The sequence below is a fragment of the Aotus nancymaae genome, unplaced genomic scaffold, assembly GCF_030222135.1.
Source record: "Aotus nancymaae isolate 86718 unplaced genomic scaffold, 86718_ANA_hifiasm-v0.15.2.pri h1tg000011l, whole genome shotgun sequence".
Classification (NCBI taxonomy): Eukaryota; Metazoa; Chordata; class Mammalia; order Primates; family Aotidae; genus Aotus; species Aotus nancymaae.
In genome coordinates, this window is record NW_026988422.1 from 79,434,768 (window position 1) to 79,577,851 (window position 143,084).

General features: G+C 49.7%; 2 protein-coding genes and 1 long non-coding RNA gene across 5 annotated transcripts in view; 2 read left to right on the forward strand and 1 right to left on the reverse strand.

Annotated features, from left to right (window-relative positions):
- Positions 1-1,001: 1,001 nt before the first annotated feature.
- Positions 1,002-1,942, reverse strand: LOC135274208 (embryonic growth/differentiation factor 1-like). The gene is made up of 2 exons (XM_064374535.1): positions 1,808-1,942; positions 1,002-1,670 (listed from the first exon to the last, which is right to left on the reverse strand). The coding sequence occupies exons 1-2, from the start codon at positions 1,940-1,942 to the stop codon at positions 1,002-1,004; spliced, it is 804 nt and encodes a 267-aa protein (XP_064230605.1).
- Positions 1,943-13,775: 11,833 nt separating this feature from the next.
- On the forward strand, positions 13,776-57,557 carry LOC105730215 (uncharacterized). 2 transcript variants are annotated; one of them, XR_010342115.1, is made up of 4 exons: positions 13,776-13,864; positions 43,853-44,046; positions 45,980-46,190; positions 54,662-57,557. It is a non-coding gene; the product is annotated as an uncharacterized LOC105730215 (long non-coding RNA). The 2 variants fall into 2 exon arrangements; XR_001110431.3 differs by lacking the exon at positions 13,776-13,864 and adding an exon at positions 40,841-41,159.
- A 69,407-nt stretch (positions 57,558-126,964) lies between these two features.
- Positions 126,965-143,084, forward strand: part of BDKRB2 (bradykinin receptor B2) — a 35,805-nt gene continuing 19,685 nt past the window's right edge. For both annotated transcript variants that reach the window (XM_012471280.3, XM_012471279.3), the window contains exon 1: positions 126,965-127,078. The gene's annotated coding sequence lies outside the window, so the exon portion shown is untranslated. The remainder of the gene's footprint in view (positions 127,079-143,084) is intronic.

The following is a 143,084-nucleotide window of genomic DNA, read 5'->3' on the forward strand; positions in this document are numbered from 1 at the left end:
TGTCACCTGAAGCCCCTTACTCAGCTTAAGAGTGGAACTCTTTATTTTTTGTTTATTCATCTTTTAGAGATGGCAGTCTCACTATGTTGTTCAGGCTGGTCTAGAACTCCTAGACTCAAACAATCCTCTTGCCTCAGCCTCCTGAGTAGCTGGGACTACAGGCTTGTACCATGACACCCAGCTAATTTTTGTATTTATTATTATTACTACTGAGACAGAGTCTCGCTCTGTCGCCCAGGTTGGAGTGCAGTGGCATAATCTTGGGTTCAAGCGATTCTCTTGCCTCAGCCTCCCTAGTAACTGGGATTACAGGCATGCGCCACCACACCCAGCTAATTTTTGTATTTTTAGTAGAGACAGGGTTTCACCATGTTGGTCAGGCTGGTCTCGAACTCCCGACCTCGTGATCCGCCCACCTCGGCCTCCCAAAGTGCTGGGATTACAGGTGTGAGCCACCCCGCCTGGTCAAGGGCAGAACTCTTTTAATAAATCCTCCCCCAAGTATGACTTCGATGCAGGTGGGCGGGGGCCACATAGGATAGTTCTGTTCTCCTGCCGAGTCCTGAAGGTGTGTCTGGCACACCTCTTAAGGTGTGGGCGCTGCTCACCCCACACTGCTCCCCCTTGCTCTCAGCCTTGGGTCTCTGCAGAAACTCCTGAAGACTAGAAAAGTCTCGTCGTTCTCTTCTGCATATACTCTGATTTAGTTCTCATGACTGACACCTTTGTGGGGAAGGTTTCTTCTTCCCTTGTTTTTTTTTTATAGACAGAGTTTCTCTCTGTTGCCCAGGCTGGAGTGTGGTGTCACGATCTCAACTCACTACAACCTCCATCTCTCAGGTTCAAGTGATTCTCCAGCCTCAACCTCCCCAGCAGCTGGGACTACAGGCATGGGCTTTTTTTTTTTTTTTTTACCCCCACCCCCAGGCAAGGAGTCCCAGGAGACCAGCAGAGCAGACCACGAGGGCGTTTATTGGGCCCACATTCCTGCCTGGACCTGGTTAGCGGCAGCCACACTCGTCCACCACCATGTCCTCATACTGCCGCAGTACCACGTTATCGCTGTTGTCAAAGAAGAGCACGGAGATGGGCGACAGGCGCGCGGGCACGCAGCAGGGCAGGTCGGCGGCTCCCGGGGCGGCTGCGTGCATGAGCGCGCGCAGTACGGCGTGGTTGAACGCAGGCGGACGCCCGGGCCCCGACAGCGCAGCGGGCAGCGCGCACTGACCCTGGCAATAGTTGGCCAGGAAGCCGCGCGGCGCGATGACCCAGCGGTGCCAGCCCACCTCGCGGAAGCTCACGTATAGCCGCCGCGCGCGACACGCGCCCCCGGGACCGCCGCCCAGCACGGGTTCGGCGCCGCGCCGCGGCCAGGCAAGGGGGTGGCCCAGGAGCGGGTGGAGAGTCACCAGCAGCAGCGAGGCCTCGGCCAGGCGCGCGCAGGCCGCAGGGGTCCGGAGGCGCAGCGCCAGCGCCAGGCGGAGGCTGCGCGGCCACGAGGCGTTCCGATCCCAGGCGGCGCCCAGCAGCTCTGCGCGCACCGGCGGCCCCAGGGTGGGCACCGCCAGGCGGAGCAGCACCAGCCCGGGGATCGCGCCTGCGCCCGGACCCGCCAGCGCCACGCTCAGCTCCCACCTGCCCTCCGGAGCCTCCGCCGCCGTGAAACGCAGCTCCAGGAGAAGCTACTCTGCCTGGTGCGGCACCGGGCAGGCCACCACTGTCAGAATGCCGTGATCGTCATCCTCATCCTGGCCTGGGAGGGCATCCCCCGTAGCCTCGGCGACGACACCCTCTACCAGGAGCTCACGGAGACCCTCCGGAAGTATGGGAACCCCACCAGCCGGAGATGCGGCCTCAACGATGACCGGACCTGCGCTTGCCAAGGCAAAGACCCCAACACCTGCGGTGCCTCCTCCTTTGGTTGTTCCTGGAGTATGTACATCAACGGCTGCAAGTGTGCTCGAAGCAAGACACCTCGCAAGTTCCGCCTCGCGGGGGACAATCCCGAAGAGGTCATCTTTCTAGGTGTTAGATTTAGCAGGAAAGGCGGTCTCCGGCGCATGGACCACCCTCTGGGTCTTTGCTGTACTTCCCGAGGCATATACCACCCTACCTGGCTGCTGGACAGATGCTGGGCAGTTGTCCGGGCCCTTGTCTCCATGCCGGGAACCTGGCCTGGTCCCTGGGCTCTGGAATGGCGTCCACACAGTATGGCCACTAGCTCCTAGTACCAGAAGGGCTTCCCACTTCCCGTGGCGCACGGACATCCTCTCCACACCAACACCCATGTCACCTGCTGTGCTCTGACTGCCAAGCTCAGGTCTTCATAAGGAAAAGAAAGCATATTAAAATTTAGAACTCTTTATTTACCCCCCCCCAAAAAATTGTTCTATTTGTTATTTTTTTGAGATGGCGTCTTGCTCTGTTGCCCAGGCTGGAGTGCAGTGGCATGATCTCGGCCTACTGCAACCTCCACCTCCCGGGTTCAAGCGATTCTCCTGTCTCAGTCTCCTGAGTAGCTGGGATTACAGACACTCACCACCATGCCCAGCTAATTTTTGTATTTTTAGTAGAGACAGTGCTTCACCACGTTGACCAGGCTGGTCTCAAACTCCTGACCTCAAGTGATCCGCCTGCCTTAGGCTCCCAAAGTGCTGGGATTACAGGCGTGAGCCACTGTGCCCGGCTGTTGGAAGGCTTTTTCTTATGCCACTTGACAGGCTAGAAAACTGAAGTCCACAGACAGAAACAGGTGAATAGCGGGACAGACAAAACTCCAACGAATGGCCGGGTGTAGTGGCTGACACCTGGAACCCCAGTATTTTGGGAGGCTGAAGTGAGAGGATCGCTTGAGCCCAGGAGTTAGAGACCAACTTGGACAATGTAGCAAGACCCTGTCTCTACAAAAAATTAAAAAATTAGGTGGGCATGACAGTACATGCCTGTAGTCCCAACTACGTGAGAGGCTGAGGCTGGAGGATTGCTTGAGCCCAAGATATGGAGGCAGGGACCTGCGATCATGCCACTGCACCCCAGCCTGGGTGGCAGAGTTTGTTTGAGACCTTGTCTGAAAACAAACAAACAATCCAGCAACCTCCAACTTGGTTCTGACGTCCCCAAAGTCTGTGTCCTTCCTAGTGCACTAACCCAGGAACAAAGCTGCGTATACCCCAGGAACTAGCAAATACCTCAGTGCTTACTGACCGAGCGGGGTGGGGGGCATCACTTCTGGCTGATAGGAGCTGTGGGGGCTGGGGGGGGCCTGACCTCACAGATGGAGGCCCCATCAAAGCCATCCCTGCACCAGCCAGCTGGGGCTGGGACCCCCCTGCCAGTCCTGCTTCTGTCACTGCCTTGGTTGGTTGTGGGAGGTGGCTCCTTGGCTGGGTTTTGGGGACACAGCTGCCCCCCACCCCTCGCTGGCACCCTGCAGCCTGGCACATCTCCAGAGCTGGTTGGCTCATCTAGAAATGACATTGCGTCTTGGCTGCCAAAGCCAGCTGGAGAAACTTTTATTTAGACCTGCCCTGGGGGTTGGGGCTGAGGGGTGGAAAGGTGGGCAGGGCCAGGGTGCATCCATCCTCTGGCACTGGGAAGCCGCTGGGTCCGGCCTGGTACCCACCGATGCCGAGCCACTGTGACCAGAACTCTGACCCTCCAGAGGTGCTGCATCCCCACCCTGTGGCTCTGTCTGTGCCTCCGTAATCTGCTTGGATGTTTGGAGCTGAGATTCAGGCTCCAGTTCCTCCTCTTCAACAACTGTCAGTTGCAAAGCCCTTGACCTCTCCAGAGTCCACCCGCCCCTCTCTGTCCTCCCTGCCCATCCCTGGCTCATACCTTGCTGTCTTTCTCCAGAACTGTTCCAGAAGCCACCTTCCTGCTCACCCACCACAATCTGTTCTTCAGTTCTTCACACACTGCCAGAGTGAGCTTCCTCCCTCCCTCCTTCCCTCCCTTTCTCCCTTCCCTCCTCCCTCCCTCTCTCCCTTTTTTCTTTCCCTCCCTTCCTCCTTCCTTTCTTCTTTCTTTCTTCCTTCTTTTTCTTTCTTTCTTCCTCTCTTTCTCTCTCTTTTCTTTCTTTCTTTTTCATTCTTTCTTTCTCTCTCTCTCTTTCTCTTCCTTCTTCCTTTCTCTTCCTTCTTCCTTTTTTCTTCCTTCCCTTCCTCCCTCCCTCCCTCCCTTCCTTCCGTCCTTCCTTCCAGACATGGTCTCCCCGTGTTGCCCAGGCTGCTCTTGAACTCCTGGCCTCAGACGATCCTGCCCATGCTGCCTCCTGAGTAGCTGGAATTATAGGTGTGTGTCACTGTGCCTGGCTTACAGAGTGAGCTTTCTGACACCACGACCCTTCCCTGCTCAGAAGCCTTGCATGGCTCCCTGGGGCCTCTGGGGCTAGGTCCAGCTCCTTATCCTGGCGTTTAAAGCCCCTCATGAACTTCCCTGACAACGCTGGGAGCCTTATTCCTCCACTGCAGTCCTGCCATACGGCTTCCCTCTTGATTCCCTAGGCCATGCTTCCCTCTCCTTCTCTTTCCCCATCCTCACTCCCTTCGCCATATGTCCAAAGCATTCTAGGCCTTCAAGGGCCTCCGTCTCTCCATGGATTCCTCCCTGTTGCCAGGCCTGACCCCCTCTCCCTCCTGTCTTTAGTACGCCCCAGCATCGTCTTCCTGGGGTCTCGGTTATGTACATTCTGGCTCTTCTCCCAGCCCTGTCTGTGAGTTTTAGCAGGGCCCAGCTCTGGTTCTAATCTTTCTCTGCACTCCAGCTCAAAGCATGGTCAGGCACATGGATGGCTGGGTGAAAGTCACTGCTGGCTGAGTGAAGAGTTGGCTGACAAACTGTTTGTATTCATTTGTTTATTCGACCAATATTGATTGAATGCCAATTAAGTGGCATACTAGTTTAAATGCTATAGATATAGGTGGCTGGGCACGGTGGCTCATGCCTATAATCCCAGCACTTTCGGAGGCCGAGGCAGGCGGATCACCTGAGGTCAGAAGTTCAAGACCAGTCTGGGCAGCATGGCAAAACCTGTCTCTACTAAAAATACAAAAATTTAGCTGGGCATGGTGGTGCGTGCCTGTAGTCCCAGCTACTTGGGAGGCTGAGGCAGGAGAATCACTTCAACTCAGGAGGCAGAGGTTGCAGTGAGCCAAGATCATGCCACTGCACTCCAGACTGGGAAACAGAGCGAGACTCTGTCTCTAAATAAATAAATGCTGTAGATATAGCAATGAATAAAACAGATAAAAATGTCTCTCTCCTGAGGGAGCTTACATTCTAGTTGGGGGAGATAGATAACAAACAAGATATATAAGTATTGTGAATTTTATTGTAAAATTCACAGTATTTCAGATAATCATAAAGGCTTAGGAGAGAAGTGGTGTTGGGAAGGGAAACAGGGAGAGTGTGAGTATTGGGAGGAGAGGGCAGCAATTTGATGTAGGGTGGCCAGAGAGGCCTCACTGAGATGGTAGTTGTTGAATAAAGACCTGTAGCGGGTGAAGGAGTGAATTATGTGGATATATGGGGGAACAGTAAGTCAGGAGTATACCCAATGGGTACACAACGAGGTGGCTACTCTGATTAGTGCAGAGAGAGGAGGACAGAGAGGTGATGGGTGCCCAATGATGGGTTCTAAGATGGGGGACATCTGGCTTTTGTCTTCTGCATCTATTGAAACGATCATGTGGTTTTGTCCTTTATTTGATTACTATAGTTTATTACATTGACCGATATTTATATGCTTAACCAACCTTGCATTCCTGGGATATGTTCTCCGTGGTCATAGTGGATGACCATTTTTATGTCTTGCTGGATTTGACTTGATAGTACTTTGTTGAGGATTTTTGCATGAACGTTTTGATACTGGTGTTCCGTTTTCTTGTGGTGTCTTCGTCTGTTTTGGCATTAGGGTAGTGGCCTTGTAATGAGTTGGCAAGTGTTCCTTCCTCTTCTGGTTTTTGGAAGACTTTATGAGGAATTTGTTAATTCATCGTTAAACATTTGGAAGAATTCACCAGTGAAGCCATCTAGTTCTGGGCTTTTGTTTGTGGAAAGTTTTTTGATTGCTAACTCAATATTTACTTGTTATAGGTCAATTCGAATTTTCTATTTCTTCTTGAGTTGTTTCAGTAGTTTTTATGTTTTTAGGAATTTGTCCATTTATTCTAGGTTAATCTAATTTGTTGGCACACAATAGTTTATACAACAGTTCCTTCTAATTCTTTTAATTTCTGTAAGGTCGGTAGTAATGTCCCCGTTTCATTCCTAATTTTAATAATTTGAGTCTTTTTGTTCAGTCAGTTTATCTAAAGGTTTGTCCATCTTGCTGATCTTTTCAAAGAACCAACTTTTGGTTTCATCGATTTTTCTCTATTATTTGCTTTTTTTTTTTGACATAGGGTCTGGCTTTGTTTCCCAGGCTGGAGCTCCTGGCTTCAAGCAATCCTTCAGCCTCAGCCTCGCCTCCCTAAGTGCTGGGATTACAGGAGAGAGCCACCCCCATCTGGCTGGCTTATGTTGAGTAGAATCTGCCTACTCTGGGGGCAAGGGCAGAAGCAGAGAGGAGTGAGGAGCCTATTGCTAGAATGCAGGTGAGATGATGGGGCTTGGACCAGAGTGGCAGCAATGGAGGTGGTGAGAGGCAGTTGGATTACATATGTATTTTGAAGGTAGAGCTATCAGAATTTCCTGATGAATTCCAGGAAGGAATGAGTCCATGCATCCATCCACCCACCCACCACTTCGCTTATCAGATTGCAGGAACCAAAGTCCTTCCTGCAGCATTTCTGCTGTTGGAGTAGGTCCTGGGCAGATAGGCTCTAAACTCTTCTTGGGAAGGGCCCATGGGAAGATGGGCCTGTGTGCTAGTGTGTGCATGCATCTAATATGAGTGTGTGCATGTTCATTCTTGTGTATATACATTAAAATGAACATACTAGCAGGGCACAGTGGTTCATACCAATAATCCCAGCACTTTAGGAGGCCAAGGTGGCTGGATCACTTGAGGTCAGGAGTTCAAGTCCAGCCTGGCCAACATGGCGAAACCCCATCTCTACTAAAAATACAAAAATTAGCTGGGTGTGGTGGCATGTGCCTGTAATCTCAGCTACTCAGGAGGCTGAGGCAGGAGAATTGCTTGAACCCAGGAGGCAGAGGTTGCAGTGAACTGAGATCACACCACTGCACTCTAGCCTGGGCAACAGAACAAGACTCTGTCTCAGAAAAAACAAAAAACATGAATATACTAGCTGGGCATGATGGCTCACACCTGTGAGGCAAAGGTGGGTGAATCACTGAGGTCACAAGTTCGAGATCAGCCTGAGTGACATGCTCTCTCCCATGCCCTGTCTCCACTAAAAATATATTTTAAAAAATTAGCTGGGTGTGGCAGTGGGCATCTGTAATGCCAGCTACTCTGGAGGCTGAGACAGGAGAATCACTTGAACCCAGGAAGTGGAGGTTTCAGTGAGCCGAAATCATGCCGCTACACTCCAGCCTGGGCGACAGAGTGAGCCTCCATCTCAAAAAAAGAAAAAAGGAAAAAAAAGAGAATATACTTATACATACGATATACATTTAGCATGAATGTACATTTAAATTTAGCATGAATAAATAAAAATGCTAAATATATATTGTATGTACGACTATGTCTGTTTTAATTTGCATGTGTGTGTGTGTGCGCGCGTGTGGTGTGTATGTGCGAGTGTGTCTGTGTGTTGTTTTGTACGCTGGCCTGTGCCTGGGTGTGCACACCCACGTCAGGACATGCAGACAACTGTGTGGGATGTGCCTGTGTACACATGTGTGCCTGCAGCTAAGTATAGCTTTTCTCTTGCTACTTGGTGGCTGTAACTGCACTGTGTGGGCAGGCTGATTTTTGGTGGTACCGTGTGTCTGCTCCCAGATTTCCTGAAGTAGGGCCAAATCCTGCTGCTGGTTTCATGGAAATGAGTTTTTCTGAGAATATAAAGTCCGATCCGGGGCCTTCCCTGGGGATGCTCATGCCCTGTGGCCACCTACAGAAGCAGAGTGTTCCATCTTTCCAGGCCTCTTGGCAAGGGAAGTGGACTTCCCGGCTGTTAATTAGGATCCAGACACGCACGCAGCAGGTCCTGGCTCACACCACCTTCCTTGGCCTTCTTCCCAGAGCTGCTGCCCTTCAGAGGAGAAGGCGTTTGTGTTCAGAGGAGGGACTGAGCCCAAGGCAGGGGCTCCACTGTCACTGACCTGGTGGCTGGAGGATGTGAGTGCACATTGGCGGTCCCCCGCAGGTGGGCTCTGTGGTCAAGGTGGAGGGGCAGGAGTGGGGCACGGGAGAAGGCACACAATGAGGTGCCTGAAAGACCTGAAAGACATCATTCCTTCTTCTTCCCTTACCCGCTGTGTGACTTATGTGACCTAGGGCAAGATCTGGACCTTGCTGAGCCTCAATATTCTTTTCCTTTTTTTTTTTTTTTGAGATGGAGTTTCGCTCTTCTTGCCCAGGCTGGAGTGCAATGGCGCAATCTCAGCTCACTGCAACCTCTGCCTCCCGGGTTCAAGCAATTCTCCTGCCTCAGCCTCCCGAGTAGCTGGTACTACAGGCGTGCACCACCATGCCCGGCTAATTTTTGTATTTTTAGTGGAGACAGTGTTTCACCATGTTGACCAGGACGGTCTCGATCTTTTGGCCTCGTGATCCGCCCGCCTCGGCCTCCCAAAGTGCTAGGATTACAGGTGTGAGCCACTGTGCCCAGCCTGCTGAGCCTCAGTTTTCTTAGCAATAGAATGGGAGTGCTACTCCTTACCTCTCGGTTTCATTAAAGAGGTAAGTGAACTTTGGAGCCTGTTCTAATTGCTATGGCGATGCCACAAAACATAATGTCTTAAAACGACAGCAACATTAATTTGCTCACAAATGTGCAGTTTGGGCCAGGTTTGAGAGCAAGGAGGCTGGTATCTCTTTTCCACCTGATATTAGCTAGGCAGGACGAGGGTGAGGGGCTGGATCACCGAAGGGGTGGGGCCTGCCTGGCAGAGGATGCAGCTATTGACTGAGAACTCAGCAGAAGCTGTGGGCTAGAACTCCTGTCTGTGGCCTCTCTGTGTGGTCTGGGCTTCCTCACAACATGGTGTCTGGGTTAAACAAGGACTAATGTCCTGAGACAGAGGGCCAGGTGGAACTGTATTGCCTTTTATGACCTACCCTTGAAAGTTACCAGGAATGTAACTTCATTCTCTGAATTCTATTGCATTTACTTTTTTCTTGTTTTTAAACCTGAGCACAACTACTTCCTGCTCCAAGTAATGGGGCAAATAAATGAACTCTAGGCTGGGCACGGTGGCTCATACCTGTGATCCCAGCCCTTTGGGAGGCCAAGGCAGGCGGATTACCTGAGATCAGGAGTTCAAGATCAGCCTAGCCAACATGGCAAAACGCCATCTCTACATAAATATGAAAATTAGCCTGGCATGATGGCAGGTGTCTGTAATCTCAGCTACTTGGGAGACTGAGGTGGGAGAATTACTTGAACCCAGGAGGCGGAGGTTGCAGTGAGCCGGGATCACTGCCAATGCACTCTAGCCTGGGTGAGGGAGCAAGACTCCATCTCAAAAAAAAAAAAAAATCAAAAAACCAAAAACAAAAAAGAAGGCCAGGCACGGGGGCTCATGCCTGTAATCCCAGCACTTTGGGAGGCCGAGGCAGGCAGATCACGAGGTCAGGAGTTTGAGACCATCCTGTCTAACATGATGAAACCGTGTCTCTACTAAAAATACAAAAATCAGCTGGGCGTGGTCATGAGCACCTGTAATTCCAGCTACTCAAGAAGCTGAGGCAGGAGAATCTCCTGAACCCGGGAAACAGAGGTTGCAGTGAGCTGAGATTACACCTTTGCACTCCAGCCTGGGTGACAGAATAAGACTCTGTCTCAAAAAAAAAAAAAAAAGGCTGTGTGCAGAGGCCTGGTGCAGTAGCTCATGCCTGTAATCCCAGGCCTTCGGGAGGTCGAAGCAAGAGGATCACTTGAGGTCAGGAGTTTGAAACCAGCCTGGTCAACATGGGGAAACCCAGTCTGTACTAAAAATACAAGTTAGCTGGGCGTGGTGTCTTACACCTGTAATCCCAGCTACTCGGGAGGCTGAGGCAGGAGAATCGCTGGAACCCGGGAGGCGGAGGTTGTAGTGAGCCAAGATCGCGCCACTGCACTCCAGCCTGGGTGACAGAGTGAGACTCCTGCTCAAAAAAATAAATAAATAAAAATAAAATAAATACCATAGCATGTTAGATGGGGACGAGTTCTGTGGAGAGCAACAGCAGGGAAAGGGGACAAAGGGAGTGATGAGGCAATGCAAGCAGCCAGAGGAGGCCTCGCTGAGATGGTGGCACTCCAGAAGCGAGTGTGGGAAGGAGCCATGTGGGTCTGGGTTGGGGCAGGGAAGGGTGGTCCCTGTGTGGGGAGCAGCCTGTGCAGACGCCCTAAGGGAGAACGCCTGGCTGCTGTGTTGGGGAAATGTAACTGGAATGGGGTCAGCCAGGGAACAGTAGCAGACCGTGACCTCTGATGGGGGAGTGAGGGTGGGGATTACAGAGGGCCTTGTACATGTATTCCCTCTGGCTTCCAATGCCAGTGAAATGGGAAGCCACCAGAAAGTGCCCAGCACAGAGGTGAGAGGCTCTGACTTAGGGGTGATAAAAAAAATCACCTCAAAACTTAGTGGCTTAAAACAATGCCCAGGCCGGGCATGGTGGCTCAAGCCTGTAATCCCGGCACTTTGGGAGGCTGAGGCGGGCGGATCACAAGGTCAAGAGATCGAGACCATCCTGGCCAACATGGTGAAACCCCGTCTCTACTAAAAAAAAAAAAAAAAAAAAAAAAATTAGCTGGGCCTGGTGGCATGCGCCTGTAGTCCCAGCTACCCAGGAGGCTGAGGCAGGAGAATTGCAAACAAACAAAAAAAACAAAAACAAACAAACAAAAAACAATGCCCAGTTATTTCCAATTCGGTGGCTTGGCTGAACGCTTCCTGCTGCTTTGCCCATGCCCACTCATGCGGCTGCTTTCACCTGGACAATTGCTGGACTGGAAGGTCCACGCCGACCTTGCTCCCCTCTGGCTGTCCCCTGGGTCCGCTTCATTCTTCTCCGTGTGGCCCTTCATCCTCCACTAGGCTAGATCAGCTTCCTTATATGACCATCTCAGGGCAATGCTCTAAGAAAGTAGAAGCAGGAGTTGCAATGTCTGTTACCCCCAGGCCAGGAGCTTGAAAAGCATCACTTCCACCTGATTTTATTTGTCTGTCATCTATTTATCTATCTATCTATCCATCCATCTATCTATTTTAGATAGGGTCTCACTCTGTAACCCAGGCTGGAGTGCAGGGGTGTGATCTCAGCTCACTGCAACCTCCACCTCTCTGGTTTAAGTGATACTCCTGCCTCAGCCTCCCGAGTAGCTGGGATTACAGTAGCCACCACGCCCGGCTAATTTTTGTATTTTTAGTAGAGACAGGGTTTCACCGTATTTGCCAAGCTGGTCTCGGACTCCTGACTTCAAGTGATCCATCCGCCTCGGCCTCCCAAAGTGCTGGGATGACAGGGTGAGCCACTGCGCCTGGCCACTTCCACCTGATTTTATTGGTCAAAGCAAGGTATAACGCCAGCCCATTTACCATGGCAGGGGCCTTCATACAAAGGTGTGAATGTCAAGAGGCCTGATTAATTTGGGGCCATTTTGTAACTGTGGACCACGTGGTTTAACAGGCACTCTCTGGCTACCACACTGAGAATAGAATGAAAGAGGACAGGCTGGGCGTGGAGACTCACACCTGCCATCCTAGCACTTTGGGCAGCTGAGGTTGGAGAATCGCTTGAGTTTAAGCTCAGAAGTTTGAGACCAGTCTGGGCCGCATAGAGAGAAAACATTAAAAAACAAACAAAAAAGAAATTAAAAAAAAAAAAAAAAGATGCCGGGCACGGTGTCTCACGCCTGTAATCTCAGCACTTTGGGAGGCCAAGGCAGGCAGATCACGAGGTCAGGAGTTCAAGACCAGCTTCACCAACATGGAGAAACCCCGTCTCTACTAAAAATACAAAATTAGCTGGGCTTAGTGGCGCACGCCTGTAATTCCAGCTACTCGGGAGGCTGAGGCAAGAGAATCACCTGATCCCGGGAGGCAGAGGTTGTGGTAAGCCGAGATTATGCCACTGCACTCCAGCCTGGGCAACAAGAGCGAAACTCTATCTCAAAAAACAAAAAAAAACAGAAATTTTTTTTTTAAAAAAAGGACAAAGGCAGAAACAAGGAAATCACTCAGGAGGTTTTCTAGTAATCTAGGCAGTTGATAGTGATGGCTTGGACCAGGGTAGTCATGGAGGAAGTGTGGAGAAGTGGTCAGATTCTGGGTGTATTTTGGAAGTAGAATTACAGGATTTCCTGAGAGACGGGGTGTGACGTGTGAAAGAAAGGGAGGGGTGCAGGGTGGCTTCAAGGTTTTTGCCCTGAGCAGCTAGAAGCATGGACTTGCCCCTTCCAGCGGCAGGAAGACTGAGGGAGGGGCAGGGCGATTCATTGTGGAGAGTTCATTTTAGACATGTTAAATCGAGGTGCTTCTTAGGACATTCGACTGGACCTGTTTTCTTTTTTTCTTTTTTTTTTTTTTTTGAGATGGAGTTTTGCTCTTGTTGCCCAGGCTGGAGGACAATGGCATAATCTCAGCTCACTGAAACCTCCGCCTCCCGGGTAGCTGGGATTACAGGCCCCTCTTGCACCAAGCCAGGCTAATTTTGTGTTGTTAGTAGAGACAGAGTCTCACCATGTTGGCCAGGTTGGTCTTGAACTCCTGGCCTCTGGTGATCTGCCCGCCTCAGCCTCCCAAAGTGCTAGGATGACAGGCATGAGCCACAGTGCCCCACCTCGGACCTGTTTTCTAAGACAGGGTCTGGCTCTGTCACCCAAGCTGGAGTGCAGTGGTGCGATCTCAGCTCACTGCATCCTGGACCTCCTGGGCTCAAGTGGATCCTCCCACCTCAGCCTCCTGAGTGGCTGGGACTACAGGTGCGAGTCACCACGCTCAGCTAATTTCTGTATTCTTTTGTAGAGATGGTGTTTCACTATGTTACCCAGGCTGCTCTTGAACTCCTGGGCTTGAGTGATCCGCCTGCCTCGGCCTCCCAAAGTGCTGGGATTACACGCATGAGCCGCTGAGCTCAGCGGGCCCTGCGCGAGATCGACAGCTTCCAGGCGGGCAGCAGTGGGGAGGCTTGTTCTGCTGTTCTTTCCGCCTCCCCTGGTGCCCAGCCAGGCGATCACTTGCTCACTCACTGATGGCCACCTTCGCTGTGCCAAGCTGTGCCTGTCTCCCAGCAGCTGCAGGCAGAGCAGTGACTGAAACTCCGGCGCACCCCCTGACCCTGGCTTGGTCTGTCCCTGCCTTCTGTGGGATGCCTCCCAGCCCCCACTGTTGGCCACAACAGGCCCCCCGCGCCCCTCACCGCCCCGATCCCGGCTGGCATGATGTGCCTGGAGTGCGCCTCGGCGGCGGCGGGCAGCGAGGAGGAGAAGGAGGCGGTGGCGGAGCTGCGGCGGCGGCGCCGGGGGTGCGCAGCACGGGGCTGGCGGTGGCGGCTGCTGCGGGGCGCGCGGCGCAGGCCGCGCTGGAGTCTCGGCCGCGGACGATGAGGTGCAGACCCTGTCGGGCAGCATGAGGCGGGCCCGGGCCGCAGCCTCCGGTCCCCCCTCCCCCAGCTGCGCAGCTGCTGCCAAGGGCCCGAGCGCGCAGCAGCCCAAACCGGCCAGCTTGGGCTGCGGGCCGGGGGCAGCCGCCGCCATCCTCAGCCTGGGCAACGTGCTCAACTACCTGGACAGGTACACCGTGGCAGGTGAGCGAGGGCCCCACCCCGCCCGGGGGCCAGGTGTTGGAGGAGTCCCCACCCCCGAGCAACCCGCGCGTCCTTGCCAGCCCTTGGCGGCCCATCCGTTGTCCTCTTCTCCAAGTCTCCTCTGCGTCTCTCTGCGCCCCTTCCACCCCAGCCGCAGGTTCCCGGGCCTCCTTCCCTTCCCCCAGCCCAGGCCATCTGTCCGTCCATGGCCCGTCAGTTCCTTTCTCCGCCGCCTCCACCCCACAGCGTGCGTGCGGCGAGTGCTCGCGCCTCTTGCGGGTGTGCGCTAGGGAGACGGGTGTGTGCGCGCGTGGCGGCCCGGTTGTGTGTGTGTGAGCGTGTGAGCGCATGGCTGACAAAGGCTCTGGGCTGCGGGGAGCGGAGGGAGGGGCGGGGCGGGTCCGCGGCGCCTGGGGACCCGGGTTGCGGTTTGCAGCTGGCCCCGTACAGAGGCCTGAAGACGCCTCCTCCTGCTCCATAGCACTTGGGGCGCAGGGTGGGGCGCAGGGTAGGGCGCAGGCCTCTGGAACCAGAGACCTCCAGCCTCATCCTCAGGGAGCATCTCTGGGAATCAGCCTTGGGGACGGGATTGGGATCGGGATTGGGTTCTAGTCCCAGATTTGCTCCTAATGTGCTTGCTGTGTGACCTTGGGCCAATCTCAGCTTGTGTTTAGGTCTCTTTGCCCATTTGTGAGTTGATTGATCCTTGGGCTTTTGGGGGGATGCACGTGGTTCTGGAATTTCCTTCTGCTGGCTCCCCTCCCCAGCTCTTAGGGGTGGGTCTAGGGGTAGGAATTTGCCCTAGACTGAGCTGCTACTGGTTGGGAATGGTGGTGCCTTGAGAGGGAAGGACTCTGGCCAGACTGGCATAGGTAGGGGCTCCCTGCAGGAGGAGAGCAGTACTGTGTGCCTGGCATGCTGGCCCAGAACCTACCTGACTATAGCCTAGTGAAATCTGGAGCTACCAAATACACACACAACAGGGAAAAAGAGAGAGAGAGAGAGGGAGGGCAGAGGAGAGAGAGAGAGAAGGATTTATTTTGGACAGACTCTGAAGAGAACTTTGTGTCAGTTGAGAGAAGAGAGCCCTGGCATAAACCACATGCCACCTGGTGCCCTTCTCCGGGCCTCAGTCTCCCCCTCTGCTGAATGGAGTTTTGTGTCAAGTGGAAGGGAGGAATTCCGATGGGAGAGCGGCAGCTTTGCCCCGTCTCTTCTGCAGATAGGGCACTCGAGGCAAAGGGCTGGCCCAGGTCACACAGGGAGGCTGTGTGAAGCAGAGCGCTGGTCTTCTCTGGGCCTGGTCCTCGCTTGCTGGCTGGGAGATTGGTGAATAGGGCCATGGGGGAGATGAGGGTGAGCATCAGTATCAGAGGGAGGAACAAACCTGGAACGCTGCACCAGCCAGAGCTTGGAGGCTGCGGACAGGGGCCGGTCCTGCCTCCCACTTTCCTCTGCCCTCTTGGAGCCCTGGCTAGGGTCTCCCCACTTCCGCTCCTAGAGCTGTGAGGTCTTCGGGATTCCTTCACTGTCAGGCCTGGGGTTTCTGAAGGAGGCTTCCAGGAGGCAAACAGCAGGATGAGGCTTTGTAAACTGGAAAGGGTGGTGCCTGGGGAGGGGTGGGCTTACTTATCGCTCAACTGTTTCTAGCACCCATGTGAGGATGGCTGGCGTGGATTTTGAGGGGTGACTGGTTGTAGCCTTTTGGGGGCCGTTAGGGTGCAGGTGGGGAACATAGGCCAGATGTGGGAGCCTGGGGGCCAGCCCAGCCTCGCTCCTGCAGCCTCTGCATCTCAGTTTCCATCTGAGGTGGGGAGCATCAGTCCCGGCCTCCTTGGTGACTGAAGCAGCATGCGGGAGAAGGCTGAGGGTTTGTGGGTTCGAGGGGAGCTGTTCGGAGGTCTCTTATCTCTTCCCCACCCTCTTCCCCAGACCCCTAGCTTAGCCTGTGTCTGTGGGCACACAGCCCACACCCCCATGGGTCACAATAAGGCTGGGGCCACCTTGTCCCTGGCCCCTGGTGGTCTTTGGAGTCCCTGGGCCAGGACAGGGCTGAGGAGGCTGAGCTGGGCAAGGAGTGGCTGTGCAAAGCCCCCAAATTGCTAAGGCAGTGCCTGGTTCCAGTAAAGCTGGCCCCAAATGATAGACTAGAACCACAGGCCAGAGGCCCGGCTGCCCGGCCCTGCCCACTCTGGGCACAGAGACACAGCAGGGAGGAGGGGGGTGCTCTGGGCTCCAGGGGTGGTGTCTCTCTAGGGCTGGTGGGATCTGTGGGCAGGACTTTTGGGTGGGGAGGGGTGTTTCTCTGAGGGGTCAAGGCTCTGGGCTGGGGGCCTCATCCTCGTGGTCCCTGCAGAGATGGTCACTAAGCTGCTCTGCCATTAATGACCCAGATTTGCAGGCTGGCGTGGGGGCAGGGGACTGGCACACATAGAACAAACCCGACTGAGATTCAGAAATGAACCCAGCAGGGATGTCTTGGGATTCTGGGCCACTTCTCAAATGGACAACCTGAGGCTCAGAGTGGGGGCCAGCTGATCCTGAAGGTCATGTAGCCTCCTCTCGGGCAGATGGGGGCAGGATCCTGCCCCGTGGAAGTCGGGATGGGTAGGAGTGAGTGTGCCTGAGTCCAGGGCGCTGGCTGACGGACGGCCTTGGCCCAGTCCCTAGGCTGGTGGGGTGCCGGTGGGGCCATGCTGTGGCTTCCCAGCCTTAGCCATCCAGTGCCAGGTCAGCAGAGCCAGGCTCCCAGGTCCCTGTAATTACCGAGGTGGGAGGTGAGCTGAGCTGAGCTGAGCTGGAGCAGGAGAAAGACTCCCAGCGGGAGCCAGCACTGAGACCTCCACACGGGGACCCAGGTCCCTCTGACAGGGACTCGCCAAGGGCATGAGGGCCCATCCCTTCAGATCCCTAGGCCCTGGGGTGGTTGATATTTATGACATTTGTTGAGTACCTACTGTGTGCCAGGCACCATTCTAAACACGGTACGTGGATTAAGCGACTTAAACCTCACCCCAACCATATGAAATGAAGCAGGTCTTCAAATGGAGCCGTTTTACAGAGGAGGAAATGGGCACAGAGAGGTTATGTCATTTGCCCAAGGTCACACAGCAGAGAAAGTGGGAAAACCAGGACTTAAACCCAGATGCTTCAGTTCTGGAGCCCATGCTCTTGAGGATTCAGGTAAGCCACTGCTGCTGAGAGGCTTGGGCAGGGTGAAGGTGGGGTGATATTGATCGTGCTTGGGGAAACAGGGGGCACGCAGGGACAAGCTTGACCACCAGATGGCCTGTCTGGGCTGCCTAGGAAGGAAGACAACTCAGGGTCACACTGTTGGCATCTTGCATTTGAGGCTGGCCTCAGCCGAGGGTTCTCGAGGTCAGTGTGGGCTTCCCCTTACACCTGGGCCTTTCGAGGTCTCTGTGATGTCAGCAGATTGGGCCTGGCTGGAGGAAGGAGGAGGTGGCCAGGAGTCCTGGAATCTGAGCTTGACTCCTCTGGGGGCCACAGAGGGCCTAGCAGTGATGGGGAATCACTGTGACTGTCTGGGACCCGCTGCTGAGTAAGTCAGGGCCAGAGTTCATCCAGTTCTGGGGGTGCCCTTGCGGTTACGGGCACCACTTCACCAAGAGCCTCGGAGGAGAGAGGGCAGGTGTCCTGACAGACGTGACCTTGGGTCTGGGCCCTAGAGGGCGAGGCAGCTGTTAATGACTAGAGATGACTGTCTTAGGAATAGGGTACACCTGAAGCCTGTGCCGTGTGGTTCCCCAGGGCGCTCCAAGCAGCCGGGCCCGAGTTTCCAATCACCCGGCCAGTGCGTTTATAGATACCTGGGTCCCGCATCTAGAGAGGGTGGCTCCGCGGGCTTGGGGTGGGCCCCAGGAAGCTGTATTTAATAAGCACCCTCCCTAGAGGTGACTGGGCTTCTCAGGCAAGTTTGGGGCCACTGATCTGCCCGGTCTCTGCATTTCACAGGAAGAAGGAGGGGTCCAGGGAGGTGGAGAGTCATGGCTAGTGGCGCTCCCCTTGGCCTGGAGTCAGGGGCTGCGTGTGTGTGTGTGGTGGGCGCTGTGGCTGGGAGAAGAGCTGCCTTAGGGCCAGATCATGGAGACCTCAAACACTAGAAGTCTGGGCAGCTCTGTGTGAGTGGGCAACCGTGCCCATGGAAAAGCGCCTGGCATAAAGTAGTTGGCCGATACCCAGGGATGTGTGTGTTATCCTTGTTGTCGGTACCATTACTGAACCAGGGGCGTGGGCCAGTGGACCCTCAAGGACTGATGGGCGATTCTGAGGCCTGGCCAGAGGTGACAGCCAGTGGGCCACAGCGCTAGCTCCTTGAGTCCAGGAACGCTCTTGTGGCCTCTGGGGCCCCAGGCCAGGACCTAGAACCCAGTAGGAGATTCATAAGAGCTTGTGAGGTCAGGCAGCAGGAGGGAGGCAGGGGCTGGAGGCCGGCTGGCCGGCTGGCAGGGGCCGGAGGCAGGGAGCCCAGGGAGGAGGCCGCGTGACGAAGCAGATGGAGAATAAATGGGACACGCTCATGGGGTGGAGAGAGTCGGGGGGTGTTGCAGCTGACTCTCAGGGTCCTGCAGTGTTTCAGGGAATGGGGACCCAGTGGTGAGCTGGGGAATCAGAGTCAGGGGTCTGGGAAACGGGGATGAGAGCATCTGGGGCTTGAGTCTCCAGGAAGTGGCTGGTTTCAGAGGAGGAAAGCGGGTGAGGATATTGAGTTGGGAAGGGGAAAGAACTCTTAAGAACGTCTCAGCCGCGTGTGGTGATACACGCCTGTGGTCCCAGCTACTCAGGAGGGTGAGGCAAGAGGATGGCTGGAGCCCAAAAGGCCGAGGCTGCAGTGAGCTGTGATTGTGTCACTGCACCTTAGTCTGGGTCAGAGAGCAAGACCCTGTCTCAAAGCGACAACAAATACTGTCACCTGTGAAAGGAGGAGAGGGAAGGAGCTGCTGGCAGAGGGGACAAGACAGCTGTTCTCACCACCAGGACGAGGGAGGTGTGGGCACATGTGTGGGCCACTGTGCAGGAGCTGGAAGGCAGGGAGAGGCTGAACACACTGGCCTAAGCCAAGGAGTGGCCCAGCGCCGCATCCCTGCCAGGTGAGAGAAACAGTTGGCCCAGAGTAGGGGACACTGGCCTCAGACAGGAGGTGACACCTCCCGGGACTCGGGAGGTGTGTAACTGTTGTCAGTGGATGAGAAGACTCAGGCCCTCCCATTTTCTTGGGCGATGAGGACCCTGTGGCCAGGGGACGATTCTGGCTGTGGATTTGGGGTGCCGCCTGGAGAGGACTGCACTGTGGCTGTGTTGGCTGGGGTCTGCATCTGGGGTGGGAACTCCACCTTACCTGTTCCGGGGCTGGTGAGGTGGGCTTGGCCTGAGCTGTGGGAGGCTGCTCCTGGGCGTGAGGCCCGTCCTGTGACCCACCAAACCTCAGCCTCCAGAAAAGAGGCTAAAAATAAGGCTGTGGTGAAGAAGGGAGGGTACTGGAGCCCAGAGGAAAATCTGAGGCGACGGCCGAGCTGCTGTGACACACGCTTCCCATGCCAGCGGCCAGTGGGATCTCACCCTCCTGTGGCTGAGGCCGCGTCCAGGCCTGGAAGAGGGAAAGCAAGCCAGAAAGGCTGGGACCGGGTCTGACCTTGGGCCTCACAGCCTGCAGGAAGCCCTGCTCCCTGGGAAGGCTCTCTCTGGTCTTTTTCCTGGAGCTTGGCCTTGGACCCAAGGCCAGGTTCTTGGCGGTGGTAGGGTGTGGACAGGCCGTGTTATCCATGGCCTCCTGTGTCCTGGGAACTGCCCAGGACTTCCCAGAGACCTTAGATACCCATCTGGATGTGGAGGAATGTTTCTCCCTCTACCAGGAGCTCTATGTGGTAGAGGAAGTCAGGGGAGGCTTCCTGGAGGCAGAGGCAAATGTTGGACCTTGAAGTCATAGGGTGGGGAAGTGTGCAGTTGGATGGCTGAGATGTGCTGCAGGGAGGAAATGAGGGTGTTTTGATTTGCCATGCACACAGGACATGGTCATGATGGCTATGTATATATATTTTTGAGACGGAGTCTCGCTCTGTCACCCAGGCTGGAGTGCAGTGGTGTGATCTCGGCTCGCTGCAATCTCTGCCTCCCAGGTTCAAGCGATACTCCTGCCTCAGCTTCCCAAGTAGCTGGGACTACAGGCACCTGCCACCATGCCCAGCTAATTTTTTGTATTTTTAGTAGAGATGGAGTTTCACCATGTTGGCCAGGCTGGTCTTGAACTCCTGACCTCAGGTGATCCACCCGCCTTGGCCTCCCAAAGTGCTGGGATTACAGGCATGAGCCACCGCACCAGGCCCATAATGGCTATTTGATATGGCCTCCCTCCCAGAAATGGAACCTGCAGTCATACAGACCCATGTCCCTCCTTTGGCCTATGGATGGAGGACCCTCCTGCCTCCTCCTGACTCCACCCATTCTTCTGTCCACCCAACACCCAAATCGTGACAGTCCCTGGTCTGGGTCCTGGAGATGACCTGCCACGGCCCTGCCTTGCTTGTGGTCTAGTGGAGGATGAGGCCACATTCACCCATGTGCGAAGTCCCTGTGGGCCACGTGCGTGCTGGGCCCTGGAGGACACCAGCAAACCACGCAGAAGGCGGCGTGGCAGGAGAACAAGCTTTGGTTTTTGGCAGTAGACCTGGTTTCGGATCTCACTCCAAAACAGAATGTGCTGGGTGACAAATGAGTTTACATCTCAGAGCCTCAGTTTCTTCCAAAATAAAATGGGATGAGAATCACAAATACCAGCACAGAAAGTGAGGCCGGCATCTGTACCATCTTCAAAACCTCACACAGTTCCTTGGAACTTAGCAGGCAGCAGTAACTAGTTGCTCTTAGCTCCCGGCCTCGGAGGCGCTCACACCCACGCTCCTGCATGCGTTCCCCATAGAACTCACTCATCCTGGTGGGCCCAGTGCTAAAATGAGTTTAGACGGGGTAAAGTGGAGGAAAGTAACTTATAGAGAGTGGTGGGAGGGGAGCAACCAGGGAAGATGTCCCAGAACATCAGGCATCTGATCTGGCCTCAAAGGAGTGGCAGGAGTGAACCCAGTTGATGAAGTCATACCAGGATAGAAGAGGAGGTGTGGGCCAGACACGGTGGCTCATGCCTGTAATCCCAGCACTTTGGGAGGCTGAGGCAGGTGGATCACCTGAGGTCAGGAGTTCGAGACCAGCCTGGCCAACATGGTGAAACCCCATCTCTACTAAAAATACAAAAATTAGCTGGGCGTAGTGGCCCGTGCCTCTATTCCCAGCTACTCGGGAGGTTGAGGCAGGAGAATCGGTTGAACCCGGGAGGTGGAGGTTGCAGTGAGCTGAGATCGAGCCACTGCACTCCAGCCTAGGTAGCAGAGTGAAACTCCGTCTCAAAAAAAGAAGAGGAAGTGTGTGGAGTCAGGGGGCCATGAGGAGTTTGGGGTGGCTAGTGGAGGGGTGGTATCCTGAGAAGGGAGGCTGAGGGTGGGGCTGGCAGGGCCACACCTGTGCCCTGTGGTCTGGTGAAGGGCCTGGGCGTGGGGGAGCCCCAGATGACAGTGACTGTGCCACAGAGTGATGGGATCAAAGCCAGACATCAGGAGGGGGAACAGAGGTCCTGACTCAGAAAGGAATGGGTTGTGGAACGGTGAGCCCCTGGGGCTGGGGCGGAGCACCTCAGAGGTCCCTCTCGCAGGCCCTGCCATCCACAGGCCTGGGACTGGCCCCGGTTTCCACCCTCAAGGCAAAGTCACAGCCTGCCTTGGTTATTAAGTCATTAACTGGGCCTCTCACAGTCTTCATCATGGGTAATTATGGTCAATCCACTCAGGGCATTAACAAGGAGGAACACAGCTTCTCAGGGCTGTCAGGCTGCTAGGACATCAGCCCGTGTGATCCCTCAAAATCCACTTCCAGGAAATCACTCAGCATCCCAACCTGGGTCTCGGAAGGGATGGTGACACTCCAACCTTCCCAGTCCTTCTGCATCCTCAGTCCCCGCTGCCAGCGGGACCTCATACAGCTCTCGGAGATTCCATTCTTTCCTGCTTCCCTGGGGCATGGCTTTGAGCCCATGAGTTAATTTCCTATGCTCCAGTTTCCTCATCTGTCAACTCAGATACTGGTACCAGCATCTTGGGGCTGAATGAGGATTAAACAGGCATTTAATGGTCAGTTAGGCAAACCATCCTCTGTTGAATGCTGCCATCATCATCATCATCATCATCACGAAGAGCTCTGCCATCCCCCAGAGGCCTCTGTCCCTGTCTGGGGAGCCCCCAAGGGCAGAGCCATCTCCTCTTTCCTCCCTTGTCCCTTCCACTGCAGACGTGCTGTGGTCAGGGGGCTCTGACCTGTGGCCTGGGTCCTGCTGTCCTGGGGAGGAAGTGCAGGTGGGGACCCCAAGGCCTTGTAGGGCTGTGGGTTGTGCTTACTCAGAAGACCTCGCTGGGTGCTGTGAGGGGTGGAGGGTCCAAGACCCTGCCTTCCTGCCATCAAGCCATGGCTCTGTCAGTCTGTTGGCAGCTGTGGGTGGTTTCTAGGTGGTCCAGCTGCTGCCCCCACCCCGTGACATGCAAAGCCCTAAAGTAGTTGGGCTTGGGAGCAGGTGTGGTCTCAGAATCCACTTCTCCCAAGAAAGCGGGCCTGGAGCCCCGCTCACTTCCCTCTGTGTCCCCGGACCCTGTGTCTGAAAATGGAGGGGCCCAGTTACACAATCCTGGGAGCAGCGGAGGTGAGAGCGTGTGTGTGTGAGAGCGTGCATGTGCACGCATGTGTGCGTATGTGCAGGTGTGCATGTGTGTACGCATGTGCATGTGTGTGTGCATGTGAGTGTGTGTGTGCGCATGTGTGTGTGTGTTCGCGAATGTGCTTGTGCGCAGAAGCAGGTGAACCAGAGTGAGTGTGGCTGCTTCCTCCCAGGCCAGAGGGCTCCCTGTAGCTTTCAGGCCCCCCACTGCTCTCGAGGTCATGGACCCGGAGGGAAAGGCCCGTATCTGTTGCACTGATCCCGGCCTGGGCTGCAGGTAGGGAAGAGACCCAGGCTGGCAGATAGGAGGCATGGTTGCCCATGGGGCAGAATAACCACAGACAAGCCCTGCCTGTGTCTGCCCCTCAGGCCTTTGTGAGTGATGAGGACGGGCTGGGGACAGGAGGCAAGCCTGGCAAACCTGGGCAGGGTGGAGGTCACAGCAGAGCAGGAGATATGCAGATGGGGGCAGGCTAGGCCCTGCAGGGTGGGAAAGAGGCTGGGCTGGGCTTGGGGACACCAGGCATCAGACTCTGCCAGTGAGCACCCTCTGTCTTCCTCCAAGCGTCCTTCTGGACATCCAGCAGCACTTTGGGGTCAAAGACCAAGGTGCTGGCTTGCTGCAGTCAGGTGAGGCCCACCCCCACCTTCCCCCGCCCAGGCACTGGCATCGTGGGTCCTGTCCTGTTGGCCGTCCTCTGCCCCCCACCCTGCCCTGGTCTCTGTTCGCCGGTGCTGACTCCTGGAAAGAGAGTGGGCTTTGTCCCCAATCCCACTGTTGTCGCCTGCCAATGGCAAGGTGTCTTTGAGTCTCTGCTTCTTTTCTTGTCTAACAAAATGAATAATACCTGCCCTGAGGGCAGATACAGGGGTGCAGGTCAAGGGCCAAGTTTGCAGAGGTGACCCTTCCTCTGGGTCCTGGAGCCTCATGGGGACTCAGTGATCCGGGATCCATCCTGAGGCTGGTGTAGGGAACTCCTTAAGTCAGTAAGTTGGGCAATGCCAACAGAGCCATGGGGACCCTGTTTTTATCTCCTGCCCTCCCCGACACTCCTTCCATTACCATCTACCCTGGGAATCACCTCTTAGGTGACCAGGAGGAAACTCCACCTGGTCAGCCTGAGAGCAGTTCCCAAGCCCGGGGCAGGTGAGTGAGAATCGGCCCTGGACTGGCCGTGGGCCTGAGGTTCCCTGCCACCCTCTCCTGTAGGGCCCAGGCTTCTGATGGGCTGCCAGAGCAGGGCCTGAGCCCCCAGCCTGCTGGAAGCTGGGCTGGGACAGTGTGGGAGGCCATGGAGCACTTAAGGCAGCCTCCCAGGTCCTCCCTCCGGGAATGTGCCTCCCTGTCCCTGCCCTTGCCAAGGTATGGTCCTGTGGGAGCTGGGCTGCTGGCTCCCTGGCCTCGTTGGCTTTGCCCTCAACAGCACCCCTCAGGCAGGGCAGAGACTCTGGCCACTCCTGCAACCCAGGGCTCGGGCAGGAGGCTGGTCCTGACTCTGCCCTGGGGGTGCTGTGTGGCCCCAGCTTGGGCCCTGCCTTTTCTGAGTCCTTGGCCCCGGAGTCCATCCGGCTTGGAGGTCCAGTCAGATGTAAGATAAGGTCCCCGTGGTCTGTACTCCAGTCGGTGAATGCTTCCCCTCCTGGGCCCTCCTGGGAGGGAGGGGTGAGTGAGCTGGCTCTGCCCAGGAACCTGCCTGACCTGTCTAAGTGGCATTCCAGTATGCACAATGCCTCCTGAGCTCAGAGTGCCACAGCCACTCACCGCCCCCTCCTAGCTGTCTCTATAGCCCAGATGGGGACTTTAGGGCTCAGAGAGAGGGGATGCAATGGTTCCAGGGCTCACGTGAGACTGGACTGTGCTAGGATGGGGTAAGGCTGTGTGGTCCAGTGTCCCCGTGGGTGTCCAGGTCCCTACCCTGGCAGTCATCACAGGCCATGAGCCCAACCCCTCCCCCACCTCTTCCTGGGCCTCCCTGGCTAGGCCAGAATAAGTCTGCCTGCCCTGTCCCCGAGACAGGCTCCTGTGGCCCACTCTGGGCTGTGCACATGCAGTGACCAGCACTTTGGCTGGGAAATGGAGTTCCGGGCACATGGGCGCATGGGAAGGAGTGGGCTGCCAGGCTGGTGAGGAAAGGGCGGAGAAGGCCTCGCTGCCCAACCCCCACCCTGCATGGCCCCTGACTCACTGGGGACCTGGCCTGAGCCCCATCTCCCTCCTAGTCCCGGCCTCACTGCCTCATCTGGAGTAAGACTTTATCCCAAGCATCCTCCATTTAATGCCCATTGAGCATGGTCAGGGATAGCACAGCCCAGGGAAGGGGAGGGGTGGGAGGTGCAGGGAATGGTAGGTAGGGCCATGGGGCGCGGCTCAAGGCAGCTGTGAGGGTTCCCTGGTTCTTTTTGTGGCTCTGTCCTTGGCTGGCTTCTTGGGCTCATGAAAGAGAATTCACACAGTTCCTATTCATCCCGGTGACCTGGCCGGAGGTGGACAAAGCATGCGACGCGTCATCTTGTTTGATTCTTCCGGTAACCCTGCAGGTTCCCTTCGTCAGCTTCACTTATCAGATATAGGGACAAAGGCCAAGACAGGGAAGCCACTTGCTTGAGGGCTCACGGTGGACAGCAGCCAGCCCGGAAGAGGGACCTGGCCTCTGCCTCTCCTGCCCACTGGCCTGCATGGTCTGGGTGTCTGGCATCTCAGTGTCCCCAGGGTGGGTGCCTCTGGGCCATGGTGAGAACTCCCAGCATCGTCAGGGACCCTCTAGTCTGTACCTGATGGCCCTCACCTGTCACCTGCCCCGACATAGCTGGGATGCCTCTCCAGGGTGTCCTCATCCCTTTGGCCATCTGAGCCAAGACGCCATTCAAGTAGACCAGGATGTGACTCAGTGGACAACTAGGCAAGTCACCTAATTGGCCTGTGTCCCAGGCATATGTGCCTTCCCCAAGCCGGATAAGGTTGGAGCCAGGTGGAGGGCGCCAGCCAGGTGTCGGTGCTTGCCCAGATCAAAGGGCTGGGGCTGAGAGCTGGGCTATCTGCTTATTTGTGGGCACCAGGGGCTGCTGGGCCAGGAGACAGGGAGGGGGTGGCTCAGGGGTAGGCCTGGACTTGCTCCTGCTGCCTCCCCTCTGGGACCAGGCGTGAAAACTGCTGAGGACCACCCACTTTCAGCAGCCCCTTTGCAGATGAGACTGCTGCTGGCTCGGGCCTGGCCCCTGAGCTGCCCGCAGGAGTCATAGGTCAGCCTCTGTGAAAGCCCAAAGCAGAATTACAGCTCACAGGCCGGGCGTGGTGGCTCATGCCTGTAATCCCAGCACTTTGAGAGGCCGAGTCAGGTGGATCATCTGAGGTCAGGAGTTTGAGACCAGTCTGGCCAACATGGTGCAACCCTGTCTCTACTGAAAATACAAAAATCAGCCAGGTGTGGTAGTTGGCACCTGTAATCCTAGCTACTCAGGAGGCTGAGGCAGGGGAATCACTTGAAGCGGGAGGTGAGCCAAGATCATGCCACTGCACTCCAGCCGAGGTGACAGAACAAGACTCCATTTCAAAAAAAAAATGACTGGGCGTGGTGGCTCATGCCTGTAATCCCAGCACTTTGGAGGCTGAGGTGGGAGGCAGGTGTTTGAGACCAGCCTGGCCAACATGGCAAAACCCCGTTGCTACTAAAAATACAAAAATTAGCCAGGCATGGTGGTACACACCTGTAATCCCAGCTTGGGAGGCTGAGGCAGGAAAATTGTTTAAACCTGGGAGGCGGAGGTTGCAGTGAAGCGAGGCCACACCATTGCACTCCAGCCTGGGAGACAGAGCGAGATTCCGAATACAAAAAAAAAAAAAAAAAGAGCAAACACACCCATGAGGGCTCCTCTCGCCCCTTTTCCAGAGCTAGTTAAACGTTTCTCAGCACACCACTGAAGGTGGGACAGAAAGGTCGGGACCTGGCTGAGGTTACCGGCTGGGAGGCAGCAGAGGTGAATTTGAGCTCAGGGAGTGTCTCCCACGCCTAGGTCTGTGCACCTGCAAGGGGATTCTGCTCCAGGCCTCTGGAATTAGTGGTCTCCTTGCACACCCACCACGTACACACACTCCCCGGCCTGCTCTTGCTCGCATAAGAGAGGGGCGGTCACTCCCCCAGCCAAGTTCAGGGGGCTGTGCCCGGCCCTCTCACCCCGCCTTCCCCTCTCTTTTCCTCCTTCCTTCCTCTCTCCCTCTTTCTCTTCTCTCAGGTCCCATCTCGCCAGGGTCTCAGGCCCATGCAGGACAGCCGGGTCCACGCACACATTCAGCCTGGCGGTCAGAGGCCAACGGGCTGCCTTGTCTGCCACTCCCAGCCTTTGTCTGGCCATCTGTCCATCAGCTGTGGGACTGCCTTCCATGTGACCTAGGGTCTACCCTGCCTTGCTCTGCGCCTCTTCATCCCACCTGGGACCTCCAAGGCCCCTCCCATCACTGGCAGTGGCCTCCCGTTGAGTCTTTTAACCTCTTGTCCTGGAAGAACAAAGCCAGGTCATGGTGTGTGCTCGGCATCTCCTCATGTCTTCCTTTGTCATCCATGGATGTCACAGTCATCACCGGGGGCTCTGAGGCCCCACGCCAGCCTCTCTCCTGTCCTCCGACATGCTGAGTGGACTCCTGCCCCAGGGCCTGGGTGCCTGCTGTTCTTGCCCCAAGAATTGCATGAGTTGTTTCCTTACCTCCTCCAGGTCCTGGCTGAAATGTCTCCTCCTCTGACCCCTCTATTTAAAATTGTGGTGGCCGGGTGTGGTGGCTCACGCCTGTAATCCCAGCACTTTGGGAGGCCGAGGCAGGCAGATCGCTTGAGGTCAGGAGTTTGAGACCAGCCTGGCCAACATGGTGAAACCCCGTCTCTACTAAAAAGACAAAAATTAGCCAGGCGTGGTGGCATGCACCTGTAGTCCCAGCTACTCGGGAGTCTGAGGCAGGGTTCAATCGCTTGAACCCGGGAGGCAGAGTTGTGGTGCGCCGAGATTGTGCCACTGCGCTCCAGCCTGGGCAACAGAGCGAGACTCTGTCTCAAAAAAAAAAACTGGTGTTGGTGGTGGTGGTGGTGAATGACAGGAGTGTAGGATGGGGGGATGAATGACACTGTTTTCAGCCATCAGGAAAGCCCCTGAGACACTGGGAGCAAGGGCAGCTGTGTGATCCGGCAGGTGTGAAATGGAGTTCCAGGCCCAGTTCTGCCCTGATTTGCTGTGTGACCTTGTTTAGATCCCTTCCCCACTCTGAACTTCTTTTCCAAGTATAATAAGGAGTGCAGTATGGTAAAGTATAAGGAACACAGGCCGTGGAGTCAGGCAGATGGAGTCACATCCCCACTGGGACTTTTATTGCCTGTGGGCTGCTGGGAAAGTCACTTTCCCTCTGTGTCTGTCTCCGCATCTGTGAGGTGTGAGGGGCTGGAAAGGAACATGACACATGAGATACAGCCAGGTGCAGTGGCTCACAACTGTAATCCTTGCACTTTGGGAGGCCGAAGCAGGTGGATCAATTGAGGCCAGGAGTTCAAGACCAGCCTGAACAACATGGCCAAACCTCATCTCTACTAAGATACAAAGATTGGCCAAGTATGGTGGCCTGCACCTGTAATGCCAGCTACTCAGATGGCTGAGGCATGAGAATCGCTTGAACCCAGGAGGTGGAGGTTGCAGTGAGCTGAGATTGTGCCACTGCACTCCAGCCTGGGTGACAGAGTAAGACCCTGTCTCAAAACAATAAACAGAAGCAAATTTTAAAGATATGTGAGATATGATGTGCTAAGCCCCTAGCACAGTGTCTGGCATGTAGAAAGTGTTCAATAAATAGGACTTTACTCTTTTAGGAAGTACCCAAGGCTGGGCGCGGTGGCTCACGCCTGTAATCCTAGCACTTTGGGAGGCCGAGGCAGGTGGATCATGAGGTCAGGAGTTCAAGACCAGCCTGGCCAACATGGTGAAACCCCATCTCTACTAAAAATACAAAAATTAGCTGTGTATGGTGTCGCAAGTCTGTAATTCCAGCTACTCGGCAGGCTGAGGTGGGAGAACTGCTTGAACTCAGGAGGCGGAGGTTGCAGTGAGCCGAGATCGTGCCACTGCACTCCAGCCTGAGTGACAGAGCAAGACTCTCAAAAAAAGTACCCAAAGGGCTCACCTAAAACTGGACAAACTGGGCAAACTGGACATACATTGGAAGGGATGGTGCCATGGAATCGCCTGACCTTGTAAGGCCGGTCCCGCCGTCCTGGGGTGCAGGTCGGGCTGAGGTCCCCTCTCTGTGGGCTGCTTCCTTGGTCTCTTTGCCCCACAGGCACTTGGCCTCAAGTTGGTGTGAAGTGGGCCGTGTAAGGCCGGTTGCCTCGCTGGGAGCTTGGACACACCCCGCCTCCTCGCCTATCCCCTCCTCATCCCACTCCATCACACCTGTAGCAAATCAAATCGCAGAAGCTACGTTCAGTTTGCCCAACTCTCTGAGCCATCTAAGAGCAAAGTGTGTCTTATTCCACATGTTATGTCCACCACCCAGCACAGCGTCCAGCTCATAGCAAACCCCCGATATTCCGTGAATGAGTGAATGACACCTGAATGATCAGCCCAGTACATTTCAACACTATAAGGAACATGGACCATATCATTTTCTTTATTAGTTCACGGATAATAACAAACATTCACATAGCCCTTATTAGGTGTTTGAGGCTCTGAGCTTTTTACACACATGTTAACTCACTTAATCCTCATTTTGCAAATGAGGAGTCTGAGGCACGCAGAGGTTTCTTGCCCAAGGCCATGTAACGAGTGAACCAGGACTGGAAACCTGATTCTGGGTCAGTTCTGGGCTTAGGCCTCAAGAAGCCTTTTTTTAATTCTAACTTTGGAACCCTGCGGATGCAAGCAAGGCTGGCCTGCTGGGTGAGGAGAGACCAGGGCCTGGCTGTTCCCAGCCGGCCAACAGCCCAACCGATAAGTGAGCCAAGGGAGGGATTGGAGCAAGAAAAAGAAGGTGTTTCATAATGTCAAGTGCTGCATGGACTTTGTAGGCAGCAATTAAAGAGATCACTGAGGACTGCCTGGAGAAGGCAAGACTTAACTTGGTATGGAATCTGCAGAAGCAGGTGCACAGCAGAGCAGGTATGAGGGTCGGGCTAGAAGGCCAGTCTGGATGAAGGTCAAGGCAGCAGTGGAGCTGAGGCTGATGAGGGGATACAGCAGCTGGAAGGGGCCTTGAATGTCAGGGTGGGCGCCATGGTGGGCCATGGGCCTCCATTGGCCACAGGGAAACAGGGCTGGTTCTCAGGTAGAGAGAGCTGCAGTTTCTGGAGCAGGGAGGCAGCAAGAAAACTGGCAAGAGGCTCTTGATTTTGCCCCTTGAACCTGCCCTGGCGTCTTCCCTAGCTCACTGGATGGCACCTCCACTCTGCACCGGCATGGCTGATAACCTGGGGTTTCCCTCCCAGTTGTGTGCCTTGCAAAGACGGCAGAGGCTTTCACATGGCCCAATGGACTGCGTCCTTAAGACTGATAAGCATCATTCTGAAACAGCAAAAACGGCTAGCAGCAAGGTTTTTCAAGAAAAGGAGGCATCCTTGGTCCAATGCTGCTGAATTTATGTCTCAGGAAGCCACAGCCCATCCAGCCCAGGCCACAACATGTCCCTCGTTTCCTGCCCCACCCTCCCTGTAGCATTTAATTGAATTTTTGGTTTTACCAATCAGGATTGTGAACACTAAACACGTACATTCTCATGCAATGTGCCTGTTCCCAGTCAGCCCTGGTATTGTAAGGGTATGGTGCAGATTTCCTGGAACAGAATGTCCGTCTGTAACGTGGGGCCTGTAAAGAAACAAAGGTTCAAACAAACACAGCTCTTCCTTTCAGTCCAGGAGACAGTTACCTTGTGGGTAGTGGGGTGTTCCCTGCTCCTGGGGATGAGCCAGCCCCCCATTAACTGTGTACCCTTGGAGGGCTAATTCCTCCTCTGGCTCACCCCTGTACGCTCCCCAATGCCCAGCCCAGGGATGGGGGTGTCAGGCTTTCCATCAATGAACTAATGAGGGGGGTAGGTGTGAACACCGCAGCCTTCCTTCAGCGCCTGCTGGAGTGGCCAGGCCCTGCATCGCTCCCCAGAGCCGCCTGAGCCTTTAGGGGTGGAGGAGGGGAAGAGGAAGGGGAGAGACAGGTTGCTAGGACCAAGATGGGCCCCTTAGTGATTCCGGTGAGGCTGCCTGTTTATTTAGCTGCGTGCTACCCATGGTCTCCAAAGCCTCCCATCACTGGGGATTTTCCATTTGGCTTCCAGCAGCTCAGGCTCCTGCAGGGTGCTGGCCTTACCAGGCAGCAGAGATGGCCCCACGATTAATATTGATACAAGCCAGCTGCTGCTGCGGCCTCTTCCTCAGGCAGCACAAATATTAACTACCACGGCAACGGGCATCTGCGCCGCACTGCCCTGAGGGTTTGCAAGCACTTTCCGTTCCAGCTTTCCATCCTCTGGACAGCTGACCTGTGTCAGCCCCTCCCAAGCCCCAAGCTCAACCAGGCAGGGCACCTACTTTCTGTCTTGTGGGGGGTGGGGGAGGCAAATGATCAGGTGAAGACGCAGGTTATAATTCGAGACAGTGAGAAGCCTGAAATGGGCAGGGGCTGAGGAGGGCCACCTAACCAGGCTAGGGCTCCAGGCCAGAACGCCAGAGAAACAAACCTCCAATTTTTAGAAAATGAAACTGAAGCTCATTTACTTGTTCATTCAATAAGCAATGACCGAGCACCTGCTATGAGCCAGGCACTGTTCTAGACACTCGGGCTGTATGGTGAACAAAACAAAGTCCCCACCCTTCTGATGGTGATGGTAGACAAGAAGCCAGTAAAGAAATAAAGATCAGGCCGGGCACGGTGGCTCAAGCCTGTAATCCCAGCACTTTGGGAGGCCGAGGCGGGTGGATCACAAGGTCGAGAGATCGAGACCATCCTGGTCAACATTGTGAAACCCCGTCTCTATTAATACAAAAAAATTAGCTGGGCACGGTGGCGCGTGCCTGTAATCCCAGCTACTCAGGAGGCTGAGGCAGGAGAATTGCCTGAACCCAGGAGGCGGAGGTTGCGGTGAGCCGAGATCGCGCCATTGCACTCCAGCCTGGGTAACAAGAGCGAGACTCCATCTCAAAAAAAAAAAAAAAAAAGAAAGAAAGATCAAAGCTTACTTTCTGAAAAAAAAAAGAAGAAAGAAACAGTGAACGTATGCGCTACCGAATAGAGACAAGTGTTGGGGGAAAGTAAGTGTGGGATGGAGAGGGAGGGGCGTGCGGTTTTGGAGAGGACAATCAAGACACTCCCATCCCGAGGGGAGAGGTGGTGCCAGTGCTCAGGGTAGGGTGACAGTTCAGAGAGGTGACCTGACAACATGTCTGGCCACCCTAAGCTTCTGGGTAGAGAGAGATTTGTATTCAGTTCTTACAGAGTGTTGTCTTGTCCCTGAATGCTTTTGGAAACAGCATCATACATTCGTTCATTCATTCCTTTCTTCCTTCCTTCCCTCACTGAGTCTCTACTCTGGGCTGGACAGACAAGAATACACCCGGCTCCTGCCCTCACAGTGCTCAGGGTCCAGGCTTGAAGTCCCGGTGTCATGATCATGGTTGAGGCTGCAGGATTCAGTCCTCCCCTGAGACTAAGCTTCAGAAGACACCTGGCTAACCAGCCAAGTCTGTATGCTGGTGACACTAGCTGGAGACCACTGCCCACAGGGAATGCCCAGGTGGTGCCCTATACCTCTTTGGGCCCTTCTCAGTGGAAAAGGTGCCTCCCTGTGTGGCCCCTGCAGGTGCCTCTGGGGCCTGGCACCCTAGTACCTATCTCAAGAACTCAGACATGGCTGCCGGGGTATGTGCATGCTGGTCTTGGACTCCCAGCATCCGTCGTCACTCCTTTCGGTAAAGCATGCTATTTCCTCTTGAGGAGCCTCAACCCTGCCTGTGTACACAATCCATCCTGGGCTGGGTAGCCTGAATGCCCCATGACCAAGATGATATGTGGAAGGTGGGTGCATGGCTCTGGACTGGCCAGTGGTGACCTCCCAACCCCCTGACCCCAGTGACTACACAACCAGGCAGATGCAAGCAGCATAGATGCCCAGATTCGTAAGGGGGCACCGGGAAGTGATGTCTCCACTGGGGACTCTGTCTCTCTGCTGGAAGGAAAGCCAGCAGGATGTGAGTCTGTCATGGCAACCGCCATCTCTCCACTGTGAGGGAAGCTGCTGAGAGTGGAGTCACAGGAAGCAGAGCCCAGAGATGGGAAGAAAGAGATTGGCTCCTGATGGGTCTAACTGGTCCCCCGTGGATCAAGTCACATCTGATTCTCCTTATGTGAGCTAATCAATTCCCTGTCTATTGAACCAGTTTGAGTTGGGTTTCTGCCCCTTGTCACAGAAAGGGTCTTGGTGATGTTCCTTCAATGCACTCTGACCTTCATCCCATGTGGGGACAGCCACCCCCAGGTCGAGGAGCTCCAGAGCCCCGTCCTAGTCATCCTCAGCCATCCTGGCCTCTCCTGCCTGGCTGCCGCCTAACTCTGTCCCTGCTCTCACCCAGTTCCCTTTGTCCCTGGAAGGTTAAACTTTGAGTCTAGCCTCAGGTTCAGCTTTTCTGGCTCAACACATTGTCCCTGCTTCTGGCCTTACCTGCTGGTTTCTGATGGCCCCAGATACTGTCCACCAATGAGGCTCAGCACCTAGGATCTGACCCCAGGATTAGCCTGACCCTGCCTCCAAAGAGTTAGAATGTGTCAAAAAAACTCCCTCCTCATTTTTGTTTCATGCCAGTGGAGTGGGGCTGCGGGGGGGCAGCCCCAGTACAGCCCTGTGTCATTACTGCTGCTCCGAGAACCAGCGTGACGCATCCCACTTCGTAGTTTGCAGAAATCTTTCATGCAATGAACTGAATACTTGTGCCACCCCACACATAAATTCCTATGTTGAAATCTTAACCCCTAATGTGATGGTATTAGGAGGTGGGTGGGGTCTTTGGGAGGTGATTAGATCATGAGGATGGAGCCACATGAATGGGAAGTTCCCTTGTCAAAGGGACCCCAGAGAGCTCTCTCACCCCGTTTCTGCCGAGGGAGGATGTAATGAGAAGATGGCCCTCCGCAGCCCGGAAGAGGTGCACCAGAACTCAGCCTTGCTGATGCTTTGCTCTTGCACTTCCGGCCTCTAGAACGGCAAGAAATAAGACAAGAAATGTCACATCCATTTTCTAATTTGATCACGCAGGAGCCCTGCAGTGCACTGGCGGATGCCCTCGGAGGGCTTGTGCACTTTGGTGTGCCCGCACCCCACCCGCAGTGTGCCTTTGTCCCCAACTGCACCCCCTGCAGGCTGCCCTCCGGCTATGGGAGCACCGGCTTTGCCCACACGGAGGGAGCAGCCAGGAGGGTCAGGCAGTTGGCTTCCTTCCTCCTCCCACTGGTGGCCACAGACTACAGGTGTCCAAACTCCTTAGCCTCCAATGGGCTCTAAAAACTTATACTCCAGTCTGGGTAACAAGAGCAAAACTCCGTCTCAAAAAAAAAAAAAAACCTTATACCCCAGAGCTCCCTGCAAGAGCAAGAGGACGCTGCCCCCAGCAGGACGTTGCCTGAAATGGCTACCCTGGCTTTGCTTCCTGCAAACATCCCCATTTCCCAGAAGCACTTCCTTCATAATTCGCTTGCATTGGACCCTTGTCTCAGGTCTGTTTCTGGGGAACACATCAAAAGAAATGGCCTTAACTCCCATGAGAGCTAGATATGTTCACCTCCATTTTACAGATAGGGAAGCTAAAGCCCGGAGAGGTTAAGCGACCTGTCCAATATCACACAACCAGAGAGTGACAGGGTAGGCTTCAAACTCAGTTCTTCTAGATCCCACAACCCAAGCCACTCCATCCTCCTTTGATTAATTAGATGCCTGGGACTGCAATTAGCAATCTGTCTTCAGAAGCTAGACATTAACACCAAAGCCTTAGAGAGCCCTCTGCAGCCCAGAGTCATTGTAAACACTGACCACAGCAGCCATAGTCCCGAGTGTCATCCTCCCTCTCACCTGAGCCTCGTCCTTCCTTTCTCTTGCTCTGTAAGCCGACTGTGTGTGTCCTAGGATGGAAGCCTTCATGTCCATCCAGATAGCCCTGAAGAGGAGAAACACAGAGCCCCAGTTGCTGCTGGGTCTGCCCCCAACTGCGACTCCTTCCACCCTGTGAAATAGATACTTGTTACGAAGCCGCTGACAAAGGTGTTCTTACATGCACTGAAGGCTTCCCCCATTTTGCAGCGTGCTTAGGGTTCCTCTTGTTTGGGGGAGGGGGCAAGAGCACTACTGGGCAAATGTGAACATGAAAACACCATGTAATGGATGACTGGCCAGTCGCCGGCACGTGGCTGTGCGATGACCCCGTGTGACTCCCACCAGCTGGCTCCAAGTGCTGCTAGAAGCTGGATCAAAAGCAGAATCCCTGGTGGGCCGCTCAGAGCCATGAGCTCCTGGGCTCCCTTACACCCGTAGGTCTGCAGGATCAGGGGGTCATGTGAGCTGGGTCTGCCTTCAGAGGAGCACGTGGCATGGCTGAGATGCCTCCCTCCTCCCTACCTGTGCTCTCCTCCTACAAGGAGTATTATGTTTGTCTGCATCTGTGTTGACGCTCAGTTTTTGACTCCCTGGAATCTCATTCAAAATCCTACCTTGTCCAAGAAACCCCAAAGCATTTAGTTTCTTCCCAAAAATTGCCCCCAGGGGCAATTGCTGAGCCTAGAAAATCAGTCGGATGGAAAAATGCAGTGAACCAGGACCAGCAGGGGGCAGTGTGGCGTTAGGGATGGGAACAGACTCTGGCAGCCTCTGGGGTCTGTGGGTTGTCGCCCACTGGTGGTTGCAGAGGAAAACAGAAGCTGTGAGAGTCCCCCTGCCCGTACCTTTCAGGAAATCCTGTTCCCATATGAGGAACAGCCCCTAAACCATGAGGTCTCAGAGAGGAAATTAACCGATAACTCCCTGGGATCACCCTGCCCATCCCCTAAATAAATGCCAAGCAAACCTTCTAAGCCAGGGCCCAGACAAGTGAACAGGTGAACCCAGTCTACAGATCTCCTCTGACAGAACTGGGCATCACTCTGTTTTGTTTGAATAAAGCTTTGTGTTGAAGTACGACATACAGAAAGAAAAATGTGGATACCATTCAACAAATGTTTACAAAGTCCTCATACCCCATAAACCCAGAAATTGGGCCAACAAGCAGAACATTCTCGGAAATGCCTTCAGCCTGCACCTTGTTGTGAAACTCACTTAAACTAGTTGCCAACAATAACAGCAACAGAAAATTTAGATTTCTGGCTTTTCTGGACAAAATGGGAAGATTCACACAGCAGCTGCCTGCCCATGCTTCGAATGCCAGCCCCCCAGCCCAGGCAAGAGGGGAGCCTGCCCTGTGCCCCTGTTTTAAAGGCCCTCCCTGTCCTCCTCTTACATAGTCCTTCCCCATAAGGCAAGAGCTCCAAAGGCCAGAGGTCATGGCCACCTGGCTCTGCCATCCCCCTTTTACATCACACTTCCATACTCAGGACCCCAGAATTTTGTCTGTGTTCATCTTTTTGAGAGCTGACTGCCATGGTTCAGGAGTGGCTGTCTGTGATGTGGTGAGAGGTCTGGTTCAAGATGTTCAAACTGTGGGTGGGAAGACAACGGGGGCAGAGCTGGGGCCAGGCCCACTGTCCTGGCCACCACGCCCCAGCACAGAACCCTAAAAAGCAGCTATTCGAATTCACAAGAGAAATGGACCAATATAGTGTGTGTGCGTGTGCGCGTGTGTGTGTACATGGGGGGAGATATTTATTTTAAGGAATAAGGAATTTTAGTTTGTGCAATTGTGGGACCTGGCAAATAGGGCAGGCTGAAATGTGTAGGGCAGGCTGGTAGGCCAAATATTGCCATCTTAGGTCCAGATTCCACGGGGCAATTGGCTGGAAACTCAAGCAAAGTTTTTGTGCTTCAGTCTTGAGAACTCCTTCCTCTTTAGGGCCTTCAACGGATTAGATGAGACCCACCCACATGATGGAAGGTCATCTGCTTAACTCAAAGTCTAGTAACTTAAGTGTTAATCACATCTAAAAAAATATCTTCACAGCACCAGCTTATTTGTTTGACCACATAACTGGGCCACCATAGCTTAGTCAAGTTGACATAAACGTCACCATCACAGATTCCCAGGAGGCTATATTCAAACCCAGCCTTCCTTCCAGGGTGCAAAGGTGCATCTGTCCAGGTAAAACAAGAGGGCATATTTTGCTCACAATTCATTAGCTGACTCATATCTTTAAAACGTTTTGACAAATGGCGTGTTGTCCTCCATTTGCTGGGTAGCCCTGGCCCAGTGTGAGTGAAGGGAAGCCTCCCTGAAGCTCCAGGCTGTTCTACAGCAGCTGGCTTTAGCCTCATCTTATTTGTCTGGCTCTGTAGGTGTTGTGTTTTCAAACTTGGACTTAAAGAACATCTGTTTGGAAAGGAATAGAGGAGATTAAATTATTAGCCAGCCTATAAATTTCAGACTGGCTCTAGCTCTGTGAATATTTATGAAATCCCATCAAAGTCACCCCATCCCTGCCTTTGTATTAGATATGATGGTGGGGGATGTGAGGTTGCTTCCGATTCTATTTCCTGGGAAAACAGTGCAGAAGCATCCTATGGATTTAAGGAGGTGATGTTAGCAGCTGGCCCTACACACAGTGTGTGCTCACAGACCCTAGCAGAGATTGCCACTGTGGGGGCTCACTGCTCAAAAAAGCAGCCCACCTCCCACTAAAACCCATTCCCTCATGGTTGGAAGAGTTGGGCAGATCCTCATCTGCCTTAGAATCTTTTGGGAGCACCTTTCTCCTTGGTTAGTATTTAGGAGGAGGCAACAGAAAGGCAAGTGCACTAAGGCAGAGGCCAAGTCTGGCCCACTGCCTGATTTTATAAACAAAGTTTTATTGAAACGCAGCTACACCCATGAGTTTATTCCTTGCTCATAGCTGTTTAAGCACTGCAATAGGAACTGAGTAGTTGCAACAGAGGCCATATAGCCAGGAAAGTAAAAAATAATTACGGTCTGGCCCTCTATAGAAAAAGTTTGCCAATCTCACCAGAGAAGGTGAGTCTGAGAATTAGCCCTTCCTAAAGAGCTGGCAGGTCACCTGGCTAGCCCAGCAGGAGGGTCTCTCTTCTTCACCCTCCCTTTTGTTATCTTTGGGGGCAGCTGCCCCTAGGGAGCTTAGGTGGAAGAAGTCCTATACACAACTGGCACCGAGAAGGCAGCCCCACAATCGTTTGTCCTATCATCCCATCTTTACCCAAGTAGGTCACTTATCATTAGCCCTTGGGTTAAGAGAGATGGACGGAAACAGCCTTGGAGGCCACATCTGGCTGCACAGTGACAGGTGTCACTATACAGAGGCATCTGACCTAGGGACATCCAGGGGCTGACGTCCAGATCATGTCACTCACCAAGCTATATACCCAGTGCAGACCACCTGTGCCCAGAGGAAAAACACCTCCTCTTAGTTTTCATCAAGGAACCCACGAGCCATATGAACTAATGTGGTGGCCCTCCAGGACCTGGGCTGGATTCCCATCCTGGCCCTGACCTTGGGTAAGAGACACACATTATCTGAGCCTCAGTTTCCTCATCAGTAAAATGGGAGCAAGAGTATCACTGTGGGCCAGGGGCAGTGGCTCACATATGTAATCCCAGCACTTTGGGAGGTCGAGGCGGGCGGATCACCTGTGGTCATGAGTTCAAGACCAGCCTGGCAAACATAGTGAAACCCCATCTCTACCAAAAAAAAAAAAATTAGCTGGGCATGGTGGTGGGTGCCTGTAATCCCAGCTACTCAGGAGACTGAGGCAGGAGAATCACTTGAACCCGGGGGCGCAGAGGTTGCAGTGAGCCAAGACTGTGGCATTGCACTACAGTTTGGGCAACAAGAGCGAAACTCTGTCTCAAAAAAAAAAAAAAAGAGAGTAGCTCTGTGATAGGCTGAAAAAAGTAGCTCTGTGATAGGCTGATAAAGGCCCTCAAAGATACCCCTTGAACCCACGAATATGTTACCTTGGATGGCAAAAGGGACTCTGAAGATGTGACTGAGTCAGGATCTTGAGATGAGAGACCATCCTGCATTACCCAGGTGGGCCTGGTTCATCACAAGGGACCCCATGAGAGGAGGCCGGGGGCCAGCGTGACCTGTCAGAATGTAACAAAGGAAGCCAGAGGTTGGAGTAACACAAGGAAGGGGCCACAAGCCCGGGAGTGTGGGCTGCCTCTCCAAGCCGGGAAAGGCAAGGAAACAAATATTCCCCGGAGCCTCCAGAAAGACCCAGCCCCACCAACACCTTGACTTTAGCCCACTGAGACTAATTTTGGACTTCTAGTTCCAGAACTGTAAGATACTAAATTGATGGTGTTTTAAGCACTAAATTTGCAGTCATTGGTTACAGCAGATGTAGGAAACCTTACCACAAGCACCTCCCCTAGAGGATCGCTGTAGGGATGAACTGAGATGAGGCCTCTAAGCATCTGGTCCCTGGGGCACAGCTTGGAGCTCAGCGAGTGGGAGCCGCTGCCACTCGGTCAATACCGGGGCTTCCGAACCTCCACCCCTATCCACCTCCCACCTCTTTCTGGCTCCAGGGAGGCCTGGCACTGCAGGACGCTCCTGGAGGAAATGAGGAGTGACCTCTGACCGTGCGAGGAAGGGAAGGAGGCCATATGGCGGAGATTACAGTAATTGCATCCCCCGGGCGGGCCCCTTCCAGACTTGCCCAACCACGGGAAGCAGGCCAGGGTGCTGTGAAGTCATTATTTACATGCCTCGGCTTGCGTCATTGGTTTCAAGTGCAGCAAGTGGCAAAAGCAAAAGTTATCTCAGGCTGGTAGTGGGTGGCCAGCCAGCTAGACCATTCCCTGCACTGGTAAAGCAGGCAGGGACGCAGTCACCCACCCACAGGCTTCTCCTGAGCTGCTTCAGACCGCACTGCACTCCAGGTGCAGCTATAGCTGGGCTCGCCTCTGGGACGCTTTGTCCAGTAACCCAGCCCCAGGGCGACCAACTCATCCCTGTTTGCCCAGAACTTTCTGGTTTTAGCACTAAAAGTCCGTGTCCAGGGAAGCCCTTAGGTCCTGGGCAATCTGAGACAATTGGTCATCCTATTCAGCTGTCGGCATTGGGAAAGCCTGCCCCATGAGGACTTGATCCCTTCCCCCAGTACAGGATGGCCTCCTTACCTTTAGATTCTGCCCAGTCTCAGGGTCCACCCCACCCTGACCCCAACCCAGCATCTTCTTCCTCTGGTTTGCCATGGCTGGCTCTGCCCTGGGGCCCAGACCGATCCACTTTCTTGGAGTCGCTGCTCCTGTGATTTTCTCAAAGGCCTTCACTGCCTTCCAGCTACATACTTGTCCCCGACTAGATCGTAAGCTCCAGGAGGGCAGGGACCCTTCTGCTTGACTCGGGCCCCCGAAATCCTCAGTGCCTGCCATACTGCCTGGCATATCGCTGCCCCTCAATAGATCATGTCTGGAGGATGGCCGGGAGGAAGGAAGGCAGGAGGAGAATCCCCAATACACCTGTGTCCTTCGGACTCCCAGACCACAGCGTGACTGATGTCACAGAAAACACGCTCCAGGCAGAAGACAGGCTGCTTGGCGTTTAGCTGTGCGGTGGGGAATGGCCTGATCTGGCCTGTGAGTCTAATGGGCTGGAGAGCAGCAAGCAGCAGGACGCACCGGGCGCTCCTGGGACTTCAGGCTCCCGTTTTTCAGGTCCCTTAGACACCTGCCCTAGACCTTGCCCTAGAAACGGTCTGTACTGAGACTTCGCAGCAGGCCCCATCTGTGTGTGGATATAAACCAGAGCAGCTGAGAAACCCGCCCTCCCCTCCCAGACCTGGGCAAGGCTCCGGAGTGCAGCGGGGCAGGCCACAGCGCATGCGCTTTGATCCTCCGAAGGGGTGCTGCCCCCACCTCAGACACCCCTCCCCCAAGTTGCCGAAGCCTATCCCCCTGCTCCAATCTGTGCAAGCACAGTAAGCCTGGTACCCATGGCAATGACCGTGGCCCTTAAAGTTCCTCTTCCCATCCTCCCACGAGATGCCAGGGCCATGTGCAGGGTGGTCCTCCCTGGAGCTCTAGGCGGGGCCCCGGGACTCACCTCGGAGTCGTGGATGTGCAGCCCGTGAAGCGGCTATGCCAGAGCAGGCTGCAAGGCGGGATGACAATGTCACTGCCCACGTGCGTTCTTTCAGGTGTTCCCTTGGCAACAACCCGCTCAGAGCGCGCCTGTGCCTGGCCTAGGGCGGGAGAGCTGGCACCCATCAGCGGAGAGGCCGCCCTCGCCTGGATAAAGGTTCTCCAAAATGTAATCACTGGGCAAAAGTGCAAATGCTTAAAAAGCATTGACATAATGCCATTCAGAAGATGGAAAACTCTGCTTTGCAGTGTCTACGGGTCCACAGAGAGAAAGGTAAATGCATAGGAAGAAAGTGGGAATCAGGATTACTCCGGCGAGAGGACCCAAGACCCACGTGGTCAAAAGAGCCTTGACTCAGATGTTCCAGGCTTTTGCACAGAGAACATGTACACAGGTTACCTAATTTTTATATTCATATAATTAAATATTCAAAGGAAAAGAAAAGGTAAGGCCATAGAACAGTCTGATGTCGTGACCCTCAATAGCAGCTCAGAGGTCCTCTTCCAGTTTAAGAGAAAGACAAAATCCCTCGTACGTGCCATGATCTTTGCCAATTACAATGCAGTCACACACCAGCCATATGGGCAGATAATACAGCTACCACTTAGCTGTGACTGGCCGTAAAAACAAAACAAAGCACTCCAGGATGTAGCGGCTTATAGCCGCAACCATTTTTTTTTTTTTTTAGCTCATAATTCCGTCAGTCAGCTGGGTGATGTTCCTGGTCTGGGTCAGCCAGGTTGATATTTGCTGGGCTCCCCTAAAAGTCGGTGACCAGCTGGCACCTTCATGGTCATCTAGAATATTCTGACTCCTATGTCTCCTCATTCTCCTCTGCCTCACTCTCATGACCCAACAGGCTAGCTCAGGCTTATTCACAGGATACCAAGAGAAGTGATGGGGGAGGCTGCAAGGCACCTGGGGACCCCGGCTCTGACATTCAGTGTCCCTTCCACACATTCCATTGCTCGAAGCAAGTCCCAGGCCCAGCCGTTGCCAAGTGGTGGGCAATAGACCCCACCCCACCCTCCTCGATGAGAAGAGAAACACTTCCTGTGTGCAAGGCTCTGTGCTGAGCATTTGAGATAGATTTTCTCATTATCATCTCATAGGAATCCTATGAGGAAGTTGTATAGTTCCACTTTATAGATGAAGAAACTGAGGCACGCTGGGGGTGTCAGAGGAGGGAATCTCTCCGATGGACCCTGGGAAGCCTTCTCCCCACTTACAAACTCTCCCCTGTGGATGCCTAAAATGTCACCTTTCCAACTCCCTCATGCTACAAACTAGATTGTGTTCCCCCAAATTCGTACATTGAAGTCCTAACCCCGAGTGTGGCTGTATGTGGAGTAAGGAGATAATTCAGGTTAAATCAGGTTGTGAGGGTGGAGCCCTGATCCAAAAAGATTAGTGTCCCCATAGGAAGAGACACCTAAGGTGGAGCGCCTCTCTCTCTTTCTCTCCCCACTCCCTCCTTCTCCTTTCTGCTCTCCATCATTTGAAGACAGAGAGGCCGCTGTTTGTTTGCAAACCAAAAAGTGAGCCCTTATCAAAAACCAAACTGGCCAGCACTTTGATCTCAGACTTCCAGCTCCAGGACTGCAAGGAACGCATTTCTGCTGCGTGAGCTGCCCAGCCTATGGTATTTTGCCATGGCAGCCAGAGAGGACTAGGTCTCCTCCCTTCCTCTCTGTCCTCTTTTAAAATGCAGCACCCCTTGAACCACAGTCACACGCTCCCCAGTTCCTCAGGCTGTTCACTTCACCACTCCCCTTCCCGTGAAGACAGACCCCAAGAAGTTCCCAGGACAGTAGATTTCTGTTTAAAACCCATCTCCGCCCCCATTTTTCTCTGCTTTCTCTCCTTTTTACTTCTCTGCTTGGAATACACAGGCTTAGCAATGACTGCTAGTATCCCAAGGTTTTCATTCTTTCTTTCTCTTTTTCTTTCTTTCCTTTCTGATGGAGTTTCGCTCTTGTTGCCCAGGCTAGAGTGCAATGTCGTGATCTCAGCTCACCGCAACCTCCCCCTCCCAGGTTCCAGCAATTCTCCTGCCTCAGCCTCCCAAATAGCTGGATTATAGTCATGCACCACCACTCCTAGCTGATTTTGTAGTTTTAGTAGAGACAGGGGATTTCTCCATGTTGGTCAGGCTGCTCTCAAACTCCCAATCTCAGGTGATCCGCCCACCTCGGCCTCACTAAGTGCTGGGATTACAGGCATAAGCCACCGTGCCTGGCCATGGTGTTTCTTAGATCTAAGGGGAACTGGAGGAGAAATAGTTCTGACACACCTCAGCTGTTGCTGGGTGTCAGCTGTGAGTACTTAGAGAATAATGGAAGTACTCACATAATGGAAGTTCCCCACACACCCCCACGATTGGAGCCCCCAGCTCCTCGCATGCTGTCAAGGGCAGAGGCACTGACGCTACACCACCTGTGCTCAGACCTCTTCTCTCATCTTCAGCCATGTCACCTGGGTGGGGATATCTCTCAACCTCTCCAGCCCTCAGTTTCCCCACCTGTCAAAGAGAGACGGCAATGGAACTTTTTCCTAGAGTTGCTGTCAGCATTAAATAAGCTACCACCCATCAAGTTCTCAGGGCAGCCTCTGAGCCCCAGGAAGAATTAACGCGTGTCTGCATCCGCCATCGTACCCACAGTGTTCCCTGGAGGAAAGGGCTGGGGGGTGGGGACCTCAGTGCTGCCCACATGCAGAGTCCAGCCCAGAGCTCACCTCTCTCCCTTCTCCTCCCCACGGGGCTTACAGGGAACCCCCTGTGCATGGGAACAGAGCACGTGTGTGGGCTTCATCCAGTCCACTCCTTCCTCTTCACAGCTACACTGTCCACGTTCCTAGGTGGGACAATGAGGCTAAGAAACTCAAGTACCTTGTCCCAGGTGACACAGCTGGTGAACTGAGACTCAGTCTCCTACTCGTGTTTCTGGTTTCCTGGGATCTTGTAGGCACACTGTGAAAGAGGAGAGATGAATCCTGGAGGTTGTTCAGGGTCAACTGCCACCATGCCGCCGCCGAGAGCCAGTCTCAGCCCGAATTCAGCACCGCCTGTGCACCCGCCTTCATGCATGTGCCATCATGGTGTTCACTGTGGGAAAAACAGAGACCTGGGCTGATTCAGGCTCCTCTACCTAACACCGAGGTAAGCTGCTCAGCCCTTTGAGCCTCTGTCTCTCAAGGGTAAATGGGTTGATTAAAGGTGCTGACACAGGTAATGCCCTGGCCTTGTACTGATGCACAGGGTAAGCTGAGGATTCAAGGGTGAATGCGGGTCCCTCTTCCCCAGCTGCTTAAACACCACACCTATGAGGTCAGCGGCTCTCCTGAGTGCTCCCACTGTACCCACCTGCACTTCTCACAGGTTCTGGCACATGGTAGGTGCTTAATACACCTAGTGAAATAGAGATGGAATTTTATTAGTAGGGCTTACATTCGTAAGTGCTAAGATAGAGATGGAATTTAATTAAGAAGGTATTTGTGTGAAGTGTTTCCAAGATAAATGGCTTTTGTGATTATGTCTATTCTTGGAAAACAGCACATCTCCCAGAAGGGGTGCCGGAGGGCCTTGTATGGGCACTGGCATGACCAGATCTGAGATGTAAAAAGAAATGCAGACAGTTGAGGTGTGGTGGGGCTGGGGTGGGAAAAACTGAAGAGAGACAGGACTTGGGGTGAGGCAGGGAGACCGCTGGGTGGTCTATGCCAGGAATATCATGGCCACTATGAGGAAGGTGTGGAAGAGGCCAGGAGAGCCGGGTCTTGGGCCTCAGGACCTGTTTCTAGACTCAGGTCTCTCCCTGAGCTGGGTGGCTTGGGCATCTTCCCTCCTCTGTAAATGGAGGTACTACAGGTCCCCATCTGTGTGCACGTGGTGCACCCAGGACTGGCAGGCACCCGAGTGAGTACTGGCATCATTGTGTGTTGACACCCTGCTCCTGTCTTGTGGGAGGCAGCGTCAGAATGTGAACACAGCTCTGGAGACTGTGCGGACGCCAGCTCTGCTACTTCCCCTCCAGGAACTTGGGCCAGTTAGTTAACACTCCTGAGAATTAGTTTCCCATCTGTAAAGTGGGGATGACACCTGCCCTCCAGGATCGTGCATGGATGCAGTTGGAGTCTGCTGGCAAATGCTTGGCACTGAATAAATGTTGGACAGAGGACACTGGCCTTCTTCCTGGCTGGACTCAGAAGGTGGGGGAAGAGGCCAGATGTCCCGCTGCCTCCCGCTGCCTGGGCCTGGCATTTCACAGTGCTTCGGTTCTCTTTCAAGAACCTGGGTGCAGGCCCTGGCATCCCTCTGTGGGAAGTCCTCCAGAAACTCACAGGGAAACAGCTTAATCTGCTCTGGCAATGGCCATGGGCTGAGTCAGTGGAGGGGAAATGAACATTTTGGAAGAAAGTGCATCAGCCATGGGGCTTATTTATTGAAAGATATTTGAAAGCCTCTTTATCTAGCCTGGATGTGGCCTTTTCCAGGGATCAAAATGCTTCTCACTTCCCAGTGTTCCTGAGAAATCATGTTTGGCCTTCCATGGAATGAGCCTTTATTGAGCACCTACTGTGTGCCAAGCCCAGCGCTCATCACTAAAGAGACAAAAGTGTCCTCTCTCAGGCACTTGTTTAGAGCCCATTCCTGAGTGTCTGGCATGCACTAAGCACAGTGCAAGGCCCAGAGGACACACAGATAAGACATCCAGTCCCTGCCCTGAAGGACGCCACTGTTCCAAGTGCAGACAGCAAGAAATACAGCAAGCATGGAAAAGTCACTCCTGTCTCCCACTGGTTCTCCAGAGCCTTCTTTCATGTTAAATGCTAATGACATTTGGGAAGGAGCAAAGCATTCAGCCATAAGCCACCATAGGGCAATTCCAGACATCCCAGGAAACACCATGGAAATTATGGGGAGTAGGGGAGTAAATCCTCCACAAAAATCTCTGAACATCAGACCACATACCTGATAGCTAAGAGCCAATTCATCCATCTATTCAACAAATATTCATTGAGTGCCTACTATGTGCTGGGCACAGGATCAAGAGCTTAACGTACAAGTCTTACTTGTTTTCACTTCATCTCAGACAGAGCAGAGACTACAGTTCTGGAAATCTACAGCACATCCCCTGCGTGATGGGCATTGGCTCCTTCTGCAGGCACCGAAGAAGCATATTGGAGACCCTTTTAAGAAAGCAACCACTTTCCTCTCAGGAGACCTATTGCCATTATTAATTCAAGAACATTTTGGAGAAATCACTTGCAGTCTGAGATGTCAGTTGGTGCAGAAAAATCGTGGTGAGTTGGAACCAAGGTTAAGGGTGCCTGGTAAGACTGGCTCATTCTGGAACCCTAAGGATGAATGAAAGATGCCCTGATCAGAAAAAGATAACAGAGGGATACCTTCTTTTTTCTTTTTCTCCTCTGTTCTCTCTTTGCAGATGAGGAATTGTGTCTCCATACCACAGGACATTCCCCTTGGATGCATCCTGAAGAACTGGGAAAAGTTTGATCCCGCAAACCTTAAAACAAAAAAACAAGTTTTCCTTTGTAATACTGTTTGGCCTAAAAATAAGCTGGGCAAAAAATTACAGAAGTCAGCCTTAGAATCCAGTGCCCCGATGCAGGAAATCCTCAAATTGGCCTCCTCAGTCTTTTATAACCTAGATCAGGACAAGGAGGACAGTGTTAAGAAAAAGGAGAAATTCGAGGACAAGAGGCAGCTCACATACGGGCTGCGTTACAATCCCCCAGTCCCCTCTAGATTGTGCTAAGGGCACTCCTCCAGGGAACCGCCATTGTCGTGGGAAGCCGGGCTGCTGGAAGGCAAATTGGTCCAATGGGATCAATGGGAAAAAGCCCTGCACAGCTTGCCCCCTCTGCCACAAGCTCAGCCTCAGGAAATGGGACTGCCCTGAGGGGCAAATGGCCCCTGGGACAGAATCCCATCCCCTGGATGATGTGAGCTGAAGGAGCTCGCTGCTCAACTGGCTTCCAAATCAGACATCACCATCAATAAGACATCACCATCAAGGGCAACTCTGGGAAGTGTCAAGTAAAATTTTCCTTTTGGGTTCAAGAGCTGCCTACTCTGTGCTAATCTCCTCAGAGCAACTCTTCTCCAAATCCTATTGGATACCGGGGGAAAATGGCACCCCCTCCCCACAAAAGAAAAGATTCACTCCCCTTTGGGGGAAAAATATACTTTCCAAGATGAGTGCCTCCTTAATATTTACGCAACCTGTAAATTCATCCTTCCTTCTAATGGCCCTATTTCTTCTGGGAGAGCTACCTAAATCTTTAACCAATAACTTTAATAAATTCCCTTCAGGAGTTTAAAAATAGCCCACACTTATTCAGACAAGCCCTAGCAAGAAATCTAACTGAGAAATCTCTTGAGGGGGATGATGTCTACAGTATGGTGACAACCTCCTTATCTGCTCCCCTTCACGGGACTTGCACAGCAACATGCAGCGCAAGCCACAACTTCCTAATAGAAGGAAAGTGACTTTTGCCTAATTCAAAGGTTATAAAGGTAAAGAGGTATTTTTGGTAAGGAACATTATAAAGAAAAGAAATTTTATATGAGAAAGGATCCTGTATGGTAAACTCTTGTCATAAAGCAAAATGACTGGTTGTTTTAAAAGAGGGATATTTAGGACAAGTCAGAAAAGTCCAAGCATGTCATAGCTGATCCATGCATTTGTGAAAGGGAAATCATTAAAAATGTACAGTTTCAAAGGTCATTAGGTCTACTACATGCTTTAAGGTCATAAACTGGTACTATGACTCTTAATAACTATACAACTTGCCTGCTTTAAAACCATTAAATGCTAAGTAAAGCTTAGAAAAATACAGAGTTACCCAGGACCCATAGCTAAAAAAAGCAGACTTTTATTTCTTTTTAACATCTCTACTTGTCTTAAAACTCAAAGAGTCTTCTACGTTTGTGGCCAATCAGTTCACCAATGCCTTTCCACTAACTAGACTGGAACTTGTGTCATAGGATATGTATCCCTGAATATTGTCATAGCCCTTCACAATCTCTCTCTTCCTGTACCAATACACTGGCATTCCATCTTGCCCAGGGTGAAGAGGGCTATCCAATTAATTCCCTTTCTCACTGGATTTGGCATCATAGCCAGAACAGGAACTGGAATTGCTGGAATCACAAAAGCCTCCTTAACCTACAGCCAACTCTCAAGGAAATCAACAACATTCAGGCCATGGCCAAAACCTTAACAAACTTGCAAGAACGAATCAACTCTCTAGCAGCTGTAATCCCCAAAATAGCCAAGGACTAGAGATGGTAATGGCTAGTACAGTTTGTTTAGCCTTAGATGAAAAATGTTGCTCTTGTGTAAATTAACTAGGAAAAGTATGAGACAACATCAGACCACTCCTAAATCAAGCCTCCCGTTTACAGGAGGAACAAGGCTGTCAGAGTTGGCAAAATTGGGAAGAAGCCTGGAAATAATTCTCCTGGGTTCTCTTTTTAGGTCCACTTATTAGTCTTCTGTTTTTGCTCCTTTTCGGTCCACGTCTTCTAAATCTAATAACCCCATTTGTCTCCTCTTACCTTTGGGTCATCAAATTCCAGATGATTCTCAGTAAGGGATGACATCCTCTCAATATTCAAGACACCCTTCTACAGAGGACCCTTAGACTGCCCAGTAGAGGGACATGACAGAGATAAAACCCTGCCCCTGCCACCCTTGGACATGGCTGAATACCACTTTCACCAAGCCATGGAGCCACTCTGCCCTGACAGCTAGCAAGTGGCCAAGACCCACAGAACAACCACCACCACCCCTTTGTCAGCAGGAAGCAGTTAGAGAAGATTGACCTGCATCCCTTTCCCAAAGAATTGGATCTTGGACTCTTGAGTGGGAAAATGTGAGAGCAGGGCAGGAGAGCACTGCCTTCCCAATCCCCTGCTCTGACACCCAGGAATGTCAGGCAACCCTTAGGTGATGGTCAGGCAGTTGTTAAACTGTCTCTCTAAGATGATAATTGGTTATAGCTGGCAGCAGGGAACGATTAAAAACAACGGAAGCTGGTGATCAGCAGCTTCCCGATAAGATCTCGGGAGTCGGGTGAATGGGCTCTGGCATGTACACTCAGAGGCAAAATGGTGAAGTTTAACTGGGAGATGACCTTCCTCTAGGCACACTGGACTGATTGGGGAAAACCCCTCAAGTGAGGATGCATGCAACTTCAGTAAATGCATTGTAAATGCCGCCCCTCCCAAGTGCTGGCAGGCCACTGCTCATGACAGCCTGCCCCAAAGGAAGAATCAGGAGGAGAAATGAGGATCCAGGAAAAATGCCAGAGTATAAAAACCCCAAGTCAAGGATTAAACGGCACTTGAATCTCTCAAGTCACCTGCTTGACCCTCTTCCAAGAGTACTTTATTTTGTTCCTGCTCCAAAACTTTTTTTTTTTTTTGAGGCAGAGTTTCTCTCTTGTTGCCCAGGCTAGAGTGCAATGGCACAATGTCAATCTCAGCTGACTGCAGCGTCCTGCTTCAGCCTCCCCAGTAGCTGCGATTACAGGTGCCCACCACCATGCTCAGCTAATCTTTGTACTTTCAGTAGAGACAGGGTTTCACCGTGTTGGCCAGGCTGGTCTTGAACTCCTAACCTCAGGTGATCTACCCACCTCAGCCTCCCAAAGTGCTGGGATTATAGGCGTGAGCCACTGCGCCCAGCCTCTAGAACTTTTTAATAAACTCTCTTCTGTTCTAAAACTTGCCTTGGTCTTTTCCATTGTTTTTGCAGTTCCCTGGTGCCAGCTGTAACCAACTATTATTTTAGAGAGACGGTTTAACAACTGCCTGACCATCACCTAATGGTTGCCTGACACCCATTCCTGGGTGTCAGAGCAGGGGATTGGGAAGGCTCTGCCTTATGACCCTCAGATGAATATTTTCCTCAGAGGAGGCAGGAATTGGGTCGCTACAGATCTCTGTGGATGTGCCGCTGCTAGCATTCTCTTCTCTGTTACAGGGAACTCCCTTCCTCCTTCATGTGTCAACACATCAGGACCTCAACTTTTGGCTGGGTTTTTCTGTGGGAGCAGCAGGAGGAGGCACACACTACACACATTACCCTGAGCTTGTGTCCTCAGCTCCTCCCAGCAACTTACCCTTCTGGCGCTCCCTGGCAGGTCCCTGATGGAGCTCTTCCTGGGAGCCACCTACAAACTCTGAGCTGACTGGCATTTCTACCCCCTGCCTTTCTTTTCTTTTTAAATTTTGACAAAAGCATCATTCATGATACTTCTCAATAATTTATATTGCCAACTCCCTAGTTCTCATCTGTATACTGAGGCTACAGGTCTACCATGTGACTTGTGGCAAAGGGAAACCCACGTCTATGTGATTCAAGCCAGAATCCACTTCCATAGCTACAGAAATGGAGGCCAAGTTGGTTTGGGGCTTATTTATCTAAAAGCTTTAAAGACAAGCAGATGATCACATGGCATATGAGAGGGAGAGGTTTTTCTGCACCAACTGACGTCTCAGACTGCAAGTGATTTCTCCAAGATGTTCTTGAATTAATAATGGCAATAGGTCTCCTGAGAGATCAGCCTGGAGGAACAGAGCCACTGTGGCTGAGAGGAATTATTCCAGGGGTTGGTTAGTAAGCAGGAACGTAAAAGGGGAGAAGAAAACCATGCATGAGGGTTAAACAACCCCAGCCGAAAGGTGAGTCCTCGCGGTATCTTACCATTGGGGCATATATCCAAGTAATGACACCAAAGTGTGTTAGCAGCAGCAAATCCATATGGGTCTGCAGCAACTTGATTCTTGCCTCCTCAGGGGAAAAAAATTCATCTGAGGGATATAAGGCGGAGTGAGAAACCAAAGTAAGTTTTAGAGCAGTGAAAGTTTATTAGAAAGTTTTAGAGCAGGAATGAAAGGAAGTAAAGTACACTTGAAAGAAGGCCAAGGAGATGACTTGAGAGATTTAAGTGCCCCTGGGGTTTTATACATTAGCATGATTCCAGCATCTCTCCTCCTCCGATTCTTCCCTTTGGGTGGGCTATCCTCATACACCAGCACTTGGGAGGAACTGCATGCACAGTGTGTTTACTGAACTTACGTGCGTGCTCATTTGAGGTGTTGTTTCCTTACGAGTCAAGTGTTCCTGGAGGAAGATCATACACCAGTTAAACTCTGCCATTTTGCCTCTTAGTGTGCATGCTTCAGCCCACTCCTGAGATCTTACCAGGAAGCTGCTGATCACCAGCTTCAGTTATTTTCTATTGGGAGACTGCCTTTCCCCAGCGCCAGTTGCAACCAATTATCATTTTAGCGAGACAGTTTAACAACCACCTGACCATTATCTGATGGTCACCTGAGTTTCCTGAGTGTCAGTTGTGGTGGTGGGGCCTCTCCTGCCCTGCTCATGTCTGCCTAACTACCTACTCTGACAAGAAGACAGCTCCAGAAGGCACAAGCCCAGAGGAATCCTAGTTCCTTGAAAACAAACAGTAGCCAATTGAAGGAGCCATTAATGAAGTGACCCATTCAGGGCAGTAGAAAGCCCTTGACTTCAAGAAAGAGAACCTACCGTCCTCCTCCTTCCCCATCTTCCTAGCTTTTGATTTGTATTTTAAGTAAGATGCTGAGAATCAGGCTTTGGTGAGACCTATAGTTCCCAAATGCCACCCAGTGTTCTGTAATTAATTCTGTCTGTCCTGCTTTGACTACTGATGCCTGCAAGGTGCCGAAGAGGGTTCCAGAACATTCACCAGTAGAATAACAAATATTCCTATAGTTTGGGAGTAAGTATTGTGACTTCCACGTGGGGCCAAGATTAGGTGAGCCAAGTTAGGTACTCACCTACTCACAAAATTTAAAGGGTGCCCAAACACACCTGTGGTAGTGAAAGTAAATATTTTCCTAATGCGATGTTTTAAAAATTCCAAATTAATGCAAAATAAACCATGCAAAACATCAAAATTTTAAATTCCATGGTAAGTATTTAGCACCATGTCTGGCACACAGCAAGCTAGTAAATGGCAGTGGTGTTTTGAAGCAACAGAGTTCACAGAAATAAGGCAAGTCTCCTGCCATCAGGGGACTTCCTCACTAGTTGGGAGGATCTAGCTCATAGGCCCCATGAACTCAGAGAAACAAGAGAAGTTTATATCAAGAAAATTAGGGAAAAGAACATTTCTTCCTGAAAATGATTTTTTAAAAACTCAGCCCTTTGCCCAGCCGTAACCACATAGCAGGTGCTTTCAGTGTTTGCCAAAAGAAAGAATAAAAAGATAGAACAAGACAGTTCATGAGTGCAGGTCAAAGGAGAGTGTCCAGGCACAGTTCTGAGAAGTGGCAGCCAGGAAAGGACGATGCCTGGGGCTTTTCCCATCTCTCTGCAAGGGTCCCCTGCTCTAGCTGAGCTTGGTGCTATTTTTTTCCTTTTATTTAGGATTCTAAAAATATACATAAAAGTAGAAAGAATAATACAGTAACACCTCCCATGTATCCATCATGTTTATCAATCATTATTGACATTTTGCTAATCTTATTTTATCCATTCTGCCTCTTCCTTGTCTAATTTTTCTTGAAGATTTTTAAAGCCAATCCCAGATGTCCTATCATTTCACCCACAAATACTTCAGTTTGAATCTCTGGCAGAGAGAGCTTTTGAAAGTGCATAGCTCCAAAATAGTTATCACGTGTAATAAAATTACAAGCGATTCATTGATGTCTGCTAATGCACAGCCAAAGTCCACATTTCTCCAACTATCTCAAAGTGTTTTTTGCAAACAACTGTTCAAACGGCGATCCCCACGTGACCTATGCTTTGCCTTTGGCTAATATGTGTCTTAAATCTTTTTAAAATCTGTAATAGTCCCTCTCCCCTTTTTACCTCTGGAAGAAAACCCGGTCATTCGCAGAATTTATAGAAAACTGTAAAATTCCCCACATGGTGGATGTGACTGAGCACATTCTTGTCGTGTCCTTTACTGGACTCCTCTGACCTTTGAATTTCCTGTAGGCTGGAAATTAGATCTAGAGGCTTGATTAGATTTGGGTTGAATGATCTGGGCAAAAAAGCTTATAGGTGGTACCGGGTACTTCCCATTGCATCAGACCAGAAGTATATAACATCTGTTGTTCCATAGTTTGTGAGTTAAGGTCCCTCCATAGAAGGTCCCTCTTTAACCTTTCATCTGATGGTTTCAGCACCCAGTTATGTTTGTTAGCTCATTCGTGAAAGATAGAAAAATTTCAGCTTTCATTTAAGACAGGATTCCTGTCCAGGCATGGTGACTCACGTCTGTAATCTCAGCCCTTTGGGAGGCTGAGGTGGGTGGATCACAAGGTCAGGAGTTCGAGACCAGCCTGACGAACATGGTGAAACCCTGTCTCTACAAACAGTAGCCAATTGGAGGGGCCATTAATGAAGTGGCCCATTTTGTAGTCAAAATACAAAAATTAGCCGGGCGTGGTGGTGTACGCCTATAATCCCAGCTACTCAGAAGGCTGAGACAGGAGAATCACTTAAACCCAGGAGGAGGAGGTTGCAGCGAGCTGAGATAGCACCAGTGCACTCCGGCCTGGGCAACAGAGCAAGACTCCAACTCAAAAAAAAAAAAGAGAGAATTCCTCTGAGCTCTGTCTAGTGCTCAGACCTCCAGTTCCTCTCATTGTCTCACTTATTACATCTAAGGTTAGAAATGGATGGCTCACACTCCAAATACAGCCTGATGATGTGTTTGCTTCAATTTCACAGTGTTTTTTTAAAGAGCTGAGATGATTTTCTAAAATGAGGATAACATACATTTTTAAATATGCACTTTCAGCTTCCTTTGAAATACCAGAAATCCAGCAGCATGGACCAGTGGCTGACACCCTATAGCAGTGTGCACTCTTGGGTATCAGTCTTCACCACCACGCACTCCTGTAGCCCCCCACGCTGAGGCTGAGCAGCGCGTGCATCCCCCAGGGATCTGCACTGTTGTTGTTCTTTTGTTGGAGAACTAGTTCTAAGTGCCGAGGTTGCCTGATAAAAAAATTCAACAACCTGTCAAAAAAAAAAAAAAAGTCTGAAACTAAGAGATATCCTGGAAGGGAAGCTTGTTTTAAGAAAATTAGAAAGAACATTTCTTTGTTTTGACATTTTTAAAAAATGAGAATAATAGTCAAAGTGTATCTGTGCCAAAAGACTATGACTTACGATGCCATTATGTTGGTACCCGCCCACTTTGCCCATTAATCTCTCTGACATGGAGTTTGCAACCCCTCTTTCATCCTCCCTCGGTAAAATCATCCATTCCCATCACTTAGGCACCTTCTTGGGTATAAACTGAATAGTGTTCCTCCCAAATTTATATAGAAACTCTAATCCCCAGTACCTCACGATGTGTCTGTATTTAGAAATATGACCTTTAAACAGATGATTAAGTTAAAATGAAGCCTTTAAGGTAGGCTCTAATCTAATCCAGTCTTTTTATCTTTAGAGACAAGGTCTCATTCTGTTCCCCGGGCTAAAGTGCAGTGGAGAGATCACAGCTCACTGCAGCCTTATTATTTATGCTGGAAGTTGCAAAAATGTTGTGAAAAATCAGACCTTGGTGATGACCTTAAGCAGTAGGATATAAATAACTCCCACAATCTTAGCGTTCCAATAATGGAACACTAGGCATAAATGGATTAAACTCTTGGGCTCAAGTAATCCTCCTGCCTTGGACTCCTGAGTAGCTAGGACTAAAGGCATGGCTAATTTTGTTTTTATTTTTCTTTTTTGTAGAGAAGGTGTCTCTCCATGTTGCCCAGGCTTGACTGATATCATTATAAGAAGAAGAGATTAGAACACACAGAGACACCAGGGCATGCATGCACAGAGGAACGACTATGTGTAAAGGCAGCAAGAGGGTGGCCGTCTGCAAGCCAGCGAGAGAGGCCTCAGAGGAAACCAACCCTGCTGACGCCTTGATTACAGACTTCCAGCCTCCAGAACTGCAAGCAAATCAATGCTTCTAAACCACCTAGTCTGTGGTACTTTGTTATGGCAGCCCTAGCAAACTAATACACATCTCTATGCTGAAAATCGCAGATCCAAGTCCCCAGCCCACATTGCTGTGCTCAACCCTAGACCTGAATACCCAACAGCCTGCATTACAGCTGCAAGCAAAAATTTCACAGGGATAAGCGGAGCTGCAGAGGGAGGAATTGACTATGGTGGGAGGATATAGGTGTGGCTAGATGAGAGAGGACAGTAGTGCCCCTTATCCAGGAGGGATATGTTTCTAGACCTCCCAGTGGATGCCTGAAACTGAGGCTGGTATGGAACCCTATGTATACAATGTTTTTTCATATAATAGAGTATAATTTATAAGTTAGTCACTATAAGAGATTAGCAACAATAACTAGTAATAATAAAATAGAATGCTTATAACAAAATGCCAGTACCACTACTCTTGCACTTTGGGGCCATTATTCAGTAAAATAAGGTCGACTAGAACACAGCACTGCCTCACTGCGACAGTCAATCTGATAACTGGGATGGCTGCTGAGTGACTAACGCATGGGTACAGGATACAATGTGGCAATGCTGGACAAAGGGATGATTCACTTCCTGGGCAGTACAGAGTGGGATAGCAAGAGATTTCATTGCACTACTCAGAAGAGTATGCAGTTTAAAACTTATGAATTGTTTATTTCCGGAATTTTCCATTAAATATTTTTGGATTACTATTGGCCACAAGTAACTAAAACCAGGGAAAGCAGAACCTCAGAGATGGAGGGGGCGGACTCTGTAAAGGGAAAGAAGTCTGAACAGGCAGGTTGTGTCGGGATAGCAAAGCACTAAGAAGCAGTAGGTTTTCTGAAGACCACCAACGATTTCAAAGTTGCATTTTGGAAAGATTAATCATGGGACTGTTCTCTTCCCTTATTAGGAGCAATTACCATGCCTTAAGAATGTCTTGTTGCTGTATTTCAATCCTGAATCCCTCCAACCAAACATTGCAGACCGCAATAAACAACTGTTGAGTTCAATTGACTTAAGTCATTCCACATCAGAGCAAAAGGGCACTGTGAGGCTGAATTAGCACTGGCCGGATTGTGCAAACTGCCTCAGGGGAGGAGGCCTGGGTTTTGACCAAGGTCAGGATGAGATGTAGCACACGATTCACAGAAGGGGCCGGGAAAAAGCTAGAGCAGCAAGGGAGGATTCTCCCCGGAGCCTTTGGAGGTAGCATAGCCCTGCCAGCACTTTGATTTGGGTTTCTAGCCTTCAGAACAGTAAGAGAATAAGTTTCTGTTGTTTACAAGGGAGGATTCTCCCCCGGAGCCTTTGGAGGTAGCATGGCCCTGCCAGCACTTTGATTTGGGTTTCTAGCCTTCAGAACAGTAAGAGAATAAGTTTCTGTTGTTTACAAGGGAGGATTCTCCCCCGGAGCCTTTGGAGGTAGCATGGCCCTGCCAGCACTTTGATTTGGGTTTCTAGCCTTCAGAACAGTAAGAGAATAAGTTTCTGTTGTTTACAGCCACCAAAGTTTGCAGTAATTTGTTGCAGGAATTCAATAGAGAACCAAATTAGAACCACGCATATATAGACAATTGATTTTCAACAAAAGTGTAATGAAATTCAATAAGAAAATAATAATATTTTTGAGCACGTCACTGGAATAACTAGCTGGCCAAATGAAAGAAAACCAACCTCAGCCTCTACCCCCACAGCACACACAACATCTAGGTGAAATAAACCATAGACCTAAAAGCTAAAGCTATAAAACTTCCAGAAGATAACAGAAGAATTTATGACCTTGTAGTAGGCAAAGATTTAAGACACAAAAAGCACTGAACATAAAAGAAAAAAAATGATAAATTAGGATTCATAAAAATTCAAAATTTCTTCAAAAGACACAAGAAAGTAAGAAAACAAGAAGAAAATAGTCACAGTATATATGTCTGACAAACAGGCTATTACTATCCTTGGTGCAAAAACTACTTCTAATGGCAAAAGCCACAACTATGTTTGCACCAAGCTAATAGAACACTCATGCCCTGATGGCAAGAGTGTAAAATGGTATAGACGTTTGGAAAACAATTTGGCAGTTCTTACAAAGTTAAAGAGGTACTTACCCTATAACCCAACCATTATATTTCTCAGTATTTAGTCCCTCACAAAATGAAAACATGCATACACACATGCCAAGAAAGTGCTTATACAAAAATGTTTCTACCAGCCTTATTCATAAAAGACCAAAATTGAAAACAACCCCAAGTCCATCAACAGATGAACAGATAAACAAATTGTCGTATAGCCAGCCAGTGGACTACTCAGCAATAAAAAGGAATGAATTACTGATACACACAACATAGATCAATTTCAAAAACACATTACCCTTAGTGAAAAAAGCCAATCAGGAAAGGGTATGTGGCTGCAGTCCTAAGAAGTCCTGAAACAGGCATGATCCATCTATAGTGACGGAAATCAGATCAATGGTGGCCTGGAGTTGTTGATAGGAGTGGAATTGATTGGGGAAGGGTGCAAGGGAAGCATTTGGGGTGCCTGAAATGCTTTTATCTTCATTGAGGTGGTGGTTATATGGTAAACTCATTTATCTAAGCTCATTGATCTGTACACTATAATTTATATACATGTAAATTATACCTCAATAAAGTTGATTAAAAACACATTTTACCTCTGAGTTTTTTGTTTCCTTAGGGACTTTATTAGTCCATTCTCATACTGCTATGAAGAAATACCTGAGACTGGGTAATTTATAAAGAAAAAGAGGTTTTGTTTTGTTTTGTTTTTGAGATGGAGTCTCACTCTCATCACCCAGGCTGGAGTTCAGTGGTACAATCTCGGTTCACTGCAGCCTCTGTCTCCCAGGTTCAAGCGAGTCTTGGGCTTCAGCCTCCTGAGTAGCTGGTATTATATGTGTGTGCCTATAGATGTATATTTTTAGTAGAGATGGGGTTTCACCATGTCTGGAAGGCTGGCTTGAACTCCTGACCTCAGGTAATTTGCCTGTCTCTGCCTCCCAAAATGCTGGGATTACAGATGGAAGCCACCACACCTGACCAAGAAAAAGAGGTTTAATGGGCTCACCATTCCACATGGCTGGGAGGCCTCACAAACATGGCAGAAAGAGAAGGAGAAACAAAGGCACATCTTACATGGTGGCAGGCAAGAGAGTATGTGCAGGAGAATTGCCCTTTATAAAACCATCAGACCTCGTGAGACTTATTCATTAACACAAGAACAGCATGAGGAAAACCTGCCCCCATGATTTAGTTACTTCCCACTGGGTCCCTCCCATAACACATGAGGATTATGGGAGCTACAATTCAAGATGAGATTTGGGTGGGGACACAGCCAAATCATATCAAGGACCAAAATTAAAAGGAAGTTTTACATAATGAATGTCTTAGATGTCATTTATATGAATGGAGGTAACAAGGAGTAGATGCAGTTTAGAAAGACAGATAAAGCTGGAATTTGAAGGATTTTGCAGTCCTGCTAAGATATGTGGACCTTATGGTAAAGGCAGTAGGATGATAGGCACATTTTATGGATTCTTTTTAAAACAGTTTATTTACACTGTCGTTATATCTTTATAAGGAAATGCATTTATTTTTCAATATAGGTTATGGACACTGATGCTTACACGTTCTACCCAGGAAGTATGCAATTTATGGATATGCAGCTGGGTTAGCAATCCATTCAAACCAATTCTACTCGTCAGTATGTATGGATTCAGGTGTTTCGTGTGTGATACCTAATTTTACTTACACAGGCGCACTGAAAGACAAGCATATTATATTAGTTAGCTTTTCCTGCATAATAAGCCAGTCCAACACTAGTGACTTTAAAAAACAACCACTGACATAGCTTACCATTCTGCATGTAGACAGGCCCCACAGGACCCCTTGCTCAGTAAGGCCTAGTGCTTGGATTAAGGCTGTGCTGTTGCTGTCTTAAAATTCTTAACACTTTTATCTTTGAATCTGTTTCATAAGTGAAGTCTGATGGGACACTGGTGCATGACTGTGACCAGAGGAGGGAGGGGCAGCGTGTGTGTCTCTGTTCAAGAGCATCTGTTCAAGATGTAACTTTGTCCAGTTACAGTGGACAAAGAAAGCAGCTCTGACATGAATGATGACTGAGATTTTTATTTGCATTAATGAGTGAGATAACAGTGATATTCGCAGCAGGGGGATGGGTGTATTGCCTGAAGAGGGAACTTTGGTTAGGCTTTATAATACTCATATCAGTTAGGCTGACCATGTAATTTGTTATCCAAGCTAGGACACTTTCAAGGGAGAAAGGGAACATTATTGATAATTACATCAGCACAACAGTTTCTGTGCTACTGTTCTCATTTTACAGATGAGGAAACAGAGGCACAGAAAAGTTGAGAAACAGCACCATTTGCCAACAAGCAGTGGCAAAGAGGCAGTGCCAGGTTTCACCCTCTGGCAGTCTCATTCCAGTGACTAATTCTCAAGACACTGTAGAAGTAGAGTTGGCAGATTGGCTAAGGGGTGTAAACTGGGAGGGCCGGAAGGGACCCTGGCATTCAGGCTTGAGCAACTGGGAAGATGGCAGGACTCTTAACCTGAGAGGATGTCAAAGAGCAGGGAAAGGAGTGAGGGAAAGGGGATCTCAGACCTTCAGTAAGTGGCAGTGCGATCACTCCACTGGTTTCTTTTATTTTTTGAGGCAGGTTCTTGCTCTGTCACCCAGGCTGGAGTGCAGTGGAGCAATCATAGCTCACTGCAGCCTCAAACTCCTGGACTCAAGGATCCTCCCTCTCAGCCTCCCAAGTAGCTGAACTACAGGCACATGCTGCCAAGCACAGCGCATACTCCACGCCTGGCTAAATTTTTTATTTTTTGTAAAGTCTGGTCTCAGGACGTTGCCCAGCTGCCCCACCGACTTCAGTGTAATAAGTGGAAACTGAAAGATAGCTTTCTCAATTTACTCATGTTTACTGTAGAATCATCCAATACAAAACAATATCTTATCTAGTTACTCAATCTTTCTAAAGCAAAGTTTCCTAGTGTTGCACTCCCTGCCCCCAAACAAACGCTGTTTTAGGATGGGGTAGATAGCCACAGTACCTCACCCTTAGGTGAGTGTTCAAGAGCCCATTGATGGCCCAAAAGCTACAGATGCTGTCTCTTCTCACTGTGGACTGCATTTGCTATAAGGGCTCTCTCAGAGCAAGGAGCTTCCAGCCAGAGGCTCACTCTCTAGCGTTGGGACAGGAGGCACAGCACACAGCCCCGTGGTGGCAACAAGAGCGCCTGGGCTATGAAAGCTCAGAGCTCTGCTCCACATGAGACATTTCCTTCTGGGATTGATTCCCCAGTGGCATTGCTGCTCATGTCCTTATGATTGGTTCCACGCAAACCTGTGAACCCTCAAGGGTTGATCTTATATACTACGAGTGCAGACATTGACACTGCTACCCCTATCCATTTGGCCATGGGATTTCCTGATATGCAAACTGGGCAGCCCTTAGAACAAGAGCTGATAAAATGCCATGGCCAGAATTGAGACTTAGAGTCCCAACTGGTACACTTAAGCATGTTGCAGAAGGGAATCTGAGAAGAGAAGCAAATTTGGAGAGAAAGACTAAGGATTCAGCCCTGCATATGATTAGTTTGAGGTACCAGTGAGGCATTCAAGGGAAAGGTGTGCCCATGAGAGGTTGACTTTGTAGTCTGGGTTTTTAGAGAAATTTTGGTTTTCTATAGAAATCTGGGGACCATAAACTGGTTGATAGTCATTATCTGCCACGTGGAAAGTATTGGCATGGAGAGTACCTAGAACAGAACTATGAGGTCCTACAGCATTTAAGGGTTGGCTACAAGAGGAGGGGCTAGTAAAGGAGTCTGAGGAAGAACAGGTAGGGGCAGAGAGGACCCAGGAGAGGCATCTGTCGTAGAATGTCAGGGAGTGGGTTTTGAGGAGGAACAGTCTGTAGTATAAATGCTGTGGATAGGTGTGCAAGATAAAGTCTCCAAAGCACAGGTCACATTTAAAGATATGCAAGGACCCATTTCAGTGAATGGGGGGAGGAAAAAGCCAGAAGATTGGTTGAAGAATGAGCAAGAATGAGTAACAGGAGTCAGAGAGGGCAGATAATTTGTTCAAGAAGTTGCCTGTCAGTGGCTGGTGGGGGGTGACAAAAAAAAGCCCTAGTGGATGGGGCATGCTTACAAGAAAGACATTTGCAAAGGTAAGAGAGCAAGGCATGTTTTTGCTGATAGGAACTAATAAGGAGATTAGAATGGGGCAGACTGAAGACACAGGAGAGGGAGGAAGCATTGAAGAGGCTGAGATCCAGAGAAGGAAGACATTAAAGACAAGAATGAACACATCGCTGCTCCCTCTATGAACTGTGCTTTTGTGGATGTCTGTAAATGCCACAACCTGAAGAACTGGACAACTAAAGAGACAACTACGAAACCACTCATCCTGCGCCATCAGTGAGTGCCAACTATGAAACAGAGCTTCTCAGTGAGAAAACAGCACAAAGAAGAGCCGTGAGATGGAGGGAGTCCTCCACCTATCCATCCATCTACCTGTCTATCCTGTCTGGTCTGTCTGTCTATCAATCTATCCATCCACCCACCCCTCAGCCACCCATCAATTCATCTACCCATTCATCCATCCATCCATTCATCTATCCATCTATGTACCCACCCATTCATCTACCTCCCTACCATCAACCCATCCATCCATCCATCCATCTATTTGCATATGAATGAAAATATGGTGAAACCAAGCATCAGTAGGGACACAGACCTGGAGGGGTTAATGACTGGGAGAGTGAGTGAGGCTAACTAAGGCATGAGTGCTGCTGGCTTCACTCTCTGTGGCCATTAACTTGCTCTTAAGTCCCTACCTCTATTAGCTGGGTGACCAGCAAGCCAGATCAATAGGACCATGGATCTGTTGCTCTGGAGCTTTCCTTAGAGCCAAAGTCCAGCTGTCTAGACTTGTGATCTGTCCTTGGGTCAAATCTGTGAAGAATAGGCTAAGTGAGGTGTCCAGAGTTCAGTCAAGAGCTCTGATTTCTTGTCCCAGCTCAGTCATTACTGTAATCTTGAGGCTATCTGTTCACCTGCCTAGGTTTCTGTTTCCTCATTTGTAAAATGGGAGAAATTTGGGCAGGCAATAGATGATCCCCAAATCCCTTTTCAGTTCAGAGGTTAAAAACAATTCTAACCCAATTAAAAACTGAGCAAAGGACTTAGACATTTCTCCAAAAAAAGATACACAAATGGCCGAGAAGCATATGAAAAGATGTTCAACACTGTTAGTCGTTAGAGAAATGCAAATGAACACTACAATGAAATATCACTTCTCATGCACTAGGATGGTAGAATCAAAGAAAGGGAAAGTAGCAAGTGCTGGCAAGGACGTGAAGAAACGGGAACCTTGTACATTGCTGGTAGAAACGTGAAATGGTACAGCCAGTGTGGAAAACAGCTTAGTGACTCCTCAAAAAGTTAAATTAGAATTACCATATGACCCAGCAATTTCACTTCTAGATATATACCCAAAAGAACTGAAATAAATTCAATTACTAAACACTTAAATAAACACTTGTGCCCAAATAGTCACAGCAACGCTATTCACAATAACCAACAGGTGTGGAAACCACCCAAATGTCCATCAATGAATGAATAAATGAAATGCATTACATCCGTACAATGGAATAGTATTCAGCCATAAAAAGAAATGAAGTACTCACACATGCTATGTACGTTATGGATGAACCTCAAAAACATTATGCTAAGTTAAAGAAGCCAGGTCACAAATTATACAGCTCCATTTACCTGTCTTTTGTTTATTGTTTGCTTGTTTGAGAGAGGGTCTCATTATATTGTCCAGGTTGGTCTCAAAGTCCTGGGCTCAAACACGTGCCTCAGCCACCTGAGCATCTGGGATTACAGACATGTGCCATAGTGCACAGTAATTATATGACTGCATTCATATAAAATATCCAGAATAGTTAAATCCATAGAGACAGAAAGCAGATTGGTAACTGAAAGGGGCTGGGGAGAAAAAGGAACAGGGAGTAAATTAACGGACACAGAGTTTTCTTTTGGGATGATGAAAATGCTTTGGAATTGGATAAAGCTGGTGGTTGCACAATGTGAATATACTAAGTGCCACTAAATTGTGGGGTTTAAAATATTAATTTTATGTTAATGTGAATTTTGCCTTAAATTCTTTTTTTGAGACAGAATCTTGCTCTGTTGCCCAGGCTAGAGTGTAGTGGTGTGATCTCATCTCACTGCAACCTCCTTCTCCAGGATTCAAGTGATTTCCTGCCTCAGCCTCCCAAATTGCTGGGATTACAGGCACCCGCCACCACACCCAGCTAATTTTTTGTATTTTTTTGGTAGAGACGGGGTTTCATCATGTTGGCCAGGTTGGTCTAGAACTCCTGACCTCAGGTGATCCACCTACCTCAGCCTCTCAAAGTGCTGGGATTACAGGCATGAGCCATTGTGCCAGGCCAATTTTTTTTTAAAAGAAAAAGAAGCAAATCTAGAATCTCTTCATGACAAAACAAAACCTAAGCAATTCTGTCAAGTCCCCGTTTTGGAAGTAGTCCTGGCCACTCACTCCAGGCTGCCTCTCCCTCTCTCACATCTGATTACTGGGCTTGGAGTTTACAACACCAGACATCACATCCCTTCCTTAATGACCAAGTCCAAAGGTCTCTCTGTCTTCCCTTTCCCCATTCCCATCCCAGGATATCTTTGACCCGTTTTGGAAGACGCCCTTCCCTAAGTGAGTAAAATGGAGACACTTCCTGAGCATCTATTTTGGGAATTAGCCCAGAGTGTAGACAAACCACCACCATATAGGGAGACATTCTTGGGCCAAGGCATTCCATGGCCAGAGGTGGGAGGTGGGACCGCAGAGCTTTGAGGAAATGGACACTTTAAAGGTTGGCGGAGGCGGCCGTCCAGGTTTCCTGTGGCCTGAGAAGTGGCAGGGAAGTTGATGTCCCAGCTTTGTGTGACTGCACGGACATGGATATGGGAATCGGTCACATCCTTGCTTTTTATCCAAAAGAGAGGACCCTTGAGCAAATTGATTCGTGACCAGAGGCACTATTTTCAGTCTTCTTTTGGAGTACGCTAGGCTGGAAGGCAGGGAAAGCAGTGGAGGAATAAAAAAGAATAAGCTGGAAATAGGCGAGAGGGCAAAGCAGAAACGGTGTGGCTAATTCAGTGCGTGACCTTGGACGAGTCCCTCCACTTCAAATCGAAGTTGAGCTGGTTGGATTAAACTAGGGAAAATGAAGAAAATTTTCAACGCCAGTGCAGATGAGTTTGTGGTTAAACAGAAGCGGTCATGCAGTCCTTTGATGCTGAAACTGCTTCAGACCTTATAAAGGGGCACGCAGGTCTTAAGAGCTGAAGGGATCCAAGGATCAGCGTAGTCACAAACCATAACAACAATGAGCAGTTAAAGCTAAATTTCAAGACAATATCGTGTTGTGAAAGGCGTGCAAGTGTGAGAGACTGATAGGTCTGGGCTCCAACCACTAGTTTTATCCCTTAAGGATAAAACTCACACGCCTTTTACTACCTTACTTTCTCCATCTGCAAAATGGGACATATATATACATATCACACACACACACACACACACACACTTATTAGGGTGTGGATATGAGAATAATGAATGTGTAGATTTTAAATAGAATAATGCCCGTTATTTTCCTGGCTGAGCCCTTCACCTTCTCCCAAGGTGAATTTGTCCTAGAGGCCAATCAGACCATCATGAGTCAGACCCCTGGAGGGGCAACACCCTTAGACATATCAGAAATGTAGGATGGACAACATTTAGACACCTTCCTTAGCATCCCTTCTGTACACACCAAGAGCAAAAAAAAAAAAAAAATACCTTAGCATTCTTGTTCACTTCACTTCTGGGAATGTATCCAAAGGAAATTACTGGGGAAGAAATGAAAAAATCACATATATACAGATACTCCCTGATGTAGGATGGTTTGACTTATGATGTTTTGACTTTATGATGGGTTATCAGGACATAACCCCATCATAATTAGAGGAGAATCTGTAGCTGTTTCTTAAAAGGCTATTTATCATACCCAGCAGAAATGTCTACTAAAAATCCTAGGAAATATGCCTTGTTGATGCCATGAAATACTATTAGGTTGGTGTAAAAGTAATTGCAGTTTTGTCATTGAAAGTAATGGCAAAAACAGCAATTACTTTTGTACCTACCTAATGTACATTTACAATGATCAATGTGATAACTCTGTGGAAAGATGAAAGCAAGTAAATGTTATGTTTTTAAAAGCTGGTCACAAAACTGCACGTACACTAGAATATTAACTATCCAGCTTATAGCTAAAAAGTGCGAGGGGCTGAGGAGAAAAGTAAACAGTTGATGCATTGGGGGAATAGCACTATGGGTACAATGTTGCTGACGTGATAAAACTCTTTAATAATAACTACTCTTCTTATTTATCTCTTTTGATGGCATGAACCAGATGATTTCCAAGACTTCATCCCTCTCTAGCACTCTATAGGTATTTGCTTCTCTTTATTTCAACTTATGCTTCCTCATCTGTAAAATTGCCTAGTAGTTTTCTAGCCATAATCCCTGGATTTATTATCTAGAGCAACATAACAAATTACCCCAAAATTTAGCAGCTTGAAAGAAGCATCTGTTTCAGTCTCAAGCACTGGGAATTGAGGGGAGGCTGAGCTGGGTGGTTCTACTTAGGGTCTTTCACGAGGGTGCTGTCAAGTTGTTGGCCAGGACTGCAGTCATTTGAAGGCTCAACTGGGGCTGGAGAGTCCATTTTCAAGCTCACTACATACTGGCAAAAGCCTTCAGTTCTTTGTCATGGGGTATCTCCTTAGAGCTGCTCATGGCCTGTCAGCTGGCTTCCCTCAAAGTGAATGGTTCCAGAGAGAGAGCCCAAGACCAAAGCTGAAGTCTTCTACAACCTAATCTTGGCAGTGACATCCCAAGATGAGTGAGTTATTGTTACTGCTATGTTACATCAGCATCTGTTTTGAATACAAGCTGGACTTTCTTATACCAGAAGCTGGGTTTGGTCACCCTCGACACACTTTCCAGTTCTCTGCCCTCTAGTTCCTCAATTCCAGAAACCTGCCTTAAGCAACCGCCTCCTGGTGAACACCTCCCCATGGACAGCTGGATGCAACCTACTTGATGCACCCCACTGATTCCCATACCCCACATAGAGAGCACAAATACGCTGCAGTGACCACCCTCTCAGTCACAGTATGACTCCATGAAACCTGTGCCTGTTTTCTCTAAACCCACCAATTAGAACTTCCCAGGAGGAAACCTGCTTGGGTAACTCCTTGGACCCCAATAATAGCTTGGGCCCGCAAACCCAAGTGGGTGGGTGGGTAGCCTTACAGCTCTGTCTTGCTCTCCACCCACTGTTTGAACGCATTATCCTGGATGGCTTTCTGCTTCCCATTGCCCCTGGGAGACATACTGCCTTCTTTTCTCTGGGATCTGTGAGTAATAAACTGCTTCTGTTATTTCATGTGTTTTGCTGAGTCATCTCCTCTGAGTCTCACCCAACTAACACACCCAAACCCAGCTTCTTTCCCTCAGGGTTCTCCCAGAGAATTGATATCTTGATAGGAATAAACTGGACGGAGGTCAGACAAGAGCCACAAGGGTGACTGCCAGTGTAAACAAATTTTCTGTGAGAGGGACACCTGGTCATGTGTCTGGCACTTAGGCATTAGGTCATCTGCCAGAATAAAGATATATCCCCTGGAAGACACTCTGTAAATATCCATGACCAGATCCCTGGAGCCACATCACAGCAGGGGTAGAGTTTACAGCCATTCTCATGAGAGGGACCTCAAGACCTAACAGAGGAAAACACAACACACACTTCTACCATGTGCTATTGGTCACAGAGAACACTCTGGGAACTATACAGAAAGGGAATTACACAACTGTGAGTGCCAGGAGGTGGGGGTCACTGGAGGCCATGTGTGGGCTGCCACATCACACCACAAAGTCATACTTCTATCCTGTATGAATGGCAGCTTCTTCCTCTACTCTTCCGATAGACAGGTGGCCTTTTGGACATCACATTATCCAGCACACTGTAGTAAGTAGGTGCCCAAGAAATCCTTATTGATTAAGTATATGTTTTTCTGCATGTATTCAAGGCATGTGAGTATTAGAGACCAAGGTTATAATGTGCCTGGCTCACCAGACTCACCCCATGAAAAGGCAGATACACTGCTGTCCCCACTTCTTATACATGAAGACCTTGAAGCTCAGTGTACCCAAGGTTATGAGCCGATCCATAGGAGAGCTTAGATTCAAACTCAGGTAAATTTGCTTGACTCTTAAGACCATGCTCTTTCCACTATACAGGACTAGTTTCCAAATAAAACCACCTCTCTTTCAGGCAGGAGTTAGGCGCTATCTGTTAGCTCTCACTGATTCCTACTTGCCTGCCTACCACTCTACCTATTGCCCATTATGTGCTGGTAAATGTTTCACAACCAGCAATCTGGGGAAAAAGAAGTCCTGGTCTGTAGCACTTGCTGATTGCCATGGTGTAAATATTCCCATGATGGCCACTTGCAAACTACCAACCTGATGTCCTTGATCAGAGAGTTGGAAAGAGAGACGTTATCTGCCATTGTAAGCCCATATGAGCCATCTCCAGCCCACCACTGTCCACTCTGGAAGTATATTAAACTTCCAGAAAAAGGCATAGAATGATCCCCAATCCCATTCTGAACTGTTAACATGTTTTTGTCTCTCTAGTTGTTGCTGCTCTGCCTCGTCCTGTGTTAGCCACAGGATGGTCCATGATGTGCACACAGCATTTGGAGCATATTATCAACCTGTCCCCTGCCACAACCAAGCCTAGTTCATCTCTACAGCTCTGGCCCAGGGCTTGTGTATATGGGGCTTAGAAATACAGACCTATTCCTCAACCCCTCTCATAGTATTATGCCCTAGATGAAACCTCCCATGTCCCAGTGACCCCCACCTGATTCCTTTTATATTGCCAGCTGCCTAAGTCTCAGTGGGGGTGGCTAGGGCTCTACCTAGAGTCCCATCACCATCACCAGGTCTTCGTTTGTGGGAGGTTGAGGAGACATGCGTTATTAGACATCCTAATATCAGGGCAGTCAAGAGCACACACATCACACACAGATGCACTCCAGAAGAATGTACAAAGCTGATTGTGCTTCACCACTGTCTTTGAGTCATATCATCTGACGCATAAAATTCCCCAACCCCACAGGAGCATGAGGGTTGGGATTTAGGGGTAGCTCTTTCACTCTATTCAACTCACTTCCCGCTAGCTCCTTAACTTACACAAGCCTCCTTGTGTTGCTATTGGGGATTACTCCACCAAACCACCCTACAGACAATGAATGAGCCCCATATCCCTTCTCTTTACCCTCTCTGCCCATTGCCCCAGGTCCTTCCTCTGAACCTCTGGTCGCTCTCAGTGCCATCTGGTTTCAGGCTCAATGTTCTTAATGGTGGAACACTGAAAGAAACCCAGACTTTGTGAGATGTCTGCATGGGCCTCCTATGAGTGTCATGTGCTCTTTGACTGCAAGAATCTGTAAGCCCATTTTCTGGGTCATGTTCCTGAATGTTCTGTCTTAGCTGTGCAGCAGATCTCAACAAGTGGGTGGAGTTGGGGGAAGCCAGCCTGCATCCACCCTGCCACTTACAACCTGGGCAGATTCTTCTGCTTCCCAGCAGCTCCCAAGAATGCTCATCTTCTTCTGAGACCCAACAGAAGAATGACGAAGCTCACCTTGAGGACGCAGTCCAGTTTTCTACTTGAGGAAAAATCCTGAATCATTTCGTATCTTGAGTTTTCATGTTCTGTTTTTTTCCTGCCACTTTTTATTTTCCCTCTAAGCTTTATGAAAAAAATTTCTCTTAGAGAAATTCTTGTAAGGAAACGAAGAGGATATTGACTTCAAGATAAGGCTTCCTGGAAGCCCTTTTAGTTTCATTTAGGAAATCCTTCACCGTCTGGTATTATAGACATCTGAAAACTGTTGTGGGAAGACTTGTTGGACATTGGAATAAGTCAGCTTCCCTAAGGATGGTTGCTTCCCCCGCAGTCTCTTTTCAGACAATGCCATCCACTCATGCCCTCGTCATTTTGGAAAGGATTGTCATTGTTATCCTTATCTGCAGTTTTATGTAAAACTCTCAGGGGTGGAAGTGAGTGTCCACAGGGTGAGCATCCCAGGACACCCGCAAGCAGCGTTTTGGAGACAACAGTCAAAACAAATTAGAGCATCATCTTCTAGACTTCCGCAGGCTTGGGAAAACTGACCAAGCCTGAGCAAAGGCTAGAGGACAGACTAGTGGAGAAAGGTGGATGCCATGGGAGGGTGAGACAGACAGAGGGTGGAGGGGATTAACCAAGGTGGGAAGTCCATGCCCAGATGGACTCCTTGCTGCTTTAAAATGTGCTCGGGATCTTGTTACACCGATGATAAGTTGACAGATGTGGAGATGACAGCCTTGTAAGCAGAGTTCAATATTTCTATTTCTATTTCCTAAGAGGTAGGGACCCGCCACACCATGCAAGAAAGCATGCATGCTGGTCAGGAGGCAGAAGGAATGAGGGGCAAGCATGGCCAGACCCTGAATCGTGGCTTTTGTGGAAAGGAATGGTCCGAACATGGTAAATATTCTAAGTAAGCTGAGGGCTGGAAGTTGGAATCATTTCAGCTAGCTCTGGACTATGGGTGTGATCCCCAGTTGTCTAGTATCTAACCCCGAGATGATTTAGGGTACCGGGAATATTGGCTTAGTATGTGAGGGTCTGATAAAAGAGGTGTTTGGGGTGTGGGCTCTGGATTGGTTGTTTGTATATCAAAGGCGTACTGAAGCCAGGCTGATCTGAGGCTTCTGGGGTTCTGGACTCAGGCAGACCGGGGTTTGAATCCTGGCTCTTCTCTCATCAGTTGGTGTGAATGACCACAGTAAAAATCACAGTATTTTTTGCCATGGCAAAACACCAGAAACCACCTAGATGTTTGTCAACAGGGATTTATTCAATTAAATTATGAAACCATTCATACGTGGAAGGTTAGGCAGTATAAATAGTTTAGGAAATGCAATTACAAATGTGATATATGCTTTGTTATTGAATAAAAAGGACAGGCTACAGAATCTAAAATGCCATACCATCCTGTTTAAATGTATACACACACATGCACACAAGGAATGCTGCTTGGAAGGATATGAAACAAACAATTAGGGTGATTCTCTGTGAGGAGCGGGAAATGACTGAGGAGCAGAAAACTTTCCCTTTATTAGTTATTGTTCTATTTGAATTTTACAAATATATATATAATATACACATATACAGTTTACATAAAATAATTTAAAAATCCCTATTTGAGAGAATAAAAGTCAAGTTGTTTGAAAGAGTCCCCTCTTTCAGCGAGCCCCCTATCTGAGTCCTTGGTTAAAGAGAAAGATTTGCCAAAGTGGATAGAGACTGCCACATGGTGCCATGGGGGCTTAGGTCTCCACTGGCCACCCAGGTTGGTGGGTCCTGCTGGTGGGAGCAGCATCTGGGGACAGGCTAGGTGCCCTCACTGCTCAGGGCCTCTGGCCCTCCCTGCTCGGCCAGCCTGAGTCACCTGTGACATTATCGTATTTACATGGCAGAATTCTATGTAATGGTATTTATGTACCTGCATAATTACGCATACTTTTTGTGGATTGCTGATCATTAGATATTTACCAGCACATCACTGATCAGACTCCATTCTTGATGATAATTGATCAGCCATGTCACTGGTATTTTTTAAATCTATCAGCTGCTACTAGCATGAGGAGTTGAGAATCACTACCCTAAAGGAGGTAGAGAAGAGAAAGCTACTAGCATCTGGCCAGACATGAGCTCCCCAGCTCCAACGGGTGCAGCTCTGAGTCTGAGCACTTTGGGGTTAGAGAAAGGGTGGTAAATTTTAGGGAGTGTAGCCCCCAATTAAATAAGTCTGGCCTGTGGGTTCTTCACACTCTAATACAGTGGATCACAAGAACTTCCTCCTGGACTGAGAGCTCCTTAAGGGACTGGGCCATTTTATTTATCCCCGAAGACCTGGCACATGGTAGATGCTTCTTATATGTTTGGTAAATGAATTAGTAAGTTGTATTAAGATATAGTTATTCCAAATATCCAATAATAATACTTCAGATAAATCGTTTATGGAATAAAATTCAAAGAAGTAATCTGTAACCATTAAAAATAATATTTAGTGACATAAGAAAATGCTCATGACATACTGTAATTGCAAACAGAAAGCTACAAAATAACATATAAAATATGAACACAGTTTTGTTTTACAAAAAAACACACAAAATTTATTCCCAAGCCTGACAGGACATACAATCAACTTCTGGTCTGTGCATGATTCATTTCGGGGCAGCAAGTGCTTCCTGAATCTTTGGACTTTTACTGAAAACTCATTCTCCAAGGGAAGAATTTGTTGAGTTCATGATTATTTTCATAGCCATAGTATGGACTAGAAAGTGGGCGCTGGGATTTGGAGTAATGTTTTGCCACATGGAGTAAAAGAGTCCTCCCCAAAGGCTGCTCCATGCCCTGTGGCACTTTCAGATAGTACATCTCACCAACTGAGACGTTTACACATGACATCCACATGTTGTATCAGAACATACAGAAATATGATTCTGATATTGAGTGGGTTAGGACTCATTCATGATTAATCTTTTAAATTTGTGATCTTTTGAATTGTCAGATGTAATCTTTTAGTTTACACGACATTGATTGCCCACAGCTAAAAGGTTGGGAAGCACAGTGACCATCATCCTAGGGTTAGAAAGATTGAAAGGAAAGCTAAAATAGCTCCTTGAAAAGTCATGTCAACGATGCGGAATTCCTCCTGGATGCATCCAGAAACTACTGGCTGGGACTGAGCAAAGGGAACAGCTATTTAACATGCTTAGCAATACTCTGGAACTCAAATACACTTTACCAAATAAATCACTCACCATTGTTCTAGGCCTGGGGCTCCCTGGCATTAGAGGACAAACATGACTGTGAGCCTGTGCCAAGAATGAGAAAACACAGCCAGCCAGTTCCCTCTGGAGCAGGACATGAATTGGTGGTGTATGAAATTGGTCTTAGCCCATTCCTCAGGACCTTCCCCGCCCAGTCATTCAGTGTGTGGAAATGGAGAATGTTTAACAAACAGGGTAAAGTTAACTTCCAAAACAGAGGTCAGAACTCCCAGGCCACCCCGACTCTGCACCCTGTGGTGTACAGCTACAGGAACTCCACAAGGGCAAAACAGCACCAGGAACTCAAAGATGCGACTGAGAGTTAAGTCTGACCTCACATGTGCCCTGGCATGCAGCATCTCAAGCAAGCACGTCCGCTAAATCTGAAAAAATATCTTTGGATAGAATGCTGACCCTTCCTGGTGACTGCAGAAAATACGAGCCCTTTACAATGTTGAGAAAGAAATGTGCCTTCATTCCAGTTTTACACTCTGGTTCATTTCATTTTGCATTTTAAACATTTATTTTATTGACTTTCTGTCTTAATGACCTGTCTAATGCTGTCAGTGAAGTATTGAAGTCCCCCGTATTATTATGTTGCCATCTGTCTCATTTCTTAGGTCTAGCAGTAATTGTTTTATAAATTTGGGAGTTCCAGTGTTAGATATCTCTATCTATCTATCTATCTATCTATCTATCTATCTATCTATCTATCTGTCTATCTATCTATCTATCTGTGATGTTTTCCTATTGGACTATTCCTTTTATCATTGTATGATGTCCTTCTTTGTCTTTTTTCACTGTTGTTCCTTTAAAGTCTGCTTTGTCTGAAATAAGAATAGCTACTTGTAGCAGGGCATGGTGGCTCATGCCTTTAATCCCAGCACTTTGGGAGGCCAAAGTGGGTGGATCATGAGGTCAGGAGATCAAGACCATCCTGGCCAACATGGTGAAACCCTTTCTCTATTAAAATACAAAAAAAAAAAATTAGCCGGGCATGGTGACACATGCCTGTAGTCCCAGCTACTCTGGAGGCTGAAGTAGGGGAATCACTTGAACCTGGGGGATGGAGCTTGCAGTGAGCCGAGATCATGCCACTGCACTCCAGCCTAGTGACAGAGCAAGATTCGATCTCAAAAAAAAAAAAAAAAAAAAAAGAATAACCACTTCTACTTCTACTCTTTTTTGGTTTCCATTTGTGTGGAATATCTTTTTCCATCCCTTTACCTTAAGTTTACGCGAGTGCTTAGGTGTTGCGTGAGTCTTTTGAAGACAGCAGATACTTGGTTGGTGAATTTTTATCCCTTCGGTCATTCTGTATCTTTCAAGTGGAGCATTTAGGCCATTTACATTCAATGTTAGTATTGAGATGTGAGGTGCTGTTCTATCCATTATGTTAGTTATTGCCGTAATGCCTTGTGGTTTTTTTCCATTTTGCTTTATAGACCCTGTGAGTTCACTATATCTAACATCAGGCAATGGGTAAGGCCATAAAGCTCCCAAGAGTTCCTACGTTTTGTTTGGCTACCAGGGCAAGTAGGGAAACACCATCAGGTCAGGACAGGGTTAGGCAGGTCTGGGCTCACACTTTTCTCTGGCAGGGCTCGCTATGGCCACTGTGGGGAATAGGGGAGTGACTCTCAGGCCAAGGGGGTCATGCTCCAGAGGGGATTATGACTGCCTCTGCAGTGTCATGTAGTTTGCCAGAGAAGTGGAGGATAGTCAGTAGTGAGAGGTCTCACCCAGCTCTTACATAGTTGGCAAGGCTAGTCTTACTTTTGCAGTGCCCCACTCAGACCTTGCCCCAGGCCATGAGTTACCCCACTGAGAAAGCACGCACAGCTTACGGACCTTGCCCCGCGCCCCTCCCGTCTGCCCGCTTTATTAGCAGCAGCTCCTATGCTCCTGTGCTTCTCACTCACTCCTGTCCAGCTCCTGCTCATCCCCTGGACTTCACTCAAGAAAATGTGTGCCCAGTCGAAACCACTACCAATTTCAGTTGGGATTTTCTTTTGTTCCACAACCCCTCCCGAGTTCCACTGGCTGCCTTCCCCAGGGGCCCCTGGGAGGCGCAGTCAGGGATCCCTTTCCAGGGTCCAGCTGGAGACTGGGAGTGCGTTAAGGCTCTTCCCTTGAAGCTAATTGTGCTTTTATATTTCTCGCACCCCGCAAAACCCGTTTCATCTCAAGGAAAGGTTAAACCCTCCTCCCATGATCTGGATTTTCAGATTCCCCGGTGGGGATGTGTGTTCAGAGGTAGATTCTCCCCCTCTCACACTTTGGGAACTCACAGTTTTTCACCTGTTTCATAGAATTTGCATCAGGGTGCCACTTCTTCCAAAGGATCTGTGAATCCTTTTGGCTTTCCCGGTACATTCCTACAATGGTTCTCGGAGCAAAAGATCATGATGTGAGTCTCTACATGCTGTTCTGTTCATCCACGTGGGAACTGCATGCTAGCCCTGTCTTCTATCCACCATTTCTATCCTTAAACATCATTAACTGAGTGTTACTGTATGTCCGGTACATAATACAACACAGATGTTTCAGATACAAAAATCAGAGGCAATTTCCTTCCTCTGGGAAGTTTTAGTTCAGAAAGAGAGATAGGTAAAAATAACCACTGAATTTCAAACAAAGTTAACCAAGTAATCACAACCATCATCATCACATCTGCTATCACTAATCAAGAGCCTATTACCCTGGTGCTAGAGAACTTTACATGTATCACCTCATCTAATTCCCACAAAGGCTTATGAGGAAGTTCCCATTATTGATTCCAGTTTACAGATGAGAAAACAGAGAATTAAAGAGGTAAGCGACTGCCCCAACATCTTAAAGCCAACATTGGAAGACCCAGTATAATACTTGAGTCTGCCTCCAGAGCATCTACTTATTTCCACTATTTTGCATTACAACAGGATATGAGCAGACTCCCATGGGGTGGTGATGGGCAGAGCAATTCCGAGAAGGAAATCAAGGAAGGTTTTATGGAGGAGGAGGCACTGAGGCAGAGCTTTGAATGATGAGCTCAATTCCAAAAGGTGAAGAAGAAGGGTAATGGCATCTTACACAGTAGAAGCTGCGGGGGCTGACGCCTGGGCACCCTGCAAGAGTAACCCAGAAGCTTGGCCAGTGCTGCAATAAATCAACTTTATTTAACAGTCAATGACTGCTCGATTATTGGTCTTCAAAGGAGGCTTCTCCTGCACGTTCTCACTTATGTAACTCCTACAACTCATCATAACATAATCTCCAACTCCTCTTTAGAAATTGAAGAGGACCATACCGTATGTGATGGCCTCGATGGTGTTACATTGCTTCTCTTTCATTGCCTATTTTTATTTGAAACATTACCAGTCACCAGAGCCTGACACATCAGGAGGGTGCTTTTGCCTGGCGAAAGCTGCCAGATAACAGGCTCAAAATGGGGCGTTTTCAAAGTGCCAGCAAAGATGAAATTCTTGGGAATACCAGGATGTGACTTGCTATGCTTGGGGGCAGGCTGAGAGAAAGTGCCCTGCTCACTGGTCTCCCTGCTGCCCACCGCTGTCCCTTGGCAGGAGAGCCTTCATGGACACTTAGATCACACAGCTCGGTGAAGGTGAAGCTGGGAAGCAGGCAGGAGTGGGTCCTGGAAGGCCTGGGAAGCCGTACTGTGGAGTCTGGCCTTGCCCTGCAGACGATGGGTGGCTGTTGCCAGTTTTTAAAGAGAAGGTTATTATGATCCAAAGTATGTTTCGGGAAGAGAACTCTGGCTGTACTCTAAAGAAGCTTTAACATCCCTCTCTCCATAGCAGATGAAACAACTTGACCACAATGTTAACAGCTTTGAAACAAAGTTGAGTAAGATGTAGATGAGCTAACACTGTCAATCACTGTTCTCAACAACTGAAGGCTCCGTCTCTGGACAAGTGGACAACGTCTGTTTACCTGATGCTGGGGCACAAAGTAAGTCTCAATAAGTTTACAAAGATTTAAATCATGCAGAGTAGAAGTAAACAGAAATACATTAAAAATAAATGATAAAACTATATCTGGAAATTCAACAAGCATTTGCACATCAAGCAGCAAACTTCTAAATAACCCAGGGGTCAAAGAAGAAATCACAAAGGAAATTGGAAAATATTCCAAATGGAGAGAAAATATGTGCAATGAAGCTCACACAGCACTTGGAGATAATTTATAGCTTTAAGTACTTACACTAGAAAAGAAGGAAGGTCTAAAGTTAATATTCTAAGTTTCCACACTAAGAAATTAGAAAAAGCAAAGCAAAGCAAAGTAAAATCAAAGAAAATAGAAGAAAGAAGGTAATAAAGATAACAGCAGAAATAATAAAATAGAAACAGAAATACTATAGAGAAAAATAACAAATCCAAAAGTTCACTCCGTGAAAAGATATAAAGATATAAGACAAAAAAATAAACACCTAACTAGACTAAGAAAGAAAAAAGTAAACACGAACTACCAGTGACAGAAACAAAAGAAGGGCTTTTCTGCAGACCTAACTAGATAGCGTAACCCTAATATCAAACCTAACAAAGATACTACATAAAAAGAAATTACAGAGAAATATACCGCATGAAGATAGACACAAAAATCTCAACCAAATATCAACATACCAAGTCTAGTACTATATAAAAAGTGTAATTCATCATGACTAAGTTGGTTTTATTACAGGAATACAAAATTGATTTAATCTTTACAAATCAAATAATATATATTGCTATAATAATAAGATAAAAGAGAAAAAACACATGATAATTTTAATAGATACAAAGAGATACCAAAAAAGGCATTTGACAAAATTCAATGTATATTCATGATAAAATTATGAGAAAAGTTTGAGAAATGGACATTTATTAAGAATACTTTTTTTATTAAGAATACTTATTACAGGCTCACACCTGTAATCCCAGCACTTTGAGAGGCCAAGGTGGGTAGATTGCCTGAGGTCAGGAGTTTGAGACCAGCCTGGCCAACATGGTGAAACCCCATCTCTACTAAAAATACAAAAATTCACTGGGCATGGTGTCAGGTGCCTATAATCCCAGCTATTCCAGAGACTGAGGCAGAAGAATCATTTGAACCCAGGAGGCAGAGGTTGCAGTGAGCCAAGATCGTGCCGTTGCACTCCACTCTGGGCGAAAAGAGCAAAACTCTGCCTCAAAAAAAAAAAAAAAAAATACTACAGCCAAATCATACTTAAGGGTGAAGTAGTTAATATTTTACCTAAAGACCAGATAAGGCAACATATATGCTATCATCTCTTCTACTGAATCTTGTACTGGAGGTCCTAACTATATAATAGGCATAGTTAGATACATGTTAGACATATAATAGACATGGTTAGACAATTCTCATAGACATATTGAACCAAAGAAGACACACACAAGAGACCATACAACGTATGATTCCTTTTACATGAAGTTTGAGGACAGGCCAAATTAATCTACGGTCGTATAAATCAGAAAGTGGTTGCCTTTGAGAAGCTGGGTGTGGTGGTTCATGCCTGTAATCCCAGCACTTTGGGAGGTTGAGGCAGGCGTATCACCTGAGGTCAGGAGTTCAAGACCAGCTTGGCCAACATGGCAAAGCCCTGTCTTTATTAACAACAACAACAAATTAGCTGGGTGTGGGTGTGGTGGCACGCACCTGTAGTCCCAGCTACTCGGGAGGCTGAGGCAGGAGAATCACTTGAATCCAGGAGGCAGAGGTTGCAGTGAGCTGAGATCACTCCACTGAACTCCAGCGCACTCCAGCCTGGGGGACGGAGCAAAATTCCATCTCAAAAATAAAAGGAAGGAAAGAAAGAAAATAAGAAAATGATTGCCTTTGAGAGGTGAAGTTTGACTAAAAGTGCCCATGAGGGAAATTTGTGGAAATAAAAGTATGAATTTTCTTAATTGGAAATTGATCATATGGTTATATATATATTTATCAAGATCCACCAGATTGTACATTTAGGATCTGTGCATTTTGTGGGATGAAAATTTTACCCCAATTTAAAAAGAATTGTATATATAAATAAATATAAAAATGAAAAAGAAAACCTCTATGGAGAATGAAATAATTGAATGGTTAAGCAGAAACAGTAAATAAATATTAGAAAGGCATGGCTTCTCGCAGGCATACAGGCCCGTGCTGCAGAGCAAGACTTGGGGGATAGAAAGCCAGCTCGATCTTAGCTTCATTCACGCCTGGCTGGACCCCCTTGGGCAGGGTGCTACCTGCACGATTCTACAAAGCACTCGTGCCCAGCACCGTCCTCAAGTGGAAGGACAAGGATACACGTGCTAGTAAAGGCAGAGCCCAGTCCCGAGGCCGGTTAGAGCACTAGGACAGGAGCGTGGAGTCCTCTTTTCCTGGCATTGCCATACACTCCCTGCGTGGCCCCAGGCAGATACGTTGCGTCTCTCAGGCTCATTTTTGTCATCCTTACATCAGCAACTTTGTGCCTGTGGGAGGGCTGTGGCTGGGGAAAAGTGGGTGCTGGAGTTTTGAGGTTATTGACTCTAATTTTGTCCTTGGAGACAGTGTGGCATTGAAGCCCAAGAACCATCCTTTGGACCAGCATCACAGACGACCCTAGTGTAGTTACTCTAAGAATCAGACTTGCAGATTCCCAATTTACCCTTCCCACTTCCAGACTTCTGAAGTTTCACCTTCTGCGTGTAAAAGAGCATTTTCTGGAGGATTCCACATAGATGAGAAGGCAGCCCTGGCAGTGGGTCTAATGTGCATAGAGCCATCCCCAGAGACCAGCCGCCTGTGTGGAGGCAATGATAGCAGAGGCATAATTACATCAGCCTCTGAAAGGCAGCTGCAGAATCCTATCCTTTGCAAGGCTAATAGCTTTTGGGACTTACACTTTATGGATTGCAGCGGGCCGTGGCCCAGGATGCGGGTCAGATAGCTGAGAACTATGTGGCAGGTTCATTATCTGGAAAACCTCCCCATCCCAACTAATCAATTATACAAGGCCTGAAAAGTGGGAATCAGGGAAGCCGGCCACATGCAGCACACCACAACCCCTTTCCTGGGTAGATACAAGCTGGTACGTGCAGAAACAAGTTGTATTAGCACAAAGAGTGGATGCCACGAAGAAACCAGGAGGTGGATGGAAAAAAATAACTCTATTCCTGTTCACTTAAATATTTACAGCTCCACAAACAGTCTCAGTGCTGCCCTCATCATCCAGTCTCCTAGGGTCACATGGAGGCTTTCAAAATATGTTTTAAAATATGGCATTTTTGAGAAGACTGTTTGAAGTCCCACATTGAAGAGTTCAATGAAGCCTGGTTTTGACATGGGAGCAGCCTGTCCATCAGGAGGGCCGTAGTTGACAGAGACAGAGACCAATGGCCTGGTTTGGGGACAACTGGTTTCTGCTGGCTTTGACATGGAATTTGGCTCAAGAAGAATGGAGTTGGAGTCTTTGCACACATAAAGCACAGCCAAGGATGAGGATGAACAGAGGTAGGACGGCTCTGGAAGGCATCTGGCGGACCGTGAGGTTGGTAGCCCACCATTTCACCCCAGTGATGAACCTGACCATCGGCACATGGCATTCACCTAGTGAAGATGATCTGTCGAGGGGCGTGCACGTCCCCTAAATTGGCCCAATCAGATTCAAGAAAAACCTCATGAGACTTGGAAAAGAGGTTTCTCTGTCTTATCCTTGTAGGGTGAATAAGGCCTTTGGGAGGCTGAGGCAAGCGGATCACTTGAGGCCTGGAGTTCAAGACCACCCTGGCCAACATGGAAACCCTATCTCTACTAAAAATACAAAAATTAACCGGGCATGGTAACACGGGCCTGTACAGCCCAACTACTCGGGAGGCTGAGTTGAGAGGATCGTTTGAATGCGGGAGGCGGATAAGGAAGCGTATTGACCTTGTTGTCACTGGCTGCCATCTCACAACCATGAGATGGACCAGGCTCAGGGTGACATCAGTGCTGAGAATGGAATAGCAAGAGGCTGGAAAGGAGGTCCCTGATGCCAGCATCAAGCCACAGAATGTCCTGTACCTGAAGGTCCCCTGCCTCTGCACTGCGAGCTGTGTGAGGTATGCATTTCCTTATTATTTAGTCCCTTTTCAATCAGATGTCTTTTCTTTTCTGCAGAAGCCTCCTGACTGGCCCAGCATCCTGCAGAAGAGGTTGCATGCAGAAATGTGGACAGGAGCCTCCTGGAGAATCCTAATGAGTGAAGCAGATCAGTGCTTAGGAACCTATCACATTTGTTTCAAACTTTTACAAAATGTCAGTTGTGATGGTGTTTTTTCTGCAACAACACACTTGGTTTGCATGTTAAGTATTAGGAATATGCTTCCATTCCACCAAGAAAAATGTTCTCACCTATGTTTTATAAAACCTAAAGCTCTCTCAGTGTTCATTTTCTATTTTTTAAAAAAAGTATAGGTAGGAGAAATAGAAATATCTCACGTTTGTCTTTTAAAAAAACACTTAGCATAGGTGCAATGGTAAATTGTTAGAGCCACATGGCCTCTGTGTGAGACAATAGAGAGTGGTGGGGACTGGGGCAAAAGGGGAAGCTCATGGCCTGTCTAAAGGGCTTCAGCAGCTGGTGACATGCAGGACTGTGGGCCTAGGGTCATCTGGTCTTCTGATTCTTCAACGGATGCTATAAAATCAAATTTGTATGTAAATTATCCAGACTTTTTTTTTTAAGTAGATCAACACTGTGTGAGCCAAACATCACGAATCTGAACTTGCTTATGCTTGGCTCAGGCTCGGCACAGCAGCTGCACGGAACAGGCCCAGCATCTCCACATATATGGCCAGCTAGGTAAAATGTGTGTCATCACACTGTTATTTATAACACTGGCAAAGTGGAAACAACCTTAATTTCTGTAACAGAGATTAAGTAAACTATGGCAGATCGACTTAGTGGACGGACGATTATGCAACTGTTTAAAGAAGATATTTACAGAGTAATGAGAGAAATGCTTACGGCACAATGTCAACCCAGGAGAAAGAGTCTGAAGAGCTGTGTATCTAACTTGATTACAACTCTGGCAAAGAATACAAATTAGAGCAATGCATTAAAAATTAACTCTGAAAGCAAACAAACCAGATAGTCACAGGAACTGTCTCGGGGTGGGGAAAATATTGCTCAATCTTCTTTTCCTTATACTTTTCTGAACTATGGAAATTGTCTCTAATTTTATAATTATGAAAGAATAAGCTTGGTTTTCAGCTTTCTAAGGCACTAGGTGATGACTTCCCTGAGCCCTCTCTTCATCACATCACCCTCAGCAGGCCAAGTTCAGCTGGTTTCAGGTCTGCAAACTTTTCCAAACCAGCAGTCTCGTGCCATACTCTAGTCCAGGCAAGGAGTGTGGAGCCGAGGCAGATCTAGTCTCTGTCCTGGAGGGGCCCACAGACCAGTAACACAAACCAGGTCACTTTAAAACCAGGTGGTGAGAAGATGGACAGCTCAGAACACCACCTGGGGCCCAGAGATCCAATGCTGGCCTGATCGTTGGATGAGAGATGAGGAGACAACACCGTAGCTGGGTTGGAGGGCTTCTAGGAGCCCTCAGGCTGAGTGAAGGGGGCAATGGGGTCCTCGGAGAAAATCCTCATGGTGCAAAGTCACAGAGGCAGAAAGCAGCCTGGCCCATGCAGGGAACCAGCTTGCCTGGGGAATAATGAACACAAGACCTCATGGGTGGGTCTCAAACTCCTCAGATTGTCTGTCTTGGCTGCTGCTGGGGGTGAGTCAGGTTGTATGAGTCTCTCTCACTAGAGTGTCGGTCAGTTGTCCACTTGAGGCTGGAGTCACCCTTGGGTCACCCAGGCTCAAGGACAGAGGCTCTGGCATTGGTCAATTCAACTGTATCCTTGCATCCAAGCGGCGGGGTAGGGTGGCCTAAGCCCAGAGCAAGATGCCTGTCCTCCCAATACACCTGAATGTCCACTGAGATGGGTTCCACTGTCACTGTTTTGGGGGAGCCTGATTCTGGGGAGACCCTGAGACCATCAGTGTAGTTGCCTCAACCATTGTCCAAGATGGGAAGGAGAGAGGGAGGGAAATAAACATCTTTGAGCACATACCAAAATGTAGGAAAGAGAGGAGCCACACTTTCTGGCACTTTGCTAATTGCTTTCATACATACTACCTCACTTAATCCTAACTCAGTGAGGCAGGTACGATTGTCTTTGCTTCAGAGCTGGAAAACCGTGGCTCAGAGAGGGCAGGTAGCTCACCTGAAGCCACACAGCTGGTAAATGGTGGAGCCAGGACTAGAACCAGGCATCCTGCCTTCTAGGTGTGGGCTTTTCCCACAAGTCCACATTACCTCAAGGACAGGGACTGGATTTATAGACTTATTGAGCTTTCTTCACTCCATAATTGAGTGTTCATCTGGACTCCCTTGCCAAGCATTTTAGTACCAGAGCTGGTATGAACATCGCCTATCCAAGCAAGCTGGACCTGAGTCAGTTTCACTCTTAATTGCTCCTCCACAGAGCACCTGTCTTCTGGGGAGGGAGAGAGTGTGTCAACACAACTGGAGAATGTCACAGCAGAGCTGATGCCAGGCGCATGATTCCTGGGATGCTGTCTCCCAGGCATGGCACAAAGATTCCAGAATTCTGCTTCTACTTTCCTATGGGTTAGAGGCAAGCCTCTGATTTGTTAGCAAGGCAACATTTAACCCTTCCAAGAAAAGGCAAATGATGTGGCAATGACATGGGGAACAAATACCCAGGGAAGCAGCCAGGTATGGCAGACAAGCCATCCACGGGCCACAGAGGGAATTATGTGATGCTAGACAAATCTTGGTCCTCTCTGGGCCTTAAGGACTAGGGTTGAATTGGAGCCGAGGCTTTCAGACTTGGGGAGGGAGGAAGAAGTCATCTCTGGCACTTGTTAAAAACTTGCAGCCCCTCACTCTCTTCACACTGTCCATTTTAAACACTCTGCCCAGGTGATTCTCAAAAAAGATGATTCATAAAAAGTCTCAGTCTGCGGTCTGAGCTCCTTTCAGGCTCCTGACCTGCACACCAGTCAGTCTGCTTGACTCCTTGGCTCTCATTTCCTTAGATGTCTCCAGCTAGACATATTCGAATCAGAAACTCCAAGTCTCGCAGGCCACCCCCTAGTCCCGTCCGGCCTCACCTCCCACAGGCTTCCTCAAGTCTGCCTTGGTTCCTCTCTTTCCTGCACATTCCACATCCATTAGTCAGCAAACTACAGCGCTCTTCCTACACAGTGTATCTGCAGTCCACCACTTCCCTCGCCTCCCCTGCTACCCACTCTGGTGAAGGTGACCAGGACGAGAGCCATAACCACGTACTTGTCTCTCAGGTTCTCCTCTTGTCTCCTAAAATCCATCCTTTGCACAGCAGCCACAGTGATCCTTTTAGAGGACCTAGTAAGTTGTGACCCCACTGCTCACATCCTCCTACCCCCGGTGATTTCCCAGTGAAGCTGGTACAGGCCCAGGCCCTGGGAGATAACAGAGTCTTCATTTCTATGAAGTTCTTGGCATTTGCCTCCTGGTCACAAGAAGGCGGCCTCATCCAGGCAGGAAATGATTGAGATCTCTGGCTTTCCAGCTTTCAGTGATCTCATGCCTGAGCCATGCCCAAGAGCACTTTCATGACTTGCATAGACCCAGTGAGTACCGAGAAAACTCTGCTGGCCCCTGCAGCTGAACCCCTTCCACATGTCAGTTGCTCTGCCAGGTACTTGACATCAGCTCGTTGTGGTGGGCAGAATCCTAAAGATGCCCTAAATTCCCATTCACTAGTTATTGGAGCAAACGCTAAGCTACGTACTGCTGTGAAGGGACCTTGCCAAGTGGGTGGGCCTGGCCTGATCAGGTGAGATCTTTAGAAACAGAGCATGTTTAGCTTCTGCACACCAAAGGAAACAACCAGCAGAGCGAGGAGACCACCTACAGAATGGGAGCAAAAATCACCGTTCATGCAACAAGGGACTGATATCCAGAATATACAAGGAACTCAAACAACTCAACAGCCAAAAAAGAAATGATCTCATTAAAAAGTGGGCGAAAGATCTGAATAGACATCCCTCAAAAGAAGACATACAAATGGCTGTTTGTATACCTGTAGGCATATGAAAAAAATGTTCAACATCAGGGAAATGCAAATCAAAACCACAATGAGACACCATCTCACCTTAGTTGGAATGGCTATTAGCAAAGAGACAAAAAATAAATGCTGGTGAGGATACAGAGAGAAGGAAACGTTTATACACTGCTGGTTGGAATGTACATTGGTACAGTCATTATGGAAAACAGTATGGATGTTTCTCAAAAAGCTAATCATAGAACTACCATATGACCCAGCAATCTTACTACTGGGTATTTATCCAAATGAAAGGAAATCAGTGTATCAAAGGAATACCTGCACTCACGTGCTCATTGCAGCATCATTCACATCAGCAAAGATATGAGAATAGTCTAAGTGTCCATCGATGGATGAACGAATCAAGAAAATGTTGTATACATACACAGTGGAAATACTATTCAGCCATGAAACAGAATGAAATCCTGTCGTTTGCAGCAACATGAATGGAACTGGAGGTCATTATGTTCAGTAAAATAAGCCAGGCGCAGAAAGACAAAGATCACATGTTCTCACTCACGTATAGAAGCTAAAATGTGGACCTCATGGGGGTGGAGAGTAGACTGACAGTTGCCAGAGGCTGGGAAGGAACATATTGCGGGGCCAGGGGAGATGCAGAGAAGTTGGTTTATGGGTACAAACATCCAGTTTGATAGAAGGAATGCATTCTAGTGTTCAATAGCACAGTAGAGTGACTTCAGTTAACAACATAGTGTATATTTCAAAATAACTAGAAGAGAAGATTTGAAGTATTACACACACAAAGAAATGCTAAATGTTCAAGGTGATGCACATCCTAAATACCTAGTTGATCATTACACGTTGTATGCATGCATCCAAATACCACGTGTACCCCACAAGTGTGTACAAATATTATACATCAATTTAAAAAAGAGTTTCTCCAGTTGGAGGCAGAAGAAGTCAGAGTTACCAGAGGCACAGAACGAGGTCTTTACAGCATTGTTGTCTTGAGGATGGAGGAAGGAACATGCCAAGAAATGCAGTGGCCTCTGAACATTGACAGTGGCCCCGGTTCACAGCCAGCAAGGAAATGGGGGCGTTGGTCCTACAATTGCAAGGAACTGAGTTGAGCCCACAGCGTGAGTTTGGAAGGAGATTCTTCTTCCAGAGTCTCCAGATAAGAGCCCAGCCTGGCCATCACCTTGATTTTGGCCTTATTAAAACCTAACCTGAATGCTGGGTGTCGTGGCTCATGCCTATAATCCCAGCACCTTGGGAGGCTGAGGTAGGCAGATCACTTGAGGTCAGGAGTTCAAGACCAGCCTGGCCAACATGGTGCAACCCCATCTCTGCTAAAAATACAAAAAAATTAGCCTGCTGTGGTGGCGTGCACCTGTAGTCCTAGTTACTCCAGGGACTGAGGCAGGAGAATCACTTGAACCTGGGAGGCAGAGGTTGCAGTGAGTCAAGATCATGCCACTGCACTCCAGCCTGGACAACAGAGCAAGACTCCAACTCAAAAAAAAAAAAAGAAAAGCTGAGAACCCAGATGGCCTGCCTGCTGGACTCCTGACCTACAGAACTTGAGATGACAAATGCGTTTTCTCTCAAGCTGCTTCTAAATTTGGGGTAATTTGTTATGCAGCAATAATAAACAAATGCACTCCTACAATCCTCAGTCTTTAATCCGCCAATCCTTCCGAGTAAAGATATTTTCATCTACAGGCGAGGCTCAGAGAGCTCTAGCCCAGCAATGTCGCCCAGGGCACCCCAGCCTGGAACCTGACCTCTCTAACTCCCTGCCTCACCTCCCCCGTCTTCGGAGCACTCACGGTGTGCAGGCCCAGGGCCGGGCGCTATAGACTCAGAGATGAACCTGACAAAGTCTTTGCTCCTGAGGAGCTCACTGTTTGGTGACAGAGGATTACTAATGAGATGGGAAGAAGGGAGGAGGAAATAACCAGAGAGAATCACAGAACAGAACTCGATCACAGCTTTCACAGTTAGTTAGAAACTTAGAAACCTAAGCCTGCTCTCTATCTAATCCAACATCATTTTCAGACTAGAAAGGGTAGTCTGGAAAAAAAATCCAGGCCTAGAACCCACTTCTGACCCCTGTGTTTGCTCTCTCTGTTAAGGGGCAATGACGGGCTCTTTCATCCCTTGGAAAACAAGGAAGCAGTGAGGACCAGCTGCCACATGGCTGCCTCCAGCGCTTCCAACCCCACCCCTCCTCCGGAAAAGCAGAAGACACTGGCATGCATGCCAAGGCTGGGAGGGAAAGAGGAGGTGGGGACAGAGGTACCACCATCTGCTTCCTCCGCCTCCCCTTCTCCCTCCCCCCCATGCCAGGACAGTGGGGGATGAGTAGGGGTGGGGAGAGTGGGAGAGGCAGTGACAAGAATGACAGAGTCAGGGGACAGACTGATTGATTTCTTTGCCTTCAAGAACCCAAGGGTAAAATTCCAGGGTGGCAGGAACCTCATCTCAGGTGTCCCCAAGCTCCCTCCCCAGCTGTAAGCGACTGCCTGTCATAAGGAAGCCAGGGAAGATGAAGCCCAAACCACAGGACTTCACAGGCACTGCTGTCTGGCCAAACACACGGTTCCTGCAACACCACATCAAGACACAAGGAGCTTCAAACCCTGACCACAGTGGTAGCACCACCAAATACCTTTGCAGCCTGGACCGCCTGCCTGGAGCAGAGGAATCCTTAAGCATGAGTATGGAAATGCTAGGCTGTCACTTCCCTCCCAGGCTGGCATAGCTCTCTGTCCAGGAAGCCAGGGGACATGTGGTTCTGTGCAGCCCAACAGGAGACCGATGTGGGTTCACTACAGGAATATAGGAACCCCAGGGCGGGGCAGCTGTCGTTTGCAAACATGTCTCTCTACCAAAGGAGAAAGATCCTGTTCTGAGAGGTCCTTCTGTCCTGCGGAGTATGGGATGGGTTTGGATGGGTAAATGTGGGCTAGGGAGGAGTAGATTGCCCTCAGGACCTCCAGGGAGGGCGGGGAAGGAGGAAGAGAAGGGGAAAGACCGAGTCATGAATGTGTAGAATGGTGGGAAGCCGGGACTCTGGGCCAAGCATCCAGGGAGAGACCCAGTCAAGAGTGGCCAGAGGGTTTTCCAGGCGGGCGCGGCTGGTGGCATTGCTGCAACGCACACCCCCACCACCTTCTCCCCAGACCTTCGAGGGGGTGGGCTACACACCCTCGACATGCAGGGTTGGCCCATTTTTTTCGTTTATGGAAATGGGGGAGTCAAGTTTCACGTTGAGCTTGACACAACACAGGTGACGTACAGGGTGGCGAGATAAGCCCTAAATCGGAAGCAAACGCTTGGGGCCACAGGCATCCATGGGAACTTGAACCCCCAAGACATCTTGGAAAAAGCCAATCTTATGTAGGTTGCAAGAGGCAGGGAAATCTCTTCTGACTGCAGACCCACATCATGAAGGTCTCTCTATCACGCATGCCCACACACCTGGCCATCCCCTAGTGCCAGGTCAGAACCCCTCGGTGAGTGCCCACTTGCATTGTGCCTGTGACTGCCATTGTGCTGCCCACCACACCCTGCCATCATGACCAGTTCACTTCCCTGCCTCCCTGTCCAGACTCGAATCTTCAAGGCCGGGGACTGTACCCGAATCATCTCAGACACCCCGCCACCTCACTCAGCCTCAGCAACAATTGATGTTGGGTGGAAGCGAACTGGACGGACACTTACGGAGTCTGACATTGTGCCAGGCTCTGAGGGTACAAGTGGACTAAGACCTGCAACCTGCTCACAGGATGCTCATGGGCTCAGTAGCATGGGTATCCTGAGAGGCAGTGAGGTCCTCATCCCCGGAGGTGTGGAGGTGGGCTGGGTCCCAGCTTGGCAGGAAACTGAGAAGGGTGATCAAGCTCTCATGGGTGAGGGTCTAGATGGTTTCAATGTCCCTCTGGCCCTTGGATTCTCTGACTTCTGAGATCTTGGTCCTGTAAGATACTGGCTCCAAAACACTCAGCTGCCCCTCCACAGTCCTCCAGTTTCTAGTGCGCAGTCCACGAGCAGAGGGAGGTAAACAAGAGCTGAGTCATCCTGTGGAATCCCCGAGTAGAAGTCACCTCCCTTCTTAATAACCACGATAAACACATTACCAGCAGCTCTGTTTATTTGCTCTTTGGAGTTTATGTAGCTGCACGAAATGTAATATGGAGGATGAGCCACACACATCTGACCACCCCATATTTAGCCATCGTTTTTGTATCTGATCTGTCATTCCACACTCAACATCCTTATGTGGGCCAAGAAGAGGAGGAGGGGGTGCTGCTGCCGGCCCCACCTAGGGAGCCCTCACGGGCCTCACCATCAACTAAAAAGTCTCCTCATCCCATAGGAAGCTGAAGGACCCTTCAGACCGAATCCCGGGTTCTCAGTGCCTGTCTCATGCCGGTTTCTCCCATCTTTGACTGCCATCAATCCCTCAGCAAAGCTGGGTTCCTCTCTCCTGGCACTACAAAAACAAATCCATGGCCAGGCGCAGTGACTCACACCTATAATCCCAGCATTTTGGGAGGCCGAGGCAGGTGGATCACCTGAGGTCAGGAGTTAAAATCCAGCCTGACTAACATGGAGAAATCCTATCCCTACTAAAATTACAAAATTGACTAGGCGTGGTGGCGCATGCCTGTAATCACAGCTATCTTGGAGGTTGAGGCAGGAAAATCACCTGAACCCGGGAGGCAGAGGTTGCAGTGAGCTGAGATTGCACCATTGCACTCCAGCCTGGGCAACAAGAGTGAAACTCCGTCTCAAAAAGAAAACCAAATCCATAAATTACCCACAGCATGTATTAGATGAGCTTGTTGTTTCTGGTTTTCTCAAAACTTGGGCTTTAAAAATCCCATTTCACAGATCAGGAAGCAGAGACCCAGTAGGGTAAAAGATTTTCCTAAGGGCCTCAGTTGGCCACAGGCCATCCTGGCTCTAGGTGATAGGCTCTTTTCCTGCCACTCTGATCCTTCCAAACCTGCTCCCCTTCCAGGGTTCTGAATTTTAGCTGATAGCTTCAACTCCACATGATCTTCATCCCATTGTAGGTGGTAGAATTAGCTTGAACTGCATGTGTCAGAAATCCAGCTCCAGCGGCTTAACCAAGGAGGCATCTCTGTGTTATGTGGCAAAATATCTGGAGGTAGGCAGTCTGGAGCTTTGCACCTGTGTGAGAAAGCCACTAAGAACTCAGCTCCCTCGTGATCTCCTGCTCCACCATCCTTACCTCAACGCTGTCATCCTCATGATCACAAGAGAGCTGCTCTACCTCCAGCCATTGCAACAACTTTCCAAGCAGGAAGAAAGGTTTATGTCACCTGAATTTTTTTCCCTTTTGTATAGGAAACAGCAGCCTTGCCAGGTAGATTTCTGTTTACATTGCATCATTACAACTGGGCTACTTGACCACCTTTAACTCCACGGCACCTGGGAAGTAACTAATCACATTGCTTCCCTGAACAAAGCTGAGTTTCCACTGGGAAGAAAGAGGAGAATGGATATTGGATCAGCAATCAGCTGCCTGTGCCTACCACACCCACTTCCTACATTCACCCAGCCTCTGAGTCTTGTGCAGTCTAACTACTCAGTTTCTGGAAATTCACTTTTCTTTTTCTTGCCAAGATTTCTACCCCAATGCAACCACCTCTAACCGTGCTGTCTGTGAGGCGCAGTGGGGTGACTGGCTGCTGTCCACCCCCACCCCGCCATTAGCAATCTTTCCAACGCACAGAGCATGTGGCTTCCCTGCTCTCAAACCTGCAGTTCCTCTCCATTGCTTATAGAAGACGTCCAGATCCCTCAGGCTGACACTGACGTCCCTTTACAATCCAGCCCTAACCTACTTCTTCCCTCGTCTCCTAGAACTCCTGGGGTCCAGCCTATCTCCTCCACTATCTCTCAATTCACGGGCAGTGGGTTCTCAGCCATGCCTCCTGTGCTTGGCATGGCTTTCTTCCTGCCTGTTGTACTCATCGGAAATTATCCTTTAAGTCTCAGCTCAAACGCCACCTTTCCTGTAACCATTTACTAAGCGCCCCAATCAAAATCCACCTCCCTTTCCTCCCCTTGGATGTATAGTTTGACATGGAGTCCAGCTGGTTGTTGCAGAGTCTCTGACAGCTGCGGCTGTCCAGGGCCAATCTGCTTCCAGTAACAGCCTCTTGGGGATTCACCCCTTCTCCATCCTTGGTCTGGCAACATCATATGATATGTTAACCTGCTTAAGCATCTCCTGACCTAGCAATATCTCTGGGCTCTTCAGTTGCATTAGACTCTACAATTTCTTTTCACTTGAATCCGTTTCTGTTGAATTTTCTGTTAGATGTGGTCAAAAGACTTCCCAGAGCGCACTGAGCATCTCTTCCTAGCTGGGTTGGAAACTCCTTGATGGACGTGGTCTATAGCTCATTGCATTTTGTTCCCCTTGCCTGGCACAGGGCACCTTCTATGGGAAAGAGTGGGGATGGGGAAAACGAACTGAGATGCTGATGAGATGTGAGATCCACGCCCTCACCCCTGACACCTGTGCGGCTTCATCCTGGAGCGCTCTGGGTCATCACCTGTTTCCTGATGCCTCAATTCTGCTAAACCGCATGAGCCATGTGTGTTCTAAGTCCTTTCTCTGACCTCTGGCATTTGTTTAGCAAAGTCACACTCAGTAATGTGTGCAAAATGAAGTCTCCCTGCCAGCATCTCTGGTTCCAAGCCTTGCTCTGTTTAAGCTGGCAAGGCCTGGCTCATAGTAGGCATTTAACACTGTCTGTTGTTTTTATTGCCGGGCATTTAATTCATGTTCATTGTTTTTATTGTCCAATGATTTGAGTAAGGCAATGTGAATCACTTTGCTGGCCCCCAGGCCCTCCAGATCTGGCCCAGGATCCCTCTCCTCTCTCCAGGTTCACTGTGACCCGGGGCTACACGGCCTTTCTTTGTGTGCTTAGGGCATTCCAGGCTCCCTCCCATCCTACAGCCTTTCCATTTGTGCTTGCTTCTGCAAAGCTGTTCCCCCAGAGAACAGCACACCTTGTCCCCTCTCCTGTCATTTGGGCCCCTCCCAAATGTCAGATCATCTGAAATGGCATGTCCCCCCATCCCTGTGCTCCCCATTCCCCCTCATGCTGTCAGGCTTTCCAGCACACCATGCTCACTGCCTGACATAGGGCTTAGCTACATGCTCACTGATTCAGCATCTGTGTCCAGGGCAAGCACTGTCTGTTCACAACTGTAGCTCCAGACCAGCCATGTGCAACACACAGGAAGGGCTTTCATCCTCCAGAAAAGTACAGCAGAACCCTTCGCCAAAAGGGTAAAGGTGGTGGAGGCCTTCTGGGGCCACTTTGCACGCCCATCTGAGAAAAAAGGGCAGATAGAAAAATGGCAACGTTTATTGGGCATGTTATGTGTCAGACAAAGTGCTAGGAGTTTGCCTTCAGCGAACACGTGGAAGCGAAAACAGAAGTCTTCACCCGCTGTCTTTATCCCTGTGAGCTGCTAAAACAAAGTACCGTAGACTGAGTGGCTTATCAACAATGGAAGTTGATTTCTAACCTTTCTGGAGCTTGGGAAGTCCAAGATCAAAGCCCCAGCATGGTCGGTGTCTGGTGAGGGCCCTTCCTGCTTCTTGCTGAGTCCTCACATAGCAGAAGGGATGAAGGAGCACTAATCCCATTATGAGGGTACTAATCCCATTCATGTGGTTCCACCCTCATGACCTAATCACCTCCCAAAGGCTCTACTTTCTAACACCATCATTTTGGGGATTTGGATTTCAACATATGAATTTGGGGAGGCAGGAGGGCACAAACATTCAGAGCATAGCACTCACCCATGCTGACCACTGTGGCCCGTTATTTAAAGTATTACATTCTCTCCCTGTCCACTTCATCTGCTTGGGTGCCCCTGCTATGTTGGTGCCTTAGGCCTCCAGCTTCATCGCCTATTAGACAACCCAACAGGAACTCCGCTTTACAGATGACAAAATTGAGGCACAAAGAAGTTCAAAATCTTGCTCCATGATTCAATTCAGGCCCACCAAATCCTAGAGCCCCCCACTAACCATCCAACCCCAGATGGAGCATCTCCTATGACATTCCAATGTGCCGGTTCTGGTTTCACTCCTGACTCTGCTCTTCAGAGGGCCCTGCCAGGGCTGATGCCCCGCCCAAGAAAACTGAAATCTAACTCCAGGTGCCACATCGGTCAGGTGGGTCTGCTGGAATCAGGCCCAGCTCTTAAACCAACCACTCCAATTGTGTTCACCTCTTGGCAGCAGACACACCGTAGGCATGGATGCATGTTGAATTCTTTGAGTCTGTTAGCTGCTGTTCTCAAGAGAAGCACATTTTCTGCACTGAGCCTCCCTGCTGCTGAGCTGGGATGCTGATGGGTAGAGTCCTAAGTGTAAACGTGGTTTAGCATCTCTCAAGGACTTCAGTGTCCTACAGCCCCAGGAGACTGGATTTCACAGAAGGCTTTTCCTCCTGCACCAGGTGGCTGCCTTCTTTTCTCTCTGGTTGTGAGAAACATAACCACGGCAAAGCCAAGAGACCTCTGGCAGCCCCGGGCATTGCCAGACCCTGCGTCCCTGGCTGTCCCTTCCTGTCCCGTGCCAGCCCCGCTGAAGCTGCAGGAGGACTTCCCCTGCACCGCCCTCCCACACAGCCACAGTCTGTGGACACACCTGGACACGCTGCAACAAGCCCTTCAGTCCTGACTTATTCCGCTCGTCCCGTGGGCTGGTAGCTGCCTCTGAGAACCTGGAGGCCTGAATCTGTCAGGCAAGATACAGTTTCTGAGCCTCCACTATTGCAGGCACCTTCTAGGCACTGGGGACGCAGCTGTATGGACAGAACTCTGCCCTCGAGGAGCCGGCGTCCAGAGGCAGAGAGTAAAGATGTAAGACACACATGAGTAAGACATTTCTTCCTCTGTGAAGAAGAAAGCAGGGCTGGTGGAGAAAGGGACGGGGCAGCTCTGCGAGGAGGTGGTGTCTGTCTGAGTCCTGAATGTCAAGAAGGCGGCAGCACCAAGATCTCGGGAAGAGACATCCAAACCGAAGGATTAGATGCGTAGAGGCACAGAGGGCTTGCAGGCTGAGGAGCCGGGAGAAGGTCTGTGTAGCTGCAGCTCAGAGGGAGAGCTGCAGACATGAGGGTGCAGGGGCAGGCAGGGCAGGGGCTCTGGCCCCATCAAGGAATTGGGATCCCTTTGATGGTGTGATGGGAGCCACTGGAGGGCATTAGCCATGGCGTGGCATGCTCTGACTTACACCTCAGTGAGACCACCCAGCTCTGTGAGGAGAAGGCAGGTGGGACGTGGGTCAGCAGCTGCTACGGAGCCAGGGGGAGCTAGTGGCAGCCTGGGCTCAGGGGAAAGGTGGGTGCTGAGGGGCAGTCACCTCAGGATTGGCTTTAGAGGTAAAGCCACCAGGAATAACTGGGGGGTTGGAAGCAGGGTCTCAGGAAGAGAGGAATAAGGGGTAACATCTGAGTTACTCTTGGCGCGTGGTAATGCGAATCCTGTCTCAGGGAAGGCTGGAGAAGCCGCAGCCTGGGAAGTGCGGTGAGAGTCAGTGGTTCCACCATGCCACGTTAGTGGGAGGTGTATGTTATTCATCTAGGAGGAGAGGGCCGGGTGCGGGGTAGAGAGGAGGGTCTGGAGCTCAGAGGAGTCCGGAATTGAGAAGGGAATTTTAGAGTCAGCAGATGGCAGATGACATTTGAGCTGTGGGGCTGCATGAGCTCCCCTAGAGGCTGTGGACAGAGGAAGGAAGGCTGAGGCTGGCCCCAGGGCACTGTACCTTCAAGGGGTCTTGTCAGGGAGGAGAAGAAACCAGCAGAGGAGACAGAGAGGTAGCAGCCTGTGAGGCAGGAAGCCTGGAGAGAGAAGAGCTTCCAGAAGGACAAGGTCGGTCACATCAGATGATATAGGAGATGGAGGCAGATGAGGACAGAAAACTGAGCATTCACTGTGGCAGCACATAAGGCATCAGTCACCAGGAGAACCATCTCATGGGGTGTGATGGGGACACGAACCCTGGTGGAGAGGCTGGGGGAGAGGGTGAGCACGTGAGCCAGCAGCCAACATGACACTTCAAGGTGCTGTGAAAGAGGCAGAAAAGGAGGTGGTGAGCAGAAGATGTGCAGTCTAGAAGGTTCCAAAAGGGGCCGCGCAGACTACTTAGGGATGTCTGGCAGGGAGGTGTCATTGGTGACGGGGAAAGGGGTGGAAATAAGTAGAGAAACAAAGTCCTGGAGAGTGGGAGAGGGAAAGGGATCCTGAGCCACGTGCATAGATACTGAGACCCGCCTTCCACGTGGAACATGTGGAGCCGGAACATGCTGGCAGCTGGAAACTGGTGAGAAACTCTCACCTGAGCACATGGACTCTATCAAACAAGACATGAGGCCATCGGCCAAGAGGGAGAGAAGAAAGCACCGTGGAAGATGTAGAGAAAAAAGGAGTGAGGAACTAGGAAGGTGAAAGAGTACACTTCTAGGGAAGTGTGATGGATTTAGTGGAGGTGTTCATTGCCCTCGAGAGATCTGTGCTCCTAAATGTAAAGTGAGAGCCAAATTGGTATCGTTGTACGATGTTTCCCAGCCATAATCAGCTTCCAGGTGAGGGCTGGGAGTGACCAGAGAGTTGGGGCAGAGATGTTTTGGAAGGTCATAAGGTAGAAAAATAGGAGATGATAGTCAGCAAGAGGGATTCTTGGAATCAAGACCGAATGGGGGTCGGATGCAGTGGCTCATGCCTATAATCCCAGCACTTTGGGAGGCCAAGGCAAACGGATCACCTGAGGTCAGGAGTTCAAGACGTTCAAGACCAGCCTGGCCAACATGGTGAAACCCCGTCTCTACTAAAAATACAACAAAATTAGCTGGGCATGGTGGCGCGTGCCTGTAATCCTAGCTACTCAGGAGGCTGAGGTAGGAGAATCACTTGAACCCAGCAGGCGGAGGTCGCAGTGAGCCAAGATCATGCCACTGCACTCCAGCCTGGGTGACAGAGTGAGACTCCATCTCGAAAAAAAAGAAAAAGACTGAGTGGGTGGCTGGGCTGGGTGGCAGAGATGATCACTGGCTGTCCCTTGAGATCAGGCAGCTGGGAGTGGTGGGATTAGACAGCGGAGTGGCTGCTGCTGGCGCCCTGTCCAGACCCCAGGAGGCTGTGCTCCCTGCACTCTGCAGACCTTGGCCAATGCCAGCCTCATGGCTGCCACAAAGGCTGCCCCAGAGATAGAGGCCACTAAGTCACTGGTGCTCCAGAGCTCCCCGTGGGATGAGGCGGAAGCGGGGCTCCAACCAAGACCACCTGTCCTATCCTGCTTCCCATGCCCCCCTTTTCCTGGGAGTACTCCCCAGTAAATCATCTGAGCAAGAATCCAGCCTCAGGCTCTGCTTTAAGATCTATGAATTTTCACGTGCCAAGAACAACGATGGGTGTGGTGGTGGAGAAAGAGCCCATGAATCCAGTACTAACAATATTGATGAGTAAGGAGGGTGCCGTCAGGAAATGACAGCTGGCAGGAGTCAGGGTCATGAAGAAGGACCAGGCATGCTGACTTTGAAAAGGAAGGAGACAGGTAGGGGGCAGGCTGGAGAGCAAGGAAGATGTTGGCCCTACTACTTCCAGCTCCTACAGTTATGGAGTGGGATAGAATTAGCCACTGTAAAGATTTTGGAGGAAGCAGGACCCTCAACAGACAGTCAAGTCTGAGATAGCATAAGAAGGTGAGATGATCAGAACTCATGACAAATCAAGAGTTTTGGATGGCTCAGAGGAAGGATGGGTGATGGGGTCAGATTAGAAAACATGCAGAGCACATGCAGGGAGTGGAAGATCCCAGATGATCCAGGAGGCTACGGTTCCGCCAGAAGCTGAGGGGAAGGGACATTTAATTCTTGGTGGATTTGGTCCTCGGGCTGAGAGCTATGGGCTTAGCAGAAGCATGGCTGCCAGTGTGGATGGGAAGAGCAACTTTCTCAGGGCCATTTCTCCAGGTTCCTGAAAAACTAACTTAACTGGTTTGTATACACAAAGCCAAGGGTCTAGCTGGGACCTCCCTGGCTCTTGGGGATTTAGAGAAATTTCACCCAAGCGTCCAATGCATGGGCTCTGAGCCTCCAAAGGATTCCTCCCCACCCCACCCTTCCACCATCAAAATGACTTTTGTGGCTATTTGACAGCTTGATTCTCCAGTGCTGCGCTCCCGTGTCCTGGAGGGACTGATTGTTTTCTGGCCTCTGCTCTCTGAACGTGAAGCTCAGGCTTTGCCTCGGCTGCCAAATTTTGTGAGTTGAGCAATTTAAGGCACAGAGGAGGAGGGTGGAGAGGGGCGGTGTGTGTACATCACCCTCTGCCAAGCTGGGGCTCACCATTCCTCTCTTTTTCTGACTCCACTGCCTTCAGCGTGAGTCACGTGCACACACACACATGCACATGCATGCACACATCAAAGAAGCCAGCATCTCTCCCAGTCTCAAGCAGGATGTTTCTGCCCACACGCAGGCCCCTGGAGGCTCAGCTTCCATTCCAAGTGCCTGCCCAGGAATTTATTTCTAAGACAGATAATGCTCTTATTGAAAGAAATTTGGAAAGCAGTGTTCTCCCTCTGAAAACAATGTGGTGTCATGGTCAGGGTACAAACTCTGGGATCACACCCCAGCAAGGAACTGAACCTTTCTGAGCCTTGATTTCCTAATCTAGACAACGGGGGTGATAATACCGCAGTTAACATTTTTCCAGCACTTTCCTTGAGCTTGGCACTAAGCTAAGCACTTTATAACCATCATCTTAGTTAATTCCAACATTAGCCTTATGAACTGGGAATTACTCTCACTGATCGAAGGATAAAAATGAGGTTCAGTGATTTTAAATAACTTGCCCACCATCTCCTGATTTTTAGTTGGCTGAGCTAGGATTCCATGGCGGGTCTTTTTCACTTTGAAGTCTTTGCTCTTAAACTCCCTGCACGGATACAAAGCCAGGAGCCCTCAGAGCACCTGCTGGCTCTCCCACTAACCTGACCCTCCTCCCCTTGGGCCTCAGTTGCTCAACCTGTAAAATGGAAGGTTCCTTCCAGCTCGATCCCAACCGAATTTTTGAAAATGGCAGTCTTGGACTTGAAAGAGTTAACACAGACACGTGAGAGTTCAAAATTCCCTTCTTACTCTGCTTTGTCCCAAGTTTTCAAAATTAGCTTTGAAGACCAAAAGCGTATAACAGCTCAAGCTTGAAGGCAGAGTTCAGGAGGAGGTGAGTGTGCAAACAGCCACTGCAGTTCTTCTGGGAGGCCCCAACATTATCCCTAAATACTGCTTAACTTTTAAAGTCTCATATTTCATCCATGACAAGGCTTCCACCCATGAAATCGCAATACTAGAAATCGATTCAGAGAGCACTTGGAGTGAACAGAGGAACAGGCAGAGGAGGGGGGCTTCCTGAGGCCCTTTACGTGCCAGGCTTCATCACAAGTTTAGTACACAGAGGGGAAGCTCAGGTCCTGAGAGGGTGGGACCTACCCTGCTCCACCCACGCGTGAGTCATGGCAGAGCCAGGGCCCTACACGGATCTTTGAGCCCAGGGCGTTCCTTCTGAGAGTTCCCGGGCCACTGCTTGTCCTTTCTCATCTGTGTTTTTCCATAAGGAGGGCTTCCCAGTAACCAGGACTCTGGGCCCCACCTGGCTTCAACCTCAGCAACTTTGTTTTTACCAACCTAAGATTTTGTTGGAAAAAGGCTTCTGTTGCTTACAATTTTTTTAAAGTTTAGAAATGTTCCAGCCTGGGCAGCATGGCTAGACCTCATATCTGCAAATAATTTTTTTTAAAAAATCATCCAGGCGTGGTGTCTCTCGCCTGGACTGCCAGCTACTCAGGGGGTTGAGGAAAGAGGTCGAGATGGCAGTGAGGTATGATCACTCCACTGCACTGCAGCCTAGGTGACAGAGTCAGACCCTGTCACCCCCACAAAAGCAGTTGGGAAATACAGCCACACTTTCCACATTCATTTTTTTTTTCTTGCTCCTAAATTGATTTCAGCAAAAGAATGGAAGCTCCCTGACATCAGGAATACAGAAAAGAGAAATACAAGGCACTCTGCATTTGGAGCCAGGAATTCAATTGTGCTGTAGGGATGTGAGTGTGTTTGTGTGTGATATGTGTGTGCATGGGTGTGTGTGTGTGCCCCACACCCACTCACGAGTCAGGGTGACAGGTTTTGCACAGACACCCTGACTCGCCACTAAGAGGTAACCACAGCTGGCACCCATGGCCTTGTTTATGCTCCCACACGTGGAGAGACACAAATGGTAAATCCTAGCAAGTTGTTTGCCTGCAGAGTTCCTGGCCTGTTCCAAAGTTGCAGCTGGGGGAAACCCACAGGGCTCCAGTCCAGCTGTGCAGGTGGAGCCCTTCTGCGTGCTTGAAGACGGCACAGTGGGAACGTCCCAGCAACCAGGCCATCTGGCAGCTAAGAAATGAAGTTCGAGACAGAGTCCTGGGTTGGACACAAGTCTGGTCTCAGATCAGACCTTGGTTTCCAGACCCCTGGCATGTCCTGGGCTTCCATGGCCTTCCCCAGATGTCCTCTGGAGCCCTCACTTCTCGTTCACCCAGCTACAACCATCATTCATGTCAGTGAGCTTCTAACTCTGCTCCAGCGCACCTGCAGGCCAACAGGAAGCCACCCGGACCCCATGGCATGATGTGCAAAGCCCTTCATAGCCTGGGCCCACCTGGCAGGCACTCCCTCCATTCACTCATGACTTTATTCTTGAATCCAGGATACACAAATGCCTGATCTATGATCTGTCTCCCCTCTGTGCCATCCAGAGCCTTGCCAGCACCTGGCAGAAAGGAGGTCAGATTGGAGCTGATAGAGAATTGAATAAATAAAAGAACCAATTAAATATTCAAGAGTTCATTGAACATTGTGAAGAACTGAAATCATAAACATAAGAAATTATTACTATTAGGAAGAATGTGATCATCACATGCCCCACTGGGCAACTTTTTTGGCCCCGTGACAGGGCTTTATGGGAATAAATAATTTAGCTTTAAGAAAATCAGTCAACCAATTTTAGAAGTAATAACAACTATTTTCTCATTGTAGAAAACATTGAAAACACGATGAAAGATTGGTCACATATAGTCTAAACAACCAGATATAACCCAATGACACTGAGTGTATTTTCTTCCAGTCTGCTAGGCAAATGTGTGAATGTAAAAAGTAATGTAAGTGGAATGAAATTGCATACTGCTTTATATCCTGTTCTTTTCAGGTAATATTCTGTTGTTTGCACTTTGCTATGTTTTGACCCCTGAGGTCAGGTTCCAGCATCCCCACTTTCTGGCGCTGTGACCTTGGGCCATTCATTTCACCTTGCTGAGCCCCTTTTTCTCATCTTGAAAATAACCACACTCTTACTGGAGCCAATACTTCTGGGGTTCACCAATATCAATTTTCTCCTCTTTGCAAGTACATCGTTAAACTCTATTTCCCAGCCTCCTTTGCAGCTAGATGAGGCCATATGACTCTATTCTGGCCAATGAGATGTAGAAGGAAGTGATGTATGCCACTTTTGTGCCTGGCTTATAGAATCTCCCACCAATGGTCCTCCAATCTCCCTCTTTACACTGAGGGCCCCCATGCTATTGAGTTGCACCAAAGCATTCAGGAAATCATGAGATGGAAGAGCCACCGGGCCCCAGGATGGAACAGATCTGGGTCCCCAAGTCAGAGCTTGGAGAAGGAGCCAAGTGGCCTATGAAGTGAACAAGAAATGAAACCATGCTGCTTAAAGGTATCAGGATAGATTTGTTTCTGTGGCCCAGCTTAATCTTACAGCTACTTACCTTGTAAGGCATGCTGTGCCATTTAAACAAAATATGTGATTTCAGTAGCCTATAAAAAGTGCTTCTAATCTAAGTCATTAAAAATTGAAGAACAATAAAGGATTAAAAAGCCATTTAGAAAATCAGATAATACAAACCATAGGTTTGTGGGACTTCGGGGAAGAGAGCAATCACTGTGGACAGCGGTGAGCAGTAAAAGGTGTGTTGAGGGGAATTTCTAGGGTGCATGTGGCTGTGGGTCAGGGAGAAGATTTGGAGATGTTTCATTCAACCAGTGTGAGTTTGCTGACTGCCAGGAGGCAGGAAGCGCAGTGAGGGGTTTGAGAGGGCTGTACAGTTACAGGAAGGTGGGAAAGCACCCGACTGGATACTCATGCCCAGCTCCCAGGGCCTGCCCACCAGGAGCTGATCCCGCCTCACACAGAACCTAGGCTCCTCTCTCCAATTTGTCTCTCTGTTCAGCTTCAACACAAAACCTGAGGACCCCCTGACATTCCGGCTCCCTCAGGCACACCCAGTCCTCCGTGAAGTCCTGCAATTCCAACTAGTAGACACCTCTCCAAACAGAATCAGCATCGCCACCTCCCTCCCACTGTCTTCAAACACTCACCTTCATCTCTCCCCTGGGCTGCTCCAATCTCTACACACATGCGCCACCCACACACATGCATGCACACCAACCACACACGTGCGTCAACCACACATGCGCACCGACCACACACGTGCATGCCAACCACACATGTGCGCCAACCACATATGTGCGCCGACCGCACGCCAACCACACACATGCACGCCAGCCGCACACACACACAACCACACACATGCACATCAACTGCACACACACATGCACACCAACCACACACACACACGCCAACTGCACATATGCACACCAACCGCACACATGCATACCAACTGCATGCACGCATGCATGTCAACCACACACAGGCATGCCAACTGCATACATGCACACCAACTGCACACATGCACATCAACTGCACACATGCATGCCAACCACACACATACACACCAACCACACACATGCACACCACCCATACACATGCACTCCAACCATACACATGCATGCCAACCACACATGTGCACACCAACCACATATATGCATGCCAGTCCATCTCCCCATGATAGCAGAGTGCCCTGGGAAACACACATTTGCTCATGTACCACACCCCATAAATACATACCATGATGGCTAATGTAATGTGTCAACTCAGCTGAGCCATGGTATCTAGATATGTGGTCAAACATTATTCTGGATGTTGCTGTGAGTATGTTTCTGGAGATTAACAGTTAAAGAGGGGGACTTTGAGTAAAGCAGACTGCCCTCCCCAGTGTAGACTGCCCTCCGTTAGCCAATCAGCTGAAGGCCAGAATAGGATCAAAAGACTGACCTCCTGCTTAATATTCGTCTTCCCCAAAAGTCTATGTCCTCCATCAAGGAGCCAACAGAGCCTGCTTTGTTCACATGGAGTCCCCAGTGCCTGCAGTTGGGGCACACAATAGGCCAGCATACAATTTAAAAGACTAACTAGATGAATATCTATTATAATCCAAATATGTATTTCCAGCTGGGCACAATAATGATCATTCCTTCTCATTTCCGATCACATATTGTTTGGCCGCATGACAAATGCTCATACTCAAAAATGTCTCCATTGTTGCACAATCCTTGATGGGAAAGTGACTAAAGCAGGCTACCTATGGCAGCAACCCCACCCAGGACACTCACCCACATAGCCAAGCATTCTGCTGCCCTCCCAGCCCCCACCACTAAGCTGGACATCCTGATCTCAGATGCCGAGGCTCCCAGGTCTCTCCCCAGCTTCCCTCCTTCTTTTCTAATAAGAGGAAATTCTCTATGATGTAGCCTGGGTCATATTACTTAACCTCTTTGGCTCTGGATCCTCCTCTGTAAAGTGAGAGGCTGGATCAGAGGGTTGTCAGAGGCCTCCTGGCCCTGACTATGTGATCGACAATCATCTATGTCCTTCTACACCTTGGCCTGACTGCCCCTTCTCACTGCCAGGACTTCCTGTGCCTCAGAGCCAAAATCCAATACTCAACTGTTACAACCCAAATTCTTAAGCCACTACAACATGCTACGCCAGCCAGGAGGTAACATCAGGATCACAAATATAAAACAGGATTTTTCTCCTTCTTTTCTTAACTGAAATTGCAGAAGTGGACTCAGCTGTCCTCAATGGGTCTCTCCCACACACTCACACATACACACACGCTCACATATACACATTCACGTCACCTTTTCTTTGTTCCAGGCAGAGTGTTTTGATTATAAGCAACAGAAACCAATTCTGGCATATCTAAGGAGGAGAGAGAGAGGAAGCAGAGAAGGACCATGAAGAAGAGAATGAGAAGGAAGAGGAGGAGAAATTGGAAAGTCTCCCAGAATCACAGGAGCCTGAACAGAGAGGTCTTGGGAAGGACAAGGAGCACCTGGGTCAGAGATCCAGGAACAGGAACCAGCCAGGGGTCTCTTCACAGCTGGACAAGCAGGATCGCCAGCCACCACAGCATCCTTGTTTTTGTTATCAAATTATGTCATACATATAAGAGATTACATTCAGAACATATCAGTATCATTTCAAAAATATACAAATAAACTGGCCTCCATGGATCCAACAGCCAGATCAAGAAAGAGAACTTGACCAACAGGTCTGAAGCCCCCAGGAGCCTGTTTAGCCTGCAAAGCCTTGACTTTTGTGCATCCTCACATCCACGCACTCAAGGGTCAAGCTGCTCTTCCAGGAACTTGATTGGCCCAACTCAGTCGCATGCAGATCACTCGATTTTAAATGTCAATGAAACTTCGTGCATTGGGGAGCCCGAAGGCCACCAAAAGGCAACTGGGGGGCTACTATCAGAAATGTGGACCTGAGTACTGAGTAGCACAGCCAGTGTGCCCGGCAGGCTACTGCTTGGAAGCCTTGCCCCAAAGATGCTTCCTTCACCTGTGTTTGAGGAGTTTTTGGTTTTGACTTGCCTTTCCTTGCACCTCCTCTTTGACCTAAAGGTGTGTCATGGGACTGTGCCAGAACAACGCTTAAGTGGCAGGCAGCAGGCTGTGCCCAGAACCTCTCCTCTCCTACCTTGGTCAATTTTGTCTTGAACTTAGCAAAATTGGATTCTTCCCTTACAGTGAGTTATTTCCCAAGAAATTCCTGGCTTCTTTATACAAAGAGGCCACTGATGGGACTGGCCTATGGCTTGAATCCTAAGGCGTACCCAGCACCCACGTCTCAATAAAGAAGGCAGAGATGAGTTGAAGCCAAAGTAACGGTTTCTCCTGCTGCGCAGTGTGATCAGCATTACTAGCTGTCCACCAAAACCCATTCCTCTGATTTCTTAATAACAGGCGTGTAGCCAGTGACGGGCTGCCCAGTTAGATATCACTCCCCAGGCTGTCTTGGATGCAGTATGTGCTACTGGGGGTCTAGAACTCAAGCCTCAGAATACGTTTCCTTCTCACTCTCTTTTTCCTTTTCCCATAAGCTGAAACTTGGACATGGCAGTGACCCAACTCTAATCACAGAAATGACCAAGATGACCTAGAGAATAATGGAAAAACACATAGTAGTAGCCTGAGTCCCTGAGTGACTGTGTGGAGTGCCGCCACCCTGACAAGCAGGATGGCTCCCCAAGACCATTATGTGAGAGCGAGAGATTGCAAGCCAGTCCTCACTTAAATGAATACACCTACAATCAGAAAGGCCTTTATCTCAGTACTTAGAGGAGGCATCCCATGATGTGGAACCAGGAAACGCCTTCTGATCAAGAGCTATCAACCCAACTTCTAACCACTTGCTGTAGGACCTTGGCCTTTGGGTAAAAATACTGTCACCCCATGACACTGACCAAGAAAGTGCACATGAATCCTGAATAGAATAATGCATTTCTGTATATTTCATTAGCCAAGATTAGGGGACCTGAAAGCATGGTAAACAGGACTGACAGAATTTCGAAGGGAGGATAATAAAAAAGGAACGCTGAGACTAAATTATAATCTGATGAAGACTGAGGAGATAGGGCACTGGGGATACCAGAGATTAATTTGTAAGAACTGCCAGGAGCAGTGGCTCATGCCTGTAATCCCAGCATTTTGGGTGGCTGAGGCAGGCAGATCACCTGAGGTCAGGAGTTTGAGACCAGCCTGGCCAACATGATGAAACCCCGTCTCTACTAAAAATCCAAAAATTAGCTGGGCGTGTTGGCGGGCATCGTAGTCCCAGCTCCTTGGGAGGCGGAGGTTGAGTGAGCCAAGATTGTGCCACTGTACTCCAGCCTGGGCAACAAGAGTGAAACTCTGTCTCATTAAAAAAAAAATAAAAATGTAAGAACCCTGAGAGGGAAATGAGAAGCTGAAGAGAAGGGCACAGAAAGAAACAGTGAGAAGCGTAGAAAAAAATGTGAAATCTGCTTGCAAAGGAAACCTTAGATAGAGAGGGAGAACTCTCACCAACAAGGAGAGAGGGCAAGGAAGATAGAGACAGAAACAGAGAAGGAAAGAGACAGCTAGAGACAGAGACAGAGCGAGCGAGAGAGAGAGAGAGAGAGAATAAGGAGGCTAGTGTTATCCAAAGTGGCCAGGGGAGCTGGCTGTGGCATTTATCCACATCAAAGCCTTGGATTTCCATCTGCTCCCTGGTGCCTGAGTTCCATCATCACCAAGATGGAAACCATCTGGCTCTGCACGCGGCCCTCCCACAACACTGGAGTTTTTCCAGATCCCTGACCTCGTGGGGAATTTCGTGCCTGCGTCAGAGGCACAATGTCAGCCGGGCCTCAATCCTCTCACCCACTGGTCTCTAATTGCCAGTGAGAGCCATTGCCCAGTGGGTTGGCCCCACGCACATTCACTGAGCCAGTCTCCCTCTGAGCCTCTCACTTGGCTGGTTTCTTACAGTGCCATCTGCCCAGAGGATAACAAGAGACACAGGCGTTGTCCCAGGTCAGGTGGGGAGGGAGTGTGAAGAGCCTGGGTGGGCGCTGAGTTAGGGGACCTGCCCGCAAGAGCTGACCCCTTTCTCTCAGTTGTATAACCTGAGGCAAGTCACTGCTCCTCTCTGAGCCTCAGTTTCCCCATATATAAAATGGGACTGGCAATACCTACTTCACAGGCGTGTTTAAGGATTAAATAACTATTATAGGAAGACTTAAGCCAAGTTCTGTGGGATGGGAGAGGCTGAATCATAGCTGATAATCATGCATTATTATTGGTAGGCAGGTGAGGAGGTAAAATCTTCCTGGCTGGCTCCATGGTTTTTCAGAACGCACCCCTAGACTACATCTTTGTGTGGGTCCTGGTCCAGGTAAAAGCCTCCCCAGTCAGTAGCCAAGTCCCAGAACTAGGCATGAACTCCCATGATCTGGAGCCATAGAGAATGAAAAGCCTTGAGCTGTCCCGATGCTGTTGCCCTCATGAGTAATGAGGATGTAATAAGTGAGCATAGGACCCAGAATAATAGTTCCTGAGAGATGCGTGCAGACACTGTGTGTGCATTAGCTTGCTGAATCCTGGCACAAGCCTATGAATAGGTTCTACTGCAGCTGCACTGGGCAGATGAAAAAGCAAGCTAAGGGCCTTGTTTCAGATTTGCAGCAGAGGCAGAGACAGAGGCAGAATTTGGACCAGGCAATCCTCCTCCCTGCCTGTCTGCCATTCGGGGACCACAGGGGCCTCTCTTCACTGTGCTTCAGAGGGCTTGGGTGTCAGCAAGCCCTGAGTTCTGGGGGTTTTGCTGACGTGAACCCCAGAAAGCTTCCAGGACAGAGAGAGCCCATGCCAGTCCAGTCAACCCCTCTTTAGGGTCCCACGGGTTACGTGCTGGGTTGGCAGCCTCTGGACTGGATGAGATGGACACACAGAACCTCTGAGACTCCACACATCTGATCTTAGCACCACTGTGTCTCAAGTGGATTTGAGAACTTCACAGGCACCCAAGAGGCTATTTCTTAACCTCTCAGAAGCTTCACCTGCAATTTAAGGCTTTTATTTCTGAGCTGGGAATGGACCACTTTGTCTGCTGTAAGAGAGCTTAGGGCAGCAGTGAGCACAGTGGTGATGTGTGGCGGGCCAGGGGCCACCGAAATTCCACACTCGTTCTAGGAGAGAGCCCACTGCATCTACTATGCACCAGGGGCACAGAGTCCATTGGTGAACAAGACAGGCAAAGTCCCTGATGGCTAGGAGTTTACATTCTAGAAAAGGAGCACCTCTAGTGAGCAAATAAACCCATGGCACTCAAATGCAGGACAGTGATCAGGCTACGAGGAAGATAGACAGTGGTCAGGAGACAGAGGTCAAAGGCCCGGTGTATGTGTGTGTCTGTGTGCGTAGCATCCATGGGGAGTGTATGCGTGTGTTTGTGTGAGGTGCGTGTTGGAGTTTGCATTGGTGTGTACGTTGTGTGTGGTTTATCTGTGTGATGTGTGTGTGTGTTGTGTGTGGTCTGTGTTGGTGTATGTGTGTGTGTGCTGGTATGTGTGATGTGTGTTTCTGTGTGTATGCATGTGTGTATGTGTTGTGGCTGCTTCAGACTGGGTGATGAGGCAGGCTTCTCTGAGAGAGGTGACACGAGCCAAAGTGGCCAGGGGAGCTGGCTGTGGAAGATGAGACCATCAGGGTAACTGTGGAAACTGGCCGCCCCCAGGGTTGGGAGGCTCCCACCTGTGGCATGTGGTGCCCCATCAGCTCTCCTGTGATGTGGGGTCACTCCTGGTGAAAGAACATGAAGGATGTCCTCCCTTCCAGGGTCCACAGAAGGGCAGAATGCAAACCCAGGCCTGACCCTCCCAACTTTTTTGAACCGCAGGCAAGATCACAGCTGTGCTGGCAGAGCCTCCCAAACACCCAGAGAAAACGCATGTCCCAGTGGGGCCTTTCTCCAAACAAGCCATTGCTCTTAACTGCCTCTTGCAGGGACCCTGCCCAACAGGCACGGCCCTCAGGTATCCACTCGCTGTCTTAGGGAGCCCGGATTCCCCAGGGGACATTCCAGGCCTCTGTGGCCTGCCCAGGGCCACTTATCTTCATGGAACTTACTCATTTCTTCTCACTCTGGAGTGCAAGAGGCCAGGCTTTTTTTGCACAGCAAAACTCCAAAAACAAAACCACAAAAGTCCTGTACCTGCTGATCTATGTGTTCCATTCCATCTATCATCGTGAAAAAACAAGCAAGGTTTTCCTATGGGTGACACTGGCTGGCTGGGTAATCATGCACACCTAAAATCATTTTCTCACTCATCCACATTTCTCAAGTGCCCACAGCATTCGAGACAGTGATGTATAGAAGATGAAATTGCTGCCTCCAGGAGTCTATGGGAGGGAGCAAAGACATCCATGTAAATAATCACTGAGCACCTGCTCACCTCCAGGTGCTTAGGGAAAGGGAGTAATCTCTTGGCAGATACAAATTAAGGCAGGGAGGCATGGGTCCAGTGGATACGCAGGGCAGAGCAACAGGCTTCTGCAGGCTGGGCTTCTGGAGAAGGCTCTGTGGGGCACTGAGAGTTAAGCTGGGGCCTGAATGATAAATGGGTGTTGCCGGATACAGGGAAGAGTGATGAAGCGGGTGGATCACCTGAGTCAGGAGTTCAAGACCAGCCTGGCCAACATGGTGAAACCCCATCTCTACTCATAATACAAAAATAAGCTAGACCTGGTGGTGGTCACCTATAATCCCAGCTACTTGGGAGGCTGAGGCAGGAGAATCACTTGAACCCGGGAGGCAGAGGTTGCAGTGAGCCGAGACTGCACCACGGTACTCCAGCCTGGGTGATAGACCAAGACTTCATCTCAAAAAAAAAGAAAAGGAAGACTGGGTGTGGTGGTTCAGGCCTGTAATCCAAGCACTCTGGAGGCCAAGGCGGGTGGATCACCTGCGGTCGGGAGTTCAAGACCAGCCCAACCAACATGGTGAAACCCTGTCTTTAAAAAAAAGAAAAAGAAGAAAGAGAGAGAGAGAGTGATGGGGAGAGTTCTAGGACTGGCAGAGGAAAGATGTAGCCAGTAGGCACTGGATGTTAAAATGTCAACATGCTTCCTTATGAATGAATGGACACCCTCCTACATCCCATCCCAACACTCGGCTCACCCCAACCTCCGATCCTGGAACCCACTCTTATGGGGTGTATTGTATCACCCAATAAGGCGTAGAAACCCTAATCCTCAGTAGCTGTAAATGTGACCTTATTTGGAAATAGAGTCTTGGCAGAAGATCAAGTTAAAAGGAGGTCATTGGGGTGTCCCTAATCTGATCTGTCTATGTTCTTATATAAAAGAGAGAAACTTGGACACAGACCGGCACCCACAGGAGTTCTGCTGCCACAGCTAAGGAGTTACCAAGCTACAGAGAGGCCTGGAACAGATTCTCCCTAGCGCCTTCCCAGGGTGCCCGGCCCTGCCCACACCTTAATGTCAGACTTCTAGTCCCCAACACTGTGAGACAATCAATTCCTTTTGTTTAAGCCGCTCTGTTTACGGTACTTTGTTATGGCAGCCCTGGGTAACTGATACACTCCCTAAGATCCAAATGTTACAGAGGAAACTCCTGGTAGACCAGGACGTCTCTAAGAGGCTGTTCCATTGAATTGCTATTGGTAAAGGTTTTAAACATCACTCCTGGAGAAAGCAAATGTAAAAGTCCTGAGTCCAAGATCTCTCTGAAAAAGAAAGGACACTCAAGGGGACAGGAGAGAGAGGGGGAAAGTGGGAAGGAGAGAGAGCAGGAGCCAGGCGCCACTGGGGGCTTGGTCCCTACTCTAAGAGCAAGAGAAGTGCTGCAGGGTTTTAAGTGATACATGCTGAACTATGCTTTTGGAGGGGCCCTGGGGCTGCTGGGAGGGTATGGGGCAAATGTGGCAAACTTCCTAGGAGGCAAAGCCTTATCCAGGCTGGAGAGGTGGGTGGCAGCTCTGGGCTGGGGGTGGGAACAGCTGGGGGAGTCTTCACTTCTGTTTTCTCTGTGAAATAGCAGGAAAGGTTATATGTGTGGAATGATGGGGAACTAGAAAGTGTGGGGGTATGAAGGGAAGAAGGCAAGGAAAACAGATGGGAAGCCCTGGGAGGCTCTGGGCAGCGTGGGGTGAGGCCAAGGCTGGCGATTCTGAGTCGGCAGTATCGTCATTGGGGCACCAAGCTGGGGGAGGCAGTACCCAGAGTAGAGGTGGAAGTGTTGGAGGGATGTGAGTACAGGGAGGGGCCGATGGCTGTCGTGCCAGTGAGGGGGAAGGCAGACACAGTGGGAGCAGCTGAGTAACTTACCTGGAAAGCAGGAGGGTTACAGGCAGAAAACAAAATGGCAGTTTGGGCTGAAAGTGGCAGATTCATCACACGGAGGTGTGCTCCCTCTCCCAAAACCCTTTAAAAATATTAGTAAACGTGCTGCGATTTTTAAAAAGGTGTTGCTGTATAAGAACACAGCATGGCCAGGCGCGGTGGCTCACGCCTGTAATCCCAGCACTTTGAAAGGCTGAGGCGGGTGGAGCACAAGGTCAGGAGATCGGGACCATACTGGCTAACACAGTGAAGCCCCGTCTCTATTCCCCACCAAAAATACTACAAAAAGTTAGCTGGGCGTGGTAGCACGTGCCTATAGTCCCAGCTACTTGGGAGGCTAAAGCAGGAGAATCACTTGAATCCGGGAAGCAGAGGTTGCAGTGAGCCAATGCATTGTGCCGCTACACTCCAGTCTGGACAACAGAGCAAGACTCCATCTCAAAAAAAAAGAAAAAAGAACACAGCACACAGAAGGCGCTGCAGTAGCTGCTGAGAGTCAGTAAACTGTTAGTTGACTGAGAGCAAGCGAGGTATCTAGCAGAGCGGGGTCAGTGTCCACCTAAGGGCATATAGAGAGGGTGCCGTCAATAAGCCGCTTGACCACAGAATCCAGGGCCTCAGTGTTTGAAGGAGCAGGTGTCATGGAAGGAGGGTGTTTGATTTGAGACTCAAGAAGAAGCAGATTGGATAAAAATGTGTCTGCAAAATGGTTCGGTTCTCAGTCCCCTCCTTCTAGCCTCTGATGCACTCCCCACCCCCAAACGTTGAAGAGTAGACCAGTAGGTCTAACTCCAGCAATAGCTTCTTCTCCCTTCTCCCACTACCTCCAGCCACCGTACTATCTTTACTCTCTGGGAAAATCAAATGGGAGCGAGTAGAGGTGAGGCCTGAAGCTGAACAGGTTAGTGTTCCATGGAAATCTGTACGCACAGCTCTGGCACCACAGGCCCCTCTGGGTCCAGTTCTCAGAAGGCCAATGCCAGGAATATGCCTGTCCAGGCAGGGACTGCAGGGTTCCAGGGGGAACGCCTGCAGTGCTGACATCAGAAGTGTCGATGAAAAGAGTCAAACTCTGTAAAATATTTGAAGAGGTTTCTTCTGAGCCAAATATGAGTGACACGGCCCATGACGCAGCCCTCAGGAGGTCCTGAGAACATGTGCCCAAGGTGGTCAGGGTGCAGCTTGGTTTTATACATTTTAGGGAGACATGAGGCGTCAATCAAATACATTTAAGAAATACGTTGGTTTGGTCCAGAAAGGTGGGAATTCAAAGTGTGTGGGGGGAAGGGTGCTTCATGCTATAGGTAAATTTAAACATTTTCTGGTTGACAATTGGTTGAGTTTCTCTCTCTCTCTCTCTCTCTCTCTCTCTCTCTCTCTCTCTCTCTCTCGTTCTTCCTTTTTTAATTTTTAATTTTTATTTTTTATTTTGCTTTAAGTTCTGGGATACATGTGCAGAACGTGCAGGCTTCTTACATAGATACACATGTTCCGTAGCGGTTTGTTGCATCAATCAACCCATCACCTAGATTTTAAGCCCCATATGCATTAGGTATTTCTCCTAATGCTATCCCTCCCATAGCCTTCCACCCCCGACAGGCCCCAGTGTGTGATGTTCCCCTCCCTCTGTCCATGTGTTCCCATTGTTCAACTCCCACATATGAGTGAGAACATGTAGTATTTGATTTTCTGTTCCTGTGTTAGTTTGCTGAGAATGATGGTTTCCAGCTTCATCCATGTAAAGGACATGAACTCATCCTTTTTTATGGCTGCATAGTATTCCATGGTGTATACATGCCACATTCTCTTTATCCAATCTACCATTGATGGGTATTTGGGTTGGTTCCAAGTTTTTGTTATCGTAAATAGTGCTGCAATAAACATACGTGTGCATGTGTCTTTATAGTAGAATGATTTATAATCCTTTGGGTATATACCCAGTAATGGGATTGCTGGGTCAAATGGTCTAAAGACCTGGGATCATAGAAAGGGAAATGTTCAGGTTAAGATAAAAGATTGCGGAGACCAAGATTCTTTTGAAGTCTTATATTGGCTGCCCTTAGAGACGATAGATGATAAATGTTTCCTATTCAGATCTTTAAATGGTGCTAGACTCTTAATTACCTTCTTTAGATTTGGGAGGGCCTGGAAGAAAAAGACCTAGCTATGTTAATAGACAGCTATGCAAATTTTCCCTCACAAAGGACAGCTTTGCAGGACCATTTCAAGATATGGCTAAGAAAAATGTTTGGGGGTAAAATATTTTGATTTTCCTCCTTGTCTCATAATATTATGCGAGAATCAGGTTGGAAAGTAAGTCACTATATATAGGGTTAAATAAAACCCATCTGATGAGAGTTTTTGGTTTGTAGGGCATGACTCCCAAGACCCCTTAGGTAGGAATTTGGGCAAGATTGAAAAATCAGAGCTTAGTCCTCAGAAGGGCCCCCACAAGCACTCCTAGCTTGCCCTGGATGTCTCCTCCATGACCCACACTTGGCACCGAGGCCAGACCAGCTGTGCAGACCCTGGGGCCAGCTCACTGTGCAGGGTAGGCAGGTGGCCAGGGGCACTGGTCATTTGAAGAAACCCACTAAAGCAAGCAAGGAGGAAAGAGACCAAGAATAAGCAGTGCAGGCCATCAAAAAAATTAAATTATTACTCAAACCTCACAAGGTTAAAATATTGCACCCATTAAATAAGAACAAGGCACTTATAAAAATGAACAAAAATAAGGAGAGATCTCACGCGTTAACAACATACTAAAGACTGGGAGGAAACTCTTTGCAAAGCGCATACCTATCTGATAAACGACTTGTACCTTTATATACAGAACTCTCAGAAGTCAACAATATGAAAATAAACAACTCAATTAAAAAGTGGACAAAGGACTTGAACAGACACTTCACCAAAAAAGATAGGTGGGTGGCAAATAACGAGATGGAAAGGCGATCAGCATCTCTAGTCACCAGGGTGCCGACGAGAAAAGTCAAACTCTGTAAAACATTTGAAGAGATTTATTCTGAGCCAGCTATGAGGACCATGACCCGTGAAACAGCCCCAGGAGGTCCTGAGGACATATGCCCAAGGTGGTCGGGCTATAGCTTGGTTTTATACATTTTAGGGAGGTGTGAGACATCAGTCAATACATGTGGGGTATACATTGGTTCGGTTTAAAACATGGGACAATTCAAAGAGTAGGGGGCTTCCAGGTCATAGGTGGATTTGAAGATTTTCTGATTGGCAATTGGTTGAAAGAGTTATTTTCTGAAGACCTGGAATCGATAGAAAGGATGCCTGGGTTAAGATAAGGAATTGTGAACACCAAGAGAGCTTTTACCATAAAGATGAAGCCTCCAGGTCATAAGCTTCAGAGCTCTTATCAGACCTAAAAAGGAGGCGGACACAAGCATTCTCTCTTGGATCAGGGAAAAAGATCTGGGAAGGGAAGGGCTCTGCAAAGTGCAGATTTTCCCCCACAAGAAGCAGCTTTGCAGGGCCATTTCAAACCATGTCAAAGAAATACACTTCAATTTCTCTCAGGGCTTGCTATCTGCCATGTGATGCTAGACTGGACTCAGGGTGGAATTTGGTATTTTATTGCTACAGTCTGTTTTGCCACTCTTAAGATCTCTGTTTTAATGTGAATACCGATCAGTCGTAATTGAACTCCAAAGGGAGGAGAGTAAGAGGCGGCTTGTCCCATCACAGCCTGAACTCAATTTTCAGGTTAACTTCGGAATCCCCTTGCACAAAAAAGGGGCCCATCAGTCAGTTGGGGGTCCTGGAGTTTTATTTTTGGTTTACAAGAGAAATGCAAATTAAAACCACAATGAGATACCTCCACACACCTGTCAAGTGGCTAAAATTAAAAAGAATGATCTGGCCAGGTGCAGTGGCTCATGCCTGCAATTCCTCCAAGTTAGGAGGATCACTTGAGGCTAGGAGTTTGAGACCAGCCCGGGCAGCATAAAGACATCCATCTCTACAAAAAGTAAAAATTAAAATTAGCCAGGTGTGGTGGCACAAGCCTGTGGTCTTAGCTACTTGGGAAGTTGAGGTGGGAGGAAGGTTTGAGCAGAGAGGTTGAGGCTGCAGTGAGCCATGATCACACCACTGCACTCCAGCCTGGGCAACAGAGCAAGACCCTGACTCAAAAGCAAAAATAAAAAATAAAAAGGATGGCCTTACCAAGTGCTGATCAAACTATGAACCAACTGGAACTCTCATAACTGCTAGTCAGAATATAAAAAGGCACAGGCAGCTTGAAAAACTTTGGCAGTTTCTGTAAAAGTTAAACATTTACTTACCATATGATCCAGCAATTCCACACCTAGGTATTTATCAAAGAGAAAAGGAAATATACGTTCATATAAAGTCTGTACATGAATGTTCAGAGCAGCCTTATTTGTAATAATCCCACAAGCCAGAAACAACTTAGATGCCCAGAAAAAGATGAACAGATAAACACATTGATATATTCATGTACTCAGCAATAAAAAATAATGAACAATTCATACACTCAACTTGGATGAATTCTGAAATAACTGTGTGGAGGAAAAGAGGCAGACTGATAAAAGAATGCACACTATAAGGATTTCATTTTCATAAAACTCTGAATAGTAAAAAGTATTTTATAGTTAGAGAAAGTGAAGAGAAGGGGAGGTGGGGAGAGGTTGATGGGGGATGGATTCCTAAGAAGCACTGCAGGATGATGGATGTGTTTGTTCCTTTGATTATGGTGATAGTTTCAAGAGTATATGGTGTATGTTATGTAGAAATGTATCACGATGTGCCCTTTGAAAATACGTAGTTTAGCATATGTCAATTATACATCAATAAAGCTGTTTCAAAATATGATGCCTGAAATTTAAATTTTCAAAAAAGGGTTGGAAGCTAATATTGAGAAAAATTCCGGAAAAAAAAGAAGAAAAAGGAGGAGGAGGGGAGGAAGAAAAGGAGGAAGAAGCATAGTTGATTAAAAATTCTGAGTTAGTCAATCCAGCTGGTTCAATATCTGAAAATTAGAATTTCCAGAAAAAGGAAAAAGAAGAAAACCAAAGAGAAAAACGTGTCAAACAAACAATAAGTGTAACTTTATTTGGAAAAAAGAGTCTTTGCAGACGTGTTTGAGGATTCTGAGATGAGGAGATGATTCTGGATTATCAAGTGAGCCATAAAGGCCATCACAAGTGTTGTTAGACGAGGGGGCAGGAGGAGGTGGGGCACACACAGGAGAGAGCCGTGTGAAGGACTCAGAGAGGGAGTGATGTGGCCACAAGCCAAAGAGCACTGAGGAACGCGGTGACCAGCTGGGTGGAGATGGAAGAAAGAACGTGGCCCTGCCAACACCTTGACTTCAGACTTCTGGCCTCCAGAACTGTGAGAGCACATTGGCAGCTTTTGTTGTTTTGTTTTGTTTCATTGAGACAGTCTCACTCTGTCGCCCAGGCTGGAGTGCCATAACACAATCTCAGCTCACTGCAACCTCCGCCTCCCAGGTTCAAGCGATTCTCCTACCTCAGCCTCCTGAGTAGCTGGGATTACAGGCGTACACCACCACGCTTGGCTAATTTTTGTATTTTTAGTAGAGATGGGGTTTCACCATGTTGGTCAAGCTGGTCTCAAACTCCTGACCTTGTGATCCACCCGCCTCAGTCTCCCAAAGTGCTGGGATCACGGCATGAGCCACCGCGCCCGGCCACATTGGTGTTGTTTTAAGTCACCAGAGTTGCACTCATTTGTTACAGCAGACCTAGGAAACCGACACAGACACCTAATCACAGACAGCACTCGGCTCCCCAGGGACAACTCAGACACGTCACACTCAGGTTACGTAGTCATGATAACAGCGACACTGAGAACCGACACAGCCAACTTTTTAGTATAATCGTATTGGGAGGATGATGGGAGAGGGAAAGCAAGAACATACATATGCATTAAGAGGAGCAAATCCTTCCCAGGGGAAGTGGATGGAGGGTCTGAGGGTGATGAACGAGGGAGGAGCAGCCGTAGTTTCTGTAGAAGAAGGAGAAAGAGTTGCAGCAGGTGTCCATGGACGCAGAGCTGGAGAGGGAGGGCTCCAGCGTGGGGTCCCTATGAAGAGTGAAGCAGGGGATGTTTCTGTTTTCACTTTAAACCTGTGATCCTTATTCAACTTTTCACTCCATGAAGCTATGTATGATCCTGAGAAAAACAAAATTCATTTAGAGTAAAGGAACTAGGCAGCCTGAACCCATCATCTTGTGATGGGTCTAGATCCAGAGGTGACAAATCCAAGGTTGTGTCGTGGGACAGGTGGCTGGAGGGAGGCTGCAGGAGGTGAAGGGTGCAAAGCACCATCCTTGGGGACATCCACATTTTCCCAAGCAGGAAGAGCAGCAGGGATGCCAGATGGGCTCTTACTGTCCTCATGGGCTCCAAAGGGCACAACAGAAAGGCAGCAAGGAAAGAGGAGAGTGGCTCTAGGCTCAGGGCCTGGCGGGGCTGCTATTGTGGGCAGTGACACGCAGTAGGGATGGGGCCTGCTGGATGGAACTGAGAGTCACAGGACCTCGCTGGATGAAGCCTGTGAGGAGGGGCTCAGACAGAGGGAGGGTGACGAATGTTCCTCTTGCCCAAAGCCCCGTGGCATCGGTGTGAGTCAGCAGCTCAGGTGACCAACTCTGAGGCAGCCACCGCAGCAAGCAGCAGCCACAGTGTGACAGAGGTTTGCTCATCTGACACCTGGAGCTGGGCAGAGACCTCTCCCTGGGTTAGCCGTGGACAGCCTGTGGAGAGACTGATGAAAGGATTCAGAGAACAAAAGACTCCTTCCAGCTGAGGGACGCCTGGAGGAGGGGACATTGGCACTGAGATGTTCTAGGAGGTGGGACTTGTAATCCAGAAAGATGGGGAAATACACAGAGGGGATCTTCCTGCTAAGTGCCGAGGGCTGTGCAGGCAAAGGCTCAGAGACGGAGAACGCCAAGGTCGTGGGGCCCAAGTATGGGAGGTCTGGAGAGGGGCGTCGTGAGTGTGTTGGTTCTTGTGGGCCTTTCTTGCCTCTCCGAACACCCCTTCTGGGTGTGGGGGATTCCCCACCTGATGAGGCTGGCAAATGCTCTCCCACCCTTTTCTGCACCTGGGGTGCAGGTGGGTGACCAGGACTTCCTTATAGGATGCTCCCACATGGGCCTTTGAACCAGGAGCTAGTGATGGGGAGAGGTGAGCACACTAGGAACCTGTCCAAGGAGGGTGGCAGCAGCTGCAGCAGCTCCCAGGTGCATCAGCCACATGGGAGTGTCCAGGCTGGCCTGGCCCGTCCGCAGCAGTCCCTCGAGGTCTGTGCCCACAGAGGCAGTGGCAGTGTCTACACAGGAACAGCTCTGAGGTGGCTTTCGGCCACCACCATTCCTGGCTGCTTGCCCTCTGGAGTTCCCCCAACCCCCGCTCAGCCCAGGAATGCTGAGTCCTTCCGGGGTGGGGAGATGCACAGGCCGCCTGGGCTTCTGCTGTTTGTCCCTAAGTTCTCTGTATGCAGAGGCAAGGGAAGAAGGCATTTGTGATTCAATCAGCAATTGTTCATGATGCACTTCCCTTGTGCCAGCCTCCATAATGACGTAATTCACTTTTGCTTCCATTAATTGCTAAAAATGCCCCCAAATAAATCCTGCACTCAAAAGAGCGACCTTCAGGAAAGGAAAAGGTCACCTTCTCACTTTCTGAATCATCTGGTCTGGGAAGAGCCTAGCTCAGTGCCCAGAAGGAAGGCCAGTCTAATAGCCTCCACCCGCGCGAGCTCTGCTGCAGGGGGCCCCTGGCTATTTCTGGCAACATGGAGTCTGGATCCTGCTCCCACTTCCATCCCTTGGTGTTTGTGGCAGGACCATGTTTAGGAAGGTGGTGGCTATTTATGGGGCAGGAGTGACCGGATGTGTTGCTCAGGGCCACACTGATGTCTCCGGGCTGGCTCCTCCCTCCCCGAGCCCCTTCCCCCAGGGCTGCCGGGACTGCCACATCTCCAAGGACTGCTGCTTTCATGCGTCACCAGGAGACCAGGGGCCCCTTTCCCTTGGCAGGGGCAGGAGGGGAGAAAACACAGTCCCAGGATTAGACTGGGTGACTGGGGAATGTCCTCCCTGGACCCCAGGCCCCCCAGGTGGCGCCAACAGCATGTACAGTTGGGAGATTCCCCTCCCTGACCCTGTCCTCTCTCATGGACCTTCCCAGGTTCCAGGCCTCCCCCTGCACCCACCTGAGGGTCCAGTGTGAGGGACAGTGCCTCCTGCCCCCATCTCCTGCCTCCCCAAAGTTGCCTTTCTCAGAGGGGGCTGCCTGGCTCTGCCAGGCTGGAGTGCACTGCACTGTGGTCAGCCCCCATGCCCCCTGGGCTAGTGGCCTCCCCTCCTGTAAGTTGGAGTTGACAATCCATCTGGACAAGTCAGTGAAACTGTTAGGAGGAAGCTGCAAAAAAAAAAAAAAAAAAAAAAAAAAAACTGGAAGGGAAAGTCCTCTCCCACCTCCAAAATGTAGCGGTAGGGGTAGGGTGTTCATCTTGACAAGGAGAAAGCAGGACCAGCTTCCCAGCTCAGGGAGTCCCAGGCTGGCACATGGGGACAGAGAGGACCTCCATGGCCACCTGAAGGACAGGTGGATGGAACGGTGAGTGGGAATTCTGGGGGAACCCCGAAGTGGAATAGGAAGGGTGTAGACCAGGGAGTCAGACAGAAACCGGGTTCACACTGGCTTCAGCCTCCCTTTCCCTGGCCAAGGGGTGTTTATGGAGCACGTGGCGTGGGCCTGCCTGCGGATCAGTGCATGGCACAGACAGAGCCCTTGCCCTCTGCGTGTTCATGGTGACACCAGTGAACAGCAAACCACAAGCCCACACTCCACACTCCACACAGGAGGAGTGCTGCACACAGAATGATAGGGAGGGCAGAGGGAGCCTTCTTAGCCAGGATGGCAGGGGAGGCCCCTGAGGAGGAGCCACTGAGCCTGCGACTTGGGGAGGAGACGCACTGGCCATGGTACACGACGGGGGAGCCTTCCCGACACAGCCAGTGGAGCACGCGGGTGAGGAGGCCTGCAGAGCGTGGTGATGGGGGCTGGGGATTGCTGAGAGATGGTCAGAGGGGTGAGACTCAGACCTGGCAAGGCGAGAGGGCGTTTGGGTTTTATTTTGAGTGCAGTGGAAACCAAAGGATGGTGTACCTCCTTAAAAATCCCTGTGGGGGCCGGGCGCGGTGGCTCACACCTGTAATCCCAGCACTTTGGGAGGCCGAGGCGGGTGGATCACGAGGTCAGGAGATCGAGACCATTCTGGTCAACATGGTGAAACCCCGTCTCTACTAAAAATACATTAAAAAAATTAGCTGGGCACGGTGGCGCGTGCCTGTAATCCCAGCTACTCAGGAGGCTGAGGCAGGAGAATTGCCGGAACCCAGGAGGCGGAGGTTGCGGTGAGCCGAGATCGCGCCATTGCACTCCAGCCTGGGTAACAACAGCGAAACTCCGTCTCAAAAAAAAAAAAAAAAAAAAAAATTCCTGTGGACGTGGTTTCCAGGGGGTGGGGGGCTGGAGGACTTTGACCACAAGTGGGACACACGAGGCCACCAGGGTAATACACTGCTGTGATGGTTTCAGGGGGCAGAGTCATGGTTCTGCACCTGTCAAAACCCATGGAAATAGACACCACAGAAAGTGAACTGTACTGTTGTACAATGCTAAGTTCTTTCATTTAAAAAGACCCTTCCAGCAGCTGTGTGAAGGTGTGGCAGAAGTGTGGAAGGTGAGAAGGGGAAGTGAGAAACCAGCCAGAGTCCCGGAGGAGACCCCTCCTCAGAGTGTCTGGGTGAGGCGGATGATGGCTGTGGGGATGGGGCTATGAGCTCAGGTCCTCTGGGAGCTTCCGAGGATCCTCAGTTTCCTCATCAGCGACACTGTGGAGCAATTCCCACTCGGGAGCCATCCATGTGGTCTGGGATGGCACCTATAACCTGCCTAGCTGGGCCTGGCTGGAGCAGGCGCTTAGCACTTGGGAGCCGGATAATCCATTGGGTTTTGCCAGAGGGTGGCTGTGGCTGGCCTTGGGGTGCCTGGAGGTGAGCCATCCAGCCAGGGAGCAGGGAGGAGACCATGTTCAGAAAACAGACCTGAAGGGGAACTGTTCAACAGTGAAGGACACCTGGCTGGAGGCCCCTGGCCTACAGATCAAGTGACATCACTTGAAGCTGAAGAATGTGACCCAGAATGTTGTGTACTTAGAGCATTTCTCTCTCCCAGGGAGGTCTGAGCATTTTTATGGGGGCTGAATCAGGATCTGGCGGAAGCAGCAGCCTTGGGTGGGGGGCGGTGCAGGGCAGGCAGCTCCCAGGGAGAGGTGCAGGCTCAGGACTGGAGCTCCAGGCTGCAGACCAGGGCACTGGGGTCAGAGGTACTGAATTCCTGCTCCAACGTGGACACGCATTACCTGGGCGGCCCTGGGAAGATCACTCGCCTCTGCCTCTTTATAAGGTCAGATGAGTGGAACATGGGAACACTCCTTGGTGCACTATGAAATACTCTCCCAACTCAGGGATGGACAGGATGCTGAGGCTCATGGTGGCAAAGGGTTGGCACCTTGAGTGGGTGGAAACTCCAGTGCCCCTGGGTCAGTGTCCTTCCAGAGTCAGTGAGCTGTGACTGAACCTGAGAATGGAGATCAGAAGACAAAAGGGCTATTGCTGGTAGGAATGGAACGTGGTGCAGCAGTCACTGGGGAAACAGTCTGGCCACTCCTCAAAAGGTTAAACATAGAGTTAACCACGTGACCCAGCAATTCCCTGGGTCTTCCCAAAAGAACAGAAAACAGACTCAGGCAAACATGTGGACATAATTGTCCCTAGCAGCAGCATCCACAGAGTCAAAAGATGGGAATAGCCTGAACGTCCATCAGCTAGTGAACAGATAAACAAAACATGGGATATTTACGCAGCTTTAAAGAGGAAGAAAGGAAGGACACATCGTGCAATGTGGATTGTGTTAGTCTGTTTGCATATAAGGAAATACCCGACACGGGGTAAGTTATAAAGAAAAGCGGTTTGTTTGGCTCATAGTTCTGCAGACCGTACAGGAAGCACAGTGCCAGCATCTGCTCCTGATGAGGGCTCAGGAAGCTTATGATCATGGCAGAAGGCAACTGGAAGGTGGTGTGTCATGTGGTGGGAGAGCAAGCAAGAGAGAGAGACGGGGGAGGTGTCAGGATATTTTTGTTTGTTTGTTTTGAGACAGAGTCTTGCTCTGTCACCAGGCGCCAGGCTGGAGTACAGTGGCACAATCTCGGCTCACTGCAATCTCCGTCTCCTGGGTTCAAGCAATTCTCCTACCTCAGCCTCCCGAGTAGCTGGGACTACAGGCACACACCACCACGCCTAACTAATTTTTGTATTTTTTAGTAGAGACAGGGTTTCACCATGTTGGCCAGGATGGTCTCGATCTCTTGACCTCGTGATCCACCTACCTTGGCCTCCCAAAGTGCTGGGATTACAGGCGTGAGCCACCGTGCCCGGCCCCAGGATCTTTTAAACAACCAGCTCTTGAGGGAGTGCAAGTGAGAACTCATTACTGTGAGGACAACACCAAGCCATTCCTGAGGGATCTGCCCCCATGATGCAGCCATCTCCCCCTGGGCCCACGTCCAACACCAGAGGTCACATGTCAACATGAGATGGGAAGGGGGCAAATATCCAAACCATATCACGGAGGAGCCTCAAAAGTGTTTTGCTAAGTGAAAGAAGTCAGACACAAAAGTTCACATACGGTAAGGTTTCATTCATATGAGAAGTCCAGAAAAGGCAAATTCACAGAAACAGAAAGTCAGCTGGTGGTGGCCAGGGGGTGTGGGGGAGGGGGTTATGGGAGCAACTGCTCAGTGGGTAATGTGGCCTTCTTTAGGGGTGACGTTTTGGAACTAAATAGAAGTGATGGTTGCACAATATTGTGAATGTACTAAATGCCACTGAATTATGCACTTTAGAATGGGTAATTATACATTATGTGAATTTCACCTGGATTTTTTCAAAAGTGGGTAAAAGAAGGAGTGATTGTGGCCGCTGCCAAGAAGAGAAGAGTAATCCGACGAGGACTGGGCTTTACGCAGATTCCCACTTGGCCATCCCAGTAGCCCTGTGATGGACCTATTCATAGTAATACTTCCACTCTCTGGGTGAGGAGCCTGGGGCTCCTGCCCAAGCTTGTGTGGGTTGCGAGTGGCGGCGCTGGGCTTGAAGGCGAGGCCTGCGGCCATCTTGTGCGGTCCTCGCCACAGGCCTACCGCTCTGCTGCTTGCCTCATAGCAATCATCTCATCTAACTTTCACAACCCATACAGCAGGTGCTATCTCTGTGTTATCAAAGGGCGTGGGTGAACAGAGAGGTTAGAACCACCCTGGTGACAAGCGATGACAGGACAGGAGGACCCCGGCCCAGGGCCTTGAAGGAAGATAAGTCATGGGACACTCGGGAAGGCAGACAGACAGTGTGACGCTGTGACAAAGCGACCCAGAGGGAATGCAGGCTTCGGAAAGTAACAGGACTGGGTCTGCAGCACTGCGAGGAAGGGGTCCAGGGGAGGAACAGCACACGCCAGGCACAGTGTGAGCCGAGAACAGGGCCCTGGGGGACTGGAGACCTGGGCAGGTGAAGGAGCAGACTGGTGGACAGGCGGACCAGGTACACATGGCTAGATCATGGAGGGCTCCTCCCAGGTGCCAACCCCCACTCCTGTGTCTCCCCGGAGGCATGGGCCCCTCGTGCCCCCTCTGGTGGCCAAGCGGATGGAACCTGAAGTTGGGATATGGGGGGCAGATGGGGTGGGGAGGGCAATTCTGTGCCTGGGCAGTCCGAGTGGGCACATGGGACTCTGGCTCAGCTGTTGGTCCCAGGAGAAGAGGGGCCTGAGGGATTCCAGGAACCGGCCCCCACTGCTGCTGCCTCAGAATCCCCCAGGCGGCTGCCCCAGCAGCAGGAAGTGAGTAACTGCCTCTCCGGACCTGCAGGCGACAGCTCCACTGCCAAGGACAGAATTAGGAAGCGTGGCCAGGACGACAGCCAGACTGAGGGCTGCTTCCCGCCAAACCCGAGGATAATCAATGATCTGCCATCCCCATCAGACCAGGACCTACCGTTACCTCCCAGGGCAGCAGAGGGATAGACGGACGGAGGAAGGACTGGCCTCTTTTCTTCACCTTGCCCCACCTCAGGTCCCTCTCCATCTCACTTCTGAAGGTCTTTGCACCAGGAAGAGCCAGGATTTTGCTTGTTTTAAGCATTTATCTTCCAAAGCCATTTCACAAACCCTTGCAGAGGACTTCACACATTTCCTCAACACCAAGGACCTCTACTTATAAGACGCCAGCTTTCAGGGGAAAGAATCATAGCACATTAAATCTACACACTTCTGCTTCTTAGTGTTGGAATAGAGAAAAGTCTCTGAATTGGGAAAGTCCCTGCCAAGCCCTGGGCGAGGAACTAGGCATTCCCTCTCTCTCCTGTTTGCCCAGCAGCCTCAGAAGTGGGGGGGTAGGGTTCATTTCTCCAAGAACTCGCCTCAGGTCTCTCTGCTGGAAGCGGTGGTGCCCGGTTCAGAGAGGCTCAAAGTGAGTCCAAGGTGTTTCATCCGGAGGCCACGCTTTCCACTCAAACCAGGACTTGCTTCAAAGGCAGAAAGAAGGCAACAGCGAAAGAAGGCAAAGGTATTCTAACAGACACCAGGACAAGAGACGCAGTCACATCCTTCCTTACTCATGTCATTTCCCTGCATTGGCCAACCACATCCACTGAAAATGGTGCTTCGGAGGAAAGGGGAGGGCAGGGCCCCAGAGTTCCTGCTCCTTTCAGCGCCCCCCCCCCCGCCCCCCGCAACTCCCTGTGAGAGGAAGGTAAAGAGTGCTGGTGAAACAGGCACATGTCAAGAAGTGAAAGGAAAACAGATGAGCTGGTTTTCTGCAGTGTATCTGCTCTCCTGGTGAAAACAATACACGTGCATCTGCAAGCTGTGAAATAGAAATTGCACAATCCTGGTGGTTTTAAATGAGAGCTAAATGCACGGGTCTTTGTGTTTATAACTGGCATGGAGCGACATCAAGGTGAAGGGTAAAATGCATGCTGATAATTTAACATTTTAATTTTTCTTAGAACATTAAATCGCAAATTTTTTTAAATGCCATGACAGGCCAGGAGTAGTGGCTCACTCCTGTAATCCCAGCAATTTGGGAGGCTGAGGCGGGGAAATAACTTGAGGTCAGGAGTTTGAGACCAGCCTGGCCAACATGGTGAAACCTCATCTCTACCAAAAATACAAAAATTAGCCGGGCATGGTGGCAGGTGCCTGTAATCCCAGCTACTCGGGAGTCTGAGGCAAGAGAATCGCTTGAACCCGGAAAGCGGAGGTTACAGTGAGCCAAGATCACACCACACCACTGCACTCCAGCCTGGGCAGCAGAGTGAGACCAGGTCTCAAAATAACAAAAACCAAACAAACAGCAACAAGAAAGAACACAAGTCAAAAGAGAGACCGCAGAAGAAAGGAGAAAGTCTCACGGCTTAACACCTTTACCGACGCTTCTTTCCTCCGTTTTGAAGAATGGGCCCCATTTTCACGTACGGAGTCCCATAAATTCACAGTTGGCCTGGCTGTCATGGGTTTTGGTGAATGCTCAGGAAGTGATGGTGGCTGGAGGCGGAGCAGTGCAAGAAGAAACAGCAATAGAGAAGGGAGAAATTCCATTTACAACAACAGCATATATAATATGATCCTGTGCATGTACAGAGGGATATATTGAAGTATAGACATATATAACACTATATAATGAATATATGTAAACACACAGAAACTTGGCATCAAATTCTTTTTTTTTTTTTTTCTGAGATGGCATCTTGCTCCGTAGCCCAGGCTGGAGTGCAGTGGTGCGATCTCAGCTCACTGCAACATTTGCCTCCAAGGTTCAAGCAATTCTCCTGCCTCAGGCTTCTGTGTAGTTGGGACTACAGGCACATGTCATCACGCCTGGCTAATGTTTGTATTTTTAGTAGAGATGGGGTTTTCACCATGTTGGCCAGGCTGGTCTCAAACTCCTGACCTCAGATGATCCGTGCGCCTCAGCCTCACAAAGTGCTGGGATTACAGGCATGAGCCACCATGCTTGGCCGTGATCACCTTTTTTAAAAAGCTGCATTTTCATTTGGGGGAAGGGAAGATATGCAGCTATGGAGTCAGACTTGGGTGCAACTCTTGGCTCTGCTATTTCCAATCTGCGGGATTTAGGTCAAGTTAAGTAACCTCTCTTAGCCTCTGATTCCCCATTTGTAGGAGATACTGACTGGTAACCATCTCACCCAGCTGTTGTGAAGGGTCATGTGCTTACGTAGGGCCTGGCACAGAGATCACTTGGCAGCTAGCAGCCGTGAGGGGCCAGGGCTGGGGGCTCACGCCTGTGCCAGAGGACAGTGCCCCCGAAGGCTGTGCAGGAGGTCTCTGGGGAGGGAGACTGAGGTAGAGAAGGCAGGCTAGAGATGGCAGTCACCGGCACATGGGCTGGGAGGCGCTTTGGGGATGCAGAGGGTCTACAGAGTTCTTAGATGTGGGCATTAGCACCAACCAGGCTCTGCATGGGTTTTGCCATGAACCCCAAATCAGCACTTACCCTCTGACCCTGCATTCCAGTTTTCCCACTGATCTGTCTGACGTGTGTGACCAGGGAGTCGCTTTCTGGTCAGTACTGTGGCGTTCTGGACAAAAGCACAGCCCACTCCTGGAGGCCTTCCCGGAAGCTGTGCCTCACACAGACATGTGGAGAGAATGTTCTGAAACATCAGGGTAGAGGGTGGACATTCATAAACAAACATGCACATATATGTCTACAGCCCACTTCTATGCTGTTCTGTTTGGCCCGGTCTTTCCTTCACCCCAGTGCGGTTCAACCTGGGCACTTTTCCCAGAGACTGCTTGTGCTCCATGCAGAGGGCGCCTCCTACGTGCCGGGTGATAAATAGCAATAAGTAAGGCGGGGTCTCTGCCTTTTGGTGTTCTCAGTCCACCAAGAAAAATTCCCAGGTGTGGTAGGAAACAGGCAGGCAAGAAGTGTGGACAGGACCAGGGGTGTCAGGAAAGGCCCCATGCAGCCTCCCATAAACTTATCAGGGACTCTGTTTCCCTGTCTTCATGATGATGAGATCAAACTTGCTCACTGGTTTGTAGACTTGATATGAATCAAGCCACAGGGAGGGGAGCTGACGGGCTGGAGGGAGGTCTTCTGGCCCTCCTATCTCTTCCCCAGGTCCACTGGACCCACTCATCTGTTCTCTTTTGAAGGAAGGGTTTTAAGACTTAAAATAAAATGTTTTGAAAGTCCCAGGCTGGGCACGGTAGCTCACACCTGTAATCTCAGCACTTTGGGAGGCCGAGGCGGACGGATCATGAGGTCAGGAGATCGAGACCATCTTGGCCAACATGGTGAAACCCTGTCTCTACTAAAATACAGAAAATTAGCTGGGCATGGGGGCGCATACCTGTAGTCCCAGCTACTTGGGAGGCTGAGGCAGGGGAATCGCTTTAACTCAGGAGGCAGAAGTTGCAGTGAGCCGAGATCGCGCCCCTTGCACTCCAGCTTGGCAACAAAGCAAGACTCCATCTCAAAAAAAGAGAAGGAAAAGAAAAGAAAAGAAGAAGAGAAGAGCAAAGGAAAGGAAAGCAAAAAAGGAAAGGTAGGGAAGGGAAGGAAAGGGAAGGTGAAGGAGAGGAAGGGGAAGGGGAAGGGGAAGGGGAAGGAGAAGGAGAAGGGGAAGGAGAAGGGGAAAGGGAAGGGGAAGGAGAAAGGGAAGGGGAAGGAGAAGGGGAAGGAGAAGGGGAAAGGGAAGGGGAAGGGGAAGGAGAAGGGGAAAGGGAAGGGGAAGGGGAAGGGAAGGGGAAGGAGAAGGGGAAGGAGAAGGGGAAGGAGAAGGGGAAAGGGAAGGGGAAGGGGAAGGGAAGGGGAAGGGAAGGGGAAGGGAAGGGGAAGGAGAAAGGGAAGTCCTTGCCCTTTCCAGCTCCTACCGTCTCAGCCCCGGGAGTGTTAAGTGCTGCGGATTGTTAGTAAGACTTTGAGCAAAACCGAGAAAGCCAGTCTGAGTGTTGACATGGGAGGAAACCATCACCAAACACCTCCGAAGAAATGGCCGTGTGTCTCAGGGGAGTGCAAACACCCCTCCCCAGGAAACAGGACAACTTCGGCCACTGTCGCCCTTGGGAGCCGTACAGGGCGTACAAAGAAATCCCAGGACTCCCCTTGCCCACCTGGCCACCCTCTGTTTACACCTTCTGCATAAACGCCCACTGTTTACACCCAAAGCTCAGACACAAAACAACCACCTCAGGAAAATAAATAATGATAAGAAATAAATGTTATTCACGTGGTGCTTTACAGGCCACTTTGTAGTCAGCCGGGAGGGACGCTTTTGCCACCCCACGACTCTAATGGGCAGCCGGGCTGCACAAACGTGAAAATCTTCCAAGAGCCTCACCGGTCCCCAGGGCTCAAAAGGTGGCAGAGTGGAGACGGAGGTGGCCACAGCCATCCTGGGCCCACAGCCAGCCTGGCTCGGGCTGGGCAGGGCGCATAGCTGGGCTGGAGGCGGAGGGGGAAGTGCCCAGGAGGCTGATGACATCACCACCCAGCCCTTGAAAGATGAGCTGTTCCCGCCGCCACTCCAGCTCTGGCTTCTGGTCTCCGAGGAGGGGTGGGGACGGTGGGGACATCAGGCTGCCCCACAGTACCCCGGGAGCGACTGAAGTGTCCATGCCGCTTGCTCCAGAGAAGGTGGGTGCCGGGCAGGGGTTGGTCCAGCCGCCTCACCTTTGTTGGGAGGACAAGCTGTCCCAGCACAGAGGGAGGGAGGGCAGGCAGCAGGGAGAAGCTTCCCTCTGGTGGAGGGGAGTTGGGAAAAGTTCCCTTCCTTCTGGAGGGGAGGTGTGACAGGCGATGGCGGAAGGGTTCCCAGCAGGAGGAATTGCCCTGTTAGTCTGTTGTAGGCGTCTCTTCTCTGAATCAAGGTGACAGAGAGGCTTGTGTGTGTCTAGTGTGTGTGAGGGATTCCGTGACTGGATTTTCACGTACTTTGAGTGGACACTGGAGTAAAGCAGCGAGGCGTGGTGCAGCTGGGACGGGTGCAGGCTGGAGGCTCCAGAACCTGGCTTTTCACTCACGACTGTGCCGCTCGTTGGCCCTGTGTGACCCTGGACAAGCTACTCAACCTCTCTGAGCCTCGGTTTATCTGTCTGCAAAGCAGCCTGCTTGCTGGCTCTCTGGGGATGGCAGGGTGAAATGAGAAGTGGACAGGAGGGGCTTGTGAATGCTAGCTGATGTGCCTCCAGGAGGCAAGTGACAGTGATTTATCTCTGACGGTTTTAGCGACCCTCTTCCCATGGTCCTGGCTGACCGGAGCAGAAGGGTAGGATGGTGCAGGTGTTCTGAGCACGGGCTCTGCATCCAGCCCGGGTTGGAGTTCCAGCTCTGCTCTCACCCTATGGGTGATGTTTTTGGGCAAATCATTTTGTTCCTGTCTCCTGAGCCATAAAGAAGACCTGGCAGTTCGTCTTTATGCAAAGATAGAGGTGGGCTCTTGCCGGCGCAGTACCACGCATGTCATAGGCGCTAAATAAATGGCAGCCGTGATTCGAATTGCTGCGAGTAGGTCACTTCCGAAGCCTGGGTGGGGGTGGGCAGCGCGTGTTGCTGTTTCGGGCAGGTCAGAATGTGCCTCACTGAGTCACAGGCCGCCTGTGGCTCCCCAGCCTGCAGGAAGTGGCAGCCCTGGCACAGGTGTGGGGTGATGGGGGGCTCCTGGGCCAACCCCCCTCTTATTCCATTTCTGAGTGGGAGAAGGGCTTAGGCAGTGGGGGAACAAGTGAGCGACCTCAGAGGACATTGCTAACAGTTGCTGCCTGGGTGCTGTGTCCTTCTGGCCCTGGGAGCAGCAAGAGACATTCCACAGATGTGAGTTCCACAAGCTTGGAGGAAGCATTTGCTGCTTCCCTGCTTGGGGTGGGAGCGTGGGACAGCCAGGAGAAGGCGTCTTTGGGTGAAAATGAGGAAGCATGCGTGCTGTCCCCACGTACATGCAGGACCCCAGGCCTCATCCCAGCTCTCCCTGCAACCCTGCACCCCAAGCCTCTCACTGCACAGATGAGGAAACTGAGTCTCAGAGCGGGGACACAGTCTCAGCCAGCCCTTCACTCAGTGTCCCAGGAAATGCCTCAGCCTCTTTGGGATTCAGTCTCTTTGAGATTGTCTCTTTGGGATTCCCTCCTTTGCAAACGGGGAGGTTCCCATGGCTAGGCCTGCACAGAGGGTCTGAGGACTTCGAATTTGGTCGTTGCCCGCCTGTGAGACCCAACAGTGAAAATATTAGTTGGGCACAAAAATCATCACGGTTCTTGCCATTAGAAGTAATGCCAAAGACCGCAATGACTTTTGCACCAACCTAATAGCTGCGCTTCATGGTCTCTGCTAACAGTGACTGACTCGGTAACAAGTTCGGGGACTCTAGAGGTAACGTGGGGGTGGCCCCTCACCTGTGCTGCTTGTGGTCAGGGAGGAGCCCACCTGGGCAGGGCAGGGGAACCCTGAAGACTTGTCCGATGTCATAGTCTGTTTGAGCTGCTATAAGAAATACTTCAGACTGGGTGATTTATTGAAAAGCAGACATTTATTGCTCACAGTGTTGGAGGCTGGGAAGCCGAAAATGAAGGCACTGGCAGATTCCATGTCTGGTGAGGATCTAGTCCTCACAGATGGCACCTTCTATGCGTCCTCATATGGTGGAAGGGGTGAACACGCTCTCCCAGGCCTCTTTTAAAGAGCACCAATCCCATTCATAAGGAGGGGGACCTCATGATCTAATCACTGCCCAAAAGCCCCACCTCTTGATATCACCACCTTGGGGATTAAGTCTCAACAGGTGAATTTTGGAGAGACACAGGCATTCAGATCACAGTAGCAGAGGACTCTGGTTTTCAAAATGAAAGCAGGGGCCTCGTTTATCCACTCACAGTGGGCTCCTTTGCACTAAAACGATGCCTAGTCCAACAAGGGTCAGTGTTTGCTGAAATGCTGAATAGTTAAATGAATAAATAAATATTGCTCACATAACAGACAATAAGAAAGCGCACAGAGCCTATTACTAAGTAAACGAAGTCGCTCTGAAAAGGCGTATGCTGTATGATTTCAACTATATGTGACATGCTGGAAAAAGGCAAAACTATGGAGAGAGTCAACAAAAAAAATCCGTGGTTGCCAGGAGTTGGTGAGGGGTGGGGGTGGGGCAGGGAGAACTGGAGGAGCCCAGAGAGCTTTTGGGGCAGCAGGACTTCTGTGTGATACTATAATGGTAGATGCATATCATTATGCATTTGTCCAAACCCACACAATGTCCATCTCCAAGAGTGAACCCTGAGGAAAACTACAGACTTTGGGTGATGATGACCTGTCAATGCAGGTTTGTCAATTACAACAAATGGACTGCTCTGGAGGGGGATGTCAGTAATGGGGGGCTATGCATGTGTGGGTGCAGGGGATATATGGTATGTCTCCACACTTTCTGCTGAATTTTGCTGTGAATCTAAAATTGCTCTTAAAAAAAAAAAAAGCAGCACACAGAGCAGGTCTGCATGTTGCTTTGAGGATTCAGAAGGCACTTAGGACAATTGCAGTACTTCAGGGTCGTGAGTCAAATGATCAGACCTGCCAAGACTTGAGGCCCCAGATGCATCACTTCTGACATCCACTCAGTCCAGGGATCCCCTGCCCCATGAATATCCATCTTAGCATGCATGCCTCCCGGAATGAGGAGCTCACTACTTTGAGAGGCAGCCCATTCCATCTCAGGAGAGTTCTACTGTTTAAAAGCTCTTCCTTCAGCTGTCCCCCACTGAGCAATGGGTCCACTTTCTGTTCCTTGGGGTTGGTACCATTCTAGTCCTATTGCTTCTCTCTGAGCTAAATAACCACAGCTACTAAATCTGCCTCCATGAAAAGTGTTAAATCCTCAATTCGTCTTCTGAGCCCCTCTGGTTTTCATGGGGACCTAAGGCTCTGCTTCCCCAAAACACCCACCCCAGGGTTGCTTTCTAGAACAAACCCAAGGCGTGAAGTATTTCGTTGACTCTTTCATCACAATGGGCTCTGGAGGATTCTGGAGGATTCTGGAGGCTAGAAACATGCGTAGCTCCCCTTCCCCACACACATTCCAAAAAGGTCATCACAGCATAAAGCAGGCTGGAACAAACATAGCTTTGGGTTTGAATTCCAACCGTGTCACTTACTGACGAGGAAAGTTCTCTGAGCCTCAGTTTCTTCTCCTGTACAATGGGGATCATCATTCTATTTTTGAGGACCACTGGGAGGCCTATCTCTGATTGTGCTGGTGTAGTGAAAAGGGGTGTCAGGCATACTGCAGGTGCTCAGGTACCAGAGGGACGGTCTACGGAGTCAGGAGCGGGAGCCTGGGACAGTCACAGAGGTTGGTTTGCCTTGCAGTAAGGCCACGGCCACTCGAGGGTGTCCAGAGAAAAGCCCCCTCTGACGTGCACACGCTCCTGTGTCCAGGCAATGCATCTGTCGGTAGTGACAGCAAGAGTCCTTCTCACGCCTCTCTTCAGGGCTCAAACTTTAGATTTACTCTGGCCTGTCCCATCCCATCTACTGAGCCTCTCTGATCTGTGCCACTGGTGAAGGGCAGTGGCACGGCACAGAGACTGGCCCAGCTGAGCAACATCTGGAAATCAGCAGTGCCTGCGGGGATGTCCGTGGGGTGCTGTGAACTGTGAAGTGCCAGGCTCCAGCACAGCCCCGTCGCTTCTGTGGTTGTTGTCATGGTCGTGAGGTCGCTTCTCCTCTTCCCTGTGGGTTTCCTAAGTGGTCACACTCCAGTGGCAGGGGCAGTCTGCCGGAGAAAGACCAAACTTTGTTGTATATGAGAAACACCTGCAGGCTGGTCACCCACGCAGGTGCTGCAGCCCTGCTCTGGAGACTGTGATTTGAGGTCTGGGTGCTCTTAACCAAAATGACAGACTGTGGCAAGTCTCAATCAATCGAGGTTTATTGAGTTGATAAACCTCAATCAACATTTATCGAGAGTTTGAGGGCGCACCTGGGAAAAACATGAGCCACAAAAAACATATGTGGCCTATGCTCTCCAAAGAGCTTTTCACGAGGCTTAGTGTTGTAAATCAAAGAGAAACTGACTGAGGTGAGTCTCCATTATTTTTGAAGTTTATTTTGTCAAGGTTAAGGGCATACCCAGGAAAGAGGGACACAAAACCACAGGAAACATCTCTGGCCCATGCTTATTCCAAAGAGAGAGCTTTGCTATTTAAAGGGAAAAGGGCAGACAGTAGGGGAAAGAGAGAAGAGAAAAGGGGGAGGGAGCTAAAGAGGACAGCAGTGGCCGGGCACGGTGGCTCATGCCTGTAATCCCAGCACTTTGGGAGGCCGAGGTGGGTGGATCACGAGGTCAAGAGATCGAGACCATCCTGGTCAACATGGTGAAACCCTGTCTCTACTAAAAATACAAAAAAAAAAAAAAAAAAAAATTAGCTGGACATGGTGGCGCGTGCCTGTAATCCCAGCTACTCAGGAGGCTGAGGCAGGAGAATTGCCTGAACCCAGGAGGCGGAGGTTGCGGTGAGCCGAGATTGCACCATTGCACTCCAGCCTGGGTAACGAGCGAAACTCCGTCTCAAAAAAAAAAAAAAAAAAAGAGGCCAGCAGTTGCACTCCTTTGAGCCTTTTGATCAACTTCACTGAATGCACATTTTTCATGTTGAAGAAGCAGGTAGAGGAATCATCAATTACACATTCACCTGGGGCTAGTCAATCTGCATTTTTATATGAGATAAAATAATCATAGGGCTGGGCATGGTGGCTCATGCCTGTAATTCCAGCACTTTGGGAGGCCAAGGCTTGTGGATCACCTGAGGTCAGGAGTTCGAGACCACCTGTCCAACATGGCGAAACCCTGTCTCTACTAAAAATACAAAATTAGCCAGGCATGGTGGTGCATGCCTGTAGTCCCAGCTACTTGGGAAGCTGAGGCAGGAGAATCGTTTGAACCCAGGAGGTGGAGGTTGCAGGGAGCCAAGATCGCACCACTGCACCCCAGCCTGGGCGACAGAGCAAGACTCCATCTCTCAAAAAAATAAAAATAAAATAATAAAAATCATCATCGTAGTGTATAGGAAGCAGTCAGATATGTGCTTGTCTCAGGTGAGCAGAGGGATGACTTTTGGTTCTATCCTTTGTCCCATACTTGTGAAGATAAGCTGTTAATTTATATCATGAGGGTGAAATACAACAGAGCAACTTGTGGGTAAAGATCTTGGGACCCACAAGGAATTTCACTGGGAGAAAAATGTGTCTTATCCATTTAGACACAAAAGGGGAGGCAGGTTGCATGACTTGGCTCCCAGCTGGACTTTTCCCTAGGACTTACTGAGTCTGGGTCCTGGGATTTTAATTTTATTTTTCTTTCACTGTATTTAGACCATGTCCTCAAAGTGGAGAAAGCATGTAGGGAGTGGTGAGGCAGAGGGAGGACTGATCTCATCTCGTCCTTGCCTTGTTTTGTGCAGTGCCTGGGAAGATCAGCACCATCAGTGTGAATCTGACAGACGTCAGTGTGAATCTGACAGACGTCAATGAGAATCTGACAGACGTCAGTGTGAATCTGACAGACGTCAGTGTGAATCTGACAGACGTCAGTGAGAATCTGACAGACGTCAATGTGAATCTGACAGACGTCATTGAGAATCTGACAGACGTCATTGAGAATCTGACAGACGTCAGTGAGAATCTGACAGACGTCAGTGTGAATCTGACAGACGTCAGTGAGAATCTGACAGATGTCAGTGTGAGGAGCTAGGCTTGGATTGCGGACCTCTAGTTACAATTGCTGTGTCCTTGTTTTACATTAAGATTCACATCTTGAAAGGTTTCGCCCAGCAAAGAACGATTTGTGGGGGCAGTCATGGGGATATATCCGAGGCCTTTTCCTTTCTGTGGGGGTCTGGCTAAGGTCTAAGGTTGTGGGGTAACAGCTGTCATTTAGAAGGGTGATAATGTTGCCTGACTCAGTCTCCAGGCTTAACTTTCCCTTTGGCATAAAGAGTTTGGGGATCTCGAGATTTCTATTTTCCTTTACAGTGCCCAGGGGCATGCCAATATCTCTGGGGATTTCCAGACAGGTGGGCTACACTGTGAAACAAGCTACCTTAGCAACTGATCTGCCCTGGACCCAAAAGCCACTCTCCTCAGGCCCTTCCTCCTAGTCCCACCAGCCAAGAGACTTGGGGTTCCCAAACCTGTTCCTCACTCTTTGTTACCTGCGCTCATATGCCAGTTGCCTCGGGAAAGGACAGAAACCCTCCTTGCTCCAAACTATTAGCAAATTGCACATCTCCACAAAAATTTAAATTGACAGATTGTTAAATGCGCACAGCTCACAGCCAGCTCCCTTCAAGGTAGATTTGGGCCCAAATATTTCAGGAAGTGTCAGGCTATGCCCTGCCTCTCCTACTAAACGGGAAGATGCTTGAGGGAAAAGACTTGGCCTCTCCCCCAGTCCCTAGCACCCAGCCTCATGCTTGGCACCTGCTGTGCTCTCAGAGTTCAGGGGTCACTCCCTGACCACAGAGAGAGGCTCTCTGGAGTCCTCCCGGAGCCTTGGCGATTGCACCTCATACATGCACAGCTGCACCTGGGTGCATCACCCCCACTTTGCAGCCCACTGGCCAGTTAGCAAAGTGAGAGGTGAGAGAAGGGACCTCTTGGGTCTTCTTTGAACAGAAAGATCCAGAAAGCAATGGCTAGAATACAAGAACACAGCAGGGAAGCAGGAAAGGGCCTGCACACCTATTACAGGTGTGCTTACACACAGGCTAGGGTCTGCATGCAGATGAGGGGTCAGTGCTGATCATTGGTGATAATCAAAAATAGTGAAAGATATGGGGGACTCCTCAAATGAACTGTAGCTTGGGCACATTAGGGAGATGGACTTGTGTAAGGATGATTTCTCTCTCCACCCACTTCCCTTCTCCCTCCTCCTCCTGCTCCTCCTCTTTGGGAAGCCAGGTACAGGGATTGAATCCCACCCCACTCCTCCCCTGCTGTGTGACCTAGGGCAAGCAATGTGGTCTCTTGGATCCTTCGTTCCTTCAGCTGTAAATAATAGTAGAATTGGAAACTACCTACGAAAACTGGGAACTCCCCGTGGAGGTCCATGTAAAACAGGGCAGCCCAGTTCTGAAACACCGTGAGGCCATTGAAAAACAAGGTGGGTCGACAGATTGCTGAATGCAGGGAGGTGAGGACACGGCAGTTGGTGCATTTGGGATGCATCTGCAGGCGTCCTTACACACAGATATGTGCACATCTGCTCCTGAAAGCTCAGAAGATGTCTGGAAAGCCACCAGAGACACCAGTGAGCCTGGCTGTCTCTGGGGGAGACAGGCAGAGACAGGACCTGGAGGGAGACTTACCCCTCACTGTACTCCCTTTCGTACTCGAAATGTTACCAGGAGGATGCAGATCTCTATGCAAAAAAACTAAATATAAAAAGCAAAACAAACTTGAATAGAAATAAAATGGAGACAAAACCCTTCCACATTTCCCTTTCCATAGCCTGGGTCTGTCCTATATATCTCTCTCTGGTTGGAAGAAGAGGGCCTGAAGAGAATGGAACAATGGACACATTTGTGCCCGCACCCAGGAGCCAGCACAGCAAGGAGGGGTCCTTAGTCATTCTGTGACTATTTGAGGAAGTGCATTCACTGAGCAGCTACCTGTGGCTGGCTCTGTGCCGAGCACTGGGCCTGATGCAGGAGCACTAGGCCTGATGCGGGAGACCAGCGTCAGTCTCTTCTCACCCAAATTCAGATCCTGGATTGGGGAGAGGGATATTTTCTGAAAAAAAATATTACCTGATTAGGCCAGGTGCAGTGGTTCATGCCTGTAATCTCAGAACTTTGGAAGGCCTAGGTGGGCGGATCACAAGATCAGGAGTTCAAGACCAGTCTGGCCAACATAGTGAACCCTGTCACTACTGAAAATACAAAAATTAGCTGGGCATGGTGGCAGGTGCTTGTAGTGTCAGCTACCCGGGAGGCTGAGGCAGGAGAATTGCTTGAACCAGGGAGGCAGAGGTTGCAGTGAGCTGAGATGGCACCACTGCTCTCCAGCCTGCCTGGGCGACAGACCAAGACTCTGTCTCCAAAAAAAAAAATTACCTGATTAAACATTTGAGTCAAATGAGAAATTAATCACATTTAATAATTCAAGAAAGGGAAGAGATGTTATAAAAATAATTATTGTGATTAACAAAACTAGTTAAAGTCTAAGGTTATGACTAATAAGTTGATTGTAATGTGATTATGAAATTTCATAGCTGTTTAGAAAGGCTGTTGGAATAGAAAAGACAATTTGGTAACAATCTGGAATGAAAATTTCATGTTATTTCAACTACATCTGAAAGTGAGAGGGGAAAGGGAGGGGAGAATAAGATGTGTGCTAAAGTTTTTATGTTATCAGGAAGAATTGCAATTTTTCTATTCTTGATGCTAATAAATGGATACAGGTTCTAACATGATTGTCAAAATTTTAAATATTTAAGGCATTAGAAGAGTAGAAACAGAACATATCGCGGGGTACCCTGCAAAGAATTTACACAGTCCTGGAATATTTATTTCAAGGAGTATTTACAGAAATTGATCATGTTCTAAGCCCTAAAGAAAAACTCAGCATAGTCCAGATATAGAGCTCTTGCAGGACCCATTACCTGACCATATCATAAAAATTAACACCAAATATAAACACTAAAAATGCACAAACTACTTGAAAATTTTAGAAAGCACTGTTTCTCAAAAGGAAGGCCATCAAAGAGACAGATAATCGAAACTGAAATTGTAGATATTTGAGAAGTGATTAGCTAAAAGAACACTGCTTACCAAACTTACGGGATGCACCCAAAGCCCTAGGCAGAGGGAGATTCATACCTTTAAATTTTTAAATTATTAAACCAAAAAGATTGCAAATAAATAAATGTGCAATTTAATAAACTAGATAATAATGACCCCAAAAAAGTAGAAGAAACAAACGAATTACAAAAAAAAATGACAAGTTTAATATCCGTAGGTCATCTAAGAAAAAGCCAAGAGCTGGCTCTTTGAAGAGCAGACAGGAGAAGGAAAATCCCAGAAAGTGCTATGTGCTAGGCAGAGAATTAGAATAAGTTGATGGACAGAGATCCGTGGGTGGCTGTTCACTTGGGCAGTGAAGAGTAGCCTGCAGCCAAAGTTGGGCACAGCAGTGCAGGCTTTATTGGGGGAATGCCTGGAAAGCAAGACTTGCCTGAGTAGGGGTTTCCATCAGCACCCCTGGAAAGATCTCCCTTCCACCCTGGCCCCAGTTCTTTAGTGGGTTTTGCTAATGATGCTGTGTCTCTGAACAGCAGGTGCCTCAGCTATAGAAAGGTAGGATAGCAGGAGCTAACACCCCCTCCCCCATTCCACGGTCCCTACTTGGGATTCTACCATCTCTGTTTCATACCCATTATTGGAGCTCAGTCCGGGCCCACAACCCAAGCAGGCTCACAGATGTGCTAGCCATTTTGCCACCAGTATTTTTTTAATAGTCAATATTTAGAAATTGGCACCAACTGACCCGCTTGTCCAACAGCCCTGGGTTAGGTTACTATGTCAATTACTTGCAGAGTAACCCAGGGCAGGTCACTGACCTCTCTGAGCCTCTCCTTTCTCATTTGTATCAGGAGATAAAGACTACTGCTGTGCCAACACAATAGGACTGTGTATGAAAGTGCCCACACTGTGCCCAGACTCAAGAAGCTGGTTTAGTCCTTTCTCCCTTAACCATTCACTGAGAGACTGCTCAGGGCTCCCCTCAGCTCAGAGATCTTTCCCCACAAGGAGCTGAGAGCCTGGTGGGAGAGACAGGCAGGGACCCAATGGTTCTAACACAGCTCTCTGAATCTGTAACCCCAAGTCCCATCCCCAGAGGACCCTGGGACAGTCACACTGATGGTTTGTCCCTAAGCCTTCAGCATCAGGAGCCATGTGGCAGGATCTCCACTCTTCTCCTTCCTGGGCCTCCATCTGGACCACCTCAAAACACACACATACACACACACACATGAGTACACACACAAGCTGCCTCTCTGCTGCCTGCATGTCCTTACACCAGCTTATGACACATCTACAATGTCTGATGTGTCATTGTGGGCAGGCAGCTTTCAAGTTGGTGGACCTAGACCCAGGTAAAGTAGAGGGTCTGCCTAAGTGAGGGAGGGCATGCAGTGGAGAGAAAGGGCAGGGGAGACTGCCCAGTGCTATGGACTGAGCCCCAGGGTACCCTTGACACCCCCAAATGATCACAAGTATCCCCCCTGCTAAACTTGCCCAGTAGGTATTGTGTCTCCACTTGACAGTTGGGAAAATGGTCCCTAGAGGGGAGACAGAGCTAGTTAGAGAAATGGCTGGCCCTGGAGGCTGGCCTGGGTCTTCCCATCACATCCTGCCTCCCTGTATAAGCAAAGGCCTAGAGGCAGGAACTCCTACAGCTGCTCAGGCAGGGCTGGGGAGACCAGCCGGGCTTCAGGGCAGGGAGGGGGCAGGAATGGAGGGGGCAGGAATGGAAGGAGGAGCTGGGGTGGAGAGGTGGGTGGGAGCCTGAGTCCCTGGCCTGGGCCTCCCCGTGGTGGGCAGTGATCCAAAGCCCCAGTCAGAGCCCTCCGCCCTGTGACAGGGGCGTCCTGCATGTCCCCTCACTCCCTGCCCTCCAGTCCTCCCCAGTCCCCATGTTTTCCATGAGGATGAGTAGCAGACACGGGGATTTCCCTAGCAAGTGGCCTGGGCCGTATCTTCTGGGAGTCTGTTTGGACTGTGGCTTCTGTGGCTGACACCACAGTCCAAACAGGAGGTGAGGGCCCCCGGGTCCATCACTTGACAGAACAATCTGTGGACTTGGGGAAAAGCGAAGGCGACTGTCATTCCTGAGATAAGAGGGGAACCAACAGGAAGGCGTCCTGAGTGCCAGGGATGATCACACTGGATCCTCACAACAGCCCTCCTGCCGGGGACAATGCTCTTTATCCCACAAGCGGGCACCGGGCTCCGACAAGCGGCCACACACTTACAGTACCGCCCTTAGTAACCAGCAGAGCTGGCATTGAACACCGCTGGTGAGACGCCTCCATCCAGGCTCCTTCCGTTCATAGCAGGTTTCCCTCACATGCCAGAGTCGGGATGGCCTCGGGGAGAGCCAGGGGTGCCCCCAAATCCCCAGATGTGGTTCCAGTCCCTCCTCTCTCCGGCCTCCAAACCCTCGCCTATGCAATGGAACCTTGCCCGGCTCAGGGGCTGTGAAAAGGGGTGAGACGAGACACTGTCCCCTAAATATCTCTGACAGCACTTTTGAGTGGAAAAGAGAAAAAGGAAATACTATAAACATCCAGATTGACTGGAGGTTGGGGAGTTGGGGCGGGGACAGGCAATCCATAAAGCAAGAAAAACAGGCTGGGTTCAGGCTTCTCTGCAGCAGCGAATGCATCAGAGTCACCAGGGGAGCCGCTGTAGACCCGGGAGAGAAGCATGTGTGATGCTGAATGGTTCTTCACAAGAAAAGGCAGCAGAAAGACAGGCTCAAATGTGAGAGGGCGCCCTGAAAATGCCATGCCTGCAGCTTCGTGAAAAGTCACTCAAAACATACCCCAGCCAGCAGAGATGTGAGTCAAAGTGAAGGCTGGAGGCTGGGGAAGGGTTTGTCTCTGTCCTCGTCCTTTGTTTCACGGGACACCAAATTATGGAACCAGGCTGCCTTTTGTGAGAATGAGTGGATTTTGCAGCCCGGGAGGAAATCCCATCTTCCAGAGCTTCTCTCCACTGGCTCCCAGCTGCTGGATTTTTTTCAGGTTATTAGAAGCCCGCTGACTCCACCTGCTGAGGAAGGGTGGTTGGGTGCTATGGGATGTCATCGAACGAACAGTTCATAAATAGTTTAAACATTTTACTTTAAATTCAAACATGATTGAGCATTTATTTACTAGTTTATATGTAAGCAAAGCCTTTTCTTTAAGAACAAATTGACTGATTATCTTTCTTACATAAATAAACCCATAATTTATTCCATACACTTGGCTTATTTAAATATTCTTATTACCAGCTGGGTGCAGTGGCTCATGCCTGTAATCCCAGCATTTAGGGGAGGCTGAAGCAGGCGGATCACGAGGTCAGGAGTTTGAGACTAGCCTGACCAACATGGTGAAATCCTGTCTCTACTGAAAATACAAAAATTAGCCAGGCATGGTGGCACGTGCCTATAATCCTAGCTACTCAGGAGGCTGAGGCAGGAGAATCTCATGAACCTGGGAAGTGGAGGTTGCAGTGAGCCTAGATCACGCCACTGCACTCCAAGCCTGGGTGACAGAGCAAGACTCCATCTCAAGAAAAAAAAAAATTCTTATTACCAAAGCAATATACGTTCTTCATAGAAAACTTGCACACCACTACAAAGAATAAAGAAAACCCAACAGCAACCTATGATCCTGTGCTGGAAGACAACCACCACCAGTAATAATTTGGTATTTTGTCTTCTCGACTTTTAAAGCTTGTTGTATATACAGTTTGGTTACCCAGCTTTTTGTTCCTTTAACATGTTATTTGAAACATTCTCTCAATCTTGGTGAGCTCTAAGGAGCATCCTTTTCTCATGTCTGCTTGATGCATATGGAATGGATAGAAGACCGTGTGTGTACCAGTTCCCTCGTCCTAAACATTAGGTTGTCCCCTATGTCCCTCTTCCACATGATGAGGAGCATCTCTGTGCATAAAGCTTTTCCTGTCCTTTTGATTTTTTTCAAAAATGTCAAACAAAAAAGCGGAAGTAATTATTAAAGGTTCTGGATTTGCTTCACTGAATTGTCCAAAAATGAAATTATCTGGAGACAGGTTTGGGAGCCACTAAATCCTCTCCTCCTGCCTGACCCTGTTCAGGGAAGACACTGGAAGCTGCCATCTGCCTTCCTCCCTCTGTCTGTAACTGGATCATTAATACTTGCAAACTACAGGCGTTTCTGAAGGAAGCAGGAGCAGGTAGCAAAGGTGGATCCTTGGAGACAGAGGAGCTGGCATCTTATCAGATGCAAACTCTTATTAGTAGTCATCCCTAACATGAATTGAGCACCTACTAATAATTAATCCCATCTTACTGATAAGGAAACTGAGGCTCAGAGAGGTTAAGGACCCTGCAGTATGCACAGACACAGAGCTGTGACTCCCGTTCTCCCTGTGTCGGCTCCTGCAGAGAGCAAGTAGGGGGATGAGTCACTGTGGCATGCCCTCTGCCAGGCACAGGCCTGAGGATCAGATTCACTGGGGCCAAGCAGAGCATCTGGGAAGATTTTGTTTATGGCTCCAAAAATGAAATACCAAGGAAAGCAGGCAAGCTCATGCATGTCAGAATCCTCCTCAATCTCAACTCAGGAAGTGGGAATTTTCCACCTTTGGTAGCAGCAGAAATGACAAACCCCAGAGCCCTCCATATAGCCTGTGTCTCCATCAGGGTCTGCAAAGGCCTCACTGCCCCGGGCCAGGTTGCAAGACCCCTCCTACCAACAGAGCTACAAATCACAGTTCTTGGAGGCTGGGCATTTACATAACAGGGAACAGAATTCTTCTGTTCCTCCCAGCTCCCTGCAAGTAGGCCAGGCATGGTAGCGCATGCCCGCAAATACAGCTTATTAGGAGATGAAGGTAGGAGGGTCACTTGAGGCCAGGAGTTTGAGACAAGCCTGGATGAGATCCCATATCTACAAAAAATTTAAGAATTAGCCAGCTATGGTGGCATGAGCCTGTGGTCCCAGCTGCTTGGGACAATGAGGTGGGAGGAGCACTTGAACCCAGGATGCTGAGGCTGCAGTGAGTTATAATTGCACCACTGCACTCCAGCCTGGGCAACAGAGCAAGATCCTGTTTCAACAAAAGAAAAAGAAAAAAGAAGAGGAAGAAGAAAGAAAAGGAAGAGAAGGAAGAGGAAGGAGAAGGAGGAGGAATAATTGCACCACTGCATTGCCGCCTGAGCAACAGAGCAAGACCTTGTTTCAACAAAAGAAAAAGAAGAAAAAAGAGGAAGAAAAAACAAGAGGAGGAGGAGGAGGAGGAAGAAGAAGAAGAAGAAGAAAGAGCAGCCAGCAGAAGAAGAAGGGGAGGGGGAGGAGGAGGAGGAAGGAGAAGGAGAGGAGAAGGAGGAGGAGGAAGAGGGGAAAGGGAAGGGGAAGAAGAGAAAGGAGAAGGAGGAAGTGGGGAGGAGGGGGAAGAGGAGGAGGAGGAGAAAGGAGAAGGAGAAGAAGCTCCTACAGCACTGTAGGAGGATGAAGGGAAAATCAAGCCCACATATCTGATATACTCTCGGCACCTCCAGTAGCCCCACAGCCTACAAATGTAAAATGTGTATCTTGAATCAGAAAGGCCAAGGAGCGAGGGGCTGTGGCATTGAGCGGGGCACCCATACATAGTCCTGGGGCTTAAATCTATAGAATTTAAGAAATCTTGGTCCAAACTCACCAGAAACATTTCCTAGACTTTACTTGAATACCTTTAGTGACAGGGAATTCACTACTGCTGAAGGCAACTCAGCTCAGCAAACATTCACTGACCACCCATGCTTCCCCAGGAGCAGAGACTCAGATAAGCGAACACCCTGTTCTGTGCTCAAGGGACTGACGGTGTGTGACAATCGGGGTGGTATGAAGGAAAAGGACAGCATGTGTGTGTCTATGTGTGTGCGTGTGCAAATACCAACACTGCAATATGTATTCATAGGAAGTCACTACAACGGTGAGGCCCACCTGGCACCAGAATGAACAGATTTAAGAAAGCCAGTCGTCGCAGACCGTCACAGCTGGAAGATTTTACAAAATAACCTATCTTATCACCCTCCTTTGCCCTAGAGATGGGGAACCTGAGGCCCCAAGAGCAAAAGCCACCTGCTCAAAGGCACATTGTCGAGTCTAATAATAATAATAGCAGTAGCAACACTGAAGGTAGCTGCCCTGGATGGATGCTGGCTCCATGCCAGCCCCTGGGCCAGGCGTCTGGTGGCACTAGCTCATTTCACCATCATGACAACTGGGTCCCCGTTTTGCAGATGAGGAAGCCCAGGTTCAGAGAGGTGAAGTGGGGAGCTGGGGGTCTATCCCAGAGCTTGCTGTCACCTCCTCCCTCTCCCAGTAGTGCCAGCCCCAGGCTGACCTTTGGCCAGCCAGGGCACCTGTCTTGGGAGCCCCAAGGCAGGGACAGACCATGCATCCAGGAAGCCCCCAGGCTCTAAGAAGCTGCTGAGTGACCAAAAATCAGGCAGAGATCCCTAAGCCCCTTCTGAGCCCCAGTCTCTGGCTCCTCCAGCCAGGTCTGTCTTACACACTTGACCACAATCAACCCAGCTTCTCTCGCTTCTTTTCATCTCTCTGGTGGTTTTGTATGTGAGGTCTCCTAGGTCTCCACTTAGGAGCATGTGAGCTGGGAACAGTCACTTCCCTTGGCTGAGTCTCTGTCCCTTCATCTGAAAATGGGCACAACAAGTTCCTCCAGGACAATCGTGAGGCTCAGGGAAAGGACTGTCGTGCAGACCCACCATGGCATGAGCTCTGAGTGCAGTGCCTACTGCCAAACAATTAAAACTTTACTTGTTAGAATCCTTAAAAAAAAAAAAAAAAAAAAGAATGAGCGACGCTGTGGAACTGGAAAGGGGAGGAGGCAGGGTT

Excerpts from the sequence above, each read along its gene's own strand:
- LOC135274208 (XM_064374535.1), bottom strand. The coding sequence starts at position 1,942 with ATGTACATACTCCAGGAACAACCAAAGGAGGAGGCACCGCAGGTGTTG. Across the intron at positions 1,671-1,807 it reads CATACTTCCGGAGGGTCTCC|CTGCGTTTCACGGCGGCGGA; the intron begins GTGAGCTCCTGG and ends CTTCTCCTGGAG.